This window comes from Chelmon rostratus, chromosome 11, assembly GCF_017976325.1.
Source record: "Chelmon rostratus isolate fCheRos1 chromosome 11, fCheRos1.pri, whole genome shotgun sequence".
Taxonomy (NCBI): domain Eukaryota; kingdom Metazoa; phylum Chordata; class Actinopteri; order Chaetodontiformes; family Chaetodontidae; genus Chelmon; species Chelmon rostratus.
Window position 1 is genome coordinate 4542493 of NC_055668.1, and position 142744 is coordinate 4685236.

The 142744-nt window shown below is 41.5% G+C and overlaps 10 protein-coding genes and 1 non-coding gene across 17 annotated transcripts in view; 4 read left to right on the forward strand and 7 right to left on the reverse strand.

Moving 5' to 3' along the window:
• pcgf6 (polycomb group ring finger 6) overlaps positions 1–3095 on the reverse strand; it is a 7758-nt gene extending 4663 nt beyond the window's left edge. The window contains exons 1-5 of the mRNA XM_041947559.1: positions 2627–3095; positions 2212–2311; positions 1470–1566; positions 1116–1171; positions 943–1002 (exon numbers count right to left, since the gene is read on the reverse strand). Of these exons, the coding sequence (XP_041803493.1) occupies positions 943–1002; positions 1116–1171; positions 1470–1566; positions 2212–2311; positions 2627–2698 (385 nt within the window). The 5' untranslated portion in view covers positions 2699–3095. The remainder of the gene's footprint in view (positions 1–942; positions 1003–1115; positions 1172–1469; positions 1567–2211; positions 2312–2626) is intronic.
• An 8752-nt stretch (positions 3096–11847) lies between these two features.
• LOC121614356 (RING finger protein 122-like) lies at positions 11848–22838 on the reverse strand. 3 transcript variants are annotated; one of them, XM_041948179.1, is made up of 7 exons: positions 22377–22838; positions 17237–17393; positions 15849–15891; positions 15691–15732; positions 14899–14981; positions 13963–14097; positions 11848–12752 (listed from the first exon to the last, which is right to left on the reverse strand). In XM_041948179.1, the coding sequence occupies exons 2-6, from the start codon at positions 17344–17346 to the stop codon at positions 13977–13979; spliced, it is 399 nt and encodes a 132-aa protein (XP_041804113.1). In that variant the 5' UTR covers positions 17347–17393; positions 22377–22838; the 3' UTR covers positions 11848–12752; positions 13963–13976. The 3 variants fall into 3 exon arrangements, with proteins under 3 accessions (XP_041804113.1, XP_041804111.1, XP_041804112.1); XM_041948177.1 differs by lacking the exon at positions 22377–22838 and adding an exon at positions 21847–22367; XM_041948178.1 differs by lacking the exon at positions 22377–22838 and adding an exon at positions 21847–22367 and having other exon boundaries at positions 13934–14097.
• Positions 22839–33421: 10583 nt separating this feature from the next.
• On the forward strand, positions 33422–61975 carry xpo1b (exportin 1 (CRM1 homolog, yeast) b). 2 transcript variants are annotated; one of them, XM_041947764.1, is made up of 25 exons: positions 33422–33784; positions 35405–35536; positions 35894–35995; positions 40229–40301; positions 41920–41981; positions 44770–44814; positions 47253–47434; positions 48746–48794; positions 48906–49025; positions 49245–49373; positions 49473–49631; positions 49782–49979; positions 51947–52085; positions 52695–52876; positions 53123–53279; positions 53410–53573; positions 53743–53877; positions 53985–54177; positions 56453–56559; positions 57481–57675; positions 58581–58749; positions 59085–59219; positions 59371–59530; positions 59632–59728; positions 60538–61975. In XM_041947764.1, the coding sequence occupies exons 2-25, from the start codon at positions 35411–35413 to the stop codon at positions 60682–60684; spliced, it is 3225 nt and encodes a 1074-aa protein (XP_041803698.1). In that variant the 5' UTR covers positions 33422–33784; positions 35405–35410; the 3' UTR covers positions 60685–61975. The 2 variants fall into 2 exon arrangements, with proteins under 2 accessions (XP_041803698.1, XP_041803699.1); XM_041947765.1 differs by having other exon boundaries at positions 53985–54168.
• Positions 61976–64498: 2523 nt separating this feature from the next.
• On the reverse strand, positions 64499–74474 carry sanbr (SANT and BTB domain regulator of CSR). Its single transcript, XM_041947870.1, has 21 exons — positions 74363–74474; positions 73409–73560; positions 73088–73259; positions 72140–72236; positions 71655–71893; positions 71370–71428; positions 70766–70926; positions 70519–70605; positions 70228–70338; positions 69924–70047; positions 69638–69790; positions 68951–69093; positions 68725–68821; positions 68605–68637; positions 68294–68393; positions 66679–66764; positions 66235–66263; positions 65744–65817; positions 65465–65553; positions 65168–65250; positions 64499–65068 (listed from the first exon to the last, which is right to left on the reverse strand). Exons 2-21 carry the CDS (start codon positions 73556–73558, stop codon positions 65032–65034), a joined length of 2124 nt encoding a protein of 707 aa, XP_041803804.1. The 5' UTR covers positions 73559–73560; positions 74363–74474; the 3' UTR covers positions 64499–65031.
• Positions 74475–75424: 950 nt separating this feature from the next.
• pex13 (peroxisomal biogenesis factor 13) lies at positions 75425–79540 on the reverse strand. The gene is made up of 4 exons (XM_041947738.1): positions 79226–79540; positions 77969–78675; positions 77275–77397; positions 75425–76492 (listed from the first exon to the last, which is right to left on the reverse strand). The coding sequence occupies exons 1-4, from the start codon at positions 79297–79299 to the stop codon at positions 76125–76127; spliced, it is 1272 nt and encodes a 423-aa protein (XP_041803672.1). The 5' UTR covers positions 79300–79540; the 3' UTR covers positions 75425–76124.
• Positions 79541–88702: 9162 nt separating this feature from the next.
• rel (v-rel avian reticuloendotheliosis viral oncogene homolog) lies at positions 88703–104252 on the reverse strand. The gene is made up of 11 exons (XM_041947830.1): positions 104185–104252; positions 103732–103770; positions 101897–102036; positions 101584–101732; positions 100162–100253; positions 92854–92994; positions 91945–92049; positions 91499–91717; positions 91290–91355; positions 91094–91168; positions 88703–90967 (listed from the first exon to the last, which is right to left on the reverse strand). Exons 1-11 carry the CDS (start codon positions 104189–104191, stop codon positions 90054–90056), a joined length of 1947 nt encoding a protein of 648 aa, XP_041803764.1. The 5' UTR covers positions 104192–104252; the 3' UTR covers positions 88703–90053.
• Positions 104253–106691: 2439 nt separating this feature from the next.
• papolg (poly(A) polymerase gamma) lies at positions 106692–123778 on the reverse strand. 4 transcript variants are annotated; one of them, XM_041947368.1, is made up of 24 exons: positions 123394–123778; positions 122479–122637; positions 122015–122081; positions 121762–121843; positions 120763–120872; positions 119507–119560; positions 118323–118434; positions 118025–118114; positions 116612–116750; positions 116408–116480; positions 113498–113618; positions 113237–113321; positions 112760–112813; positions 112394–112513; positions 112053–112162; positions 111182–111303; positions 110899–111056; positions 110590–110663; positions 110098–110300; positions 109891–109974; positions 109737–109796; positions 109490–109593; positions 109293–109390; positions 106692–109006 (listed from the first exon to the last, which is right to left on the reverse strand). In XM_041947368.1, the coding sequence occupies exons 1-24, from the start codon at positions 123408–123410 to the stop codon at positions 108831–108833; spliced, it is 2472 nt and encodes an 823-aa protein (XP_041803302.1). In that variant the 5' UTR covers positions 123411–123778; the 3' UTR covers positions 106692–108830. The 4 variants fall into 4 exon arrangements, with proteins under 4 accessions (XP_041803302.1, XP_041803301.1, XP_041803303.1 ...); XM_041947367.1 differs by having other exon boundaries at positions 110563–110663; XM_041947369.1 differs by lacking the exons at positions 106692–109006; positions 109293–109390; positions 109490–109593; ... (7 more) ...; positions 112394–112513; positions 112760–112813 and having other exon boundaries at positions 113233–113321.
• Positions 123779–126371: 2593 nt separating this feature from the next.
• On the forward strand, positions 126372–130238 carry haao (3-hydroxyanthranilate 3,4-dioxygenase). The gene is made up of 10 exons (XM_041947683.1): positions 126372–126503; positions 126761–126839; positions 127629–127712; positions 127895–128001; positions 128376–128465; positions 128565–128608; positions 128685–128830; positions 129257–129325; positions 129478–129560; positions 129739–130238. The coding sequence occupies exons 1-10, from the start codon at positions 126430–126432 to the stop codon at positions 129809–129811; spliced, it is 849 nt and encodes a 282-aa protein (XP_041803617.1). The 5' UTR covers positions 126372–126429; the 3' UTR covers positions 129812–130238.
• Positions 130239–134771: 4533 nt separating this feature from the next.
• Positions 134772–135962, reverse strand: LOC121614371 (transmembrane protein 229B-like). Its single transcript, XM_041948202.1, has 2 exons — positions 135911–135962; positions 134772–135256 (listed from the first exon to the last, which is right to left on the reverse strand). The coding sequence occupies exons 1-2, from the start codon at positions 135960–135962 to the stop codon at positions 134772–134774; spliced, it is 537 nt and encodes a 178-aa protein (XP_041804136.1).
• A 2499-nt stretch (positions 135963–138461) lies between these two features.
• hcar1-3 (hydroxycarboxylic acid receptor 1-3) lies at positions 138462–140790 on the forward strand. The gene is made up of 2 exons (XM_041947918.1): positions 138462–138646; positions 139411–140790. Exon 2 carries the CDS (start codon positions 139472–139474, stop codon positions 140465–140467), a length of 996 nt encoding a protein of 331 aa, XP_041803852.1. The 5' UTR covers positions 138462–138646; positions 139411–139471; the 3' UTR covers positions 140468–140790.
• Positions 140791–142541: 1751 nt separating this feature from the next.
• trnai-uau lies at positions 142542–142635 on the forward strand. The gene is made up of 2 exons: positions 142542–142579; positions 142600–142635. It is a non-coding gene; the product is annotated as a tRNA-Ile (tRNA).
• The last annotated feature ends 109 nt before the right edge of the window (positions 142636–142744 follow it).

Genomic DNA, 142744 nt, shown 5'->3' on the forward strand with positions numbered 1-142744 from the left:
ATTAGGCAAAAATTAGCGGAAAACTCAGTGTTGTTGCAGGATGGTCAGAAATTTTTCCTCCTCTTATGCCAGGATCAGACTACACGAATGGATGACAATCATGCGTCTTTACCTGTGTAGTTTGAAATGCTAAATGACCTGTCATGTAGCATCTGGGACGCCCTACAACACCCTGACAAAAAGTTTAGCATGTCAGAAATGTTTTGTCTTGACATGCTTAGTTTAACATGTCCCACAATGTGTTCCTTTGCATTGATCAATCATGTTGAGGTTGCTGCTGTCAGGTGGGAAACAAAACAGAAGAAAAGTTTGTCGCCCATACTGTCCTCTCAGCATCACACACAACGCTTGTGTCGACATGATTGGCAGTTGATAAACCTGCCTTCCAGATGACCTCTGAACTTACGTGTGAAATATGCTGTGATCGGTCAGGGTCATACATGTAGTCTTGCAAGTCATCTGACCAAGACACTGCAAGAATTTATGGCACTATAATCATTAGATCTGACATGGTGACCATCGCCAAAGACAAAAACATTATGTAGTCTGATCCCAGCAATATGAAAGAAGAAATAGGGTGACTGAGCTTTTGAAAATTTCCCTTCTTTGAAGACCTTTATTATTTTGTTGAGAAACTTTGTGGCACTGCAGTGAGGGAAGACCAATTTGTTACTCATTGACAGAGAACGGAGCAGTGTCATTCAGGTTCCCATCTGTGACCAACAGTGTGTTAAATGTGTTGTTGTTAAATATTATTTGATAGCTTAGCTTCAGTATGTGGATTAACATTGCAATTAATTTAACTCTATACTTCAATAACCTCTTAACACAGAAAGAGAGTAAAATGCACTGAACATCCTACTGTACGCTACAATACACAGAGAATGAATGACAGGCATTCAGTTGTCCGAAACGTGTACTTTAAAGGCTGAACTATTATACCTGTTTTTGGCATCTCCAGCCCTCTCGATTTGTAGAAGTTACACATTTGTTCTCTTTCCACTGTGACACACAAACAAAAACAAAAGGATTCGCATTTCAATTTTCACTGAAGATAACACGTAATGTACATGAATTGCAGTGAATACATCTGACTGGAAATATACTGTACTCACACTCTTCAAGGAAGGGAACCATCTTGTAAACAATATCCTGCAGTTGTCTATCAGGCCTGCACGGAAAAAAGGGAAAGAGTTTGAAGTTTAATAAAGTCTGATATAGATATGACCAACGGCAGATTTCCAGTCCTAAAGTTTATACAGCATAGTTCCACACCTCAATTTTAGAAGTCTTCATGTCAACTCTGTGCACATGAAAATTAATGCATTCTGATTCCTGAATAATGCCTTGTTTTACCATTCTTTCAAATACCTTTCCTTCTGAATAACTTAAACGCAATCTTAAAAAAAATTGGTTAACATCGGCCTGACTCATGAATAAATAAATACATCAAGAATCAACAGACCTACCTGATGTTGTAAAGTGGTTGTGTCTGGTGGACTACAATGCTGCATGTGGGACACCTGTTGCTGTAGAAAAAGTGCTTTACGATGCAGCTTTTGCAAACTTGGAGAAGATAAAACACATAATAATCACAGTCAGACACAATCTGCAACTTGTAAGTGGCATTGCCATTTTGAGGGCAATAAAGATTTTAATATTGAAAGTACAAAAATAATCCCATAACTATATATCAGCAAATGTTCATTTGTAATTTAAACACAAACATTTTTGATAAGAATCCCTTAAATTTGAAAACTCAAAGATCACTGTCGGACAAACTATGCAATGGAGATACTGTTTCATTTCATATTTCATATCTTCGACATCTCTGTAATGAAATTTCTTCTGTGATAAAGTAATATTGGACAATATATCGACCCAACAGTTCTGCCAGACAGGCTCTTGAGTATGGTCTTGTTAAATCTAACACATGTGATATGGGGACATAATGCTTGGGATAAAAATGTTGGTATGAGCATCCTGGCAGTCTAGAGGCGTCCTATGAAACTGCAGTATCCCCTGTGTGTACCACTATTGCACATCATTACACATGTTTTCTGGCATACAGAATTGCATTCCCCAAAAGAGAAAGCCAACAAGTGCTTGTAGGTCGCTATGCACTCGATGCTGTCAGGAATGTGTGAATTTGATAACCGTAGAATCCTCTGAGGACCCCATGAGCTAAAGCAGACCTCTGTTGTCACTCACATGTGTGCAGGCATTCTGTGATGGTGGTGGCATCGATGAGGAAGCCGCAGCAAAGGGCACAGCGGATATATGGATAGAACTGGTTGAGGGGGAGCTTGGGCTGTGGGGAAGCAAACAAATTACAGTCAATGGCTACAACTTTAAAATAACAATGCAGCTGCATTTACATCACATAAACTCGCGCCTGCTTTAAAAAACTGATGAAAAGCATGACTTCTTATGAAATCAACATATGTTTCAGTTAGTGCATGTTTGAGTTCAGTAAGTTTGACACCTCTAGAGTGCATCTAGGATGGATAAAAGTTAATCGTCAGTTGTCAGAACAGGATGAAAATGAAAAAGACGTCTTTGTTATGAATTCAGTAAAGTAAAAAAGACCTTCGCTGTGAGACAATATCTGTAACGCCAAGCGTACCTCGTCCTCCGAATCGCTGTCTGATATGTTGGTTGACCCTTCATGACTCCTGCGTACATGTGGAAGTGACATTCCCAACGGCTGCTAACAACACTATGTTTCAGCAAACGTCTCTTTTCTCTTTTTGTTACGTGAACAAAACACAAGATTAAATGGCTTCTTTTAAAGTACAACTTAGCTCTAAACGTGGAAGCTATTTTAGTTTACACTAAACTTGTGGTGAGTTAACGACACTTGGCTAGCTGGCTAACGTTAGCCTCCTTATTATGTGCACTAACGTTACTAAAAACAAAACACATGCGCTTACAGAGTGCAGTTACAGCTTACTTGCTAAAGTGACCTACATTGACCAGGTTAAATGTCCCAGCCCGTGCTATTACTTCAAAAGAACGCGTTTACACGAAATAAAATTATTTTCTAACTTTACACTTCGCTGCCCTCTTCTCACGTAGCAACCTAATTTCCCTCGCTCGCGCTCCGCGCGTGGTAGCAACAATCCAACTTCCGGTATAAATTCTTCAGAATAAATGTGACACGACCAGAAAAGTTACATTACACATAAAAATGTCTTTATTTTTTTAAAAATGTTTATGTTCTTAGATTTCTTGGATGGAAAAATAGTCCCCCTGGTCTGTACTTTATCCTCACTTGTCATTTAATCTGTAGCTTTGTTTAGAAAAAAGTCTTACAAAAGATTAACGCCTTCATTTCACAAGACAAAAGAATAGCTTCCAACAATTTTGTGAATTCAATCTAACAGGGTTGTATGAATCAAAGGATTAGGAAACATAACTGAATTTCACCTAAATCCTAAAACATCATAAAGTATAGTAACACGATTGATAATTTCCACACACATTGTTTTGAAGACACAATGACGTCTTTTCCGGTTTTGGCAATCGAAGGGGAAGAAGCCATAGGGAGAAGGTTCTACACGGATTTTGCCAGCAGGGTGCGCTCGAAGCACATCATTGAGGTCAATGCACGACTTTCAAAAAGTCACTCACTCTCAGGAGCAAAAGTGATTCTTGTGTTGCTCTGTGTTGGAGTCTTTTTTTTTATTATTTTCTGAGTTTTCCCTTGTTTTCATTCAATTAATTTATTTTTGTTTCTGATGGTAAACGGGGGATGTGTTACTTTGACAGGTGGTTAATCTAGTAATCAACCCTAGGGGTACCAGGTGTGACCTCACGTGGCCATTAGAGACAGTCACTGGAGCTCTACTGAATCACGAGAGTTACCTGGAGATCCAACTAAGAAGAAATGAAAAAATGAATCAAACATACAGGAAACAGCAAATATTAGAATAAAATTATTTTTATTACTGTGTTAAGGAATGAATCTATTGGTGCATTTGGCAAATTATTGCAAACATTAATTGCATGGACCACCAGCTACCAATCATCTATATCATAGAGATGTTTCCTATGATAACATGTTGTGTTACACGTTGCAGTGGCATGCCCACCAGAGTCAGGACATCCACTAACAGACAAGCAGCATGTCTCAGCAGCACAGACATTCCTTCAGAACACAGTTGACATTGTGTTGTTTATGGGAGATGGGAAGCCCATTCACATCTTGTATATCAGGTCGTGGTTCATTACAGGCTATTGCTACATGCAGAAATTATAGGTGCTGTGAATTGACATGATTGAGCTGGGTGATCTTTTCTTTTCAACTCCACTCCAGCCCACTGCCACTCATTCTCTGAACCCCACTCCCACAAGGAGTCAGAGGTGCTCCATCTCCTTCACCTGCCCACCCATGAGTCACATTCACACACATGCCTACCAGGACAGGGGGAAAAAAGGTAAATGAATGAAGGACAAATAATATTCTGATAAAATAAGATACGGTGAAACAAATAAGGGGGGTAAGGAGTTCAACTCAGTTATTTATTTGATTTCTTCATCGATAGCCATGGTGTCATTGTGTTCTATAAAGGGCTGCCAAGTTTCAGAGTAGGTCTTTAGGGAACTTCTCAGGGAAAACCTAATCCTCTCAAGCCTAATGCACTGCAGTATCTCATGAATCCATCTACTATGAGTGGGTGGGGAGGGATGTGCCCGGATGTGTGCATTTAAGGAGAATAAGCCTCCTAGCAAGCAGAGTGGTGAATTCAGCAACTTGATGCGTGGCTTTAGGTTGTTTTGCATAGACAGAATTACAAAAAGAGCAGCAGGAGATTTTCAATGTTCTGCATGAATCATTTCTGTCAGGGTATATCTAGGCTAGCCTTGCGTTGGTGATATGGACTAGTAACACTGCAATAGACTGTGCCTTGCACACGTAGAGGAAAACGGCACTTGTGGGGGTGTCCAAGTCGGAGGACCCTCTGGTGAGGTGTGGTGTGAATCAGCTGTCAGTGGTGGGCTGAGACAGATTGATAGCAGAGCAGAAACAGGACCGCATTCTAAGCTTTCACTAACTTCATTCTTTGACGTCTTACTCGTTAGGAGATTGAAAACCTGGCTGAGGGATTTTACGTCAAAGTGTGCTTAAGAGAAAGTGAAGACCCCCAAATTGACCTGCTACTGGTGAGCGGAGTGTGTATGAACAGACTGGTATAACTGCCTGGTATAACCTTCACTAAACTCAGAAACATATAAAGGCTCAGTTGAGTCAAAGGGCTGTTTCCTGTCGCTTTGCAGTTGGGGAACAGGTCCTTGCTTTAGTGCCACTGGCCTGGGTGCATAATTTTTGTTGTGCCTATACTACAACAAACATTGCAAACAACACAACATTGCACGCAACTTGCTCGATGTGCATATCTTAAATCAACAGGTGTTCACTGATAAAAGTCTGCGTTAGACTCCAGAAGTAACACACTACTTGTGTTTGGACACAGTCGCTAGCACCAGATCAAGTTTAGAGTCAAGGGTGAAGATGGTCATTTTGACTTCTGCCAAAAGAGCCACCTCGTGATTCTTTCAAGCTTGCCAATGCAGCCAAACAAACACTGCTGGCGTTCCACCACCAGAGCGGGCTGATCTTTATGATGAAGCTATTCCTAAACTCCTAAACTTGAGTGGTGTACTGGTGCTGTCCTGTGTCAGTACCTGGAAGTACCTGCTCCCCGGCCAATTTTACTATCTTATGTGTTTTAAAAGGAGTCTCTACTTATTAATCACAGCCAGATTTCAACTGGTCTATTTTTTTTAAAACAAACAGATTTTACAGTTTTACTGTGTTAGTGAAAGAATACTATTTCATTGACAGATGAAGATCCCTTTTAGACAGAATGAACAGTGTAACATCATCCTTCAGCATCTTAATCTGTTAAATGGGAGAGTTAAGGGATGAGACCTGGTCTACTGACAGTATAAACCTTATGTTTAAGTGTACATTTTGTGTATTTATATTGGCAAGACTGGTGGCGTTTTCATTTTGAACATTTAAGCCCTACTATTAGTTGGGGAAAACCAAATCCTCACTTTCACCATCCACAAAGCATCCTTTATATCTGATGTGTTTGAATGTATTGTAATGGAGCAACATGTATCAACTAACCGTAGTCTACTCCTGAATGACTGATACATAAACCAGGGTGGTCTGAGCTCATTCGTTTATCAGTAATTTATCAAGCCTACTACTTATCCAGCTACATTTTTTTAAATAATCTGAGAAAGATTATCAAATTCAATTTGTCTTTAGTTTTCCAAAGCAAAGATCCACCTAATGCACTTAAACTCTTTCACTGTTTCCAAATAAAATCAGATCCACATCTTAATCAGCAGCAGCATTACACCTAGTGTGTGAAGATGACGCAGGCTGGCCTGTGTAGCAGTAACACACTTTTTAACCTTATTCCCTGAGGACCATAAGCGGGTACAAGCATCTGAGTCAAATACGCCGCATGTATCCTGCAGTATCATATTATGTTGCATGTTCTGCATGGGAGTAGGTGGCAGTAAGTGTCAGAGATCACACAGATATGAGGGAGAAGGAGAAATGGTGTGTACTGCAAAGAGAAGAGTGACAGTTCAAGTCAGGAAATTAGCAGATGAATTATTGAAATGAGGTAACAGCATGTTTTCTTGAGTTCTTTAACAGATGTTTCATGACAGGAGAGAAAAGACAGAAGTTAGGGGATAGACACAAGGTAATACATGTAGCAAAGGTCCCCAGCAAGTCTTGAACTAGTGACCATGTCATAGTCTGCACCAAACCCATAGGTTTCCAGAGCCCCCCTTGCGGAATTTGGTTTTACATATTTTTTATTTACATTTCTGTCAATATTCAGTGGCAAGAAGTGCAAATTAGTGCAGTAGCCCATGGAGAACTGCAGCCAGGATTTCAGAGGCCATTTGGCCCTTCTTCATTTTATATGTATTGTTTCCTTCTGTTTATAATAACTGTTTTTGTATTTTTTGTAAATCTTATATTAATTCTCTTAATGATCTTTAACACTCTCCACAATTGCAAGATGTATTTCTGGTGCAGAAACACCAAATACTTTACTTTTGATTTATTTTTTGGCAGAACAAAGACTCTGTTGACTCTAAATAATTCAAGAATTGGCATATAAAAACTCAGCAACTGCAGTTTATGTGTAATTGTCGAAGAGGACACTACAGCTCTGAGTCTGCCTCAGATTCATACAAGGCTGTCTGGCAACTTTTAGCTCAATTACAGGTCTAACATTATAAATGCTTCTATTTTCAGCATATAGGAAGCAGAGACACACAGCAGTGACTGATTCTGGTTGTCTGAGGGTCAGGGGAGAAAAAAAGTTACCCTAGAGGACACTTTACTGCGTTTTCTTGCACATTTGGTCACTGTAGAGGACACTTTATCATGTTTACCATGTTTACTACCATGTGGAACTACAAGAGGGTGGTTTTGTGGGTTTTGTTTCAAACAATGCAGTATTCTATTTTAGGGAGGAAATCACTTGAAACTTGCTGCCACTTAATGGACGCCAGGTTTGCTTTCTGTTATTGATGCCAACTGAGTGAATGAAAGTGTCAGATTATACAGACAGAGGCAGATCATCTTGCATCTGGTTAAGGATAAAAACAGCTTGTTTGCTGATTCTGAGAAAACAGTGGAGTAGCTACTTAGAGAGGAACAGTCAACTCTCAGTGGCTGAGAGACCACCGGAGATCGACGACTGCGCATGGTGCTGCATGGATGCAGAAAACAACCACTCCTGTGACCCGTGTCGTGCTTTTCATGAGATCTGCTTTGTCCCTCCTTGATTAAATGTTGACTCAGTTATCCATAAAATTTCTGTATTTAGTTTATCTTGTCGTATTTCTTACTTTCTAATTACTACTAATTACTGCACCTCAGTAGTCACCACAATGTGCTTCACGGGGAGGGTGGCTAAGAGGGCAACGATCAGTTTTCAAAAGTGAAAAAGAAAAGAAACAGTCCTGACAGAGCTGGCTGATAACCGGGGAGCTGGAGCTGTAAGGGACCACATGTTCTGCATGGACCGGCATCCTACCAATGGTCAGGGTGTGGCCCTCAGCAGACCAGTAAAGTTTGTGGTGTGTGACTAACAGGCCCAATCTGCCTGACCTTGTTCTTCATTTTTTGTCATTTTACTGGTGTCCTAATCAAACAGTGAGGTCACGTTAATTCAGATGCCTTTATTTTGTATACAGAGTCACATTTCAAACACACACCTCCCCGCTCACCTTCATGTGGATTTGGGAAGTATTTGGACAAGGAGTGTCATTGCACCCTGGTACATGTAGGCACTGCAGTAATGGCTGTGCAAGCAGCAAAACTCAGAAAAACTCAGCTTTCGCTGTCAATATAGCACACACTGAGGAGTTTATTGCTTGAACTGAATACATTTACCATCAGCACTGATTGTATCTCCACATTTAAAGTGGCAAATTTCTCCTTTAAGCAGGCCTACAGGAGGAATGCAAATGGTGTAAATCACAACTGAAAGTTTTCTCATGGCACAAGTGTGTGGTAAATTCCAAGCGTGCTCTGTCCGCTGCCACGCCTCTAATAACAATACCCACAATCCCCGATTTCTTTTTGACACCATAGCCAAACTTCCTCAAAAACAGCTTTCTGTCTCATGATTCTTTCAATTTTTTATTTTTTATTTTTTTTGCAGAAAAGAAGATGAGAATTAGTTTGTCATCTCCAGATACTTCTGCAGAATTGGTAGTGCAATAGTCACATGTTGAATCCCAGATAGTCTCTGTTCTTACAAATGTTCAGACTGTCGCTCTTGAAATGTTGTCAGAACCGGTGTTGGCATCGATGCTGAATATTGTTCAGCATTGTAGGACCTAGATTGTTCTAATCTATCACTTACAACTGGGACTGTCCCCACTAGCTTTAACACTGCTGTGGTTACACCTCGGCTTAAGAAACCACACCTTGACTAACCATCAACCAGACTCTAACCTTTGATTATTTTCAATTACTAGAAAGAGCTGTAACTTTTAGCTTACACATCATTTCAGTCTATTTCAGGGCACTTCACTTAAACAGCACGTGGTTGCATGGTTAAAGTCCTACATACTGTGCCTATACTACATAAAGGTTTTCAAATGTGAATTATGGAGTACCTCATGGCTCTGCTCTTGGCCTGCTGCTTTTCTCCCTTTATTTTTCACCTCTTGGCCAAATTATACGCAGTGATGGGATTAATTTCCACTCCTACACTGACGATACTTAGCTGTATGTGCCTTTAAAGGCAGATGATTCAATTAAAAAATTTAATTAGAGGGTTGCCTGTCTACTGTGAAAAACGATGTCATGTAATTTCTGGATCCATCCATGCATTAAAGCATTAATTAAATTAATCCACACTAATATGTTTTCATTTTATAACAGCTTTTTAAAACAAACATGACCTCCAACCAGACAAGTGTTTTAGCGCTGTATCAGACATAATGTCCATTCAGATCAACACACCTGAAAATGCATATCACATGAATATTCACATACAATGGGCAGGTGTAGTTATGTGTTTTAAAACAAAAACACTTTAGTGTGGATGTAGCCTCTGTTAGTTGGTTATTCTTTGATAACTCACCATTATCGAATAAGTCTTGTACTTACACAGAAGTCCATGTTTGTCATGCAGATGAAAATACTGAAAATCAGTGCATCTCTCTAAACCTCTTGTTGTCTCACAAGCACATGAGAAACAAAGCTGTGTGCCCCCCAAAGTTGACCACACCAAGTCAACTTTAGTTGGCTAGTAAACCTGAGAGGTTAAGTTTAGTGAGAGGTGTTTGCAGTGATGGATCAGTCATCTCTATTCATGACAATCATCTTTAACCTCTGAACATTATCTCCACTTTGAGTAATCAGGCAGTTTATGTGCAGCACACTGAAAGCTCACTAATATCTGTGACTTGTTGTGGTTAAATATTTCCTTTTTGTCTTTGTGAGGAAGCACAGACTACTTTCTCTCTGCCAAACGATGCATGCTGGAACACAGAAGATTTGTTTTGGGGAGTCAGATGAGATTTGTGCCTCTTAGTGTCCTCGTGTTTCAAGTGTCTGTGCAAGCCATGCAGTTAGTCAGTGTCAATAATGGAAGCTCAGCATCCTCGAAAACTTTTCATGGCTCACTTACTGTGTTCTTGTACAAATATCTTGATGTCATGACTGAGCAGGGAATTTCCAGACATCTGCTCACTGTGTGCAACTGCTTTGTGTTGTCTGTGTTTGTGTCTGATACACGATTTAAATGTCATGTGCATCTGCAACAGTAGACCAGAGGCCATGTTTCATAATGATTTACTGCTATAGACGTTCTCAGCACTTGGCTTTGTTAAACTTTGCTCGTGGAAATGAGGGGAGCCCCACTGAGAGAATTCACAATTAGTTTAAGTTAAGTGGTAAATAAAGCTCTGTAGCTGGGCGTCTTTTCTGGGATTACTGGGAATTTACAGGAAGGGGAAAATGGTCAATCTAATAAAGCTGCTTTTAGGAGTCATTGGTCTTGGACAAACTGATGTGACTTGATGCACAGCACTAGATATGTCTTAAGTTAGCATGTCTTGAGTTAATATAGATTTTCACATTTGGGATGTACTGTACGTGTGTGGCTTTACCAGTGGGTATCCATTTACCTGATAATATATCTGTTTTTTACTGGTGAGCTGCATGCTGGTCATTCTCAAATGCTACAGGTGGGCGTGTGTGTGTGTGTGTGAGAGAGACAGAGAGAGAGAGCGAGAGAGAGAAAGTTTAAGATGGTTAGGCCTCCTGAAAACGTCAAACAATGCTGCTTTTTCAAGATTAAGAAGTTGCTGATGAAATTGATGTTGAGTTGAGTCAGTATATTCTTAGGGAAGCCTGAGGGGGACTATTAAAAAGACAGGAATATACTGTATGTGAATCCTGTGAGGAATGATGAAGTTGTTCTAATTACAGTGAATAACTAATTACAAGCAAAACTGAGTTACTTGCAATCCACTGACCTTTGCCCAACAAGACAAAGAGTCTGCAGCCACACCCGCAGCTGAATCAGCCTGTGCTCGAGCACAGCAGTGCTTTGATGGCTAAATGCTAATGTCAGCATGCCAACATACTTATGTTTAGCTGGTATAATGCTTACTATGTTTACCACCTTAGTTTAACGTGTTTGCATGCTAACTTTTGCTAATTAGCATTAAACAAAGTGCGGTTGAGACTGATGAATGTCATTCGTTTTGCAAAGTTTTTGATTAATTATGTGTTGAATTATATATTTGACCTGATGATGGTGCTAGAGGAAATATTTAAATCACCAAAGCTATTGCAATTCATCCGTCAGGGGAAAAGGATGTCTGTCTCAAATGTCATGGCAATCCATCCTCAAGGTAATGAGACATTTCGCCAAAAGAAAAAAAAAATGTCATTATGTTAGCACCAGAAGAACATGTCAGGGTATCATCAGTAGTGGTCAGTAGGATTCATTCTCTGGACATCATGGATATCTGTACACAATGTAACAGCAATTCATCCAGTAGCTGCTGAGATAAATAAAATAAAACCAACACCTGACTTCCTGCAGGGGGCAGCATTCTGCCTCACAGCACACAGTATACAGCATCCGGCTGTAATTCCTTTGAAGGTGAACAACAACAACAACTGACTTTAGGATGAAGGTATGATGACTTTTTTCATCCACGTTAAACTGTATATCAGAGGTGGCACTTTATGAAACCCGTCAGTCACATACACACACACAGGTGGTAAGATCAACCAAAACCTCTTTAAACAAAGACAGGGCACCAACAGTACAATGGTATAACCTTTCCATATATTATAATGATAATATATAAATAAACAGTTTTAAGTGTCAACATGTAGCAAAACTAGAGGGGGGAAAAAAGCCTTGGATCCAAACGACCTTATCAAAACAGTGGTTATGTATTGTTTTTCTAAAGTCAGAAAATGTAAAAGCATTTACAATTTTACACAGTACTCATGGTATATTACAGGGTACATGCTCAGACAAGAAACCAGCTCAAACAGGCTCTCTTCCTATCAGTGCAGTGTGTCTATTTATATCACTACAGTACAGAGCACTTCTTCGACACTGGGAGCTACGATTTCACTGAAAAAGGGTTGGTCCACTTCAGTCCCACTGGCAACGATGACACACTATCGACAAATGACAGTCAAAGTGTTTTAGCATCACTGACACACAATACCTTTACTGAACAGTTCCCAAAGAATAACTTAAAAAAACATGTATATATGTGTTATTTTAGTGGTCGAGTCACTTCTGAGTTCAGTTGTAGCTGAACAGGATGTAGTTGTGACAGCATGTAGTTGGCTTGTCTGTCAGATCCCATGTGACTCAAATGTCTTGCCTTCACTCAGCTTGGCAACACACTGTAACTCCAGTCTGCTCATATTGAGTTAGAGCTGGCTGACTGGGAGACAGTGGAGGATTACAGCCAAAATACACACACACTCACGCACACCATTTCTGTTACTTATGTTCTGTTTTGTTAAAAGTTCCACAACTGCACATGTTTTATTACAGTCTCTGCCTTTGCCATCAAATTTGGGGCAGCAAAGAGCCAAAGGAGGTTCTGATATCTTCAAAGCTGGTGTCGGCTGGTTGACTCCTCTTCTTTCCATGCTCCAGGCTCTTAGGTTCATCATATTCATGTGGCGTTGCGTGTCATTTTTGGGCAAACTGAAAATGACCAGATTGGAGTTTGTCATTCAAACATTTCTCAGAGGCAGAGCTGCTTTGTGAACAGAACATAATCTCTTTTAGTTGAGTTACAGCACAAACGCTCCAACATGCTGTGAGACCAACACAACTGTCTGGATGGCACAACTAGCTGGTTGTAGTGACAGGTTTTTTTTAAATCTCCCCCAAAGTTCCTCCACAGCAGATAATCAAGTCATTAAATCAAATCAAACTTCAGCGAGTGAAGCTAACCACTGTTCTCCTGCAGGCTAAGGAATTCATTCAGCTGAAGCCCATTCAGAAAGGCCGGCAGTGGGATTCTTGCTACCAAAAATGTGGACGTAGCTTTTGTAATGTGATCCACAGGGTGGAGAAGGAGCTTTTTGAAGGCTGGCGCTTAGAATTTATGGCACACCGTCAGCCCGGCAGTGAAGTGGAGCCAGAACATTTAGGGCTGTGTGCACGCTCATTCACTGTTTCCTACATAACTTTACTTATAACAAGAAGTAAACAGTTTTTTTTATGAATCATCATCGCTGTGTGCCACGGCTGACAGGTGTAGTCTCTCATAATGACAATATATACAGTACATTCAGCAGAGATTAAACATCGCGTTGTGCTATTTTTAACAAAAAGTAATGATATAGATCATTCAATTGTGAGAATTGCTGAGGGCAGTGAACTCATTTAAAATCTTTGCAATTCAGTTCTTCTATATCTTCCTTTCCTCTGTTCTCCCTTAATATTAAAAAAAAAGCTCAGACTGTCAAATAAAACCTTCAGACCCTGCCAGTAGAGCAAACACAGCTCTCTTCATTAAACAGTTGTCACCAATATACACACAAGTGAAATTATCTAGCTGGAAACCAATATAACCCAGTCTGAGTTTGTTTCTTAGTGACCTTTAGAGGATATGCAGCATTAAGGCACTTGTACATGAGCTTAAGCATCTGACTATGTACTGAAAATTGGAGGATCTAGGCTTGACAGCCTTAATCTGCTATCATAACTATATAACCTCCCTCCATATAGTCAGGTACAGCAGGTTTTTGGCTCTGCACTCACACCTGACCTCATGTGATAATAGAAGGAGCTCTGCCTTAATAAATGTTTGCATTACTAAAACTACAATCAGTGGAGCAGTGAAACAGGATGCTCTATAACGACAGGTGCAGACTGACTGGAGAGTGTGAAGTACTGCTGGACATACAGTATGTTCCCCTCTCAGACCTCCAGGAGACTCTGTGGCCGCTCAGGTGCTTGTGGGGGGTCAGGCTGGAGGCGACAAATGGGCTTGTTGCACATGGGGCAGACACTGCGGATTTCTAACCATTTCAGCAGACACCTGGGGAAAGCAGAGAGATGAGACACAAATTACCTCATTTGGCCTTTCAAAGACAGTCACACAGGTGGGTCTAGGCCTTAACCTTAGCAATCAAGACGAGAAACGGAAATTGTGAAACAGGGCGGAACCGACAGACGTACAGGATATTTGTACAGTTCACAGGTCCTGGTGAAACAGGTAGAGAAAAGTCAGTCTGATAGACACAAACCGGTCCAAAAGCACAGTTGTCAACGTCACACCTATGCTACAGGGCAAAAACAGGGCTCAGTTACACAAAGTATGCTCATGTTCAAACATGCAAGGACATATGTTGTCAGGAATCAGCTCAACACTTTCTGCAGGGCTCCCTGAAAAAGCTACTCAGTATCGTTTTCTGAATTTTCCTGCCCCTCTGACTGCTTCAGCTGTTAACTTGAAGGCAGAGATCCATCACAGAGTGGAATTTATGAGTCATTCCCTTGAACTGGTTAGTCAACATTTTTTCCACATTAGGAAGTATTCACCAAAAGTTTAGGAAACTGAGGCCAAAATAATGTTTTGAGCTTCAAAAAGTGAAGCTTATGGAGCCGCTGACAATGGATTTGCAGACACACTGGCTGCTCCACAAGTGTCATCCCACAGAGTTTCAATGGAAGACTGTTTGCATCTTCAGCTGTATGATTGGCAATTCATTAAATCAATCAATCCAGTTTTTCACTTGACTGTTACTTTGAAATACAGTTATACATGTTCACAAACAAGGAGTCAAATGTCTGAACTCATGACAGTTTGACAGTTACCAAGCAAGGTTACTGAACTTACTTCTTGTGAAACGCATGGGAGCATGGGCACACTCCAAGCTCGTCCCTGGAGCGAAACTCCTCTAAACACACCGCACATGTTTGCTGAAATGGGGAAACGGCAGGTTATGAAATCAGTTCAAAACCGACATGCTTAACTATCTTCAGTTAATACAGTAGCTCCTGACACAACTCCTCAGTTCAGCCAGTTTAAAGCATTGACAGAGTCAGATGATAACACATCCATTCAGCAAAGACCACTGTGTAATTCTATGCTAAAATAGTCACCAATACAATTTCCATGACTGCACTGCAGTAATTTGATCACTGCTATAACTCCTTATTCGTACAAATGCTGCACAGTACGTAATAGCAGCCCTAACAATATTCTACTGTTATATTTGGTGTACAAGAAATAAACATGCCTTACTCTGTTTAACATCCAGGTAATGACAGAACATGTAATGTTTGGTTGTGTGGTTATCCTCTGCCATCAGTTACAGCAGTGAGTCAGACAATGATTACATGTGCAACAATTTTAAGCTATAATTGGGCAACTTTGCCAAACGTAATGGTGAAATACACTTCCCTGTTTTCCCAGCTAATTACAGACTTACTGTAGCTTGTTACAGTAGCCAATGTGTTGCTGAAAATGGTAGAAATCACTTCCTTTTTGCTTCATTTGAGTCACTAAACCACCACAGCACGTTTTCCACATTCATTTGATCCCATTATCCAGATAGCGCTGCTCGTCACACTTCCTTTAAACTGCTTTCTAACAGTGCTCCTCCCATTCACCCTGTATTCAACTTACACCAAGCAGGCTCAGCTTCTTCCCCGCTCCTTTCAAAACAACCTGTTGACAAGAACAGATTTGTGACAAAATGCATATATTCCACCAGAAAAAGAAAAGAAGATGTGTAGTCTGCATTACAATTTGACATCAAGCTGGATATAGTCTTAACATATTACCTCATTGTAACCGTACTGTTCTCTTGAACCTTGTCGCCTGAGTCTGTGAAGCACAAGAAAGAGATATCAGGCTGTGATTTTGAGTCCTAAAAATTCCATTATGTGCGAGGTGGCTCCACATCTGTCTTCCTCAGGACATGTCTTGTCATGCTGTATGAATCAGCTGAGATACTGCTTCAAGCAGTCCTGGAATTCACACAATGCCAGATTCAAGTAACAGCCTGTGCATCTGTGCTCACCACGAGCAGATCTATAACATCTTCCAACAACGTGTCCTATAAGAATTCTGACGTCCTGAAGCTGAGCATAAGTTGATGAACCATGAATAGATTCCCGTTTTTTTGGGCTCAGTGAAGTCAAGTAAAAAACTGTATTCATAATTCATAATAGTTTTCAAGTTTGAAACTTTCCTGGAATTCACTGATTTTACAGGTGTTCAAGACAACTTTGTTGGCACCCAAGTATGCTTGAAATAAACTTTTTCCAGTAAATACAATAAATCTACCAGTTTTATATAGTCCCACAGTCTCTCATAGATCTGTCAGATATCTGTCTGTTAGCCAAATATATGAACAAAGCATAACCTACACAGCAGCGGGAACACTTGGATCAGGTCTATCCAGAAATTCTGGAAGTCAACAGTAGTTCACTGACCAAATCCCAACCTGTCAGTAATAGCCTTAGGCAGTGCTCGCTTGCACCTTTGTGAACAGATAATGCTGTGGTGTGCTTCCATGAAATACAATGAGATGCCTCTGCATTGTCTGCAAAGTGGTTAAAGAAGATTTCTCAGAGAACGGACAATGCTGCCTGCTAATGCACAGAGTCAACCAATACGGTCTGTACATGTGAAACCGGCCCAGACTGCAACTTAGGTGGTTTCCACTAGGCTGGTAGTCTCATGTGACTGATACCAACTGTCCCGAGCCAAATGGTACCATATGATGCCCAACTGGCAAGTCCGGCTATGGATGAATATTCGCTCGCTGCTAGGGAATACGACCGTCGCCTTATTTTGTTCTGTCATGTTCTGTATAGGATATAAACTTGCCTTTGCACTATTTAGTGATTTACATGTTGGTTAATAAGCTATAGGCTTTATGGTAGTCTGAAGCAGTTAATCAGAAGTATTTCTATACCAATTTCTGTCAGGGTTGTTGAAAGAAAACTACACTAATGTGTAAGTAGATGAAGCAGGATGAGAAAAAGTGGACACAACAAAGAAGTTCTTCAGAAAATAACTGGATTGCACTGAAGGCTACAGGTTAACGATCTGTCTGATCATCCTGTCAGAAGTGGATGAATTAAACTGAATGATGTATAGTTGTCTGACACTTGTGTGAATCCTGTACAGGAGCTCTAACTCAGCTTTGTCTGTTGTCCTTTACCTGAACAGGTAGCAGCAGAAGATGAGGCTGAGCATGAGGATGAAGAGGCCGATGCCCAGGATGATGATGTAGACGTTGAGCGGCAGGTGGAAGAGCTCTTCAGATGTCATCTTGCAGTAGGAGTCTACGTTCTGCAATCCAAGGTCACACAGACACCCTGAGAGGACGACATGCAGGCCGTATTAATACAGCTAAAGCAACATGGTTTGGCTACCAGGAAGAAAGAAGTGTGGATGTATTGGGCTACACCAGTACCAGAACAGTTTCACAGCAATCACAGATGATTTTTAGCATACAAAAGCACAATATTTCCTCAAATTTGTGTTCTTGTCAGAGTGAAAAGCCTCTGAAACAGTATTTAGACAAAGACGTTCTGAACCGTCCATTGCATATGCAATTATAACATGCCACTACAAGTATTCCAATAATGTATATTAATGCATATTTGTGTGGAGGCCCATTAAAATCAAATTTAAACTTCTTACAGAGGGTGAAGTATTAAGAATTTCAACAATAAATACAAATGGTAATCAAACCCCATCATATTAACATCTGATATTTTCATGAAAGGTTGGTATTGGCCTGTATGTGAGTCTAAACCTGCTGTGTTCTGACTCGACTTTGTCTTCACACAAAGAACAAGGCACTCTGGACAGGAGCTCCCTGTCGGTCCTGGTGCAAATACACATTCTTCTGTCATCTTTTGCAGTGACAAAAGAATGTGTATGCAGTCGGAAACGATATGAAAATGTCATTTTCTAACTATGCATTGCCACAGTAAACAAAGCTACAGTCAGTTAGTCCACATGTCAGGAATGTAGCCGACATCATGTGGCATTTAGAAACACAGCAGAAATGACAAAGACAAATGGGATGACTCGCCACACAAAGTGCAGTAAGACGCGAGTGAATCCATTTGAAAGCATTAACACAGCATTAATATTTTTACTAGTGTGGGTGAGCTTCCATGTTTCTTTATGAATGATCTGATGATTGGACTCTTTCTCTTCCCGTCTTGGGTTACTGAAACAAACCCGAAAGCCCACTGCTTTGTGGTGACCAGCTTGCATACCAAAGAGCTGGTCGACCACTACTTTGACAGTTTATTTTAGCCTTTCAGCTGAATTTCTAAGGTTAGACTAATGCAACGGCTCAAATGACTGTGTGTAATGTGACAAACCCACAGATTTCTGTCACACAATTCTGGAGTTCCCCTCGGATCTGGACAATATTTTAGCATCTTTACGCCCATTGTTGGGTTTACAGTGGCAGCTTCACTGTTTTGGTTCAGTCTGACAACTCTCCTCAACCTTGTTTTCAGCCACAGCAGGCGGCGGTTTTCATTTAAAAAGCTCTGACAAACCCACAGTACAATACCTGCCCAGCAACAAATGGCATACAGATACAGCTGGCAAGTAGCTAGTGAACATAAAGGAGCATTTAGAGGCAGATACATTTCTCAGGAGTTGGCCGAGAACAAAAGAACTAGAACATTGATTTGGTGCTAGCACTAATTGCTCTTATGCTTATGTTGCACATGTCTGCTGGATGTATAAATAAGCAAGTGTTTGGTAACACATTGGCCATTACACCTTTATAAGGTGATAATGTCACAACTTGCTGTGCTGAACCCTGAGTAGTCAAAAAAACAACTAATGCATTTAAGTTGCATTGTGGCTCTGTGAATAAAGTAGCTCTGATGGCTGTGATTAAGATACAAGGAATGATATAATCAACTGCCCCCAGATGGGTAGTGGTGCACTATGCATGAACATGTGTGTATCTTCTTCTTACAATAAACTAGGGATGCCCAAAGATGGGCCCATGGACCAAAGTCTGCCCATATATATATATACACACACACACACACATGCTGTTTTATTTTTGGTTATTTAATATAATCTGAGCATGGCAGAGTGACACTTTGTGCAGGAAGTCAGTCAGTTAAGGGATCCTAGAATCATTTTTCACCTTAACAACACAACACAGACTTTTGGCCCGTGGCGACAATTAAGTTTCAGTTTGGTCACTCCGAGGGAAAAGGTTTGGACATCCTGCAATACAGGTTTTCATACTCAGTGGAGCATAGGTCGCCCATAATGGCCCGTCACTCTTAGCGGATTCATTGTGGATATTTTCTATGATCTTTGTGTCCACTTGGCTGGATATCAGCCCACTCAGCTCCATCACAGTGTGCTTCCATGCTCCACACAGGTCTCCATGACAAACTGGTGTGGATGTGGGGTAGGAGTTTATGAGGCATATGTGTGTGTACGTATCTGTGCATCTTCCAAGACCACTGCATCAGTGAAGACCTGTTTGAAATCACAATGTAATACTGCCTACACTGTTCGGTTTCTTGAGCTGCACAAAGTATTTGGATGTTTGGACTGCAGTTGGGCACTGTATCATCAATGTCTTCTCAATCACAGTACAGTAGCACTGAACAGGCTTTTAGCTATTTGTTTAAAAGGGACACATCAAAGCATGGGGATGGAAGGATGGACAACAGCGCCTGCCAATGAATGTAATGTGATGTCAAATCTTTATGCCACAAGTCCAAAATAATTAGGATCAAACTAAGTCAAGATAGAGAAGGGCAGAGCCTATTCAGGGAGAATTTAGATTTTTGTTTTTACTGGTGATTACTATCCTCGTGTTGCCCAGTGGCCATACCAAGAGAGAAATCTTACATGCATGTACTAAGTTCATAGATCCCACGGCCCAAGCACCTCTTCAACGCTGCAAAGCACTTTCATGTGAACTTTTACAACCATCCTTACGTCACAAAGGAATGTGTTCCACTTGCGTCTTGGCCTGAGAGTAGTTACTCACTGGAGTTTGGGCTCGGGGAGAGAGAAGTGATTTCAGCCGGAGGGGCTTGAACATGGCACTTTTCATTCTACACGACACACTAAGCCTTAAACCGTAGCAGTTAACTATTTGTTAAGGTCAAGTGCCAGAACTTACAGTATACTGTGCGGTGACCTTCTGGTTCAAAAGTCATTCTTTAATGGACAGGGGTCACAGCAGGAAGGTAATGTCTTCAGTTGTGCAGTGGGGGCTTTTAGCTAAGGTTCGACAGCAGGTCTGGGTGCAGGAGCAGGCAGCTGTAATCTTAGCACGATGTTAGTAAATCATTGATAGTGGAACGCTAAAAGGTAGGCCACTGTGCAAATGCATGCAGACTGGACCGGATTGTGCCTGAGCACTGTTAAAGAAGAATAGTAGCTCTGGTTTTATGTGCTTTGGTTGGAAAATGATAGAACCTGATTTCTTAAAAAATTCCTTTAGAGGTCTTGACAGCGGCACACATTATAAACACATTGTGATTATAGTTCTTACTCGTTGAGTCATAAGCACATGTAAAATTTTCATATTAGGAGTTAAACGTTTTAGTAATTTCAGCGGTAAAGTTTCTTTTGTAGAAAATAGTAGTTACCAGGATGTAACTCCAGTTGTATGAGTAAGCATGTCAGCTTGAGGGGTTTGCCCATAAAGCCTCTGGCAAACATGCAGCTATCAGGAGCCATGGTCGAGTAAACATAAAAATGAGAGCCCAGGAAGGGACGAGTGTCAGACATCGGCTCCCTTTCTTTATCTCACCTGAGATAGGTGAGGGGGAGACAGAAGCAAGCCCATCCCTCCATGGGGTGCCTCTAACCAATGTATGCCATGCATTTGAAACAACCAGTGTATCGGTGTGGCAGTGTGGAGACACGTAGGTTACTGGTGTGATAAGGCATGTGGGTAGGGGTGATAGAATCTGAGGGAGATTCCGAACATTCGACAATGTCTCCCCCTCATTCACCACACCTGAGTTTGGGAGAGAAGACACAACCCCATTCCAGATAGGCAAGGGTAAGCCCCTGTAAAACTGAAAACAGCCTGTGCTTCAGTGTAGGACGTTAATTCGCCACTCATGTTCTTTTTCACAAACCCAGCATGTATACCACTTGGTCCCGATGGCAAAAATCTGGCTCAGGAGAGGACACTAGGCTGCGGGTGCCTGAACATAGCCTGGATTACAACACAAGGCCTCTGTGAATATCAACCAATGTCGATTGACCACGCTCTGGCAAGCCAGCAAGGGAAGTTGCTTAGCACCATCTTAGCAAATGCTCACAAGTTATGATGTAGCTACAGCTGGTCAGCTAGTGTTAGCTGGTAACACAGCCTGAGCGATACTAACAGTTAGTAAGCACTAACAGTTAGCAGAAATGTGCACTATGCTATCGAAGAGGCAGCGGTAACAGAGGAAGTCCTCACAGACATGCTGGTCATCTTCCTCATGGTACCGGCACCAAGGTAAGTTAGCCATCTCGCTGCCACCGCTGGCCAATCCCCATAAATGCATCACAAATTTCTGTGCACTGGTGCTCCACTGCATTCAGCGGGTGCCCTTTTTTATTTTTTTTTCCCACCCCCTCTCCTCAGGCAGCCTGAATCCGCCACTGGGGATGGCAAAACACGTATAAAATGTAACTGGTTTGTGCGGTGCTGCTCTGTTTAATTAAGTGATGTGTAAATCTCCACTTAGTAAACACTTACATTATTACTGGGCCAAGTTTGAACTTGAAAAATGGTGCAACTGGCTCCAGGAGACTTACCGTTACACCACAGGACAGGATGCATTAAACGTGTGGCTGTTCGGTTGATAAATCCAGAAACTTTTGGGTTCGTGACCTGTCCAACATAACAAAGTCTGGTTTCCACACAAGAAGGAGCTTTGACCCCTACATCCAATACTTTTCAGGTTGGCACTAGTTTACCCTGATAGTTGACAGAGCTGATGTGCAGTGTGTACCCCCTGCGGTCAGAGGTGAGCAGACCTGAGGAGAGACTCCCAGTTCCTCAGGAAGGCATCAGCTTCATTTGAACACTGAGACCTCAATCTACAGGGATGATTTACTCCCAAAAACGTGACACAAACATCCACCCAAGCTGAGATTCAGACTCCCAAGCAACTGTAAGTGTATCAGAGACAGAAATATAAGTATTCCTGCGTAATCTTGACTGACAGAAGAAGAAAACAGTCTTGGAGATGACCCTGTGAGCCTTGTGGATTAAAAAGACACCAATGTAACTGACAGTAAGAGGAAATACACTCCAAATCCCATCCAACACTCTTGTTATGTACCTCTGGCCGAGCGCAGTCCCTGCTTTTTTGTTTTGTCTCGCCGTCAAAACATTGTCACGAGTCTCTCCCTGCCGTCCTCCTCTTCTTCGCTCCTCTCACTTCCTTTCTTCTCTCTCCCCTGTCCTCTCCTTTCAGATCTCCACGTTGCTTTCCTTCTCTCTAGCTGTGAAAACCTGCCGTGGCCAATTACTGAGAGACAAAGGGAAGGACATGGATGGGTTTCCCGGCAGCACGGCCAGCCAGGCAGGCAGCGAGGCAGCCTCAGTGTTCCTGTGGAGAGCAGCGACTCATCTCATCCGCTGCCTTCCTGCTCTGAACAAAGAGCACAGGGGGGGTGTACAACACAGGAAGACAGTGTTACTTCAGATCCAGCCTCCCCTCTCTGCTCCTGTGTTTTCTCCTCACATTCACTCTCCTCCTCTGTGCTTCCTCGTCTCTCCTCTCCACTTCTCGTCCACAGCCCTCAATTTGTAAACAGATCTCTGCTCATGTGATTCGCTGTCTGCATCACAGCTCTGCTTTCACCGCCCACTTCTTCCTCCTTCCTCCCTCCCTCCCCTCCCCGCCCCCCCTCGCCGCCTGCCTGCCCGCCCTGCCTTTACCTCTCGGCCCTCTGGGTTTTTCCTTCCACCCCCCCCCCCACCCTCCTTTGCAGCTGCATGCTATTATTGAAGTAGCTGCAGAGCAGATGGCAGACAGGCAGATGTAGAGTCAGACGTGGGGAGAGGCTGTGATATGAGAGTTAGAAGGCAGTTTGATTGATTACATGCTATTTGTTAAACTTGATACCAACTCCCATTTTACATACTCTCTCCCAGATCATTGAAAATAAATGTGTTTGTCTGCACTGTAATCACCACTGGAGCGCATTATAAACTTGAATGATAGGGCCGTAAAGGCAACACCTGCATTACACCTTAACTTGAGGCCCCGTCTTCTACAGTTAAAATCAAGTTTAAAGGCCTTTATTATTTCTGTTCATGTTGTGTTTACAAAGTGAATTTTAATAAATAAATCTGTGCTTAATACATACACAATGCAAAGTGTTGGGGAAGGAAAAATAGGGGTGTCAATAGGGGCCCACTGCACATTGTTGCCCTGGGAAACCAACACTGAGTCAGTCCGTCTCTGATTTTCACCAACATACAGTGTAACTATCTGACTGTCATCTTTTACACTGTAATTGAAGTTAATGAGGGTGCTTTCTCCCACCTTTTCTGTGCTTTGACCTGATGGTAATGTATTAAAAGGTAACAGCCAACTATCCAGTTAAGCTTAGTAAGGTTTGTTTTAGGGTGAAAGTATACTGTATGTATTGGCTCCTTTACTGATTTTGATTCAATGATTTGATGGGACATGACAGCTGTTCTAGTTTTTCCCCTAACATCTACACTGATCGTAGTGCTTTAACTGACAAGCCTGTGTAACCAGTGATTTTGGAGCTTGACTGATACTCTGGACTAAATGTAAGGATACCTCTGCTGCTTTGACTTTTACCCAAGTTTTAGCCAGCATGTGCAATATTAAATCGATGTATTGTCCTTTTAATTTGATGAATAAACAACATTCACTATCAGATAAAAGTCCTTATTCAGAAGATGAATCAATGACAATGACAGTTGACAAAAGAAAGATATATATAAAGAGGGGGTTGTGGGCAGAGAGTAAAACAAGACAGGTAAAGGAGAGGAACATGATACAGACATTCAGGTACTTAGCACAGCTACGGTTGATGCATTATGAAATGAACAATCCATCAGTCTGATGAGATGTGAGAAATGCATAGAAATAACACAAAACCTGATGTTTCGAGCTTGTTTCCTCGAGCCTGTTCCATTCGTTCTCAGCTCTTTACTGAGCTACAACACAGTTCTCGTGGAACAGAGCCTCACATTTCTGCTGCGCTTGTTATTTGCTGCTACTTTACTTGAAATGCTCTCACCTGACCAAATGAACCGAGCCAAAGGAGTAAACACTCGGGAGTTCAACTAACACACACACATTTGGTGCAAACGTGCCCGAGGCTATGGCTAGAAAAGAAAAGAAAAAAAAAGTGAGGATGAATACAACCAGTGGGTTTTCTGCTCCCAGAGCTGCAGTGACATATTTGTAGAACTACAACTACAACCTGCTAAATGATTTCAGTTATCGGCGAGCAAATACTTTCAGTTTGAAGTAGAGAGCAAATATTTTCTCTAAGGAAAAATGTGTGTGCTCACAACGACAGACAAAACGAAGCCGTTTTAGATGGTTACACAGATAATAAAAGCATGTAAAGGAGCTCTAAGAGTTCTTATGCTGAGCGAGTCCAGCAAAACTGATTCCCTGTTCTGATAACCGGTGATATAACCACATGACATGTAATGAAAATGGAAGTAGAACAGAAAACATATCACTTGGTTCATTTAAGAGAAAAATAAGCAGATAAAGTTGGAAGAATTAGATACACAATGAGTAGACACATGATCTGTAGGCAAACTAGCTGTGAAATGAAAGTGTTTTTCTGATATTTACTGGTAAATAACAATTGCAGTTGTTTTCATCTGAGGAGAATTAATTTCCCTTCACCTGGAAGTTAGTGAGTTTGAGTAGTAGTTATAAGTCGAAAGGCAAAAACACAGAATAAAGTCAAAGATGAAGATCCAACTACTTGTCTGTATGGCTACAAAGCTATATAATACGTCCAAGTGTCTTAGATACAGCATGTATCCGTCTGAGTAACCAAAGAGCCATCTAGTGGCTGATGTGCAGAAGTGCAGCATATGCTTGACTGAAGTAGCATTTGTTTACCAAAAGTCCTTCATACTGAGCCAGAAAACAGAAATGTATAACTCCAGGCACAAAATTTGATGTGCGTTGCAAAAAGTAAGACTGTGCATCCAGAAGTAGGGAATTTAAAAGCTATGTGTACTACACGGGCAGGGCTCAATATTTGAGACTCCACTGAGACTTGGATGTTATAGAATGTTGCATACAACATCTTTTTTTCCTCCTCCTGCAGGGATGTCACTTCTAAAGAACAGTGACAAGGATCTGTCTCTCTGTATAATCAAACCATCCAGAGATCAGTGGTCTCCAGAGCCAAGAGCAAAAGCTGTTCGGTCTGTGTGTCTTTTACGCAAGGTGTGAGGATGTGAAGGAGGAGCAGAGCTGTCCCCGACAGACGATTCTTTGCCTGCTAGAATACTTTACTTGCAGCCGCCTCACCTTGGCCACAAGTTCCTGTTTAACAAGAATCTAGGGGCCGTGGCCCCCAGGTTCCTGTCTGACAAGAACCCACAGTGTCTGGGGCAGCGGGTGAAGAGGAACAAAGTCAGCCAGCACACCTTCTACTGTCTGGCACTGCTAACACACACAGCTACAGCGATGGAAATGCTCAAAATGGTTATCACCAAGAACAAAAACCTGTATAAAATGTTCAGCACTTTGGTTTGATGGTTGCAACCTGTGAAGTCTTTCATGCTACTTGGAATTCTCATATGATTGAATACAGCACAAGTTTCTCCCCTTCATTATACAGCAACTACACAAAATTCTCCAAATCCTTTAACAGCTTTCCAGCTTCTGAGCAAGTTGCTCACTTCAATCATTTTGTGAGCTCTGCAACAAAGTGTCCACGTTCGTCAGCGATACGGGTATTTATTCGTATCACACTATGCTGCTTAGAACACATTTTGATGAGGCTGCTCTCACGCTGTAGCAGAATCAGAGATCCTGTAAAACACAGAGGATTTAGACCAAACCCTGCTGCTGTCGATGGATGGCCCCTCCTCCTTAGTTTACAAAGGAGACACAGCGGCCTTTGGAGCCGGTGTAGAGGTTCTTTAACAAATCCACGACCCGGGTGTCAGGAAGCTTCACTAGGGCTCTGTTCCTCACGATAATGTCAAATTGCATATTGGAATCTGCAGCAGCTAACAGCGTCCAAAACCTTCAGTACATCTCATCACTGTGAGGTGAATCTGTCAGACTGTTAAAAATGCATACATGAGTAGAGTGAAGTGATCACAGGTATTCAGCTGTCACTCTGCTCCTCGGGTTTATTCCCATTTTCAAAGCTGCTCTGCTATAGATCACACTGCTGGTGTGACTGTGACTGGAAACAATGTCATGTCTCACTTCAGTTTAAGAGTTACTGCACCTTCACAATAGTCATGCTGGGCGGGAGGAGGCTGAGCACCTGGTGCCTTTGGCTGACATGTTTGGGCCATTTGTAAATGCGAAGACAGAGACGGTGACAAATGAAAACCAGCTTTACTTCCGTTTGACCTTCACATGAAACACAACAAACCTGGCCATTCAAATCCCTGCATACATGATTCTATCAGTATCCAGGTTACTGACTGTCTGCGTGCAGCTGTGTCTTCATTTCTCACCATCTCAGCCACTACATCCTGCATCAGCAACGAATATTCAGAAGCCTCAGAAGGTATTTACATGCCACAGTATTCTAGTTTCTAACAGACTTCTTTCACTAGCATGTCCAGGTTTCTCAAAAGCAACCTGTCAGCATGCACAGCAGCCAGTATGTTAGTGTGTAAGCGCACTCACTGCGCTCTCACATGGATACTGCTAACGTGCTTGTGTAGAGTGCAGTTTTTGGTTGAAAACATGGTCAAACACCTATCAAAGTGAGGTGGAATATTATATTAGTGAAACATCATCCAATGAGGTATAACCAAATATAGCTTCATGCTTTACGCTTTCAAAAATAGATGTCAACCACTGCCACAAGGAGGAGACATGGTCAAACTTCATTTTGTGGCGTTTCAAGCGATCGTAGAAACACATGGAAATCACCTTTTACATCCTGTGGACTTTTTTTTAGAATATCCTGTGGCTGCAGAAACAAGAAAGAACAGTGACAACGTGCTGGTGACTGAGGCTTTTTCCCATGTGGGTAATCATGTGATGACGGCGCTGAAAGGTTACTCTCATCCTTCACTGTTAGCGCAAGTAAGTCACTGACAAATGTGTCTTATGCTTTATTTCAAGCTAAAAACCTTTTTAACTGGATCTTGAAAGTCTTAGGTGTAATTCTTAGAAGGGCATCAGGGCACTGGTTGGTTTCAGGGTCTATGGGATTATAAAGAAGCAGTGGTGGCAAAAGGGGCCCAATGACATTTTTTTTTTTTTTTGCCTTGGAGGGGCCTAAGGCAAAAAAACAAACAAACAAACAAACAAACAAAAAACAGGTTCATCCAGCTACGATAAAGTGCACAGATGGAGTCAGGCTCATAATTTACATCCTTTGATCATGTAAACTATTGGTTCACACTGACTTGCAAAAACCAAATGCTGGCTATAAGACTTGTTGAAGGTGTTTGAGGTTTATTTAATTGAATGCATTATTGTATGAGACACACTGATTGACCTCGGACGACGGGTCATCTTTATCCTCACTTGATTTTTAAATCCACAACGTGTTAATTGTGACCACGGCTTCACTTGAAGAATATGCAACGGACTGTGACATAAGACAGATTCAGCTTTTTGCTGGAAGCTCACAGGTCACTTGAAATGGAGCCAGTGGGGTCAAACGAATCTTTACCAGCTCAGTTTTGTGTTTCTTAGTAGAAAATGTCACCCAGAGTGAATTTTGCGATATCTCTATCACTTCACAAAAAACAAGTACACACTTTGAATGCAGTCCTCGGACAGACTGTTTTTCCCTCATGATGAGTTTGTCACCATCATGTAAATACCAAATGTACTGAATCTGAATTCTGAAGGCTGTTCAGTGCTTCCCATGATTGTGTTTGTTATTCTTGTTCATTCACAATAACAGAGAGGACAGATCCAGACGTTGTCAAAATTACACTTGTAACTAGACACTTTTCTGATTAGATCTAGGAAACAGCAGTGAAACTGGGATTCTCTATTGAAATTTAAAAAAAAAAATCTTACTGTGTTTTTTACTGTGCTCACTGAATCACAGTGGATTGGGAACACGCCTGTAAGCTGTCCAGTCACTGCTGCTCTGCACCACCCCAACGATTCAAACCAGCTGTCTATTAAGGTAGAGGACAGTCATCACTTAGTGATACTGTCCTGGTGGACAGTGCTGGGAGTGCACTTACTGCACAGAGCAATTAACTTAAAGTAAGAAAAGTTTCAGAGGACAATCCTGCTGGTGTGTGCGAGTACTGCAAGAGATGCAGAACTAGTGACAACAAATAGTTTGACAATATTCCCTTTCCCACGGATGTTTTCACATGTCACAGTAGGAAAAACACAGGCAGAAATAATCAAATTAAAGAAGGCTGAATTCCATTTAGCTGCTAGTGTTAATGTTATTGGTAGCACCTGTGCTTCTCCGACTGCAACAAGTCAAAGCCATCAGTTATATCCAAGTATGTAGACTTGATGTTTGTTCTAAAACCCAAACAAGCGGAAACATACATCGCTAGATTGAAGCTTCAGAGTTCATCTACATAGTCCATGAAAATACTCCAGTAAAGATAAGACACGGTGCTCCACCCGGCATCACTGTCCTCACTGCACAGGAGCACACACTGGCTGGAGTGTCAGATTCACATTGGGATTGTACCTTTGAGTGAACCATGCTGTGGCATGCAATGAGAATCAACAAGAATTAAAGTCAGTCAAAACAGGAATCTTTAATGTTACTTTTAAAACACATCATTGTTGGAGGAGGATGGTTTATAGATACATTTTGGAAAAAAAAATTCTGGCTACGTTCTTCAATGTGGACGAGATTCAGCAACATATTGTTTGATCAGCGTTTCGTTCAGACAGAAGGCCTAAAAGTCTGAGCCAAAGTCTTGCTTTGACTAATTCTGCCTGTAGAAATATACAGTAACTGCCTGAGAAATTTAACTTGCTTAATAATAAGTCACTAAGGTTAATATCTCAGCCCGAAGAAACTTCAGAAACTCCAGATGAGGAGAAGAGGTCACAGTGATCGCGGTACTTTTCGTGATCGTCACGGTTGAATTTTAGCCCCTGGAGAGTTTTAAGGATTGTCTAAAAATGTGGGTGATAGGGTGAAAATGACATTGCAAGTTATCTTTTTAGTTGTTACAATATCAAAAAAACATGTAGCTGGTTTAAGATGAAAAATAATATGATAAACAAGTTAAGAATGCGTTTTGAACAGAGACATCGCCACATGAGTTCAGAGAAGGGGAAAAGCGAGAGCAGGAAATGTTGTAAGGCAAAAGTTAGAGCTTCTCAGAATTGCTATACAGGACATTATGCAGAATTACATTTTGAAATGACGGTCCATTCCCACAAGGGTGTCTGGCTGCACACCTATTTAAGATAATTAAAGCTTCTGATTGGTGAAAGGTTCAACTTTGGATTGGACAAATCCACCCAAAAATGTGCAGAACCTGGCAACCCGTAGCCCCTTTGTGTGTGTAGACCCATACACATGTTGTTATGGGTCTACACAAATGTTATTCATTTGGCAGATGCTTTTGTCCAGTGAGGGAAAAGTAAAGCCACAAAGGTCAAGGAGAGGCCTTTGAGAAGAAGTGCCTCAACAGTCAGCTTCATGTTCCCCCTGGCGTGCCTCAGGTGTGCACTTCCTTAAACTGACGAGAGAGAGAGAGAGAGAGAGAGAGAGAGAGAGAGAGAGAGAGAGAGAAAACCATTTTTGAAGATAGAGATACGAGTGACCAACTGATTTTAATGCACATGTTCTTCACATGGGGGCGGTCATCATTAGCATTAGCAATAGTTAAATAGTAGCATCGGTGCTGGCCACTACCTGGAGCATCTTTGGGTCAGTTGAATGTAGCGGTGCTATTTGGATTGTGTAGGAGCAGTGTGAACTGGCACTAGGGGGGGTGACTCTGGGACGCCGGAGTTCACTGCCTAACCTCCTGGAGGTGTAGTGGAACTAAGTAGGCGAAACACTGTTGAAGGGAGGTTTCCACCTGATGACCCCCAGAGACGTGTTAGGAATCACTGCTCTTTGGCAGGTATAGAGGCAGATTAGAGCTCCAAGGTTCTTCACTGAGAATGAATCCTCTTTTTGAGCACAAGTATCTTGTGTTTAAATTAACAGACTGATGAATCCACTAAGCACTGAAAATATGAATGAATGTGGTAAAAACCTGCAGAGACTATGGATGAAGCTCAGCAATACGGGGGAATAAACCATCAAAGACAAATACTGACTACAGATTGATTCAGTATTTATGCATATTTTAGAGTTATCCTGTCTTCCTTGAAGCAGTTGAGTTATCATAGTTCATTTGACCAGTGTTTGTTTTTTCATTCATTTGAATACAAATACATTATAGGTTGAATTTCACTTGTGTTTCTTTTATGAAAAACACTCATCTATTACACTACAAATAATGTCTGCCTTGATTCCACTGCGGGTGGTTTATAACTGAGTTTACATCCGTTTTAATGTATGGTCTTGTTTTAGTGTGTCAGTCAGTCCGTCACTTCCCCAGCAGAGGGCGCTCCAGGATCACATGTCAGGGGCCGTCATTTTAAACACTTGAGCTGCAGAAGATGGCGCTGTTCTTTGTTTATATAATGTCCTGACTGAAGCATGGACTGGACTGACAGGCTCAGCAAAAGGCAGTTGAGTATTCTTGTCTTATGTTCACATGTTATTTACTTTATTCACCAACTCTCACTAGGTATAAGCACATCAGATGATTGCACAGTTAGTCCAGAGGATCTAAAATATGACATGTTGACTTTATCTTGCCAAACCGGTCTCATTGTGTGATACCTCTGAAACTGGGCACCAGTTTCCATTTCTCCTTTTACTGCTGAAAGCTTGTATGCCAAGGCAGAACATTCAGGCACAGGACCAATGGCAGTGTGAGGCAGCACAACAAACTACAAGTTTTTTTAGTTGACTGCCACATGGAGGTCAGCCCCCTAGTGTGGTGCAATGATAAAATATGTAAATGGGCTACCATGCCCTAACCAGACAGAACAAGATTTAACCAGCCTATGCCTGGCGGAGGTTGCTTACCTCCAAACTTCACACATGTGTAACAATAAATTCCAGCACTGCACTAACAGCTCAGGTCTGTTGACAGCAAGGCCCTGAAGGCATTGGACTCAGTGAAGAAAATCACTGTTTGAAATGATCCAGATTTCCACAGTACATCTATTGTGAATTAAATCAGACTGATGTAAACTTTATAAACTAAGGCCTATTTTGTGAACTATCTAACTGTGAGCATGCAGTACATATAAATGATAAACCACAACAGCTAAAGCTGCAAACAGTCACAGGGCAGAGTGTCATATAGACCTGTGTGAATATGTCTTATCCCACATGGTGCACTGTGTGTCTTAAACAGAACTTCAGATATTTTTTCCAGGACATTTATGTTCCTAAAAATTTGGCTGAACTGTTTGTGTGCAGAAGCGTGCGTTTTCTTTCCTTCCAATGGTGGAGGATTCTAGGAATGTGACAGCATGGAGGGCAAACCAAATGGCATTCACGAATCAACACATAGATAATAGGCTTTGAAATCTTGTTTGTTAATAACAAAGGCTCGGATGTAGGCCAACTGTCTGGGGTATGAGACTGATCCAAGGACACTGACACAGTGCACAGACACAATGTGCACATTTGACGTGGAAAAATGTATGCATATTGATCATTTTTTCAATAAAACAAGATTTAAGATTACTTTCTTGTGAGGTTTAATGACACTCTGCACTTCTGTGTGTCTAATTCCTACAGTGCAATCTGAAATCCACTTGCCATATAATGTTTATTGCATGCATTGTGGGTTTAAGAGGATATGCTATGAACTGAATAATTATAATGCACTAGCTGTAATGACTAATGTGCAACTTTAAAACAGCATGTCTAAGGTAACACCTATGGGATGAATATCATTTTCAGTTGCTATATATGACTTGACATTCGTCCCAAAAATGCCAGATTTGTTGCAATTACTCATTTTCATCAACTGATTTAGCAAAAACATGAAATAAATACATTTGCTTTCCAATCCAAATCCAAAAGAACAGAAAACAGTAATGAGGCGACTTAGTACAAACTGAATTTCAGCGCCAGGCTACTTCAAATAACAGAAATGATGCGTACATGTCTCTATGGGTCGCCGAGACATAAAAGAAATGAGTGGCAGACAGTGTTGCTGGGTAAAGATTCAAACGCCCTTCGAAAAATCCTCCCTGAATGACTTTACTGGGCTGTGTACTGTCTCCGCTACACACCAAATCCAGTATTTTTCCATCAAGTAGCGCGCTGGACCACGTGACCACAAAGGAGAAAAAAAAACGCTGTCATGTTTGCATCCTCAATTGACAGCGGTGCACGCTGTATATGGCTCCCAATTAGCAAAATATAGACCATGCTACTACATTTTGTGTCTCTGCAGCTGCTGACACTGTACGATTATAAAGTCCGCCGATCACTTTGTCACTGTTGGCCATTCGGGAAAGATTCTCCTCCAGGTCGTTTTTCTAACCCCGTGCGTTCATGATCATGTAACCACTCCCACTCGTGGCTGGTGGAAAATTACCAGCTTACAAGCAACAGGCAAATGAATGGTAGTTGCGGTTTATCACATCATTCAAGACGAAAGTGTACCTGCGCGAGATGGCCACTCTACCTTCTGGATATATTGCGTTTAAAAGTAGTTGAACGTTCACAGAGCGTCTAAGTGGATAAAATCACTGGATGGCATTAGTTTTACGCATCATACTGTACGCGCGTGCAGTGACGCTATGTAGCATTTACATTCATGACGGTCATTTATAACTTTATCCTCTGTGAGCGGCAATAAATAGCGGTCGCTTACTTTCGCTATTTCGCTATTCTGATAAGCAGAGTCATGTACAAGTCCATTCTGCATGGGAGTCTGCCCTCTTTTTCTCTCCGGGCGGAGTAGTCGCGTGGGCGCTTGAGCGAATTGAAATAAACTGACAGTTCAATCACTCAATAGGACCCCAACTAGGAAGTCTACGACAAACCCGCAGCCAATCGCAACGCGGTGTGGGCGTAACCCCAGTCCAAACTTTACGCGGCGCCATCGGCTGAAAACTAAACCGAGATGGAATCTCCCAGTCTGAACCGGTTTCAACCGGTTGCGAGTTAGTTGCTTGAGAGAGGAGAGGAGGCGCAGGCATACAACCTCTACACCGCCCCGTTGGAAAATTATCAGAGTAACGAATTAATTAGTGAATCAAGGTTTACTTTGTTTCGTAAAATGTATCGGAGTGACATATTGCTGGGTTTGCCGTGATAGTAGTTTTGGAATCCACATCAGTGGTTCTTACCAGCCAGACATCACTCACTGCTGGAGCTGGAGATAGTCAACGCTGCAGAAATAGGAAATCTTTCCTAATCAACAGTGATACTGAAGTACTCACTATATCTTGTAGCTTCTTTGGCAAACGCCACTCTTTTCAGTCAGAGCCTCGGACTTTAGGTAGGTAACTGGGGTGAAGTGCAAACCTGCCATGTTGTGATTAACGTTTCTCGGCTTTACCTGTGCAAGGAATAAAATGCATTTTGTTGTGGGTATTAAGTTGTGTTGTGTTATAGCTTATGTAGCCTGTCACAGTGCTCCTGAAAAGACACGCTAATTCAGAATGTAATAGCATCAGTGGTATAACCAAATAGCCTTCGAGTGTCCGCTAGCCCGCATTTGCCACTTTGCAAGATTAGCTAACGTCATAGAAAGTGCTTTAACTTAACCTAACTGGATTCCTAACTAACCGAGGCTGCATCCTTTAACGCTACGTGCGACACTGCAGATGAACAAGTAACCAAACGCTGTATGATTAAATCCGTGCCTCTCCCACTACAGCAGCATCATTCGCGTGCGTGATGTGAGCGGATGTCAAGTTGATGTTGCTAGGTACTTAGCGGTAGACAATGTTAACTTTATGTCGGTGTCATGCCACGTTAAAGGGTCTGAAATTGTCACTAATGGGGCGAACTGCTGCCAGTCTTTCTCGAGTGTCGCTGCAACACACAGCGCCAACTTCCCCAAACAGCGCTGTTAAATGATAGTGAGTAAAATTCATGTATGGGCGCCCTCCGTCACTGGTATCCGTGGTGGGAGTGGTTGTAGTCAGCATCGAAGGACCACATGCGAACAGTTTGTGCGACACACTGCTAACTACTAGCTAAAAATGTAGCGGAAAGGCTAGCCAATGTTAGCATTCTGTATGAAGTCATGTTACGTTAGCTCGCTATTTACACAGCCACGTTACCAGTAGTGGAAGTAACCGTCAGCACAGTTGTAAACTGCATTCATTATTCTTTTTTTTTTTAAGCCACGGCTACCTGCTAACGTTGCTTGAGTTGCCGTCGGTGTTTGGAGAAGTGAGCTCCGTCACTTGCAGATGTAAACAACGTGACGTCGCCTTGTATATCCGGCACGTGGCTCGCTTAACCTTCTTAATATGGTCGTAGAAACAAGTGCTTGATTAGTAGATCAGAGTAGGCAATATGGACGGACTGAGCACTCTGTTTCCTGCTTAGCTCGTTTGAATCTATTGTTTGTTTAAACCAGTGGAGAAATGTTATTGACTGTGGTTTTATGACTGGTGCATTTAGCTATATTCAAGTCAATTTTAACCTATATTTAGGGGTAGTGTGGTGCAGGTCTGGTGAAAGCCCTCCTGTTACCAATGAAATTAAGATTACCTGAAGTGTTGGGGCATTTTCACAGTAACAGCCGCAGAGTGTGATAACTGAGTGAATTTGTCTTTGTTTCGTGAGTCTCCTACTTGCAATCCTGACTTTTGGGGGAGATCAGAGCACTATGTGGAAATTTTGCAGCCAAATTGGTCTTTTCCAGACTTAGTGCAACAGAAGAACTGACAAAGCTTTCCTTTCCTTTGTATACTTTTTGAATAGTGACAAGCTTGTGACACCATGAGCTTAACATCTTAAAATGACAGTTCAGTGGTGGGTCTAGGGGATTTTTGTTTAGTGGTCAGCTGTTTGGAATTGTTTCTAAACACACAGTTCCCATGACTTTGCCCGTTGAATGTGTTATGTGCACTCATGACCCCTCCCTCTGCTGCTCTTGTTGCAGATCTCTATGCCAGCAATTATGACAATGTTAGCGGACCATGCAGCACAGCAGCTGCTGGACTTCAACCAGAAACTGGATATCAATCTGCTGGATAATGTGGTGAACTGTCTATATCATGGGGTGGGACCGCAGGTACGTTTCGAAGCATATAAAAATGCCTTATAGGCCCTCTGACTCAAAGTCTATTGTGTGTGTTTGTGTCTAATGTATGATTTTTGCCTGGAATGAAAGGAAACATATTTCATTTTAACCAACATTTTTGACAAGCCGTGTTGTTCAATGCCACAGGTCCTCTTTATCGCACACCTGACCTAAAACACACTGCATCTTCCTTTCATGTTCTACCTGTAAAAAGCATCTGTCTAGGAGTGACATTTACATGATAGACAAGTCTAGAGAGTTATTGTTAATTTTTGTAAAATTAATTTGCAAGTCTCTTAATGGTGCCCCTGTGTTAAATCTAAAGTGTCATTCATATTTGTATTACAGCAAAGAATGGCACAAGAAGTGTTGACACACTTAAAAGAGCACCCGGATGCATGGACGAGAGTGGACACCATCCTGGAGTTCTCCCAGAACATGAACACCAAAGTAAGCTACCTCCAGTGCAGAAAGCACTGATGGAAAGACACTCACTTGTGCTCTGAGGAAGTGTATGCTATAACAAGTACAATTTGTAAAAATAAAAAACAAAAACATCATGCTAGGCCACAGTACTTCAGATTATGTAAAAGATGCTATCTGGTGGATCTTTTTATTGAAAGCAGCCTAATATACTGTGAGTGCATATTGTGGGTGCACAAGGGCCCAGCCAGCAGAGGTTGAATAAGTAGTCCTGAAGGTATTTGCACTATGCCCTAACTCTTGAGCTATGTAGGACCTCTGTGCTTCTGATAAAATTAATTCTGTTGGATCAGAACATATCAGATAATTGACTTTGCCTGTCAACTCCCGGTGGCAGTACTATACAATACTAAATGAGCTTTTTAAGATTCTGCACAGATGGGTCTGAATGGGACTGAGCTCCTGCTATTTTACAAATTTTCTTAATAATACCAATCCTATCAGCTATATTTATTTGGGTACCAGCTGGCTCTTAATTATGGAGTCAGCAGCAATGCTGGTCTCTTTTTCACTACACTCTCTATGAATGCACATCTGAAGCAGTTTTCTTGATCCATCATCAAGAAAATGTTAATTATGTCAATATTTGAATACATTTGGTAGTTGATTCATTCAAAGGTTTAAACATACTTACTGCACATCATTTTTGTAAAGCTAAAAATAAACTGGACAAGTCAAATGTCTTCTAGAACCACAAGTCCAGTTGCCTTTGGAAGCACTTAGAAAGATGAAGTCAAACCCGTTTTTGTGTCTTGCAAATGCCAGCGTCAAATGGAGTGTGCCCCCCAATCCCCTTACCAGTTAGAAATATGGGCATATCTGCATGGCTGTGGGCCAGATGTATGTGCAGGCTGTTACTGTAACTCCTCACTGATTAAGATTTGGTGCATCAGATGAAAAAAATGCACAGTTAACTGCTTACATAAATGACTGCAGGTGATAGCATTTTGTTTGAGTGAACTTTCACTTTCAGCATGTCATCAGGGTCAGCAACACCTTTTCCCCTACAGTTTCCCGTCAGGTGTTGTGCCCAGAGCATGGGCTCTGATCAGTTATTGCAGTAATACTAACTTTTCAGCATATGTCCAGCTTCTAAAAGCATACACATATGTAAACAATTTCCAGTATTATCAGTTAATATATTCCTGATTTTTCTAATGAACAACTGTGATAATTGATTATTAATAAATCATTAACACCTCTAGCTCCTTTCATTTGTTATTTGTAGTTCTCAGATTTGGGTTGTGCCTTACAATATGTCTACTGATAAGTGTACAATGTGGCCCTCCTGTACAGCTGTACTGTATACAGCTGATAAAGCAAGCTGCCTGTGAACCCAGTGACTAAGTCTTCAGACCAATTCAGGGATTCACAGTTATCTTAACAAAACAAATTGACTATGATACTTCAGATAATCAAGCTTAATCCATAAATCGAATACCCATAATGGAAAATGAATGCATTTACTGAGTATGAAGTAAAGTGCAATGCATTTGTAACTTCCTCAAAGTACACAATGTGACATTTGCCTTTTTCTTTTTTGCTTGCCTGTAAGATTGCTTTTAACACTGACATTCATTACTAATGTCTGAGTTGATATATCAACAGTACTTTTGTCTAGTTTTAAATTTGTAATTTGCCAAAAAAATGGGGTCATTAGAGGAAAAGAGGGAACAAAAGGTAAACACCTCTTGAATTCTGCATTTATCTTGTTTAATTAGCTTAAAAAGTGCATAATTTGAAAGCACTTTGAACATTTGGCTTTTTCTTGGTAACTATAGTTATTATATTTGAAAAAAATGTAATGAATTCAAGCTGTGAATATTTGATATTAATCACAATGTTCCATTATGTTTATGGCTTGTAATAGGAAGAGAAGGGGTGTGTCATCCTGTGCATCATGACACAGCTAGGCTTTGACGGCAGGCCTCCACAAGGTCTACCCTTTTTAAATTCCCTTTGACTGAATTCTGTTCATCCGTTTCTATTGCATCTGTTTCATTGGACAGAGGGAGGGTGCAGGCTACAGTCAGTAGGATCCATTGTAGAGAGACAATCTGTTGATGGCTTAATTTCACCTGTAGGGATCATGGCTCTGTTCCCGCCCCACCCTTCTCTCCGTTTACAGTGCATCCTCTTCCTCTTCTCTCCTCCCCTCAGTTCTTCAGCCAAGACCCTTTAATAATGTGCTTTTGCCAGCTAAAAGTTGGCAGATCAACTGCTGAGAATTTCTCTCTTTTCTTTTGTGATGGTTTGTGCAAAGTGTGGTGGTTAAAGGTGAAACAAAACATTCCAGAAATGTGTGCAGCACTCCAAGTGACGCCTGTCACTGGTGCACAGTCAGTGCGCCTGTAAGGAGATTTCACCTTTAATCTTCCAGCATCCATTGTCTGTAGCACATTGTTAATCCTGCTTTGATAACATCCTCTACTATATGTCATTCATTATTTTTTGGAATCAATGTGCTTTTGAATTGATGATCCCTACAGTTGAAACAGCCAGTTGAAGTAACACTAGATTAAAAACTAATAAATATATATATATATTTTTTTTTTTCTTCATGCTTTACTATTAGGCCATCAGAAATTATACAGGGCATAACCTGTGGTTGGTCTTGCTGTTCCTTATGACACACCAGTTAAAGGGATCTTATTCAGGCTTACTTTTGACTTGAGTATTGGGAAAATTGACTCATGGTTTAGGGTTGGGTATCGATGAAATTTTATTGTTTTGGATTCTTATTATTGATCCTGGTTCTTATTAAGTGCTTGTTCAGATTCTCGGCATGCTGTCCGAGTAGTAAAAGAAACCAAATAACCAGAGAAACCCTCTTTATTTTCAACAGATTTTAGGCTTCCTTAAAAAATCACTGTCGTAAATGAGCTTTTTTTTTATATTTATATTGTACTACTGTCCCCGTTTTATACTTGGTTTCATTTTATTCAGACATGGTAGTGTTAGTTGATTCTGGGGCGTTATGACGACAACTGAGGGCACTGAGAATGTGGCATTCTTAGTTGGCGTTCAACCCAAAAACAACCTTACATTAAAGTAATGTAAGCCACTGAATTGGTGGGGCCATGTTACTTCAGGTACCGGTGAGACCTCCAGTTGCAACCCAGGGGGTCCCATTTCAGTAACAGATCCATGAGTTTGAAGGCGTATCAGAGTCCACAGTGGTTTATAATATGACGGAGGATTTTCCTGCTCTGGAAACCACATTGGCATTTTATCTTTTCGCCAATAATCTTTAGAAACAAGATCTACAAGGAATGTGCCCTTGCATCTATCTGACTGACCACCGCGGCGCCATAACCAGATGATTTTGCGTTGCAGCAAAAGTTGAGGTTCAACTTTTAAATGGGACGACGCAAAGTTTTTTTTGCTGGAGCCCTCTCCATTGGCAACCCCTGCTGCACCCCTGCTGCATCAGCAAAACGGTTCCATTCAAATTAATGAGGGAGGAGCATGTTTTTATGTAGGCCTAAAGTTGGTCTCAATACTTCCTCATGATACAATTTCTTCCTTGTGTGAACTTATTTTTGAACTTTTTACTGTCCCACTTCTGTCTTTTTAAAACCTGGCTGCAGTCTTAGCTCAAGTCTGTCATAGTATAAGTAACTGTGGGTAGACACATGCACAGCCAGCGAGGTAGACAGTAGCACAGCAGGTTCAAACTTTGCTTTCAGGGGTCACTAAGCCAAATCAGATTCTTTATTAACAAATTCACAGTTGCATACTTGACTTCACTCCTAATTTAAGAGAAAAACATTCTCGATGCCCAACCCTACATAGTGTAGCCTAGGTAAAAGAGCATTTAACATAGACCTTGTTATGTCTTCTAGACCATTAGACTCACGCTTGGAGCAATCAGAGCCAAAGCTGGTTAATGGATTGTTGTATTTTTCTTCTGTCTTTTGCTGTCTGGTGTGATGCTGGGAGAAACAGCAGGACTTCTGCAGTGTTCCAGCTTAATGCTGCTTATAGAGATTTAAAACCCAAACTACAAGTGAATGCTCTGCATACTCCGAAATCTGCATGAAAGATGTGGTTCAGTCCAATCCAATTTAGAAATGCAAGTTATTACAGGCTGATCCACTTCATACTGTTTTTGGTTCGTATTAAAATTACACAGTGCTTGTTGTTGAGTGTTATCATAATAGCTTTATCCTAATGCTTCTCCCTCCTTGCATGTTACAGTACTATGCTCTTCAGATTCTGGAAACGGTTATCAAAACAAGATGGAAGATTCTTCCCAGGAATCAGTGTGAAGGTAACACTTAAAGTTGTGCTATAATGTTTTAATTCTGTCCGTGGTACTGCCTTTTTAAATGTTGTGGCGTGCGGTTGCCAAGTTGAGGAGTGTTCCCCCACTAAGCATGCTGGTTTGTTTTCTTCTTGACTGGCTTGCACTGGTCGCTGCAAGCCAGGTTGGATTCTGCACTGCAGCAGCTGTTTTATAGAGGGAACAGCCAGAACACCCCAGCGCTGATTTTAAAGCTTTCCAAAGGGGCATCTTTATAGAAGTAGAAGAGCATTAGTTAAAGTCATTACTGCACTTTCTTTCACTGCTTTAATAAGTTAAAGACTCCGTGTGTAGAATTTTTATGTGACAGTATCTTTTAAATAACCCTGATACATGTCTTTGTTTGTACAAAGATAAGACAATCCCGGTGTTTCTTTTCCAGCCCCTTCATCTAATTTTACCCATAGGAGTAACAGGGCAATTTCCCTTTAAGGATCATTAAAGTGCTCCGTCCACCTGTCTATTGGCATGGATTAATCCCTGCCATAGTATCTTTTCTGAAAATACTACCTTGAGTAGCCAATGTCAGAAATTTTAAAATCTTACACATAGGGGCTTTAAATAGATGCCTTTGAAATAATAAGTTTTTCATCAATAATAATCATGGAGCATCAAATGTTCCTATGTATGGCATTACATCAGTATCGTAAGTTGAAATGGATACAACAAAAATGTAAGGTTTTACATTTTCACACTTAAACTCTTGCCTGATTACCAATTATGCTGTCACTTGTCTCAGTATTTACTGTTCTCTTGCTTTTTAAATCTAAACATATTGTTCTTTTTGTCTCTCTTTTTTTTTTTTGAAGAATCTGAAAACAGAGTGGGATGAAAATTGCCTCAAAAGATTTTTGTTTGAGCAAAAAGAGATGATTATGAAATACAATTCATAATTGTATAAGTTGATTCTGCCTCCCTCCATTCTTCTATAATTTTACTCAAAATTCATTTTTTCATTGACCTAAGACTTCCCTACTTCTGACCGTAGATGCCTGAATTTTGTTCAAGTGGCAAACCCAGTGCAGGGCGACCGGCAAGTATGTCTTTCCCCCCTTGTGTCAGAGTATTGCCTTGTTTTCGGCTCCGCTCAATACACCCCAGCACATATTTTTCAGAATTGAGTACTTATTCCCAAATTTCCCCGGCTGGGGATGAATTAAGTTTTATCTTATCTATCTTATCTTATCGTATACAGTCTAGAAACAAACGCGAGGGAGCTGAAAACACATTTTTGAAGATGCTCTGCTCACACTGACAATCTTGGCTGTCTGTAAAAACACCAGGGGAAATGTAACTTCCACTGAACTGACCAAAACGTTTGCCCCACATAAGTTCAGTGGCAGCTGCAGCCCACATCCATGTGTTTACCAACAGGCTTTGCAAGTGTTTGTAAATGGAGGGCCACACTTTTTACAGAGAACAAGTGTACTGGGATAAGATTGTCAAATTCAGCTAGTTATAAGCCAGCAGGCTGTGTTAGGACTAATGAGTAACAGCAGCTCATCATGTCAGGATGTGTTTAGACTTACATACTTTATTGGTGCATGCTAACAGTATTTCTCTGATGTCTTTTTGTGTTTGCCAGGTATAAAAAAATATGTTGTTGGTCTCATTATCAAGACTTCATCAGATGCATCAAATGTGGAGGTGAGGAAATGTTTGTGCAATTGTATGGGTGCATTAGTGTAGGATAAAACAATGGCCACATCTTGGCTATATGTAACTAAAATTATTCTGATGAAATGCTGGTTAATATTTAAGATGGAGCAACATGAAAAATGGCCAAAATGTAGTCTTGAAACTGTTATTTTCCATAGAATCCTTTAAAATTCAAATTATTTGGACAAATATTTTAGTGTCACGGTAACATTATCTGCACTTGATGTGGTCTAAATCTTTACTTACCACAGCCAGGGCTATGTTCATTTTGTTGACAATTGACATTGACAGCCATATTTACCAATCAGAGTGAGTTTCCTCTTGTTTTCGTTTATGTTGCATCAGAACAGCATGTAAGCAGTCACTTCTAGCCAATCTTAGCACAGCCATGAGTAATGCTGGTAACCATAGTGCTATGTCGTCCAGACCAAAGATGGTGACTTCAGCTGCTTTTGAAAGTGTTTTCAGCCAACTTGACCACTCTAACAACCAGAGGGTTGAGTTGTTAAGATTGTGTTTAACCTACACTGACAACAGCTTTTAATTACTTTCCTCTGGAGAACACAGCATTGGTCTCTTTCCTGTTCTAAACTTGCATGCTAAACTGTTTGGAATCAACTCCTTGGAAAAAAAAACACTGTTTTAAACGAATCACTTGTTTGCCATTGATGTCTGATTAGCAGCCCACCTGAAAACATGCATCACTCACATGAGAGAGACAGCAAGTGTTCAAACACAGCTGTGTAATGTGATTCTGCTTTGAAATGAAATACGTTGAAATTCAAATCCATGAGTGATTACAGCAGCTTTCACAAAGTCACTTTGGCTGGATGTCACTCTGCTGTATAACCCAAGTGTGGGCAGGAGGAACTTGTTATGGTTATGTGTGTCTGGAGCTGCCAAGCCCAACTGAAGTTACAAGTTATAATTTAATACACTTTTTCTCTTTCGTACCTAATGTTAGCAGTACTCTTACTCTTAATGAAAACTTGCCTACAGATAAAACATATTTGTTAAAATGCTCAAGACAGTTAAAAAAATACAGAGTGAAAGAAACACTGAAACTAAGTGAAACTTTAAATGCACATTAAAAACTGAACTGGAACTGAAATCAGAAATGAGCAAGACAGTAGACAATATTACAAATAAATGTTAGGAGGCAGACATGTTTGTTTTTAACTAGAGGCTAGCTGTGGATAAGGGTCAGGTCTAGTAAAGGTAACGTATAAAAATTACAGAGTGCTGTTGCCAAAAAATCTAACTGCCGTCTCTCTCTAAGTGCTACACGGCCACTTGACTGTTAGTATTTGATAACTAACTTCATGCTGAGAAAGCAGCTTTCCAGAAAGGTTTCTGGTGTTTACAACTCTACAAAACATTGCGCAGTTCTTCTCCTTGTGTTGATTAAACCCCTAAAAACTCATCTCTGTTCATCAAAGTTACATATTTAGAATATTTTTCCATGGGGAAGAAATCCCTTCATCACATAAAATGGTTTAGATGTAACAACACCTTTGCCTTATTTTATTATGTGTGGATCTATAAATATGCAAATAGCCCCCGCCTCTATCTCTACCCACCCCTCCGCTGCTCGCTTGCATGTCGAGCATGCCTGCACTTGAATTTCCTAACCTTATCTTGCTATAGTAGCCCTTTATGAGGACGCCTTTACCGTAGTGATCTTAGTGATCTCACAGTTTTGTTTAATGTTTGCCTTAACTTTGTTTGTCAGCACCCTCAATCCATATTAAATGTCCAGTCAGCATTTGACGTGAATCATCATGTAACTTGGCAGGATAACAATGGCTAACATGATCTAGCACACTGCAGATGTGTTGGACATAGTGAAAAGATAAAACACAAGAAAAATGAACTGACTGGTTTATGAACATGTCGGTTCTTACTCGCTGTCCCCTGGATCAATGGATGGAAAGGTGTGTTATGCTGTTGACCTCGGCTTTTCAGATCCTTTGGTAATATATGGAACTCACTAGTCATGCTTTTGCAACTTAGCAAAATAGTGAAATGTAGCTTGCAAAATACTGATATATGGCTACTATTGGCTTTCCTCTGGCACCCCTCGGAAGGCCCCACCCACAGTTTGACGGGATTGGTTCTGTAGGTTTGTGACGATGAAACCCTGGCTGTCTGAATCTGTGCTTTTCAGACTGCTATTGCAGTTCAAAGGCAGAAATGCTCAGCTATGGCATTGGCTGCTCATGCAATCTCCAAGGTTATTTTGATTGTTGAACCAAGTTACCTGTTTTTGAACAGTAATTGGATTTGAAGTGAGGTTTCGCATTCAGGTACAAGGATTCTATAGCCGGTCTGTTATCCAAAACAGCACTCCTCTATTCAGGAAAAAGCTTGAAAAACCCTAATTTGCAGCATTGTGAAAGAATTATATTTGTGTAACTTCATCACTTACTTTACAGAGAGCTGTGATCATATTTGATTAACCAGTCCTAAAGCATCTTTTACAAACTTGCATCTTTACTCACTTGTGACAAAATGTAACATTATGGATGCTGAAAACTGAATGTTTAACTTTTAATTTTGTTGTTCATTTTTAGTCACACTACCTTTAATTGTCTCGCTGTTTGACTTAAGACCTCGAACCCCTCATTTTGTTATTTTACATTTCAAAATGTTTTGCCATCGTTCCAAATTCAGTTTTTAATGACGTGATGAAATGACAGAAGGCTCGTGTTCTGACACTGAGACGATGTGCGACATTCTTTAATCCCTCATTGGTTTGTTTGTTTTTTCCTTTTAGAAAGAAAAGGTGTACATTGGAAAGCTGAACATGATCCTTGTTCAGGTAAGCCTTCAATACTGATGACAAGTGAAAGAATCTTGTTAACAAATTGACCATTTTCAAAAAACTACTCTCAGAACTACATCACAGCTGTTTTCTAACTCAAATCCGGTGTTGTTGCAAATCATTAAGACCACAGAATGTTGAAGACGTTTTCTCTTGTTTTTCTCTTCTGCAAACTTGCATCTTTCTCTTTTAAAGAATGTGCTTTTATATTGTTGGAGCCCAAAACCTACATCACATGTGAAACACGACATGCACGCAGTGCAGCCTGACAGTATTGTATGTGATGTGTCGGTTTTATCGTCGAACACTCTGACAGTTGAGGCTTGAAGAACAGCAAACTTTTAATGCAAACAAGAGACCAAACAAACGAGTATGTTGAGAGCCATATTGTTGTAGAGTCATATTCCATGTATGTGTATACTGCCCGTCTAAGTTGATTCTGATTCTGATTGCACATGAACTGTGAGTTATAGTGTGAAGTTTAAAATGAAAGTGTTTTCTTCTTTGTTTTTATTTTTAATGGGGCTGCATCAAGCCAGTCTGCAAAGCTTTTTCAATTGATCATTATTGTCTACATTAAGCCTGACCATTATTGTAACCCATCATTGTGGGTACACCAGCTGTTAGAAACGCCTCATTGTGCTCTGCTGAAACACTGGAATGTTTTCCTAACCCCACAGTGTTGCATGTGAGTGAATTGTGGAGAGGCACAAAGAAGTGGCAGCGAACAGTTTCAATGAAGTTATCCACATTGACAGCAAGAGAGCACACCGGAGCAGGAAGCTCAGTTCTGGCCAGCTACTCATATTCTACTCATTGCCTGGGACAATTGAAAGCTACTGACGAGTACTAAGGCACTTACTAATACGGAGTACACTATACTATATCCTGAAATGGTTTTAGCTTGTATTACAAAGTGTATTAAGCAAAATAAAACGTTGTAGCTCACCGGCTGCTGCTGGAATTTCCCAAGTCAACGTGGTTGGTTAGTTTCTCACATGCTAACTCTTCACTGTGGTTACTGAGGGTTTAGGCAGATGATTAAAATGTAGCTGGGGTAGCAGACTCTAAGTAATGAATTACAGTAAACAGACGAAGCCAAGGTTAAAACAGTGATTTAATATTAATGTCATTGCTTGGCGTGGATTATTTTCTGTAGCTACAGTAAGAGGGTATGTGCAGAGCAATTCAGTCATTAACCGATGACGAATATATCGTTCTGGTCACTACATTCACTACATCTAATGTTGACAGTTTAGCACACTGTATGCGAAAGGCAGCAAAAATAGAGAGGGATATGCTGACAAGCTTATCTTAAAGAGTTTCAGGGTAACAGTGTGAGTTTACATCTGTCTTGATGCTTGCCTCAGCCTTTGTAGTGATACTTTTTAACCTGAAGATGTCACTCTTAATTGGTCTATCTGACTCTAAAACTGTCCTTGTCAGTTAAGTTCATAAATCCTTTTTAAAACTGCATATTAATTCTCCTTGAATATCTTGGGCAAGGCAGCGAGTGTTTTTAAATTGTCACTGTGAGCTCATGATTTGAAAGAGGATCGTCTTTGAGAGAGAGAGAGAGCTGCAAGAGTGCATTTGTTTGTATGGAAACATGAGGATATGACATCTCAAGTCATTATTGATGTAGCCGTTTTTGACCAAGACGTTGTCACCATGACACACAATATAAGTGCAGAGCATGTTATATAACAAATGGTGTCAGTGATAATTGCACCCTTACTCCAGGAGAGGGCTGAACCCTGTAAAAGCTGGGCTGTAGTAACGAGCCGTTCCCTGCCCCGTGCTGTCTGATCAACAAACTAGCGCGGACCACTTCAGGACACTGTTGTGAGTCATTGAGATGAATACCAGAAAGGCCTTCAGACTGACAGATTAGACCACAGTGACTTATTGGTGTCCACGTTCTGAATTTTGCTCCTGAATGTAAAACAATGTCCATCACCATCTCTGTATGCGTGTGTGCGTGTGTGCGGGAAACCAAGACTGGCTCACTGGCTACATGAGTGACTTTGCATTAATGCCAGTGAGAATGAGTCACTGCCTGCGTCAGCTGAGCTAACATTGTTTTGGCCTTCAGGGATTGTAGAGCTCCAGATTCCACACTTGTCCTCAAGAGGCTGTGTTTAAAATGTTCATGTACATACATGTTGGATTTGTAGTAGTGTGGGGTTTGTATTGTATGACTTCATAAACACAGTTTTACATTTCAACTGTTTTACTACTGTATCATTGTAGTTATGCAGTCTTCTACAAAGCAGAAATAGGGGCACAGGCTTGAATTGAGATTGAGAAAAGAGGAGTCGTATTTTTAGCATGAGTCACAGATTCATCCCCTCAATTTTTCATTTTCAGATCACATGTCCTCAGTGGAAAATGTCATTTTTTTTTAATCCCGTAACACCAATGTGTGTCTATAGATCCTGAAGCAGGAGTGGCCCAAACACTGGCCCACCTTCATCAGTGACATCGTGGGGGCAAGTCGTACCAGTGAGAGCCTTTGTCAGAACAACATGGTTATTCTCAAGCTGCTGAGCGAGGAGGTCTTTGACTTCTCCAGTGGCCAGATGACCCAGGTCAAGGCCAAGCACCTAAAAGACAGGTCAGCATGCTGCATGTTCAAAACCCTCTGAAAGCACAATCATGTTAGAGCCTAGACATTTGTTTTGATGAAAAATATGACATTACAGTTAAGCCTTTTAAACATTTAACTTAAAGTATCCACATTATTCTAGCACTTTCAGAGCATCATAAAATATGATCTGTGTGTTGGTATTTGAAACTATTGTGGCATTAATCCAGTGATGTAATGTTATGATCTGTATCTAAAAGGCATGCAGACAGTTTTCTGTGCACTGGATGTTAACCTCATGATGTTGTTGACATTTATATTACTACAAATCTACCTTTGACTAGTCAATCAGTATTGTTACAAGTATTATGCAAGTTGCAGTGCATGCATGCAGTTGTGCACTCAAGTGTGCACAACCTGCACATACAGTATGCAGTAAATGAGCTGTTCATTCGGTCTGTTTGGCCACACAGCATAGGAAACTTTGATGTGAACAGTTTGAGGCAGGATGTCAAAAATGAATTAAGCTTGATGTCCCGCATATCAATTGACAATTGCTGCTTGTCAAGGACTATTGACTGTAGTCAGTGTTTAATTATATCATCCTGTTTCTCAGGTTTAGCAACAGTTTATTTTGGTCCTTCTTTATTCAGATGTTCCATGAGATTATTTGGGCTGAAGTCTTGACTGAGGGGAAACCTGTGCAAGTTCATATTTTGAATGTGTGTTCCCGTGGACTTCAAATATGCTTTTCCATACAGTTTTTTTCTGCACGCAATGGCAAACGTCTGCAGGGTGCGGTAGCGTTCCTCTTTGCTCCGTGTGTAGTTGTCGATCTTATGCAGGTCACCAGTGTAGCTGAAACATTCTCAGACTTCCCTACATCAGAATAGTGTTTTATTGCAGAGGGAATCACCTTGACTGAAATAATGAAAACCTGCACTAACATTAGAAAACATTAGTACACTTCAGGGAAGAAAAACTGACCTTCAGGGGAAAAATCAGAAGCCCTATTTCAGACAGAAAATGTCATAATTAATCTGTCATTATTTTGACAACTACAAAGCAAATTGATCACAAAAATGCCTCAGGATCTGTCAGATTTAGCTCAGCAGATGACTATGATTGATCAGTCACATTGCATCTAGACATGCGTTTCACATTAAGCATCTAGACGAAGTTAATGTGAACCTTTACAGTTATATTTCGCAATGACTTCATGAGAGATGGATAATAGTCTGACTATCTCAAATTTAAGAATATATCTAAAATTTCAGCATCAAAATGTGTTAGATGCAGTATGATGAAGTATGTCCCACAATATTTCCTCTTTTCTTTCAGCATGTGCAATGAATTCTCCCAGATATTCCAGCTTTGCCAGTTTGTCATGGTATGCAAATCCTCATCTCTTACTTTTTTGCATTGTTGTACGATCTTCATCACCAGTTCCACACAAGTGTTTGTTTTTCAGCTGTTTGTTGTCTCATTGGTTGCACTGTAGGAAAATTCCCAGAATGCCCCCCTGGTCCACGCCACTCTGGAGACCCTCCTACGTTTCCTCAACTGGATTCCTCTGGGGTACATCTTTGAAACCAAACTGATCAGCACATTGGTGTATAAGGTGTGTACACAGATGCACACTCTGTCATATAACACATGAGCTTGAGTTGTAGGACTGATTGTCTGAGCTAGAATGATCTGTTTGCTAAATAAATCCTCCAACATGGATTTGTTAGCAGTGGTGAAGTAAGGCATATGCCAAGCTTAAGAATACTAAATGTCATTGCAACTGTTAAACAGAAATAGTCTCAAACTAATCATGTGTTTCAACTGCTTTCAGTTCTTGAACGTGCCCATGTTTCGCAATGTGACACTCAAGTGCCTCACAGAGATTGCCGGTGTGAGTGTCAGCCAGTATGAGGAGCAGTTTGTCACACTCTTCACCCTGACCATGTGTCAACTCAAACAGGTGGGTTAAATAATTGGCTCAGAAAAGACCATGCTCAGATTCAGACTTCTTGTTGTAAAGATACTTATTAAGATTTGAATCTGATCCATATCTGTGTAGATGCTGCCTCTGAACACCAACATCCGGCTGGCCTACGCCAATGGGAAAGATGACGAGCAGAACTTCATACAGAACCTCAGTCTGTTCCTCTGTACTTTCCTTAAAGAGCACGGGCAGCTCATTGAAAAGCGGCTCAATCTCAGAGAAACATTAATGGAGGTAAGAGAAAATGCTGTCAGATACAGGGACACAATCCAGTGGTATGGCTCGTCTAGGCAGGCTGCACAGGACAAATTGCAGAATAAACAAGTCTAAAAGGTGTCTCATGAAGATCATCCATGGTCTTACTGGTCTCTTGTCCCCTTTCAGGCCCTCCACTACATGCTGCTGGTGTCAGAGGTGGAAGAGACTGAGATATTCAAAATTTGTCTGGAGTATTGGAACCATCTGGCTGCTGAGCTCTACAGAGAGAGTCCCTTCTCTACGTCCACGTCCCCCCTGCTCTCCGGCAACCAGCACTTTGATGTGCCACCACGGAGACAGCTTTATCTTCCTGTACTTTCCAAGGTACCATACACAGCCAAGTACATTCAACGTAAACGCACAATATGTAACATTTGCTTATTAAAATGACCCAAAATGACTAGACTTACGTTATATATTTTGTTAAGTTGTGTGCCTCCGTAATGTTCCAAATGTTTCCAACATTGTGCAAACCCTCAGATAGCCATAATTTTATTCAAGGTAACGGTGCGTTTTATTTTGTTGCCTCCGATATTGACAGGGGAAGCACAGGATGATGAAATGAGAGGAAGGAAGTCAGTGAACATGACTTCTGCCCAAGTCATGATGAGTCATTAGATTTTCATCGGCAATGGTGACTGTTTAGCAATGAAGACAACTCCCACAAGCTCATGTTACTTCACAGTGTCAGAAAACATTGTTGTTTTGATAGAAACACCCCTAGTGGCAGAAATAACATACCGTGCATATAAATACTCTGTGGCGTGTGGGAGCGTTACCTCTGAGTCCATTAATTCCTGATTATCAACACCCCAAAGTTCATTATCCTGCTTATACCGTGGTCACTTATGAAAGACAAGACCAATTCTATTTTCATGCATTTTACAATCAAATCTAAAGTTTTTCGCCAGCCTGAGGGTTGGTCTAATACCTTGAACAATCATTACCACCTCATAAGGTTCTTATGCAGTGTCAACGCTAAATCACTGCTCCAGTTAATACAATGAACCTTAGATACAACTTGGCAACGGAAACATTTTTAGCCCGCACAGCTCTTAGAACCCTTTGTTTCAGCTAGCAAGCTAATGTTATGCTAGCAAGATTCAAGGTCAAGTCAGTAACATTGGCTATGGTTGACAAACAGTAAATATAATTTGATGGTATGTTTAACAACAAGACAAGCTAGCTAGTTCATTGTCCCTACATCAATATCAAGATTTTCATGAACAAATGATAAGACCATGTGTACTGTCGGCGACAGCCTGAAGTAGAGTTGAATAGTGAATGGAACGTGAGCTGATTGCTTATGTGATATAATGTATCAGTAAGGTCAGAGGGGCGGTGTAAGTGTGGCTTCAAACATTCAGTTGCTGGTCTATGAATCTGGTGTCAGTGAGTTCAGTTAAATGATGGTTAATACTGGCCCTCAGACTCCTAGTGGCAACGCTGTACTCCCCCCTGCTTTGATGACCCGACAGTGGCATGAAACTTCCGCTGTGTGTCTGTGTGTCATCTCTTTAATCTTCTATTTTATTTAATTCTCCTGGTGTTAACTCCTTGTGCCCTTTCTCACTTTTCTTTCTTCAGCTGCATCCCAGTCATCAAAGTTGACAGATTCTCCAAATAGTTTCAAATTAATAGTGCAGTCACCCATTGTTGTTGTTAAATATTAACTTACTAACATGTTGCAGTAAACTGTAAACTCAGGCTTTGACTGCATCTGTGATATATTTTATCAAGTATTCACCAAAACCATGGTATAAGATGAATGAATGCATTGTTTGGCTGTCAACAACATGGCCTTGAGCTGACAAACTCATCAAATATTTAGAATTTGCACTGTTGTAGTTGAATTTATGAACACAATTTTTTTCTTCTGAGAATTGTTTGTTACCTACGAGTTAGAGATGGCAGAGCAGTTGAGTGTTTAGGGGTGCAGAAATGTTGCAGTTTATGGAACTTACAGAGTCTTAGCTCGCAGTCATACTAGAATCAGTTGGCAATGGTCAAGCAACAGGTGGCCGGTAAACTGCTGCCAAAAGAGTTGCTAGTTACGTTGCTGAAAATGTGCAACTAGTAAAGCAGAATAACATCAGATTTCTTTTCTCTGTGATGATAATATCTCTCATTCCATATCTTTGTGTGTCTCTGTGTAGCTATTAGATGACTGCCTCCTTGTATATTATCCTATAACATTTATGCCCATACAGGTTGCACACTGATATGTGTGAGAGCAGTGAGGCTGCTCCGGATGAATGTACATGCTGACAGGTGTTTATCTCTTATGACAGGTGCGTTTGCTGATGGTGAGTCGGATGGCCAAGCCGGAGGAGGTGTTGGTGGTGGAGAATGACCAAGGAGAGGTGGTCAGAGAGTTCATGAAGGACACTGATTCCATCAACCTCTACAAGAACATGAGGGAAACCCTTGGTATGATTTAGTAATAAGAACATCTAAGTCCACGGCCACTGCCATTATTGACTTTTTCTTGGCCACTTTAATTGATTGTAGCCACAGACAGTGAGGAAATATTAGACAGTTGGACTCTGTTGACTGGGGCCTTTCTATGTGGGGTTGCATGTTCTTCTCCCATGTGGACATGTGTTCAAGTCCAAAGACAGGTTACATTGAATGGAAACTCAGAGATCATGGTCTATCTGCCCCCTGTGACCCTGAACAAGATAAGCAGTGAAGAAAATGGAAGGATGTAGAGAAATCTTTGATTTTATACTTACTACTCTGCTCTATTGGCTGCATATAACATTGGCTATCTAAAATGAAAAAAGTTATAATGATTATATTGACTCCAGGGTCATAAAATAATAGCTATAAAGCGCCAGCTGTATGCCAGCTTTTTTATGGGTATATTGATCAGTGTCACCACACTGGCAAAGCATTTCACTGTCTCTGCTCATACACTTTTTTCATGTGCGCATGTTGTCCTTGTTCACAACTGCATAGAAATGTGCGTTTGGCTATAGGTTTACATGGTGCACATGCTGATAATGTAAATCTGCTTCGTGCTCTGTCATCCTGCAGTGTACCTGACTCATCTGGACTATGCAGACACAGAACGCATAATGACAGAGAAACTTCACAACCAGGTGAACGGCACTGAATGGTCTTGGAAGAACCTCAACACATTGTGCTGGGCCATTGGATCCATAAGTGGGGCTATGCACGAAGAGGATGAGAAGAGGTTCCTGGTCACTGTCATCAAGGTATATAAAAAAAAAGGACTTGTGTTAGAAAGAGGACCAAGATGCTTGTTGTTGTAGAGCTCAAGGCCGACCAAACGTTTACAATCTTGACGTCAGAGTTTTTTCTAAAGTCTGAAGTTATATGTACTGAACATCTGTAAAAAAAATCAAACTTCTGACTTCAAAAATATTCAAATGTTATGATTCAAAGAGTTTACAAGCCACTGTGGAGAACACTAATCCAGGTTATGTGTCTGTTTGTCTCAGGATCTGCTGGGTCTGTGCGAGCAGAAGAGAGGAAAGGACAACAAGGCTATAATAGCCTCCAACATTATGTATATTGTTGGCCAGTATCCGCGCTTTCTCAGAGCCCACTGGAAGTTCCTCAAAACCGTGGTCAACAAACTCTTTGAGTTCATGCATGGTGAGTGATGGTCGTTAATTAAACTTGAATGCATTAAGTGTGTTTTGGAAAGTGCACTAGTTTGAAAATGTTGAATCTATAAATACCATGTTTTGAAAGTTTGTCACCCTCCATCACTCTTCTTCATCAGAGACCCATGATGGTGTTCAGGACATGGCCTGTGACACCTTCATCAAGATCGCCCAGAAGTGCCGGCGCCACTTTATCCAGGTGCAGGTGGGAGAGGTGATGCCCTTCATCGATGAGATTCTCAACAACATCAACACCATCATCTGTGACCTTCAACCTCAGCAGGTCAGTAAATGCATGTTAACGGGCATTTTCATCATCTCCTGAGAATTATCACACTTTCAGAGAGAGGCACAGTAACAGTATTACCAGAATTCTGCTTGAAGAGGATTTCTCTTGTTTGCTTTTGCCCAATCAAGTTTGCATGCTGACAAGTTTTCCTCTTTGTGTCCAGGTGCACACGTTCTATGAGGCAGTAGGTTATATGATTGGGGCTCAGACAGATCAGGCTGTTCAAGAGCATCTGATAGAAAAATACATGCTGCTGCCCAATCAAGTGTGGGACAGCATCATTCAGCAGGCCACCAAGGTAAGAGACCCATATACTACCACATACAGAAAAATGTTCTTCAGTATACTGGTCTATATATCTATGACACACAATCTGCTGCATCCCTCCTGCTGCTGCTCCCTCAGAACGTGGACATCTTAAAGGACCCAGAGACTGTGAAACAGCTAGGCAGTATCCTGAAGACCAACGTCAGAGCCTGTAAGGCTGTGGGACACCCCTTTGTCATCCAGCTGGGACGGATTTACCTTGACATGCTCAATGTGTACAAGTGCCTGAGCGAGAACATCTCTGCCGCCATTCAGACAAACGGTAAGGAAGGTGTGTGTTTGGGGTCATACAGCTGACTGATAACATCTCATTGTTGTTCACACCATGTGTGTCACATACATGAAGCGTCTTACACACACATGATATGATGTGAGTGTAGCTAAACATTAACAATATCAAGAGAATGTGAAGAAGTAACACGTCTGATACTGTCTGACGTCTGATGTCTGATACTATGATAGTAGAGCCCCCTGTAGTTTCAGATGTTTCCAAATTTCACAAGCTTTCTTAGCTTTTCTTTTAGATAAGATATAACGTTTATTGATCTCACACCGGGGGATATTAAGATGATTTTTTTTTAAAGATATAACAGTCAAGAAAGGAAGTATTCTTTTCCCGGTTTAAATAGAAACCTTTAACTAAGACGAGTTTTCCTGCCAAATTAAATCGTCGTAAAACACACTTCATTCAAACTCAACAAAACTCATCAAAACTGTCTTGTTACAACAATCACCAACTCTGGTTTGGTTCGGAGTTTGGAGTTAGATGTGAAATATTCTAGCTCTAGATGCTGGCGATGAACAACTGTCTTCTTGCTGATTCTGTCTGAACCTGCTGAGTCTTCATCGCCTCCCTGGAATCCTGGTCAGAGCTGCTGTTAATCATCTCAGCACCATTTTCCCTGTTGTCAAACTGGCCTCCGTTGGTCTGTGAGGCTTTGTTCAGTGCTGACCCGGCTGTGTTTACTGGGAGGCTGCTGAGCTCTGAGTAGGGGCAAACTCCAGTTAGCTAATCTGACCACTAGCTGCACGGCTAACTAGCAGGTGGCCAGTTCTTGCACATTATACTGTTTTAAGCCACATGCTTCATGTCTGTCATGATTTATCCGGCAAGCCTTTTCATTTGCACTTTGTCACATTTTGTTGTCAACAATACACCAACTTTTCTACCTCAGCCAAGCTTAAAAATGTTTATGCTATATTCAGGGCTTTTCTTTTTCCTGCTCAGGTTTTTATGCACACGTTGAAAATGCACATTAAAATGGGTGGATGGAAACACAACTTCTGTCCTCTTCCATCTTTTCAGTGATGTTTAACGTCTCCATTGTGTCCCTAGGATAGGAACAAAAATGTCCTCAAACGGTGTTAATAGTTGAACAACCTAAAGTGTTAGCTCTTCCTCTGCCTTTCATTTGCTGCATGCTGGTGTTGTTTCAGTTGTTGAAAGCTGTGTACAGATCTGTACGCTGCAGAGAGATTTGTGGAAATCCAGCATGGCCTCAGTGTGTTGCCAGATTTGAAAAATACCCCATTGCTTTTCATACCATGTGTTAGTGCTTCATGTTGAAAGAGTCTGGAAATGAAAGATTAAGCTACACTCACTTACACAAACTATCATTTTGTGGGTTTTTTTGGTTGGTCCTGCAGTTGCAATGGATGTGTTTTATTATAGCCTTCACTTTCACTTACACTCGTCGCACGGTAGCATTTTAGTATTTTGTCACTCTGTGGTGGCATTTTGTTTGTAGGCCAGCAGGACTGTGTCCTTTCTTTTTTTTCTTGCATGTGCCTGTTCTGGTGACTCATCTCAGTCTTTCTGTGCTGAAACGGAAGGAGAAGTGCAGTATGTGGTCTGTCAGTTATGATCAAGTATCAGAGATTTTTGTACTCGCACTGGCCAAGAAAGAAATAAAGGGCTATGCAGGAGGAACAAATCCTGTTCAAAGCCAAACCTTTTTGAGGGTGATTATAGAATAAGACTTAAATTATCAAATTGATGTAGCACAAAGCAAATGGCTTTTCAAAGAAAAGGAAACAAGTCATTAGACTGCAATTGAAGCCCAGCTCACTACACCCGATAATGCATCCTCACCTTCAGAGATGGCCGATAATCCAGTGAACTGATGAGAAATTAAGAAAATTCATCACATTGATGGAACAATTCTGCAAGTCTAATATTGCATAAAGCAGTCCATCCTGCTCAATGATTTGCAACATCGCCTACAATGGCCTAAATGTTGAAATAGCTCAGTAAAAATGGAGATACAATATTAAAGGGAGAGCTCCAGTACCTCGGTATCAATCATGTCATCGCTTGAACATAATCTCAGTGTTCTGGGAAGCAAAGGAGCATTTACTTAGCGATAATGTGCAGCAAACGAGAGGAAACCCTGGCAATGTCTGCAAATGTCCATGCTTTGTAGTTGAGTTCTTCTCTGTGCCCTGTGCAAAACTCTTACTCACATCCTCACAAGAAAAGGCTACATTATTAGACAAAGTGTGAGGAAATGTTTCTTCAATATTTGTGTTTCCTCTTTGTGTTGCAGGTGAGATGGTGACAAAACAGCCCTTGATCCGGAGTATGAGAACAGTGAAACGAGAGACACTGAAACTGATCTCCGGGTGGGTCAGCCGATCAAACGACCCACAGATGGTGAGACATTACTCTGACATCCTCAGAAACGTGGAGGTACATCACTGCTGGTGGAGGAAAACCTGAATTTTTCTGAAGTTGTCTTGAGGGGCATTAGCCCTGTTTCAGGGTGGTGAACATTCCACTCTAAATTCACAAGTAAATGCAACCATATATTACTACATACTTTACTTAAAAAGTTAATGTGGTCTTTAGCAAACAGCAGTGATGTATTTTCACTCTGTGCGTCCTCGAGAGATACTACACACTGTGGCAGTGAAACATTGACTGTAGAAAAGCAGTAGAACAGATCCAGTTGGTATTTATAGATCAATGATGACAATTTCATTTCCTCGTGGCAGACTCGGCCATTTCTGCCATCAGCTGTGTTTTTATCTGCATAACAAAGAAAGGTGCAGTGAGTCATTCTGGAGAAAGATTATTGATATCTCCTCACGGTCCACTAACTGTCCGTCATGATGAGCGATGAAAAGGAAATTTGGTATTTGTACACAGCCCCGGTTCTGTAAATGGGCCACAAACAGTATTCCAGACAATCGGCAACAGGTGGCGTTCATGCTCAGCATGCACAGGACAAAAGGAAGGGAGACGAGGTGAGCCGGAGAGACAGTAAATCTGTTATGCTAATGTCTTATCGCATTGGGAAGAAAGAGAGGTGCAATGTTAGCAATCTTTCCCCAAAAGGACTCACCCCACCTTCATTTTCGTAGTGTATCTGCAGGCGAGGACTGGCCAATTTTCAGAGTTTATAGAGGTGTGCAAAAATAATAGACGCCTACGCCTTCTGTAATATACCAGACAGAACTGAGGCTCACTTAAATTTGTTTCCAGCGCCGAGCTTTAAAGGTGGATGCTCCTGTTTTTCCCCCCCCTCTGTTGCTGGTGTGTTGATCCCTGCTGATCCCTCCTGTTGTTTTCCAGGTAGGGGAGAACTTTGTTCCACCGCTGCTGGACGCCGTCCTAATCGACTACCAACGCAATGTTCCCGCTGCCCGTGAGCCCGAGGTCCTCAGCACCATGGCAACCATTGTCAACAAGCTGGGGGGACACATCACCAGCGAGATACCCCAGATCTTTGATGCCGTCTTTGAGTGCACGCTAAACATGATCAACAAGGTAAGGTGCAACGATCAAGCAGACACAGCTTGTAAACAGTTAATCATCATTTCAGTTATCCAATCAAAAATGGAAGTTTTTCTGAGCATGTGATGCAGACAGTGATGTTTGTATTTCTATTTGTGATTTGTAACAATGGACATTGATTAGCACTAGTCTAATATAATAGACAGAAGGCAGATCTGTCCCTGCTTCAGTGAAAATGTAAAATTTTCCAGTACAGTGGGTCATTAAGGCCCTTTGTCGTCAAGAAAACAAACATTTGAATTAGCAGGTTTATTTGTGCGTAGATCTATCTATCTATAGATCTATATGGTGTGGCCTTCACTGCAGTGTATGTATACTATAGTAATGTAATGTAATGACAGTATATGTAATTTTCCCATTATTTTACATGGAGTCTATGTATACGTCTATTGTAGTCAAAGTAGAGGTCGGTTTAGTTCATTGGCTGTTGCAATCCAGGCACAATCAAGTAGAAATAGATAAATACCAAAAATAATTTAAATGTTTTTTTATAGATATCTGATTCTTTCTGATAGATAATATATCTTCACTAAGAGCAATTTGAAGGACAAAGTGAACTGGTAGGTTATTTTAGCCCTAAATTGTGTCACCTGATAGGTCTTCCTGACCTCACCACACCTCTCGCTGCTGCTTGCTAAACTTGTATGTTTAATTGCTTTGAGGCGTGGTAACTAAGGGCAATCCAGATGAAGAAAATCAACATTTTTATCATATTAGATCTTGTCTCACCTGGACTTTTGTGGCTGCAATGTTCAGAGACTTCAGTCAGAGAACCAGCCTGAAACAATAAAAGTTCAAGTGACAGCATATTAGTAAGTATAAGTTCTAGTATTTAGTAAGCTTATCCAAGCAACTTGTCTATTGTGTTTTTCTGCTAGAACTTTGAGGAGTATCCAGAGCACAGGACCCACTTCTTCTACTTACTCCAAGCTGTAAACTCTCACTGCTTCCCTGCGTTCCTCGCCATCCCCCCTGCACAGTTCAAACTGGTGCTGGACTCCATAATCTGGGCCTTCAAACACACCATGAGGAATGTGGCTGACACTGGTACGGCTGCCGACACAAACCCTTTTTACTGCATTTATTGATCGTACTGAGCAGCAATGCCTGGAGCATGAATACTAATTGATGTGAAACAATCTGGGTGCTGTGTTTTGTCGTGTCATGAGGACACGTGTCACAGATGGGGATAATCTTAAAAGCCAGAAATCTGACATTGCAGGTGCACTGTGATACTTCACCTCAGCCACGTTCTGAAGCCATCGCTGATATTTACTTGTCAGGTCATGCTTCCAGCAGTAATGTGCAGGTATAATGTGAGGATGTGTGGACTGATGAGAATGTAGGAAGCTGACGTAGTTCCTCTGTTTCTGCTCATCCAGGTCTGCAGATTCTGTACACGTTGCTGCAGAATGTGGCCCAGGAGGAGGCAGCCGCTCAGAGTTTCTACCAGACGTATTTCTGTGATATCCTACAACACATCTTCTCTGTGGTCACCGACACATCACACACTGCTGGTGAGTTCACACACGTGTGAGCTGCGGGCACACCAAGGAGTCCAGATCTACTGAACGCACAGAAATGATCGGCTTTGAAAGAAAGTGACCGAAGATGAGTTAAGGTTTCAGGTTTCTGTTGTAAATGTGTGTATTGCTGTGTGTCCTGCAGGCCTAACGATGCACGCGTCCATCCTGGCCTACATGTTCAACCTGGTGGAAGAGGGCAAGATCACTACCGTGCTAAACCCTGCCAGCCCCACCAACAACCAGGTGTTCATCCAGGAATATGTGGCCAACCTGCTCAAGACTGCCTTCCCTCACCTACAAGAGTGAGTGTAAACACACGTGAGCACACACACAGTCTCCGTTGTCTTAAAATGCACATTGGTTTATCGTGGCTGCGCCTGTGTGTGCTTTTCGTTCGTGTCAGTGCTCAGGTGAAGGTGTTTGTGACCGGGCTGTTCAGCTTAAACCAGGACATTCCTGCCTTCAAGGAGCACCTTAGAGACTTCCTTGTCCAGATAAAGGTGAGCTTTTCAAAGTGTACAAATCATGTGCAATGCTCTCATTCATAAGTCTCTTTGGCTGCCATCGGCTACTGTTGGTGTCATGATGATGAATTTTAATAGAGGAACTAGATCTTTTTCTTTTTTTTTCCTGTGGTATTAATCCAGCGTATTATCTCCTTTTTGTGGTGAAGCAAAACAAACACAAAACTCTGTTTGATTTAATGTAAGGTGTTGGGATTGTCTATCATGGTGTATTTGTTTGCTGAGAAGTTCAACTAAAGTGAACAAGGCCCTGCATAGCTGCGGCTTTGCTGTTTATTGTCTGTGCTACACAGGCTTTGTCTCTTCACACAGAGGTTATCAGGGACTACATAGTTAGCTGCTTAGCTGGTGTTTCCAGAAATAACATTTTCCTGCATGGCCAGGTTGTCCTTCTAAGTACATGTGGCTGCTGTGCCAGCTTATTGTTATATTCAAACTGTGTGTGATAGAGCCACGGTACATGCTCCGTGTTTTCTGGCCTGCTGATCGGTCTCATTTTCAGCTGTCAGGCAGTTTTGAATTGATTGATGTCACCTGGGGCTCTGGGAAGTTTAGGTTTCTGACATTTCTTAAACTAAAACAGACTAATCAGACAACTTTGAAATTAATTGATTATAGAAATAATCATTAGTTGCAGCTGCACTCAGGATCCTGCAGAGTAGGATAAGTGGATATAGAAAACAAATGGATAGTTCGATGGATGGATGGATGGATGGAGATGTAGTCTGACATTGTAAGCCCTGCAACTAACCACTGTGTTTCCTTGTTCTCTGCCTCTATTCCAGGAGTTTGCAGGCGAGGACACCTCAGACCTGTTCCTGGAGGAGAGGGAGGCATCCCTTCGCCAGGCCCAGGAGGAGAAACACAAGATCCAGATGTCAGTCCCGGGCATCCTCAACCCTCACGAGATCCCAGAGGAGATGTGTGACTGAGCACCAGCTCAACCAAACTGTACAGTACTCCAAACAAACAAACCCTAACCACAGCAACCACAACAAAACCCAAGAGAGGCACTTGAGTGTGGTGGGAGGCCGCTCACCCTCTGCAGAGCGGCCCGTCCCGTTGGATGTTTGTTGACCAAAACAATGCCAACCATGTAAATTATTACCACGTCACCCTGTGGCCCTTTTTACATAATCTGCGTTTTCTATGGAGACTTTTTGTGTAATATCTTTCCAGTCTAAGCTTATGTTTTGTTGGTCTCTGGCCCATCCCAAGACCTGCATGATGAGGTTGTAACGATTAGGACAACTTAACCATCTTGTTTTTGTTCTGTTCCCGCCACCTCCTTTTCCCAGCTCTTCCCTTTCCCCTTATATTTGTTTATATATAAATATATTATATATACAGTCTGAGCAGGGGTTTTGTGAAAAACGGCATATCTGTCAAGTTGGCATAGAGGCTTCTAGACCTGTGGTGTGACAGACAGGAAGTGGTCTTTTAGAGGCGCACGCACCGCTTGTTTGGTGCCCCACGGCATTGTGGGGGAATGTGAATCTAACGGATAATGAATGAAGGTCGAGAGATGCTGCTTCATGTATCAGCATCTGTTGCTCATGAGTTATGCTTCACCTGAAAAAGAAAATGTTTGGCTGCTGCCGGCAGGAGGCTTTTTAGGGAAAGCAAAACTGAATATGTGCATATCATCCCAATTGTATAGCATCTTTAATACCATGGGAACATTTTTTTCCTTTTATTCTATTGTTTCTTTTTGTTGTGGGTGTGTGCGCGTGTGTGCTGTCGCCTAGTCGACATCAGCGTTTTGTTTTCCTCTAAGAGGATTGTTGCTCATTTGTGAGCCTTCATTAATGGGATGTTTTAAGGAAGTGGCGGAGGTATTTATGGGTTCTTAGTTGGTTGCATCTTTATAACAACTCCTGTTTAACTCAGAAGGCTTTGAAGATTTTGAATTGTACTAATTTAGATTGTTTACCATGCAGTAGTGCTTCAAGACACTACCTTTAGAGCAAAATGAAAAATAAAACTGGGTTTACATTTAATTTTGTATTTTTGCATTTTTCATTTGTACCTGTTTGAGTTCTGTCCAAATAAACAAAAGGCTTTTTGTCCAGAAAGCAAATGAATTGCCAACGAGTTTAATTAGGAAAAGAATGTATAAATCCAAATAAGTACCCAATCTCTAATGGCAAATTTCCCTTCTCAAGGTGTTACATTTGTTGTGAACTTTTTGAACTGATTAAAGTTGAGAATTTTATAACCCTGCCTTTGCTCAGATTTCTTCATTCCACAACAGAGACCCATTTTATAGGAATTGATGTTATTTATTTATACTAACTAAAAATGTTTCAGTATCCCTCCACTGAAAAATACATTCTGTGTATTGTTACTTGGATGTTTGTCCTTCACTGTTCAAGATTCAAGAGTCTTTATTGTCATTGAGCATGTCAAAGAAATTTTCATTGCACCCCCTATGTTAGGAACAGATAGTAAGAAAGATAAGAAGACTAGAAAGAATAAAATTAAGATAACTACAATAAAATTAAATAAACATGCAGTAAAAATATTTGTAAAAGCAATTAAAAATATAACAGAATGAAAATATACTAAGGCAATAAAATATACTAAACAATAAACAATAAAATATGGAAGTGAAATGTGCAAACAGAATAAAATATACACAGTGAAATGTGCAGAATGATGCATGTGCAGAGGTTGTTTTCACACTCGTCTGCTGACGGGGGCATGTTCCTCTGCTCTCTTACACCTCAGGTAAACATGTATGTACAAACATTACAACTAGTTAGGAAGCTAGTTGTGGTTCAATATGCAGCTAAATTAAGTTTGATGTGGAAACTTAGTTCAGTAATTCAACTAAAAACAAGAAATATTTGCACATTCATAGATTCTTGATTTCTTTTTTTTTGTTTAGTTTTTATGAAGGGAATTTAGCTTTTGGGTTTTGTTTTTTTTTTGTTTTTTATATCTTTTATATCTTATAAAATGTCGAGGGGCTCTTACAAAGACAACAGACACGCCACATAATGTTGTTGGACTAGTTCTTCACTGTTTTGTGACATTAAAATCAAAGCCCTGCAGACTGAAAAGTTTGGAGCAGATGAACTGATAATGTTGGCAGCAGATCTGACAATGTGGTATTCTTGTCCTGAGATTTGGAAAACTAACATTATGATTTATATTGAGGGCATTTATCCACATTGACTGAGAGCGAAGCAATGGGAGAAACTTACTGTATGTCTGCATTGTTTGGTGTGTGGCGTCCTCTGACAGACAGCAGTAAAATTACTAGTTATCAAGTACATTTAATTGGACATTTGTGTATTAAATGCACTGAATATTTCTTACCATATACTGTTTAGAATGATTCTAAGTGGATACATGCATGAAACCATCTGCTGGTCAATAACAGCAACATTTAGCAGCATCTCATCCCAACCCTAAAATCTTTCTCTGATGCACAGCAGTGTGAAGAGAAATGTACCTCCTGAGCTCAAACCCACTTCTCATCAATCCCACACACGCTGACATAAATCCTAAAAGGAAAGGTAGAGGATGATGATGATGATGAATATCATCTGTCATACATACTGTGGCAGCCGGCCATTTCCACCCAGACATCTTTGGCCAAGGTTGGTGCTGTGTAAGCTGACCCTGCTACTAATCCCTGTTAACGCACTGGTATTACATTAAAGGTTATGATGACGTCCTGCCACTGAAAGTTGAAACACTCATCTGATGCAATCCCAACAACCTGTCAGCTCTGATGCAACCAGAGAGGAAGCTGTCGCACTCGAATGCTGGCAGATCCCACTGAGACTGATAATTCTGCAACGAACGGTTAACTTTACTGTGCTTTGGTTCATTTGGTTGGGGGTCCAGTATGTGGGTCTGCACAGTGTTTAATGTCAAACCCTAGACAGGAGCCACTTGTCATGGCTGCAGATCCTAATTTCTAATGTGCCAGCGACCTGTAAAGGACGGCTTTTGCAGATATTAGTGCGAGTTTATTTTTGCATGATTAGCAGCCTTGTGTGGAGTCAGCATCTCTTTCCTCGGGTGTTCATACTGTATGTTTGCTTTGACACTTTCATATCTGACCATCTCTCTGGGACCATAATTCAGTCCGGCTGAAACTGGACCCCCCCCTTCCTCCCTCCCTGACCCAGATCCAGAGATCCTCAGCCACTCTCGGCATCCGCTGTCGAGGAGAAGAGGGAACAGCTGGGGTAGCCCCCGCCCACCTACCTAAAAAGAAAAAATGCCCGCTCTGCGCCCCCTTATACCCTGCGCTGTGGCAGGCAGGGTTATTAATACCCCTGTGAGTAAGTTGGACAGGAAGAGCCAGGTTAGCACACCCACTGCTCAGTGCCTCCCAAACAGAGAGGGTGGCTGACCCAGCGGCACATACCAGACCCCTTTCCAGGACTGTCTCGCTGTTTCTACAGAATGAAAAGACTTCTTATGGTCTTTGAAGCAAGAAAAACTAAAGGAGGATAATCAGTGTTTTCATTTAAATTTTGTTTTCATCTGTATCACCTGGCAGTCAGCTGGAGCAGGGGTGACAGGTTGTGGTCAAACTGGGGCAAAGTTGATAGTAACTCCCCTGAGGTGATACACTGTCACCCAGTGGACAGCAACTGCACAACCTTGTCAAATAAGGGTCTGACTAAATTTCAGTGTCATTCATTTTTATTGGTCCCCGTGTTGTACAGTACAGTTACATTCCAATACAGATAGGAATGACTAGAACTATATCTCTACCAGAACTGGGGGCAACATTTATAAATAACTGCAGCATTTGTATCACCCAGGTGGCTGGGCTGCACCACAGAAGACAATGAATGGTAATTTAATGTACTGATGTAGTGTGACCTAAAACTAAAACACGCTGGATTTACTGGATCCAGATAAGTCAGACGTTCAGGTAAGATGGCGGTGGGAGAACTAGCAGGCCGATCGGTTCAAGTGCATTTCCTAAAAGCTGAGCCGGATCCAGACTTCTCCTTGTTTTTCAACGACTGACCACAGCTGCACAAATAAATAGCTAGCTGAGTGACGGAGGATGCAGTTGATGGTGATCCATACATAGTCACCTGAGTTAAGCAAAGAGGGAGGGAACGGGACTGACAAGGGTTGAGGGTGAGGAGAGAATCCACAGCTGGGTGGCCGTGCTAGAGGGGCTGCCAGTAGGATGTTATTTTGTGGTACTGAGCCCTCGCAGAAGGATCCCGCCTCTTCCTCTTCATCGGTTTTCATGCTCGTCTCTTCAGCAGCTCACAGGCCTTTTCCCGTCAAGTCCTTTATGTTGTCCGGATTTGAGCGTAGCGTATTTTAGATCTACAAAGCCAGTGGAAGGAGGAGATGGTCAATTATTGAATGGGACATGATGAGGGGTGTGTGTGTGTGTGTATGTGTATGAGTGTGTACAAAGAGCACCTGGGCGTCTTCTCTGAACTCTGTCTGCCTTGAGAGGCACTCTTAAATTGCGCTTCCAGTCTGGAGTAGATTCCCCCTGTAGGCTGCAACCAGACACACACACACACACAAACACACACACATTGTCCAGAACAAAAACAATCCCACATCAGGCAGCTGCAAAAACTAGGACAGCAGGGCTGTCAACACCAGTAATGAACACAGGATGTGAGATAAGAGCATAAATCCAGGTTAAATGTACATTTCCAGCATCCTGGTACTGAATGACATTGAGCATGTATAAGAACAGATACTTGCTTCTTTAGTATCCTTCGATCTGCTCTGCTCCTGGTCTCCAAACCTCATCTTAGTCAGGTGGCCGATGATCTCCACCATGCGACGCTGGTCTGATTCACAAAGATAAAATGATAGAAAAAGAATAAAAACACAGCCAGACAGAACTTGATGCCAAATGGAAGAATTGAAGGATAGGAGCATTTAAAAGACTCAGCCTGATCTGAGTGGGTGCTACATGCTTATATGCCTAATAATATCAAAGTATTAATAACATTCATTTCCTCTGGAGTCCTGCTTTACCTTCTTCCCTCTGAGCGTCCTGGTTGTAACGCATGGAGCGAGAACTGTCCCACTTACTTTTCTGGACACTCACTCTACAAAACACATACCACAGGCACCAGTGTGAAGTTCAGTCAATAAAAAGGGAAAACACACACCATTCGAGTGACGTACTGGCTTAAAGACAAACTACTTTCCTCAGAGTTTGCTGTAAGACGGATCTTTATTAGTTGAAATAAAAGCATCGGTTATGAGTGTGCAGGTTTCTTTTTTTTTTCTCTAAGTTTGGTCAAAGAGCGCACACAAGGACTGATAATCATTAGCTGTTTTATCCTGACAGTGTCAGATGGCTAAATATTTACTGCATCACATATAAAAAATGTCAGGTAAGATTTAAATTCACGATATTTGATTAAGATTAACTTCAACGCAAACACAATCACGCTTCCAACCTCATGTCAGCGTGAGTACGAGGACGGTCCAAATGATCTTGTGTTTGCAGATGAACTCACGTGAAAGGCGTGTTGTCCCTGGACTGTGACTGCAGGAAAGAAAATCAGATTTAGAAAACATATAAAATACACAGTATAAAAACAAACAGGCTGCGGTGTTTCTGATTGAGTCTATGGAAGTTCAGCACCCATAAATAAGCAGTGTGGAAGATCTGTGTCTCTTTAAGAAGATGTCCTGAGCAGTAATCTTAATCTAGAGTCAACTATAACTACAAAATTTTGCACATTATAAACAACTTTTACTGTGTATACCCCAATTTCATACATGCATCAAAAATGAAAAAAAGGTTACTATACTGTGAAAAGCAAGAGATCAGTATCTATTTTTAGTTTTAAGGCCCTAACTGGGCCCTGAGTGCTGCAGCTTTGCACTGTCTTGTACCATAAGAACAAAACAACATACTGGAGTTTCATGCGACAGTATGAATGAAGTCACCAACTCACTTTCTCTGGTTTGTCTTTGCGTTGGAAGCTTGGAGAGGACATTTGTTTTTTCAGAGGTCTGTGGGCCTTTTTGGCCTTCTTAGCAGCTGGAAACAGAAAAACAAAAAACTTGCTGAATCTGCTGATGGTGTCTGACGCCACCTGCTGGCCAGAGAGGGCAACTGTTTCATTTTCCATCCTAATAAGGGGCTGGAAGCATCAACAATGAAATATTAAAAATAGCCATGATGAAAACGTAAGGTGGGGGTGGAACAGTGGTGATGAGCTATAAATAGAGAGGAGTTCCATTATACGTCCTCATTTTACTTTTATCATTTAAACTGCAACAGTGACTCATTGCTGAAGGGAAGCAGCTACCAGCACCGCAAGGAATGAAACTTCACTGAAACCTTTAATGCAAATAAACATGACATTTACAATGAGGTCAGGGGTGGTTAGTGATCACAGCAAATGATCCCCTGAAGGCATCGTGTGTTGCATGATTAAAGGCAGCCTGAGTGATGCTAAATGTCGACTGTCATTCCTTCTTTCTCCCCTCAGGCCAGTCTAATTCTTCAGGTGACATGACAAACTGCAAACCATTGTCTTGTGCAAAATAAAGACATGAGGAAAGTACATTCAGTGTATGGTAATGAAACAGAAACACTTGCCACTGTTAGGATATTGAGAAAACTGACAGAAAGATCTATTGGGAATTGACCCCATAACTCTCAGCACCACTGCAGTAATAACTTTGAGTCGCTGTTCACTGCTCAGAAGGTTTTAGTGATAACACAGAATTAACCATAGAAACTGCATCTAAACTGTTGTTACAAGACAAGACTGTTATAACACCAATGACAGAACAGTTATGAGCCTGTAATTAAACCTCACAACAGCTTTTTCACTTCGTTCAGACAGACGGTGCGCTGACTCTGTTTCCACAGCTTGAGGAGGAAACACAGAGCATCACAGACTCACTGCAGTTTAACCCACGACCGTTAAACTACGAATGGAGAGAACTGAAGGTCAAACACATGCTGTTTGTTATTAGTGCTGCAGTGATTAGTCAATTAGATGAACAGAAAGTCAAACGTCTATGATTTGAATTAGAATTTTTGATAATAAACAATTGTAGTCATTTAGTAAGTAAAAATAAAAATAATACAGCGACTAAACTGTACTACTAAACTGTTTACTTATTTTTGTCAGGCGAGCCTTTTCTGCTTCTTGTCTTTATGCTAAGACTTCATGCGGGAGCCAAAACCATGTTCTCTGGACTTAACGCACAGACATGGTATCGGTATCTATGTCTCATCTCACTCTGGGAAGGAAAGTGAACTAAGAGATATTTTTCAAAACTGTGAACCTGTAAAACATAGCTTGTTAAAGATACGTAATTATGAAAGGAATAATTATGTAGTGTATTTAATAAAAAAAGATTATTGTTAGGCAAACCCCTAAAAGCGTGGCTCAGCTCATAGCTGGGAGGCGACTTCTCATGTCATGTCACTTATCGTTGCTTCTACCTGATGCTAAACGCCACACATCTGGCTCCAGCACAGCCATTAAAAAGCACAGAATGAGAACATGATCCAGCTGTGATCTGTCACAAAAAGCTACAAAGCTTTCGCACCTTGTTTCTTGGACTGCTCCTCTTCATCCCCCACCTCATCTTCAGTGACCTCTGACCCCGTGGTGTACTCCTCATCCTCTGACAGGAGAGACTGCTGCCTCTGGAAGGGCAAAGGTCACATCTTTTAGACACTGCCACGCATCTGTTTGATGACACTGGCCCTCAATCTTTACATTTGATTAATGAGGAAACAGCTCTCAGTAGAGGCTCCATTTACAGGCTTCTCTGCCTGCACCCAGACACACACACAGAAAATGACCAGTGCCAGAATATAAGCAGACATAATGAAGGAAATGAGAGAAAAGTCCTACCAGTTGCAGACTCCAGTTTTTCAAAAGGGAAAACTGGTTAAAAAGAGGAAGTAGCTGAAGTCAGAACCAGAAAAATTACAAAAGCATCAGACCAAGAGAAACCCACTGAGAGGTACTTACAGTGCTGCCGTCTCCTCTCAGAGGTCCCAGCAGTGTTGGCTCCAAGAGAACGTCACAGTCCTGAACCTTTTCTGCACTGGACGGACTCTCCTCAGCACTGACACACATACGGACACAAAAAAATAGACTTTCGTTGCAATGTTTAGTTACAAGCTGCAAACAGCAACACGCAAACACTGCCAGAAGAAAATGTCTCTCCAAACAATCCACACACTGTGATGCTCACCCCTCTGCAGGCGGTGTGTTAGACAGACACACTGCGTCTCTGTGCAGCAGCAGGTCGTTAAGGACTCTGGTCTGGGCTGAGGTCGCCTCGTCGCAGTTTTCCTCATCAGGTACGTTCACTATGTGGTCCCGCATCTTACAGCCCTGAACACGCAAACACATTTCTACTTCATTGGATCAGGATGGGGGGCCACCGTGGTGCGGTTAGAGCTAATGGATGTTCCTGAAGCTGAAGCCTGACATGTCTTTAATATTGCTGTCGTTCGGGGACATTTCAGACTGCCAAATGGTCGGATGACAAGCACTGAATTTGCTACATCACTGAGAAATCACTATGAAAGAGCATGTGATCACAGGGTTCGTCATTAAAAGCCCATTTTGCCCATCTGTGCACTAGGATTTTAAAAAAGTACAAATAATGGTTAAATTAAGCATTGACAGGGCAGCCATTAGTTAATCCCCTGCTTCACTCACCATTTTAAAGAGAATGCAAAAGCATGCGTGCAATATTGATTAGTTAATGTTGAGGCAATTCCATTAGTTTTTGGGAAAGAGCTGTTATAAAGGTTTTAACAGAGCATTAGTACTTTGTCAGCTTTTCAATTCATTTGTGATTCTGTGTTTTAGCATAATCTCACAACAGGGTCAAAGTAAGGGTGTGTATGTGTGTGTGTGTGTGTCTCCATACCTTGGGCATGCCAGTGGGATCAAAGCGGAGAACCCTCTGGTTGCAGCAGGGGTAGATTCCTGCACCATGCCAGCCTTTCTCTATACCCATGCCGGGGTACAGCACACTGTCTGGGTGGTACTTGCAGCAGGTCAGCTCTGCACACACGAACACCTACACACACACACACACACACACAGACTCTTCAGGTGAGGTAGAATATGCTGTGTCGTCAGGCTGACAGCATCAATCGTGCTTACTAGTGCATTACACATACAAAACTTTGCGTGCATACACAAACACACACCTGTTGGCATCGGGAGCAGGTGAGGTAGTTGATGGTACCCCAGAGTCTCCAGTAGACCAGGACCCAGGACTTGAGTTCCTCATACAGACCCGTAATGTATTCATGCACATCCCAGCTCTTCTGTCTGCAAATGTGCGCACACACACACGCACACACACACACACACACACACGAGTTCATCTCTTAGAAGGTAAACGTGATATTTCTGTTCTCCCTGTATTACTGCTGACACATAAACAGATACAGGAACTGTGAGTGCATGTACAGGGCACTGCTTTGTCATACTGAATGGCTGATATAATACCTAGTGTGTGTATAGATGATTCCTCCACGAGCATCAATGTTGATTTTCCCTGGAACACAGGAAATCTTCCTCTCTGTGTCTTTGGTCAGCATCTTAAGGCACAGACCACACCTGGGATTAAACACACATACATGACAAACAGTAAGACTGCAGACAGTAAACTCATCAAATATCAAGGTGAGAATAACAGTGCAACCCATGCACATGAGGTTGTGTGATTCAGGCTGTTGCTAAGCGAGGTGAGGCAGGTAACTAATTGGACAAACTGAGAAGCTACGTGCTCCTGCTAACCTGTAGAGAGTGGAGGCGTTTCCTGGTGAATCCCTGCTCTGGTAGCTGGGATCGAAGAGACGCTCAATTTTCTTCTGAAACAATTTGCTTTGAGGGTGAAATAAAACAAAAAACGATGCGTGTTTATGTTGTCACATATAGAAACATAGATTTCATGAGAACACAGCATTCATCACGTTGCTTCGAGAACTGATAATGATAACAATAAATATCCAAAGAGCTTTATTGTGCATTCCCATCTTGTCACCTTTTGAACTTGTCCTTCTTGTCCCTGATGTCGTCGGCCTCGTTGTGGCTGAAGAGCTCAGCGATGCGTGTTGTCAGGTTGCTGTTGATGCAGTTCATGTTGCAGGGCGTAGCCACGATGGCGCTCATGTGTTTGTGGCAGTACTGGATGCACTCCTCCACCTGAGCATGGACAAACATACGCCGCTCTCATGAGACCCTTCACAGTGCCGCTGCATTTAGTTTCAATTTTCCCACATGAATACTACTCAAACACTACTTTATCATTGACACGATGTCAGTAAGTACAGCGGTAGTGAGAGAGAATTTACTGCAAACTGTCTACATAACTCATGGAAGCAAAAGAACATCTACACTCTTAACACCCATGCAACATCAACTTAACAAAGCTCTATGTATGGGCCTCTTGTTTTTCCTGGACTAGGAGAGATTACCAATGATCACTTCTGAAACATGAACCAATTTACAAGCTGCTAGTGCTTTATGGGCCTTAGCATCTTTGCTCTAAGGTTCCCAGGCCACATACCGACTGATTTTTTACATCTGACAAAACAAAAGGCCCGAGCCACATCACCACACCGAGCATCACACGTCACAACACTTACTAACGTATCCATCTTCAAGAACTCGGAGGAGATCAGGATTGAGATCACATTGCTGGGCTCTGTAACCGACAAACACCACGTGACCAACCAAGCAAACCCCACAACCAACACACAACACAGAACACACAGCCAGCGACCCACCAAACACGCACCACGTTTAGTGACCAATAAATCAAGCACCATCCACGGATTTACACCAACAGGTAGTGTAAGTGACAGCTCAGGCATTCCCATGTGTAATATTGTGATATCTATTATTGTTTTACAGTTTTTCTAGGGATTTACCGAGCCGGGGCTTGTCCTTGTTTCCCTCTCCTGCGGAGTTCCTCCTGACGTAGTTCATGAGCCAGTCGAAGATCTGCACGTCACAGTGGACGGAGATGTCCACCTCCTCCCACCTCTGGGGGTCCACAGACAAGTACTCAGCAAAGTAACGCATCTCTTTCACTAGGAGATCTCTGGGACATGTGAAGTCCTGCTTCAGGTTCTTGGTCTCATCACACACATGGATGACCATGTTGGGACTGCAGGAAAACAGTTTGAATACATGTCAGAAAATATACCTGAGAGTAAAACTGACAGCTAAATATGAGAACATAGCACGTCGAGCTTTTTATAGCTGCCTTTAAAGTCTACAGTGATCTTCTCAGTGATTCATACTGAGAAGAGTTTGATATGAAGTGGAGAATCATTTACAGAGAAAGTGTGTGTATGTCTGTTAGCTGGGTTCACTCTGGGAAGCAGGCTGAGGGTGAAATCTCAACACTTACTCTCGTTGCTTCTGAGGTTTGTCATTCTCCTCTGCTGACACTCTTTTCTCTTTCTTCTCCACGACACCAACTCGTCCTGAGGGTGTCGATTTTGAGCCTGCTGACACCAGCAGAAAAAATGTAAGCAGACTCTATACACAACTTTTGCCACTGACATACATTTTTTTTCTTCAATTTTAAGTATTGTGCTGCTCTAAAATATTGGTTCATTCCAGTAGCCTGATAACATTTCTATTCACAAAGTTAGCTGTGCCTGAACACATTTTATCCAGCCATATTAACCTAATTTATACAAGCTCTTTTAAATGAAAACTACAGGCAGTGTAGACTGGATCTAACTGAAATGATTCCTCTGCGGAAAAAAAACTGTAACAGCAGCAAATAAGTGACATAGCAAACTTATAACAGGATTTATGCAGGGTTCACCAAGTTAAATTCAAGACCTTTTTGATACCACGGAATGCAATTTAATACCAGTTTAATGATAAAACCAGCCAAGTATTAAACTATGAAGGAAAACGAGTAAGGACGGCATGGCCTGAATTGTTTATCATTTTCATTTTTAGTGACATAACTAATTAATTAATTAATGCAACCTGGAGCCAGACAAGTGGCATAAAATGGATGGACAGATAAACCAATAAAAAAAATATTCAGCAATTTAATAATTTAAATTAAACAAGTCTTTGCTAACAGCATGTGTGTTTACTACAGCTCTGAAGGTGTTGATTGAAACACACTGCAGAAAAAATCCTGCTTCTAGTTTAGAGATGTATAATGTCTCCCGACAGCCTGAAAGTAGATACGCACATTTTACAAGTAATATTCAAAAACTGAAAAATAGATGTGTGAGTCATTAACAAAAAGTATTTGAATACTCAGCTCTTGTTGTTTAAATTAAATGAATTAAAACTGTTGCCTGTACTGCTCAGGACGGCAGTTACTGACCTGTAACTTTGCTGCTGCTCTGGCTGCTTCCTGTCTCCACCACCTCCCCGGTGTCCAGCATTGTGGACAGGCCGTCTGATGGGGAGGTGTCTCCTTCTGTCAGGGCATTGCACTGGTTGTCCACGTGAGGAAACCCCCCTGCGCTCTTCAGCTCCTCAAACCGACGGGCACACTGCAAGATCCCATCAGTGCCACAGTATTACTTCTCATCAACAAGTCAGGCCTAATGTTGCTAAACCATGGAATGACTGATGGAGAAGTCCGGATAGATGAAGGGGTGGATGGATGGAAGCATTCATAGTTACCCAGCATTGCAGTTACCTCCTTGGGAGTGAATCCTGGAACTAGCTTGGCTACATTGTCCCAGTTTATGGGCTGGGGCACTCCCCACAAAGAGCCCAGCACCATGTCCAGAACCAGGACGTTGTTGTCATAGGGAAAGTTGTTGTTGTCCGAGCAGAAGCGACTCATTTCTACAGAGGCAATGAGACAAGACAAAAAAAGACAGCACATCAACTATGAATGTGTCTATCTGATTGATCATATGCAAATAGAGGCAAACTGATTGGTCAATTAACAGAAAATTAATTGCCACTGTTGCAACATCCTCCCCAACATGTCGACTTTTCTGCTTTTCTGGTCTTATGTGTGAGAAAACTAAATTTTTCTGGGCTCTGGACTATTGGTCTGACAAAATAACAGGATTAATGGGGTAGTTATACACAAAATACTATCTATGTGAGGTCGATACAGTTTGATGACTACTACCCAGCTATAGTCACAACTGACTCAGTTTAGCCACTTTCTATAAAGGTTAGCCATATTTCTGTGCTAGGGTAAATTCTAGTATGATTCACAAGCATCAAAATAAGTAGTCTCACATCATATCTAGATTGTTTTTTAAAGGATTTTTGACTGATGCTTGTGAAACTGTGCCACGAGAAATCAAACTTACCGTGATGTTTCACAACTAGCTAAAATACATAATAGGTCATAACATCCTGAAGTCTCTGCAGAGCTTTAAGGATACAAGCCGCCAAAGTGGAGGCCGAGGATTTGTGCCTCTTCCACACATGTGCTGACAGAGGTGTGTGATATAATTTCATGGTGAGTTATACAACAGAGAAACTTAGTAGTGTAGTGATGCTAGAGTAGGCCGAGTCCCTCTGCCCTGCTGCTGCGTCAACATCTGATGCTCTTAGGTCAAATCAAATCAGCTGAGTCTCTAATAAACATAATTCAAACAGAAAGAAGGATGAGATATCGTTAACATACTTATCTGGTGTCGGAAAAATTCCTCCCCGTCGTCTCGTACAGTAAACTAAGCTAGTGCCTGTCTTATGTCATTGTGTATGGGTGATGATGATGCTGATGCTGCGGTCCTCTCCTACCGGCTAACTGCAACCGTTGCTAATGCTAGCTAACTTTGCGGGACAGAATCTGCTGCCTTCACGTACTCCTCGTAAACTCCCTCAACAAGAGTCACCCAACGCGTCACGAACACCAGGGATTGCAGTCAGTCGTGCTCATTTGCTGGAGGGTGCTGCTATTTTCTTCAAATTAGACAAATTACTACATGTTTCAATATCATGGTAAAATGTAAATATACACCCTCATAAATAATTATACTCGTTTTCGTCGAAGTGGGCAAGTCTTTTGAGTAGAATAGCTATGCAATCAGTTGTCTAAGCCATGAAAAAAACAATACTAGAAAGTACTCAAACACTATTTCCTGGGTTAGGAATGAACGTTACAACTCAACTGCATCCGTAATTTCAGTATTTCCGATAGTCTTTTAAGGCAGCATTATCTACACTCGATTAGCACATTAGCTAGCTACTTAGCATAGGTGTTTGTATATTTTTAAGCCCACTGGCACGAGGAAAATGTTACCGACACGCTGTACTGTCACAAAACAAACTCGGTTAAAGCCCAAAATAATTTTGACAAAGAAATGCGTTTTCGTTCGTTCCTTCAGTGTCTGCAATGCTGACTCGTCCCGGTTGTCGCACTGCAGCAGGTCCAGCGTCCTGTTGCTAAGACACAGAGGCCGTAAATTGAGCGTTGCTACCATAATTCCTTCTTTAGACTTTTCAACAACTAAATAAATATATAAATAAAGTCACGTGAAAACAAACAAATAAAATAACACTAACAATGGCTACAATATAAACTAAAACTAAACATAATAACCGTTCTTGGCGTTAGAGTTCGCTATTACTTTACTACACGAAATATTACTGATATGAAACATCTGACACTTCAAATTGAACATAGTAATTTCCAACTTTCTCCTCCAATCACACAATTACGCCACAAAATGGACACAAATGATTTTTGAATTTTTTATTTTCAAAATAATTATATTAAATATTTACAAAATTACTTTCTGTGACTAACTGTTGAAAATGTGCAAAACTAGCTGCTTCACATTATGAGTGAATCCAATCTTATTTGCTTGACAAAGAAGACAATACAGGGGACCAAGCAGCCAAATCCACATACACGGTTAAACAATTACACTGTCAAACAAAATACCCTGGCGTGGTCCTCACACTGTCAGTATGCAGGTGATGTATCAGTGCACCTCATTAATTTAAACATTGAACTAATCTTAAGACACTACATCTTATATCAGATATGATCTTAAGAACAGCAGTCTATCACATGTAGAGGATACACAAAACTTTCTTTCATGTACAAGCTCTGACTAAAGAAACATAAATGATAACCTTCTAGTTTGAGACACACTGGTTAAAACCGAACAATACAACAGGGGACCTGTGTATGGACAGCATTTCTGATCAATAACCTTTAAAGACAGTCCAAATTGTGTTTGATGATTGAAATCATTCTAGATGAGCTGAGGAACAACTTTGAGCAAATCTTACTGAACGTCATGGTGCTTCCCCAAATATTTACTATCAGCTGACAGTTAGTCAAACGTTAAATGCTGCAAACAGGTACTTGACTGTGCAAACCAATGCTGGGAACACACGAGAACTTGCATACAGAGTTATTCATGCATGCACAAGCATCACAAGTCAGTCTTCTCAGGGATGTTTAGTGCTGTGCTGGAGGGCAAACTGGAGCTGGATGTTCCCAGACTGACGGAAGCTGGCGTTTCTGTGTACACTGACTGCAGCAGCTCCTCTGTGGAAGCTGAAGTGGCGGCTGAACCAAGGCCCGGGGTAAAGCCTTGGGAAGGATTTGACTGTGGGTGTGCAGTAAGGGCTGTCGGGGAGGCCTGTGTGTTGCCTTGCTGGGCCTGAGCAAGCCTCTCCATCTCTGCATGCTTACGGCCTCTCCTCTTGCCAAGGATCTTTACATAGTTGGCTGGGACAAGTCCTGTGGTCTGACCATCCACGCTGGCAAGAAGCCAGCCTCGCACTCTGGGCTGTTGCTCTAAACACAGGGGAGAATAGGGTCATGATCTGAGCTCGTCAACATGGGGGAAATTCACAACTCTCTCTCTTTGGGGGGGGGGAAATCCAAAACAGAACAAAAAAAAAAAGAGCAAAGCATGCCTTCCCTTTCCATTACTGACAATTTGTTCACTCCAACTTTTAAAGGTCCTTTGATTAATGTCTTGGCAATATACACAATGCACTAACAGTACCACACGGCACGAAAACAAGAGCTGAAATTTTACCCATACTGTTTATGTGGATTCCACTAGCTGCTACCTTGGCAACAACTACTCATCCTGGGCTCATTATTAAAAAAAACCCAAAAGCATCAGAAGCAAATGCATGACATGCAAAACATTAATGAAAACACTGAAAAGCATTTTAAAATCCCAAAAAATCTGATTAAATAAGAATTTTAAAAAATTACAAACCTCCAATAATAATTGAAATAAGTCTCAAACTTGACTGACTTTACCAAAGTTGTCTATAATATTATGTATTTATAATGTTTTTGGGAATAGGGATGTAGCTGTATACCGATTTTGGCTGTTATCTATAGTACAACAGAGTAGCAAGAAATCTACCAAAATACCCCAGGCTAGTAGTGGGTGATATTAATAAAATCCTCTATCATTGTATAGATGTGATGCTGTGATATTGACATTTATTGCAAAATTGACCATAATGGCCTAGTATATGAAGACATGTAAAAACTTTGTTGTGTAAGAGAGACGCGAGACAGAAGATAATGCCCAGTCGTCATTTGAGAGCGCTCACCTTTAGGGGCAAGGTTCAGCATGTCTCCGTGCTGCACAGAGATCTCCTCCTCAGATGCAGCTGCAAAGTCATACTCCGCTCTGGCCACTACATGGTCATCCTCTCCACTGGCCCAGTTCGTGGCTAAACAAAGAAGCACAAAACAGCTTTATTTGTTAAGAGTTAGCAGGAAAACACAGACTACATGCACCAATACCATCAACTCCTCTGGTAGCGAGAATCTTCTCATTGATCTTTGGTGGATTTTTTTTTTTTTTTTTTGTACTGTTTATTGTTTTTATGCAAACCCCCAAAAATTCCAACACACATGCTGCCTGGGTACAACTTGATTTTCCAGCTATTTTCAGAGTGATCAGTGAAGCTTGTTTGATACTATCTAGAGCACTGGTTCTCAGATGCTTGCCACTGAGCACAAAACAGTGCAAGTTTACATTCCAGGTAATGGATAAAGTCAGCGGTCTTTGTGATTGGCTGGAAAAAACACCCGCAAAGACTTGGGCCTTGATGGCACGTGCCGAAAGATGATCTGATCTTATGTGCAAAGAGAGCCCCAAAAAAGGCTGTTACATAGTTGACCCTTAATTTGTTGGGAGGCAGATTAGGGACAGCTCCTGCAATTAAAAACGTATGTGTGTAAATGTGTGGAAGTTTAAAATCTCATCTGCAAGTACAAAATCTTGCCCGCATGTCTCACCGTTTTCTTCAGAGCCAGGGCTGGAGCTCAGCAGTTTCCAGATAAGGTAGGGTCCCCCCAGGACTACAGCGAAAAACAGAAAGATTGGCCAGGACTTCACAGTCTGGTCCTCCATCCCTGCTCCATACCCTCTGGACCCACTTGTAGCCAGGGCATCGCTTGCACTGTCTGCCCACAAGTCCTCAACCTCAGAGTCCGACCTTCGCCCCAGGAGCCTCTGCAATCGTCGGTAGAGGTAGCGCAAGGTGCGTACCAGAGCAAAGGCTGACAGAACGCGGGTGAGGTGTGCACGCAGCCGTGTGAGGTGGTTGGCTACGTCCAGCACAGCACGGAAACTGTTATACACCGCTGAAAAGGTGGCGTCCAGCATCATACTAACTGATGCAAAGGCCTGGACAATGCTTTCGATGGACTGGAAGGCACCACGGCTGCTCTCCTCAGCCTGTTGCACAAACCGGCTGGGGGCGACGTCATCCATATGGGAGAGGCGGTTGTACCCCCCCAGGCCGTAGCCACCACCATAACTGTAGGGGCTGTAACCCCCATAGATGGAGCTCCCATAGGGGCTGTAAGAGGAGGTGAAAGAGCTGTAGGCCGGACGATAGGACTGTTGGACGGGACGAGGGGGCAGTGGGGGCGCCATCCTGGTCAGAACAGGAGGACCTGCGGGGGCAGAGGGGCCTGCATATGGTCCAGTGTTTGCAGATCTGTTTAATGAGAAAATCAAGACATCTCAAGTGATTTTACATTGTTTTTGTGATACAGAAGATGAAATTTTGATTAGCAAAGTTAGCAAGCATTAGGTTAATGATTGTGTCAAAACAACATGTTGATTTTATTGTAGCACAGACGATGAGAAGAGTCATCTGATGATCTGAATTCTGAGGAATATTATTCAATATTGTCGCATTTTCTTAAGGGAGCCTGGCGAGAAACACTCCGTACTGCAGAGGAAGGCACATGACAGGGCCTCACTGGGCCTAGCTAGTCGGTTAGCTATTTGTAACGTTACTATTACTATTACTTGGTTGTATGACTGTCGTGGGCAAAACATTCTGACTAAAACGGAAATACGAATGGTTTACTGGTAGTGATTCACAGCGCCAACGTCTCAGGTGTTTGGATGGTATCTCCTAGGCTGTGCAAACAACCTTAGCTCAAGAAAGCTAGCAACAACAGAGAACCAGCTGGAGTCGGTAAACACGAAGGCAAGTCTTAACGATGGTGAGCAAGCCAACACGGCTATAGCAAGTTCACCTGTAATTTATAGGTGCAGTCATTGCCCCTGGAATCCGCCTTTCCCAGGGCTTCGGCGGAGAGTGTGAATCCATCGTATAATTTATGTCCACAAAGTGTGAAAATTATGCGGAACTTGAGCCAGGCCTGCTCCCCTGACTGCTGCTCCTGCTGCCTTCCTGTACTCCTCGTAATGTCCTACGATATCGCAACCCGGGGAAAGTAACATGGATTCCGTAGCCCGAAAATGACTACAAATGAGGTTTAAAAATATTGAATTTATTTAGTACATTTAATTTTGTATATTAGATATTTGTGCAGCTTCTGTGGCATGAATCTGCAGCTTGACAAAATGAAAATAACTTAAGAATTCTTTTTCCGGACATCTCCTAAAGGCACCAAACGGACTGTCAGACGTGTTGTTGTAAGACCAGAATAATTGATAGAAGATTGATTTAGTTAGATCAGACTTTATTGATCTCACAATGGAGAAATTCACTTACACAGAAGCTCTTCAGAACACACAAGAGGGGGGGTATAAAGATAAATAAGAACAATAAGGGTGATAATAAGAACAATAGAAGAACAAGGTGCAAATAAGCAACAACGGAGCAAAAAATAAAATAAAATAAAATAACAGCAAGAAAAGGTAACAACTGTAAGAATTTGAGTGAGTCTTTTCCCTGCAGTAGAGGATCTGGATGTTTATAATCAGAGAAGAACAAATAACAAACGGAGCAAAAATAAATAAATAAATAAAAGTTTAAAGTGACTTTTTTGTGTGGGAGTGGTTTGTGCAGTAGTGGATTTGGATGTTTATAATCAGAGAAGAATGAAGGTTATTGCACATAATAGCTATACATTGCATTGTACAGTCTGACAGCGGAGGAATGAATGAATGACCTGCGGTAGCGCTACAATAGGAAGAAGAGCAATAGAGGTGCAAATAAAGGTGCAAATAGGAACAAACGGAGGAATAAATTAAAACTGTGAAAGTTTAAACTGTCTTTTGTCCAGCAGTAGTGGATTTGGATGTTTGTGATCAGAGAAGAACAGAGAGTTATTGCATAGAAATACTACACAGTGGAGTTGTACAGTTTAACAGCGGTGGGAATGAACGACCTGCGGTAGCGCTCTTTCCTGCACTGAGGGTGTCTCAGTTCATGCAAGAAAAACTATTTAATCTATCCAAACACCAGAATATTTTTAGCAGTAACGGTAATTTATTTACATATTTTTTTGTGACTGCTTAATTTACCTACCAAATACATTGACAATCCTGTGTATTCCAAACTTGATTAGTACAGCCTGGACCCAAACAATTTAACGTACTCCTCACTTCTGTCCAGCAGAGGGCGCTGTGACCAATCAGAAAAGAGGACCCTCTTCGTAAACGTTTACAGCCTCCAATATTCCGGGAAAAAGGGAATTTCCCTCCTCTGTTATACACTAAGGTTAAACAAAGACAGTAGATTTTCATTATTGTTTTACTAACTAATGTCCAATCACATTCACAACACTCATTTTAAATTCCTTGTGATTTGGCCAAAGCGAAAAATGAACTGAGTGCACGTAGGCCTACCCAGTCTCAATATGAGTTCAATAAAGAGACTACTGTTATGAAGTAAACAAGATTTTAAAAAGTCTGCTGTCCTCAGACTAATACCTCTTTATAAAAAGATAGTGTTGCACAGAATTAACATGTTATTCCAACCCATCTTAAACAGATCAAAAAAAATTCTAATGCCATCACTTTGTAATACTGAGTACAATCACTCTTTCCTACACCAGTCTCCCTTAACTGCTGACATAGCAGCTCTGAGATTTGACTTATATGACATGTATGCATTTGGTTTGAGGATGGATTCCCCTTTGAGCTTTCACTAGCTCTCAGAATCAAGCCAAGTGTTATGCAGTTAACCCTGTAGTAAGGTTTGTGTGGGGGTGGTTTGTGTCGAGGCGAGGCTGCTGTGAGCGTGAGGGAAAGCTGCTCTTGTGTGCAAGCGGTGAGTGCAGAGGTGGACGGTTTGGTTTTAGGAGGGAGCCCTGTGATGTCAAACGTTGTGTGTGTGTGGGGGGGGGAGCATGTGCAGAGCTGTCACATCAGATTCACCAGGGGGAGGACGGCAGAAGATGCCTGCGTGGTGCCACAATGTAGGTGTGTGAGAGTGAGGCTGCCGCTTGTGACACGACAGTGTCAGGATCCCAGGCGAAAGGTGGCGATCCAAAGCGTTGGCCTGTGATGTCGCTCTGCGTGGGAAGATGCTGATGATGGTCCTGGTATTTGGGGTTCGTGCAGAGCGCCTGTGACCTTTTGTGCTGTGACAACAAAAATATGAGGACACCCAAACATGACACCCATATTGCTGGATGTGGATATGCTGCAGTCCTCACTTTTCTGGTTTCCACCAGATTTTGGAACTTGGCTGCTGGGATTTCACTCCCATTCAGCCCCCTCATGACCGTAAAAGCTATTAAAATGAAATCTGAGGAGGGAACATCAGGATTTGGTGGAACTGCTGACAGCGCAGAGGCGCTTCTTGGCATGAGTTGGATGAGAAGACTGACACAACTCTCATGTCTGCCTGTTAAATACAAAGCTACAGCCAGGAGATGGTTATCTTATCTTAGCATAAAGACTGATAACAGCTCAAAGGTTATAAAATATACTCAGCAGCAGGCACAGAAGCTCACTTACAAATAAAAATAAAGGCAACAAAAAGAGATGTCTAATGATGGAGGAAGCAAATAAGTATACTTCCCAAAATGCTGAACTATTCCTCCAACTGAAACTAAGGGGCCTAAATCAAACAATAATCAAAACCCAGCCCCAGACTAAGAGTGCATCAACCATTGTGGATATTCTTTTGGTCATTTGGTTTGATGATATTAAAATGAAGATACAGGGAGTCCTCCAGTTGGATGGGCAAGAAATCACCAGAATGAAAGTGCAGCAAAAGAAACACACATCAGTCTATCAGCAGGGCTGCTTGAGATTATTGCACCAATATTAGCAGTCTGACGGTTTGGGGAGAAAAAGTTGTTGCATTGTTTTTTTTCAGAGCGTGAAAACAAATTCTGGGCCAGCCACAAACTTACCCTGTATATTCCTGCATTATACAAACACAATAAGCGATAATTATCAAACTGTTTTTGACACCATGAGACAGCTCAAAGAATCCCTCAGCAAAGTTCCCGTGCACACTTTCAGCCTCCTGCTCCAATCAGACCCATGACTTCACCCTAACGCTGCATTCCTTCACTCGCTCTGAAATTCCAGTGTTCCTAACTGGTTACACTGTGTATTTTTGCTGGGCAGCACGCTGGATTGGCCAGAAAGTGATGTGTGTACTTTTCACGAACACTGGTTCCCCCTCGTGTGTGTGTGTGTGTGTGTGTGTGTGTGTGTGTGTGTGTGCTGCACATGCATATTGCACAAAGTATACATGGCAGATGGGAAGATGGAGGGCGACACAAAAGTGGAACTGTCAAGAGACAGAACAGGAGAACTCGGCTGAAATGTGTGTGTATGGCTGTGTGGCTGCTTGTTAAAAAAAGGAAACAGGGTAATTGACCGCAGCGGCAAACTGCTCAACACCGTAGTGTCTGTTGTGCTGGACGTAGAGGCAATATTATCAAGTTCTGTTATCTGAGGAGTAGTTAAACAGGCCGACTGCAGGAACGGCAGAAACCGTGAAGTAAGAGATTAAAGGGTCCAAAGTTTCAACAAAGTTGTAAATAACATCTATATACATTGTAAAACAGTAATTTAATACTTTTTAGGATGATTGTATAAGGATAAAGATTTCTTTTGTGATCACATTTAGCTGCTGCCTCTTTTAAGTGGTATAACGAACTCAATTACTAAAAAAATTGATTGATTTTTCAATGAAAGGAAACCTGTTAAGCTAAGCTAAGGCTAGCTGGAGTGGAAAAACAGCTAGCTACTCCAGCTAGCTTGTGAAAGCTATCAATGCGGTTTGGCTTTTACCTCTCTGTTGTAGTTTGTGCAAATTTGACATGTTTTGTTCTAGAAAATTATCCCTTTCTATGGCCTAATAATTTAATACAGACAAACAGAAGTTGAAAATGAACTCATTTGACCACATATGTGCATACATACATTACATTACACTACTTTAGCATACATATACAAGGAGTGTGGTTACTGATTTCACTCACTCACCTGTGGAGTAAGATCTAAAAACAATGGAGTTACATGACATTAACCTGCTGAACATCCTGGAGCATACAGATATGCACCGTTCTGGTCAAACATTACGCAGTAAAAGCTCCGTGGGATTTTCCCTGCTCTGAAACATGAGTTAGGTCTTGCATGAGCAGCCTTGCGAGCTACACATAAGGTACGATACCTATAATTAAAATGTGCCGCAGGAAGTTTGCAAATTGTAGGATCAGGGAAATTGCTCTCAGAGAATGGAAGTAATAACCGTTCTCCATATTTCGTAGAGAGGCCTTGGCTCAGTGATCTTATAGGTGGAAAAGATAACTATATGTGGTGACACTGACATTGTTTGGGCATCGTGCCATGAGTTGATTCAGAAGGAGACACAACGTTCTGACAATAATTTACAAAAGAAAGGAACCTTTTGAAGCCTGTGTTGTTCCTAAAAAGGTGACTTACTGTCGGCAGCTTCTCATGAGAAAATGAGAGCATATTTTATTCTTTCACTGATTTTGAAAATAACTGTGTTCCTTCCAAAGGGGCAGAGTTCAGAGTTCCTTATTTGAACAATGCATTTGCAAACAATGAGACAAAAAAAAAAAAAAATGTTTACATTCATATTTAAGGTCATATGTTTAAATAGAAAACCCCAGATTTGCTTGAATTTAATGCGAATGTAGACATACAATGGACATCGAGCTCAATATCTGTGTGTCATCACACATTTTTATTCAATAAACTTCATAAATACAGATGGGAAGTAGATACATATAATTAAAATCCAGCTTTTTCTTGTCAGTATTGCATGCACACAGCTCTTCGGGTGCAGTGTTGCTTGAATACATCAATGACAAGCCTGCCCTGTAGTACCGCATGCCTAATTTGGTGAGGTGTTGACGCGTTCATTCAGGTGGAGTGTGACCGGATGCCAAGGCTGTCAGCAACCATTTGCAGTGAGAGAAGGCTTGCAAGCTTCAAAGGGAGGGGGGGGGAGAGGGGGGAGGGGAGTTGAGGGAAGAGGGAGGAGACAGAGTAGCAGAGGAGGGGCATTACTGGAAATAGGTGGCTAAACAGGTCTAGCTTGCCTTTTCCAGGACATAATTAGGAAATACTAAAAGAGACACGCTGCGCCAAGCACCTCGGACAAACTCTCACAGTGTGCACAGAGAGGCGGGTGTTGCTGCACACAGACGCAACATACGGTGCATGCATGTGGAGCCAAACACTTATGCAGTGTTTGTAATGTGAGAGCATTGCAGAGGTGAAATGTCCCGCCTGTCAAAGTATTTCTTCATTGTTGTCTGCGTGGGGACATTTGGTTCTCTTATTATTTACCAATAATCTGGATTTGATGTTGCAATGCCTTGTTGTATTACACAGCCCAGGAATTGTAAGCCATGAGCCAAAAGAGTATTTTGAAAAGCCCTGTCAGGCCAAGTGGCTGCTAGACCTCAAGAGGCCAATGTGTCCGTCCCAGATACAGTATGTGAATCTGCACATCAGCAGGGTTCTCGTGGCGGCTTGTTGTCCCCCTTTGTGTGATAAGTTAAATCACCATAACCACAGTCTGTGCACAGAAAATATCTGTCCAGGGGTATGATCCTTGTCTGAACTGAACTCTGAGTAACATCAAGAGAGAAATTACGACAGTCCTGTTCAGATGTCAAAATCTCAAAGCTCTGTCAAAGGCTGACGTGTACATTTGACGTATTCCTGTAGCCCATATTACAGAAACATGTTATGTACATCGGCGCTTCTTTCCATCCATTTGTTTTTTGTCTGAGAGAACAAAACAAATTAAAGCTGAACTAAGCAAATATTTTTCTATGAACAATTTGTAAAATGGATTGCATAATGTGAACGGTGGTGCTTGTAGCAGCAAATCCACCCGTTATCGCCTGACTCTGCAGCTCCCGTCAGCTCCACAGAGCGTTTTAACCTCTTTCAGCTCATCGTTGTTGTTTTACGGCCTTCAGCTTTAATGTTTTGATTTAGCCCCACCTCTCTCATCAATGCTGTTTCCAACTTCAGCGAACAGGCTCTGATAAACCCACCGTGCAATGCTTGCCGACTTTAAGATGGCAGACGGACAAAGTTGGTGACCAGCTGGTGAAGCAATGGAGCGGTTAACAACTGGCGTTTAGCAGACCAAAACAGAGCTGAAAGCAGAGTGAATAGGACTTACAATAACAAAAATGCTGTCTACAAATAGTCAAAACCAAAAGCCTGTGAGCAGATTGTATCCTGTGCACTGAGGTTAAATCAGTTTCGCCGGTTCACTGTGGTTCCTCACAACGAGACAGGAAGGAAGCTACATACAGCATCTCAACCCAGTCTCCTAATACAAGAGAAAACAAACGGGTCCAGTGTAGCACATCCTGGATTCCTTGGTAATGACGCTTCAGGACACGCTGCTTGTAAAGTACCATGACAATAACACATTTTTCAAGAAACAAGATCACAATCAAAATGTTGATGTTCTCCTAATCAACATCTGTTGGCTAATTGTGATGAAATGGGACTAACACTGATGTAAATATGAAACTGTACAATGAGTTCAGACGTTTTTTTTTTCCAATCATACTCCTCACATTGACAGTCCATGCGAGTTAAAGCTAAAGCACTATGCAAAGGCTGTGATCACTGGTCTACTCTTTGACAGTCAGGGTCATGGGGTGAAAACAGAAAACTGCAGTTTAAATGCACATGTTAGAGTTTTCCGTAGCCATAGCAGTGATGGCAATGCTGTCTATCTCAGTGACTATGAGTAATTAATGCCATGAAATTTTGTACAGGCCTTTATGGTCCCCAGAGGATGATTCCTCGTGAGTTGGGTGATCTCCTGACCTTTTCTCAATCACCATCATAAGATCATATGTCCTGTACTTTCCTTTATGACCAAATGCCTGCAAAACTAATGAAACCCCATCAGAATCAACTGCAATTTGTGTGTAATATGCAAAGCTAAGATGGTAAATATTACACATGCTAAATATTAGCATATTAGCACTGTCATTGTTGGCATGCTAGCCGATGTTAGCAGTTAGCTCAGTACAGCCTCACATGGATGTTTGTGATTTAATGATTAATGGCGCTGTTGCTTTGCTTTACAGAAAAATGTCTGAAGACGCTTTGTGAAATGCAAGTGATCTAACCTAAACCACAAATAGAAACATATGCTGCCCTCCCATCTGTGAATGTGGCGTTTCGCCCCTGTGTCAGCAAGCGTCTGCCCCGTTGAAGTGCTGCAGAGCAACACACTGAACATGCAGAAGCTCCAGCAGCTGCATCTGAAGATTTCTGACAGATATTCAGTAGGTATTTCTGACATCCTTGCCACCAGACAATTGAAACCTTGAGGTAACGATCAGTTTCACATGTGTCAGAATTGCACGTCATTTCATGTGACGTGCCAAGTAAAACTTCATTTCGATGACCAGTGTTCTACACGAAGAACAGGAGATGACATAGTGACTTTACCATCCTAGATTTTATCTGATGTAAGTCATAGCGAAGGTACGAGATAGATTATCATCTGTTTTTGCTTGAAAACATGAGGAAACTTGCTGCAAAGAAAAAGGTGAGTTGATAGATTTCAAATACTGTAGGTTGCATTAAGATGCTACATTTAAGAAGAAGAACTGAAAGGGCATCTGTAGAGAGCTGTAAGGCCAATGCCTACAACAGATCATATGGAGAAACACTCACATTAGAAACAACATGAGTAATAAGAGATAAAAAGAAACAGTTCTGTAGTAATGTACCAAACATTGACCTGTTACCAAAGCAAAAGTGTCTGCAGTTACTAAATTCTAACATTAAGCAAAATAAATCAAGTTTTTTGACATTTAATTTGGAAAACTCCACATTTTATATTGGTTTTGTGCAGATTTGTGAACTTCTATGTTAAAAAGAAAGTCAACAGCAACATAGATATTTAAAAGTGTTTGGGCCAAAGACTGTATCCACTTACTCAACTGACATTACTCAACAGCAGTGACTGTAATAATAGTCACAACATTTCCTTTATTGTGCAACTGGTGACTTCCAAATTCAACCATATCTGCACAGCAACCTCATCATTTAGAGCGCTGAATAAAAATTTGCACTCCATTAAGTGTACTCTCCGACACTGCGTCATCCAAACATCCAGTCTGCTGTCTGTTCAAGCCATCATGAATGTGTCTTTTGGCTGAAATTCCACAAAGTGAACTAGTGCCTTAAAATTTTGCCGTTATGGCCTTGACCAGCGTGTGAGTGTTTAGGACTTAATGAACAAATACCACTTTCATGTCTGTACAATAGTAGAAAAGTGGCCTATACTTATCTTACATGTATGAAAGTGGCATCAATATTCTCATGGAGTTTTAATGGTTGGTCTAATATTGTTTTACTTATTTTAAATCCGGTTGCTTTCTTCTGTTTTCTGCTGTTAATGATGCAGGTTGGCACACAATGGGAAAGTGTTTGGTGCCTTGAATTTTATAAATAATGAAGGCAAAAGCTCAGAACTGTCTGCCATGCAGCACATGGCAGACTCAAACTCTTGCTATCAGGTGATTGAATTGTTTACGATCTGGAAAGTCATTAAGATCAAAACTGCCATTTGCTACGGCTTAGTCAAAGCCTGGTGCATGAAAGCTTCTTCTAAATGAGAGCGTGTCTTTTAGGTCTTTTCAAGAGACACATCTGCTCTTAAAACACAAACTTTTGGCACGCCAAGTGAGACTTTAACAGAATTCGGGAGAGTACATTTTAAAAAGTGAAAATATTTACACCATGACGACAAATACTTCTGTATTTCTGATGGCAGGCAGCAGGGCGACAGTTTAACCACTTGTCTAAATTATCACTCAGGTTATATTAACGGTAGCAACAAAACTGATGATTGTGTGTTACCTATCAACTTGGTTGAGGATGGCAATATGGACCAAATGTATTTACCAGAGCACTATTTCATTATGGATGTGCTAACCTATCATTTGTTTAATCCATAAAAAAACAAGTGTGCCAGACTATTTGTAATAACTGGCTCTAACTACATATTTATTGTACAGACAACTTTCATATTGATGTTCTCGACTAACTCGAGAAAGAAAATAGGTGTATTTCCTAAATTGTTGATCTGTTCTTTTAAGTGTGATAATGCCACTCTGAGGTATCCCAATATGGAAATTATGGTCATATATCAGGACACTGGTCATGCTTTACCACCTGCATAGCTGTTATGTGTGTTCACATGTGAAGACCATCTATAGAGTGTAAGAGATCTGATATAAGATGGTGATAATTAAATGACAAAAGATGTAGAATAAGACATACAATGTTTATTATGAACTGATCCTGCAGAAAAATCCAAAAACAGCAAATTTTACAAAGTAGTCATCAAAATATTACATTTCATTTAAAACCAAAAAGCTTCTGGGAGTCATACAAGTAAAAAAAACAACATGCTAGGATGAGCTAAGCTAAAGGTGACAGCCCTGCAGGCTGCTGCCAGGTACCGCATTTGAAACCCGCACAAGAGCCAGTGTTTGTTCATTATCAGCCATGTGTCCTCGAGCAAGACGCTCTGTGAAGCTATTGGAACGAGCCTCAGCTGGATGAATGAAACAATAAAACACAACATTAACATCTGTATCTATAAAACATCTGGTAGAAATGCTCTGAGAACTCTGAATAACACGTGATCACTGGTATGACATAGTCATTACAATGGAAAGACAACACTGAATGTGTCTCCTCCAACTTCCTCAATGGAAATTTCTGTACCTTGCCAGTTCTTGAGTGTTTCAGCATGCTTATTGCTTTCACTCTCAACTATGGCTAACATGTATGTACAGGGTGCACTTAAAAGCAAATACTCTGCTAAAATATCAGGAAAACAGTGTAATATGTAAGAATCTTTTCCAAAGCGATAAAAGTAAACCTGCTATAATGAGTCATTTTTGCTGCTGCACTTTCAAAAATCCTACCATCCATTTACCCCTGTGTTTTTCAAAATCAAACAAACCCCAGCAAAACATTGATTACAAACAGTATGTTGACAGTGAATCCAACTTCACCTGAGAAAGAAAGAAAGTACTACATTCAGTTCTTCAGAAATCTAACTTTGGCTTGGAAGCCTGTCGTTTGATGAGTCCATCTGTACAACCTAAAGCCTGGTTCATCCACGTACAGGTCTCAGCCTATGTGAGCTCAGTTTTATCGACTCATCTGAGATGCACAGCAACAGCAGCTGGAAGCCAAACCTATCAGTCAACTGGGGAGAGTGATTAGAGTGACGATGCAACTTGGCCCCTCAGATTAATGGTTGGGGCAAAGCCTGTACAGAATTGCATCATAAACCAATTGTAAACTGGGGCTTTGAACAAGGCATCCTTTATTTAAATGTGTCATGGTTTCGGCGTAGGAGTCAGTCTTTGCTAAAGAAGGAGCTAGTCCATAATCAGCTGCAATGCCTGTGTTTGGTTACAGATCCAATTGGCTGCCTAAAATTTTGCTCTTATGCCCACTGATGTAATAACCCAAGCAAATGCCCACTGAGGCTTCCCGGGCCAGAATGGGTGACAAACATTTTGTGGCTTTGCAAGGCGAGACAAGATCAATATGCTCCTTGAAGCTGCTTCTGTTTATTACTTGACATCAAAAATGTGAATCCTTCTAGTCGCTTTGCCGAGTTGATTTGAGCCAGTCATCCAAAGTTGCATAGTGGCCATCGAAGGCCATGCTGTTGTTTGAGTAAGGATTTTGCGGATTTTTAAGATGCTGGGTGTTGCCACCGTCTTGCCTCATTGGGTGCATGTTGGTGCCATTGCTCATACGACGAGGAAGCAAGTTGGTGTAAGTATTTCCTTGGCTTTCCCTTTGGGGTTGCATGAGTGAAGCATGGGTCTCTTGTTCCACTGTGATCGGGGGCTCCTGCTTCAGCTGGAAGCCAGACTGAGACCCTCCACCTACCAGGCCCTTCAGAAAATCTTCCCCTTCCACTCCCTCTAGGAAGGGGAAGGAGCCCAGCCCCTGTGACCCCCCTCCATCTCGAGATACTGACCCGTTGAAGGTATGCTGGATTGGATTGTGGGTGTTGAAATTGGGCCACACAGTCTGGAGACCCTGGTTCTGGTTGCCTAGATGATTCTGGGCCCGGGTCTCAGAGGCGAGCTCGTCCCTTTGGTGCTGCAGGTGGAAGAGCGGCTGTGATTCAGACTGAGCCATTCCAGGGGCCTGGGTGACTGTATCCAAGCACTGCAAGTCCCCCATGGACAGCTGAGGGAGGGTGTTATTCTCAAAGTTGTTGTGCTCCACTCGGTGGGAGTACCCAGGTCCACGGTTTGGCTGCTGCTGCTTGCTGCTGCTGGGACGTGGCAGATTGCCCATGGCACCAGACGGATTTACGGTGACTGTTTCCATTGAGAGTGCTGGGTTGGGATTTACCCATGAATGGCTGACTGGTACATTAGGAGCCTGGGATGTCATCATTACATTCTGGGGGCCTGGTTGGTAGGGCTGGTTGAACACGGTCGGCTGTTGCTGCATCGTAGGTGTGGGCTGTTGCCTCAAATACATGTTGCCTAGGTCTGGAAAACATACAGTAACGTTTAGCATTAAAACCAGGCAGTACTCTCCTGATCTGGAGGGAAATGTTGTATTTGGCTAAACATCTAATCACTGCTATTTGAGGGAAATCAAGTTAAAGCAGTTACCTTTCCGCATGTGGCTCATTGTACTCTGTGACATTGCCTTTGGCCTGTTCATACCCAGGCAAGCAAAAGGACCACCTAAAGAAAGGCCAGAAACCCTTGTTGAAATACGAGCACGTATACTGACATACGAGGGACACGCTCATACATGCACACGTGGAATCAAATCGGGTTGCATGTTGTGTGGGTTGTCTCTTACTTGACAATCCTGATATCCTCATCAAGTTCTCTCTTCTGCGCTTCTTCTCGTTGTAGCCGTAAGGATCTACAGCAGACACAAAATGTTCACATATATCACCTGAACCAAACTGAGTACTGGGCAACAGATCCTGGACACTGCCACTGGATACAGAAGAATGGCGATAGTTTGAGTTTACCAAAAACAAAAAGAAGGTGATCACCGCTCACCTTTGTCATCGGGCAGATATCGGAAATCCATCGGTTCACTGACTTCCTGATCAGAAGGTCGGCGCAACTGCATGTGCACATTGACCGACTCTATTATGGATGTGTTGTAGTAGGGTGGAGTCTTGAAGACGATGGCTACTTGGCGATGAACATCGGCCTGGGAGAAGGAGCCTTTGGCCTCCCAGCCATCGGAGGCGAAGAATCTCACCTCAATGTCATCTGGAGGAAAGGGGGATGATGAGGATGATGACTGAATGAACATGCAAAAAGATGAGCGCTGTTGCTATGAAAAGCAAGATGGATTAATGGAAAATGGATTGAGTGAAGATGAGTTGAGAGAAAATAGATGCAAGTAGATGAAAACCCTACAGCATACTGTAAAGTGAAGAGTAACAAAATGATCATGAAGTCTTTGCAAAGACCTACAGAACACTGATAGTGTGTACCTTTCTGTACTTTGTCACACAGCAAGAAGATTTCATCCCCTCCCTTAACACTGCCACTGTTCCTGTTGACCCGACAGATCCTCAGCTCGGCTGTGTTTGGAGCCCCTGATGATGCAGAAACAAGTTGTAAACGTGCAACACAGCAGACGCAACACATCTAACAAGTCAGAGGGCATACGAAAAGTGAGACAACATTTGCTTTGTCAAGAATGATCACCTCAGAAATCTCAGAATCTGATGTTGTGAAAACCCAGTTTTAGTGACTCTGTAATTTAAACAATATTTGCCTCAGTTTAGAAAGACACGAAACTCAGTTTACACTTCAAGCCTCGGCAGGTTGAGTCACATGTCACATGCCTACCGTCAGAAGAGGAAGTGCTCCATGGTAACAGTGCTGTTTGAGGGTTAGTGTGTTTAAAAGAACTTCCTCTTTCTCAATTTGTGTGAGGAACACTGAACTAGTTCACTAAGTGCAATGTTTGAAACAGCGTTTAGAGAACATCTGCTGGACACATACACACACGCGCGCACACACACACACAAACACACAGGTACATACTGTATGAACCGTATGTAAAGACACACCTGCTTATGTAACTTTTCAATTCCTGCTTATTATTATTATTTTTACTTTATTTTAACTAGTGTGACCTTAATAAAATTCCAGGTAAGGCTGTGAAATAACAAGTATTAGCACAGAATATTTGCAACATTTATTAATGTTATATCACCATGAGCTCTTGAAATCCCCCATCAATTGAACCCTAAGGTGGACACACCTAACATCAGGCAGTTTGTTTTCCCAAAGCTCAATTATCTGGCAGTTTCACAATGTTCTCATCACTCGTAATTGGGCAATACGGTGTCAGCATGAGCACAGCTTAAAGCAGACGGAGCTCAGCCACTCACTGTTGTCATAGATGGGGTTGGTGACGATGGGGTTGAGCGGTCGGGTGCAGTGGCCGTTCTCGTCCTGCAGGAAAACCTGGATGCACAGGCGAACCACATTCAAGTCGTACTCCTCTGTCTGCAGCAGCTGCTCGCGTGGCACTGATAATGCAAAGGCACATACACAGGTGTCAGTCTCACAGCTTGGTGAGAGCAAACCCTGCTGCTCACTAAAAGCATCATTACTCACATAACACATACAACCAGCAACACAAGCGACGGATCAGAACGATTACTGCGGTTTCACTCAGATGCTCCACAGAGTAAATGTTTCATCATTAAAGGGTCAGTTCACCCAAATGACATTAAGGTGCAATGTTAGAAGAAAATTTCACCTTGGGCGACCCATATGAACATGACGCATAAGATGACCATAGTGATCAGTTCAGTTAAAATGATTGAAAAAGATACAAAGTAAAAGTATCTAATTATTATCAGCAAAAGGTAAAGAACTGATGCAAATATAAAGCCCTTTTCATACTATTATATACTACCTTATTGGATTAGTATCATTATTGATTGATTGATTGGTTTGATCTATGACAAAGCATCATATTTTTTAAACTCATCATGTGTTTTGCATGAAAAATCTTGATTTGATTTCTGCTGCCACACCAGTCCAGTGGATGTTCATGCAATTTCATTTGTGGTGCTCAAAGCACTGGAGAGTGACGAGTGAAAAAGTCACCAACTTTAGGAACAATGTTCTGTTTGCTCTGTCTAATCCACCCGTTTAGGCGATAGGAATATGCACTGGAACCACTATCTGTTTAAGAAAAGACACTTTGCTGTTGAATTTTTCAAATGTAGTTTTGCAGTTGTTTGAACAAATGATGGCAGAAGTTTCAAAGACAGATGTCTCAAACTGACACCAGATCAAGCTACCTGCATGGCCAAACATATCTTTGTAATAGATAGATAGATAGATAGATAGATAGATAGATAGATAGATAGATAGACAGATAGATTGGCAGGTAGTCTATAACGTTCAGTGTTCTCATGTTTGTCAAATCTGTAGGCTGTCCCCAAAACCTCAACTTTGGATCAACATAAACACGTCACAGATAAGCTTTTTCAAGCCTCCTCAGCCTACACTCTCATCTGCACACACTCGCGCACACACACATACATGCAAGCGTCACACATACCGCCCTCGGAGGCAACACACAAACACACACCTTGCAGGGAGAGCTTTTACTGAGAGACGCCCACACACCGTCACACACACCAGGCTTTCACATCTGCCTACTTTCTCTTCCTCCACCTCTCAATTTCTATCTTTGCGCTCTTGTCGAGGCCATCCCCGCCTACAATCTGTCGCCACGGTGACGCTCAGCGACGTCATCTCAGGGTGGAAAAAAGCGTGTGTGTGTGTGTGTATGAGTGTCCGCTCAACACAGAAGCAAGAGATGAGACTCCCTGCACGAGTGACCATGATGGTTCCTGACGTGTGTGAAAGTGGTGGGACAAGTCAAATTTTAAACTTTGAGTTCTTCATGATGTCTTTCTCTTCACAATGTGGGGAAACTCCTCATCGCTACTCAGTGTGCCACTGGACATGTTCAGCTCAGTATTTCTCCTGCTCTGTCTCTGCATGCACTGCTGGCACCAGCCATCACTCCTCTCAAGGCTCAAGTCCAAGTGAAGTCACAGGTCATCAGCGCAGTTATAAGCCGGCTTGGCTTTTGCTTAGTCAGAAGCCATCAGATTCATGACGGACCGGAGTCCACAGTTATGCAATTAACAGAGAAAGAGAGCAAGACAACTGCCAACATGTCTCTCCAAGTGTTTTAGTTTCTGCTTGAGCATTTTTGTGAGAAAAAACTTTTGTCTGGTGTCAACACGAACACGTCAGGCTTCGCTCAGAAACTCTGGTGTTACATATCAGATTGAGGCAAAACATGTCAGCCTGGCTCTAACTTTTTTGACAATGTTCTATATTAGATTCAGAGTCTGGATGTTTTATATCAGCTGAGGTTTTGTTTGGATGCAACCATACAGAAACAGTCTGACATTTTGGGAAATACGTGCATTTGCCTTCTCTCTGAGAGCTTGATGAGGGGTTTGAAACAGGCGGAAACAGCTAGCCTGGCTCTGTCCAGAGCTCACTAATTAACATTTTCTATTTTCTTCATTTGTTTAATGACAATAACAAAAACTGTGCACAACAAGACAGAATGTGCTACCTTGCCATGTTTGCTGTTTCCCCCCTGCTTCCAGTCATTGTGCTAAGCTAGGCTAACTGTCTCCTGCATATTTGCCAATGAGAGTGGTATCATTCCTCTAGCCTAGTCTGTTATAAAGACAGCGAACGAGAATGTTCCCGAAAGTACAACTATTCTTAAAAGCCGTAAACATTTTCTAAGAATGAAAAAGGATTTGTAGAAGTATATGAACAGACATTACAGCGCATATTTAAAGAGTGTGCAGTATTTACAGGAACACAGAGGGAACTGAAAGTTGTGTTTAGATAAGAGTCATATACTACGTGTATACTTATTCCTTTATTCAGAAGTGTATCTGTGCTGAATATAGTGAGCTCAGTTTAAAGTGCACCGTGCTGCTTTACAAGCACATTTCTGTTTTCAGTTTTTATCATTATTTATTTCAACTTAAAGATCTAAGTAAAGATCAATCAATCACCTAGTGAGCACTTAGTTCTTATGAGTCACTGTCCATAATGATCCATATCAATTATGATATCAACAGTTCCATTAAAATAACAAACTGTTGTAGCAGGACATGAGGGGTGCTTGGTTTCTTAGAAAATGAAGTACAGTGTCACAGACAGAGACATACTGAATGGAACACACTGTGCTATATTGCATGTAGTAGGCACACTATGTATGCACTGCTCTTGGAGGAGTTGTCTTAAGGAGGTGTCTTAAACAATGACACTGAAAATCAGCTTCTGGGGGCTGAATGGTCTCTTAGTGGCAGCTGCATGCAGCTCTGCTCTACTTCAGATTTCTGTTTGGTCATCAGGTTTGTCTGTTGTGGGTGGCACAGCCACACTGTGGAGAAACTGAAGGAGGGAAAAATGTAGACTTGCTCGTGTATGAAAGTGGAACTGTTCTAGCAAATATTGATGGAACATACTATGGTTGTTTGTATGTGTGAGTGTGTGTGTGTGTGTGTGGAGTGCGTTACGGAAGGAAGCAGATGCTGGACAGGTGCAGGAAAGTGGGTTAGAGGTAAAAGTAGCGGTGAGTGAGTGTGTGCTGAGGAAAGAAACTGGGCCCAGAGGCACCGGGCATCCTGGCTGCACGGAGCTGCAGCTGCACAGCGACGGGGGTCGCTGGCTGTGGTGGTGACGGGGACGGTGATGGTGTGGGGTCGGGGGCGGGTGGGGTGCGGGGTGAGTGGTTAGTGTGAATGTGGGAGCAGAATGTGAGAGTGAGAAGAAGGGGAGGCAGGTGCCAAGCCTCACCACAAACGACATCTCCACTGAGTGACTCACAATTTCAAGTTTCATGGCATGCATCACCCAGTGTGTGTCCTACTGACGCTGAGGCAATGACTACAGAATCATATATTACAGTTACATCATACACATCTTCATCGTCCTGAACTACTGCACGTAGCATTTTAACACACAAGAGTTCACCTCTGAAAACTGCCATTGCTTTATTGCACAAAGGGAAATTGCAAACAGCATACGTTTTGTCAATGACAAATAACAGGAGAGGAAAAGGCTGAAGGAAAAAAACACATGATAATCCTCTTTAGTAAAGACAAAGACAAAGACTGTTGTTTCTCTGCAACAGAAAGCATTCACGTTTATGGAACTTAAAAATGACCAAACCTCTGCCCATATTACTCTCCTCTATGATCACATATGACTACGCTGATTATACTGAGGTAAAACAATTCATCTGCCAATGATGATTTGAGTTTCCAAAATAATTTATGGAACATTTTCACGCTGCGTTGGGCACCTGATTCTAAAAGATTTCTTATTACTTCTGTTTTCAGAGTAATGCTGTAGCACCGTTGTAGCAGTAACTGATTAGTTAAGGTGATAACCAACAAGGTCTGAATACTCTATCTGAATAATAGAAGTCACATCTAATATGTGTTCCATCGGCTTAACCAAGGTCCAATAAGATTTCAGCTTGTGAAACGATGTTCATTAATAATTTCCCTTGGTGAGTCTGTGAAAAACTGAAGAGAATGTCTAATTTATTCATGAATTATATCAACGGTGAGGCAACGCAAAGACACGAAAGTGCTGTTACCCATGAGAACGTAGTAAACATTTGCCAGGTGCACCACCACCATGTGAAATGAGAGGGAAGAGTAGTACAGCTTACTGCGTCACACACACACACACACACACACACACACACACATCGTATTCAGCCCGGTGTCGTCACTCGTACAGGTGAGCTGAGCGTTCTGCTAACAGACTGTGACCTCATTGAGTCTGTGATCTCATTAGGTCTCACTCATCTCAGACTCCGTTCAACTGCGCCGATGTCGCCTGAGCGACGTCTCATGTACACGAAATGAGGTGAGGTCAGGGGGTTTGTATGAGCGTAGAGCTGTGCGTTAGGGTGTAGGGGAGCATGAGCAGGGGGAGGGGGGGTGTATATCTCCCCCTGACACAGGAAGCAGCTGAGTTTCACAGCAGAAGTGGGCTGAAGAGAGAGGAAGGCTTGAGCCATGTGAGAACTGCATTAAGCCGGCCATCATCCAGTCTGCTGTCACATGCTGTGAGTCTGACATTCAGCTCGTACCTCTGCACCGGCCACTACTGAGCTTCACTGCCGTCGCCTTCGCCACACTATAAATCTTGCTCTGGTTGCTTGGAATGTTGGTTAATGTTGAAATAAAAATCAGGCTAGGATATAAGAGCCTGCAAACATAAGACTCATATAAAGTGTCTGCATCCAACTTTAACTCCACCCTCTCAACAACTGTCCTACAGACATTAAGTGTGCATGGAGGCCCATTTCTCATGAATGGTTCTTCATGGACAAGCCACTGACAAGATTACTGTCTCATACTGTGTCTACTGTGTCACTCCCAACCCCCCTTTACTGCCCTTTAGATGGAGATGCAGAAAAAAAACATCATTAAAATGAGGAATTCTGTCATGTTATTTATATATTTTATTCATCTATCAAAGCCCGTCTGTCCTCTTGATAATAAACAAAACTACTATTACTACTGATCCATGAAGGGATGGCGTGGGGAAGATGCTAAATGATGATCCACTAGATCAAGCAGCTGGGTCCATGGTTACTAATATTCACTGGCTCCTCCTTGGTCACAGGAATTATAGAAAATACCTTGAATGGCGGAAACTATACGTGTTTCAGGCCTTCAGCTTCTAAGACTTAGATTATTTCTCAACTTTAAAGCAAGCAGGTTGGAGAATTGAGATGTGATGTGGTTAGGTGTGGTTGAGCTCAGTAGAGAGAGCAAGAGAATAAAAATATCAGCCCGGGTTTGGGGGGTCTTATCACACAGCAGCCATCTATGTCACAATTTCACATTCTTGCCTCTGTACGCTGTGTTTGGGCTTTGCAGGAATGGCCCAAGTGGAAGTGAGGTATCAGTTAAAGACACTTTTGCAAACATAGAGAGCAGTAAATGAAAGGATCGGAGCAACCTAAAAATATGTGAACTGTGTATGGTTAACAGCAGTCTGAGGCCAGACATTTAGTGAATTCGAGCAGTTGTCACGATTGCTGCCAGGATGTGCCAACATGCAAATTAGCCTCGTGCAATAAAAGTCTATGATCGTATTTCAGAAATGCAACAGCCGTAACATCAGAGCTCAACACCATCAAAAAAACTGAAAGCATATATGTTGGAATCAAACCTGATCGTAAACCCTCCGCTCTTTGCATGCTTTTACAGTCCTGTAAAGCACCATACCCTACTTTTATCATCATCTCTGAGAGCTGGGGAACCCCCTCGGTCCACCCTCCCCCTTTTTTAATGAATCCTGCATTCCCAGCTCTCACGTGGCATCCTGCACTGTGCTGAATTGAGCAACTGTGACCAAGAATGGGGAAGTAGCTCAACGCCTGTTTGTACACGAGAACCGCTGCCTGTCGGACCGCAGAATGAAAGCGCGCTGAGGAAATGGCATTACCGTAGACAGTGCGGTGGCAACACGGCAGACTTTTGACTAGGAAAAATCTTCTCCAGCTGCCTGAGAACTGGGTCAACCAGCATTTGAAAACAGTTCTGTTGAATTGCTTTGAACCCGTCTAACAGCAGCAACAGCAAGAAAAGCAACAGCAGTAACAGCACCAGCTCCAGTAACCATAACCAACAACCATAGCTGCAGCCGAACAGCAGCAGGATTCACATCTGTTAAGTATTTCACAGAATACAATGACACTCTTTACTTTGGCCACTAAGAATATCAGAACATTCACAGCTTGACTCAGCAGGGTCTGTTACACAGCAATGTCTGCCTAATGTTTGCCAACATGAGCCATCATAAGCTCCTGCTCATGCCAGACCAGCATAACTAGCCAGGATGTAGTTTAGACAGACTAATTATTAGTTTAAAAGTTACACAGTCTCACTTTAGACTACTTCATGATACTGTGTGACTACGTAGACCTTTAAAAACTGATCACAAATATATAGTGTTTTGACTGTAGTTTTTAGAGAAATGATACCAAAACAGGAGTAAATATGCACTTATGCAGTGACCCCAGATCAAGTGCATGTGTTGGGGTCCTATTTTCAGCGGCGGAATAACACACATTTGGTGCTCCAGTGACTATTTCGGACAGCAGGATGGCGTATGTGGGACTGGCTCAAAATAAACCACAGTAGCCATGTTAACAATAGCGAGGGCCACATGTCACCTAGTGCAACGTGTGGCTCACTGATGTGTTTTTAATCGTTTTTGCAGGGTAAACAAGCTCCATTACACAGAGGAAGAACATACATCAGGCTTTCGATATGCACACAATACTTGTTTGTAGCATCAATTCATTGTTGGTTTTGGTCTTTGCTTTGAATTTCCTGCCTCAAATTTGCTCTATCTGCGTTTACAAATTGTTTTTCTTTGTGTATTTGTGTAAACAACAAATGTAAGATAATATCTGATTATCAGATTTCATTTATTTTCAAATATCAATACCATTATTAGGCCTAAAAAATCCAATATCAGTCAGATTCTGAAGCTAATGTGTTACCCAATTGGTTGAAAGCACTGTTGTCAGTCATTGCTATGTGTCCCCCCCAATGAAACAGATGACAGACACAGAGGACGTGGAAACTTGCAGCAGGACTCACCATTGAAGGGGTTGATCCCTCTGGTCATCCTCTGTACGATCGCATCTTTCACTTCCCTCCTTCTCACACACTGAATACCCAGATTCTGGAAACTGTGAATAATAATACAACAGGGCCGTGAGAAACTGACAAAGCTGCAACAAGCTAATTATAAAGCCACACCTGAGTGAAGTATGATCGAAAATATGCTGTTGTGTATGAGGTTGTATGACAGCAAACATGGTTTGGCTTGTAAACAGACAAACTCATTGATTTAACAATGAACTTGACCCTAATCTGTAGGAGTAACCCCAACTCCACAGAAGTTGAGACATTTTGCAAAACGTAAAAAAAAAATTGAATGCAATGATTTGCAAATCCTTTTTGACCTACATTCATTGAATGCACAGGATACAGTACAAAGACAAGATGTGCAGCGTTCAAACTGAGACACTTTGTTGGTTTTTGTTAATAAAAAAAACTCATTCTGACTTTGACGCCTTGAACACGTTCCAAAAAGCTTGGGACAGGATTGTAGATGGTGAAATCATTCATTGCAGTTCTGCATTGAGAAACGTTGGTTTTAAACTGTTTTTAAACAGCTGAGCCTTTCCAGGATGCTCCTTTCATAGCCAATCATGATATTATCACCTGTTACCAGTCAACCTGTTTACCTGTGGAATGATCCAAACAGGTGTTTTTGGAGCGTTCCACAACTTTCCCAGTCTTTTGTTGCTTCTGTCACAACTTGTTTGAAAAGTGTTGCTGCATCAAATTCAGAATCAGCAGATATTTACAAAAATCAGTGACGTGGAACAGGTATAATATATTGTCTTTGTGTTGTTTTCACCTGGGTATATGTCAAAAATCTTTGACACGGTGTCATAACTTTTTTTGGAAAGTTGTACACAGAAGACCTGAAAGTCTAAATTAGTCTGAATTCGTCCATGAGGGATTTGCAAATTACACCAAAAGATACTGACTCATTCACAATCTCTCACACACAAACACACACACACACACACCACTGTTTTTTCTTTCAAACTCACAGCAAATATGGGTGATGTCACTCGGGGAATTCCCATATTGCCATCCTCATCACAGCGATGGTTTGACAAATATGCTTTGTGTTTGTGTGTGTGTGTGCGCGCGTGTGTGTGTGCTTCTTCCTCTGTATTTGAGAGGTCACCGATTTACTCTCGATGCCTTTTGAAACCGCCAAGTGAAACATGAAATACTGTTTATAGAAATTGATTATGTTTTGGTGTGTGTGTGTGTGTGTGTGTGTGTGTGACAGAGAGGGTGTGTTGACTTGTTTTGATGACGCTCATTAAGACTGATACTGGGGAGGTAGTTAACTCTGATGACGACAGTGACAGAGGAGCCAATGAATGCTAGCACACAGCGCTGCTGGACGGACGTGACTCTGGGAGGAGAACTCACGCGATCACTCTGCGGTCTGGACCAAACTCGGCCTCGTAGAATCCGTCTTTGCAGTCCTTCCCCACCAGGTCATGTGGATGCGGTCGGTACGGCTCGTTCTTGGTCACCAAGTACACACGCACTTTCCCTTTGCCACAGTAATTCAAGATCTGCAGAAGCAGAGGAGGTTATAGATACATATAGATCAATACAGAACGACACACGCAGAGAGACGCTTTAAGGCATTTGTGCATTATTGTTTTATAGCAACACAGCCAGATGTGTTCCAGAGGTGCACAAGTAAAGATGTGACTCCCCAGCTGTGCTGACTGACCTGCAGACTGGGGTAGGTCCTGTTGTTGTCGGAGCTGTTCTCGCCGGGGATGCTTCCGGCCGAGCGACCCTCACACTTGTACCTGAAGCGCATCCCCCTCTGCTTGGGCTGCTCGAAGATCTGGATCTCTGGCTCAGCCACTGCAGAGCGCAGATGATGGAGACAGTCAGTGGAGGGGTGGAGCAATGGGGAGGTGGTGATGATGCACGGCCAAGTTGAACTGGTACCCAAATAACAATTCTCTCTTTCTCTGTTTGTTTCGTGTGTTTGGATCGCCACATGACTTTTGGTTTTACGAGCTCACTCACAAAAACTGAGAATCAGAGACCGGAGAGGTTTAAAATGATTAGATTCAGATTACCAAACCATGAACGCTCGCCCCCCTAAACATGGCTGCTGCACAGATTTTGGTCATTTTCGCTAGTTTTGCTGTTGGACCGAAGCTGCATGATTACACAGTCAAAAGTCAGGGTCGAGTCTCACTTTGAAGGCTTGAAAGGCTACAAAACGGCAGGAAATAGCAACAACCTGTGTTTTCTTTTAGGTTTCTCTTTTTTATTTTGGAAATATGCCTAAAGCTTGGTATGAAAGTGATAACCAACACCTGAAGATGGCTGCAAGTAAAAAAACTATTACCAAATGGAGCCTTCAGAGCATCCCACCTACTGTGAACCTGTCAACTGTCTGCGCTGTATGGAAAAGATGACTTACTCTGCACCACAGACAGACATGGGCGAACTGGGATCGATACTCTCAGGAACCAGGCGCTGATCAATGCTCCTTTTTCGCCATTTTCCTTTATTTCTGCTTTTTGTTTTCAGCACAAAGGGGCGTGGTCGCCTGAGTCCCTGCTTCATGCTTCTACCTGTGTTTTTGTGTATAACTGATGCGCTCATGCTTGTCTTCCTGCGTTTGTTCTGCATCCCACGTTCACTGCTACATCTAAAGCGGACACTGTGTGGTTCAGTAGACCAACAGGCAGTGGTTCAGTGATTTCAGTGAGTCCACACGTCTTGGTTAAAACTACACAACATTTGGTTGAAAAGTGATTGTTTTTAGAGGTCATACTTCTCCCTGTAATAGTTGCTGCCGTACTGCTGAAGCGCCTATATGCAACCTAGATGTCTAAAATCAGATGTACAGGCACTGTTTAAACTGCCAATCATCAAATCAGCGCTGACTAAACAGGCAAACCTCAGCGATTCTCCATTCAAAACAAAGCGTGAATTGACTTTGTCCGTACTGCTTTGACCCTTTTGCACTAAACAGAACCTGCCCCACATGATGCCTGTGTGAGAGAGAGGAACTAAAACCGATCCGGGAAGTGCGTCTGTTTTCGGTGCACAGTGTTTCCATTGATTTAACAACACAAAAATGCGGTTTTGTGTACATGACAGCCAAGCAGAGCGTTGACACACAGAGATGCTACGAATGCCAGCATGGAACAAGTCCTGTTACATTTCTGACTTGATTAAGGAATGTATGTTCGCCTGAAAAAAGTGTCTCGGCCTCGTCCTGCCTTCCTCATTTTGCAGCCACTTTAACTCCAAACACCAAACTTGGAGCTGACGTACACTCGCTCTCACACACGCAGACATTTTTAACAGAATATATAAACTCATTCACCACAAACTTTAAAGATGATGATAACTAGAGCCTGTGTTCTCGCACGCACTCACACCACAGGTCTGAAAAAAAAGCAATGCTTACCAATAAAACAAAATGAGGAAGTAAAAGACACTGCAATGCTTTCACAGATTGTTAGGCACTTAGAAGTTTTGACTTGTGGAGACAGGCAGCTCATTTTGACACAAGAGGTATTAAAATGCACTTACTTAGGTGTGGATCATCCCCTAGCATGGAGGGCAAAAGAACTGAGGAGGGAAATGTGACATATAGAAAGAAATTAGGTAAATGTATAAATGAGCTCCAAACTGTACTGAGAGGCATTTCACTCAAGCGGGTTTGTAGTGTTTTGTAAGCTCGTTCAGTTCTGCTAAAGCCGTCCTGTAATTACTGGCACTGACTCCAAAAACACTGTGCAAAAAGGGGGAAGTTGCCCTGTGTGTCAAACAGATTTATAATGAACTGTGCCAAATAGTTTTTCACTTAAGAACTGAGCACTAGTGCTGCTAATTGTACATTTAAACTCAAGATATCCTCAGAAGGAAAAAGTTACACTTGAGTCAGTACATGTTTCTGAACATCTCAGGCACATTATCAGTATTATTACATTCTATCATTCTACACCTTTGTTCTGTACAGTAAATAAAGGTGTTGCTACTCACCATCCATGATGCGCACTCTCACTCTCAGCCGTGTTACAGGTGATCTTCTCTTGGAGAACCCCGAGCTGAATGAGTGACAGGGGACAGGAAAAGTAATATTTGTTAGAGGAGACGAGCGGGGAATTCCCCTATGTCACCGCCCATTTCATGCGAACTGACCAATGAGAAGCCGGCATGAGTCACAGCAGAGCATGAGAGAGTGCTGAGAGGATTCACTCCCACTGCCAGTGCCTGGAGTGCTTTAAGAGGAGTCCACAAGCCTGTGGAAGATAAGAGGCTGGCTGTGGGGGAAATGTGGAGGCACAGCGTGGAGAAGAGGCTCCTGACAGCAGCTGTGTGAACTTTGGAAAAAGCCACCAGAAAGAATTAAAGCCAGCGAAAAAGTGAAGCAGTCTAATGGATCAATATTGAAGTGTTTGCAGTCCTGCAAACCTGCTGCATGTCACCACATGCACACTCGCTGAGAAGCGTGGAAGCAGCATCCAGCATACCTGGATGCCTGATGTCAGCCAACCCTGACAGCTAAGCTTCACATGTATTCACATTATATTCAAGTCACAGAGACAATGAAGCATAGATACTAGGTGATTTTTGAAAAACTCATGCCATTCACTGGAATTGTTTGAAATATTTTGGCTCTCTTGCCCAGAGTCAGGCCTGGATGAAAAGATAGACCACTCTCGCATCTGCTCCCAGAATATGCTGCTGGAGCCATCAGGTGGCAGCTTAGCTTGATGTGGTGCACGGGAGGAAACAGCGAGCCAAGCTACCAGCACCTCTGAAGCTCATTAATCAACATGCTCACCGTTATTATTAACCAAAGTGTAAAGATGACAGCCTTTTTACAGGCAGGTTTCTTCTGGGCTAGGAGCAGTCTATAGAGACGCCCAGAAGTCACTAATAAAGACAATTGTATATTTTTCATTCAAAAATCATATTAATAATATTTTTTGTTGTGCAAAAGCAGCAAGGACAGGCTGTCTCATTCTCGGCTACCTGTACCTGTGGAGAGGACATACAGCCACCTGGAGGAACGGGTGCATTTTTTTCTCTTGTGTAGTGAACTCATCAGCAAACTTATGTTAAGAAGTCTTTGTGTGCATGCAGGAAAAGACAGGCTTGATACCCACAATGATGAGACCAGTCATAATGAAACCATGAAATCAAGGATTAAACACACAGATAGTTACTTTCTCAGTTTAAGACTCATTCTTGACCTTCTAAACTGTTATTGATGAAACAGACATGCCACCTTCTTCTTCTTGTGCCCTCAAACTATCTGTCTCATAAACTGTAACAGCTACAGTTCCAAGAGTGGGAAGAAATCTCACTCAGACAAAAAAAAACAAAAACAAAATTGATTGGCCAGACGGTGGCGCTACAACAACAAAATTTACACTTTGACCTGTAACTTTTGAACCGTAGGGATCAGAAACAAAATTCTTTTTTTCTTCGTCTTCTTGGATTTCGGGCATTCAGGTGGATCCAGTCCAGATGTATCCATATAACCCACGACCACGTGTGCCTAGATAGATTTTCAGCATGAATTTTGTCAAAATCTGTTTGTTTTTTTTTCGCTACTCCTACAAATTTTGAGCAACTGGCATCAAATTTTGTAAATAGCATGTCTGGACCAATTTGGAAAAAACTGTCACTGTTTTTTGGTTTTTTAATGTTTACACAATTATGTAACTTTTACATAAATGCTCATAAATTCAAACTGGCTTAAGCTAGTGTGTTGGAATGCTAGGTACGAGCTTTGTTGCACAGTCCTAGGATATTCCTCCACTGGGGGGCGCCACAAATGCGAAAAGTTTCCCCTAACTGGCTGTATGGATGCATACAAAGTTGATTTACCACAAGACTTCAAACACTGCAAAACTGACACATTCTTTAGATATGAGATATGTATGTAAACTAATGGTGCTGAGATGTTTTAACAAGGAGTCTGCAGTGACATTCAGTGTCTTACTGTAGTAATTAGTTGTGTGCACAACATCTTTTCACCAAATGTTTCATCAAACTTTCAAATATTTGGCAACGTGTAAAAGCAGCAGGATGTGATTTTGTCACTGACAAATACAGGCTACATCAGTTTTGCACATCATTGTCTCACCTTGTGAGGTGTGTGGAAACCATGTCTTAGATTAAATTAAATGACAAGTTTGTTCATTTAATGCCACATCATCAACCAGTATTAAAGTAAAACTTTTCTTGTACCTAAGGTTATTTGAGATGAAAAGCCATAAAAAAAAGTGTCCCAAAAACCAAGAAATCTACTCAGTGGAAATGGTGTATGGAGCTGTGGAATATATGAGATTCTCGCTGCTGAGTTCTTTAAAGGTCATCTTACAATTGTGAAGGGTGAGATGTGTTTTGTTATTTAGGTGAACTGACTCTTGACATTAAGACTTTTCCATGACGGACAGCGCAGCCTTCCACATGGTGCAACTGCCATCAATAAATCTAACAATGTGAAAATGCAACAAAGGACACAGACACCGAACTAGTTTTTAGGGGTTTAATGGGTGTACAGATTAATTTAAAGGAAGTGATAAACACATACAAAAATACCCTTTCAATACATTTTAGAAACAAACATCTAAATGACCTGTTTTGTTAAATGTTTCCAAACAGCAAAACATGAGTTGTCTGAAACAGAGTGGTGCAGATTTCATTCAAAAGAGACCTACCTGCTATGAATGCTATTAAAAAAAAGATCACATGGTACAAATATGCAAATATAAATAAAGTGATAAGAAAACCCCCAATAATGACGATTATGCCTTTTGAAAAAACTGTTCTCTGTACATTTAGTTGGGGAAACGGATGCTGGAAAAAGAGCCTGTGTCCCAACTCTCTACCTGCTCCGAAGAAGAGGGCGCCTCGTTAGCATCACTTTAAACTTTGCTGTATACATATATCTTCTGTGCTGAAATCAAACACAAAGTCACCCAGCTTCAGACCATAGCGATGGAGGGTTGGGGCCTAAGGCAGGAGAAGAGTTGTCTCCTGACCCCCACACCCACCCATGGCCCCAGGAGATGTCTTTTAAGAACCTCCACAGGAGGCGCAGAGGGTTAACACCCAAAATGAAGGGAATTCTGTCTCTCTCCAACACATAAACACAACCATCTATGCGTGCACGCTCACACACAGCCAACCATATATGCATGCATACACACACAAACCAGCACAACTCGTCAAAAAGCTTTGAACCATTTTTTTTTCCACTAAGCACCAACATCCCTTTCATGGACACAAAAACAACCACGCCCTGGCTTCCTCAGGAACAAGCTTCACTAGCAAACAGACCACGTGAACTGGCAGGGGTGGGGTGGGGTCAAGCACTAACCAGAACAACTTTGTTTTCGTTGTTTAGTCCTCCTGATGGACTAGAGGTTATTCTTAGGTCTGACAATCCGTGAATCACAGGTACGTACACAAAACGGTTTCACGACACTTTCTCGTGACGGTCTGAAGTGTCCAGCGCTCACTTTTTTGTGTCAACCACACCTGACATGTAGGGCTTAAACACACCATGAGATATAGCAGAAAACTTGACCTTTTCTTTTAATCCAAGACGAAAAACGGGTGTGACACTGAAGCTACACTGAGCAGACGGACTGGCAAAGCATCTCGAGATTCTTCTGATGTTCTGTACTAATCCTTCCAAGAGCTAAACAATAGCTGAAAAGCTTCAGAACCATTTCGCTACTTCCAGAAAATGCATGACGTTTCCTGCTGTCATGAGGACGATTTTTTTTTTTGCTCGTGCCGGCACCTGAGAAGCACTGCTGTCGCTGGGCGTCTATGATCGCCTACACACTGCAAGTCCAATACTAACCTGGAGTCCACCTTTGGGTGGTCGTGGTGGTCCAAAGAGTCGTGGTTGTGATTTCCATCATATCCAAGCACACCCTCAATAAAGCCTCCCTGCAACTGTATCCAAACCTATACAGTGTTTACAAAAAATATCCAGGGCTGGAGACAATTTATTTGGACAAGCAATAGAGAAAACAAAAAATTACAATTTTTTTAAACTTTTTTTTTTCCTTTTTAGATAAAACTACAATATAATGGTCAAAAGACTTGACAGTGATCTTTTGCTTTAAGACAAAAAAAGTTATGTACATCAACATTTACTGTACAGGTTTCTGTTTGGGAGAAAAAAAAAGAAACAACCAAAAAGAACAGCATACACCAAAAGTGTGTGTAGCAGGCGTCGATAAATGTTCTGGGCTGTTTTAAAACGCTGACTGGAAAAAAAAAAGGGAAAATCAAAAGAAAAACAGCACATTTTCCATCTGTACTGCGTACGTTTTTAAACACTGAGGGAGAAGACGAGTAAAAAACTGTCGCTTTAGTTCCCGTGTCAGATATCTCCGGGGCCGCTGTGTTAAATGTCCTCTGGCTGTGAGCGTGACAGAGGGAGCTGACAACATCTGGTTTGACCAAATCACCTATCCACTGGCAAATCTATAAGCTCTGAAGATTTGAGGTGAGGTGTCCGTCCTGCGGCTTCACTTGACATTGACCGACCTGAACACACTCCCTGTCCCTGTGTGAAGTCATCTTCTCTGTGTTCGACTTGACCGTGAAGCCCCGCCTCTGTGTTTGCGTGAATCCAGTCTATAGTCGTGTGTTCAAGCTATGTGGATTCTGGCCTTCTCCGTCTCTTTCAGCCTCTTGGCCTGCTCCTCCAGAGAGGGGGAGAGGGGTCTCTTGGAGGCGGCTCCGTTCAGTGGGTCGGCCCCTCGGCTCACTAATGTGGGGATGGAGCTGCCGACGGGGGGCGCCATGTGTTTGGAGGCCACGTGTTCTGCAGAGAGAAACAGAAGGACAAGAAGAGCGTTCATTCTGGCACCTGATTTTCATTTAGCTTTATTGAAAAGTTTTGACAAAAAAGCATCTTGGTGTTTATAAGTCACATTTTCATTTAATTTTTATAAAAACATTTAAGCCAAGCTTTCGTCAATAACATTTTAATTCCATTTTTGTTGTGCATTTCTGGTTCTGTCGCTGAAATATGACACGCTGTCGTAGTTTTCTTTAACACTGGATAAAAACAAATCGCAGTGATGAGCACATTACAATGAACAACTCACTTGAGCCAATGACAGGAATGGACATGCCCTTTTCCTCACCAACAGGAGTGTCAGAGGTGAGGGTGCCCTCAAACGCTGGGGGCTTCGGAGGTGTGATGCTACGTTAAAATGAAACAGACAAGCCAAGACACACAAAGTTAAAACATTAGCAAAGGCACAGTTTCCATTGCTGTGACGGTGCTGAGGCTGAAGCTCACTTGTGGCGGTTGAGGGCCAGTTTGATGGAATTTTTCACGACACGACAACTGTTGCTGGCTGGGAGAGGCGAGGAGGCGTCTGGCAGCTCCATGCTGGGAAGTCTCTGAGGAAGGATTTTAAAGTCGTTTAATAACTGCTTTAACAAAACCCAAGTCAACCACACAGAGAAAGTAATGACCCAACATGAATTAAAATCAAGCCATTCGGGTATAAAATAGAGCTGATGGTTTACAAAGAAGACATTACCTGTGTTCTTGAGGTATCGATGGTTGGAATGGGCTTAGCCTTTGATCCAGAAAGGGGGGTCTAAGGGTGAGGAGAGACCAAATGTGAGAACACTAATAATATTTCATCTGGCTTTACACAGCTAATAGAAGCAAACAGAGTAAATAAGACCTACAATATTGGGTCCTTCTCCGTGTGTGCAGGAGTCAGAGGATGGTGGATATGGCTCTTTAAATATTGAGTCATCATTGGACACCACCTGCAAAAATTAGCACAGTGTCACAACTTCCACTTTGCATGACAGAGAAATTCCATTAAATCTGCCATTAAGTTGATATTCAACAACAGATGCATTAAAACACATACAAACTGCCTTACTTACCTCTGTGTCTTTGTGCCTCTTGGCCAGGTCCTCTTCTGTGGGTGAGTGTGATCTCTTGACAGGAGCTCCATTGATGGAGTCCTCCAGGCCGTTGGGCTCCTCCTTGGGGCTGCTGGTGGTGTTGGGTGTCATATCCCCGCTCAGCGCTGTGGCGATGGAGCTGCTGGCTGGTGGCGAAGGAGGCTTTGCTTTGACTGGAGGCTCTTCAGAATGAGGAGTCAGATAAAAAGAAATTAGACCAGGATGACTTATCCATGTCTTTGATATCCATTTAAGGAGATGCGTTCAACATTTCAATATCACCAAAACTTTAGTTAATTAATATAGTTTTCTAGATTTGAAGATTTACACACACACACACACACACTCTAAAGGGAAGGAAGATGACTTCACTTTTAACTTTCTACTCGTCTTATATTTAATAGAGAGCGTCGGCGTAACAGTCAAAGTGCAAAAATGACTCACTTGAGCCAATGACAGGGATAGACATGCCTTGGTCTGGAGCAGCTGGGGCTGCACTGGGCGCTGGAGAGCCCTCCACAAAAAGCTGCTTGGGAGGGCTGACACTACAAAACACAGGGAAGACGGAAAACACTCACTCAGCATCATACTGTGAATTTGAGCCTGGTCCTTCGAAATTAATAAGAATATATGGTGAAGAGAAATGGAATATGCATTAGAACAGAACATCTGGAGATACAAAACTGAAATGCAATTAACAATTAACAAAAAACGGTCGAACGCATCGGGTAGAAACATACAAATAAAAATAAATTGTACAAGTGTAGAGGTGTTTCCAACCTGTCATCTGTGTCGGACACGGGCTTGGTGGGTTTGCTGGCTGGGGAGCTGAAGGGGGTCCCTGAGTCTGTGTCTCTGGAACTGTCCAGATGACTGCTGTCCAGAGAGATCCGCTTAGAGCTTCCCCCGTTAGAGCTGCGGTTCAACTCGGCTATGCTCTGCACGAAAGAAGAAAAGGGTGGAAATAAATGGACATGCAACAGACAAAGAGGAACATTAATATTTAAACATGATGTCTAGATGTGATTAAGGCTTTGCTCCAATGCACAGGATGATCTCTTACCCTCTTCTTCTTCTGCACCAGTTCAGGAGGAAGGTACTGATGGAGCTGCTTCTTCTTCACATGTGTTGCTTCAATCTTCATCCCATCCTTCAACATGTTGATGTTGTTGGCTTGTCTGTACACTGCAGAGAATATGTCACATATGTAATATGTTAAGGTTGTACAGCTTCTTAACACTCAACTTCCTGAATGAATATTTTCCAATACTTCTTGCAGTAACAGAAGAACGTCTAAGTAGGGTTGAGGGTTGGGCAATATTTTGGCAACAAGTTATGCTTGTGTATTCTTAAATCTGGCACTGACTTTTCCTGCCTCTTCTTTAAAAAGACCACTGTGTAGGATCTAGTGGCATCTAGTGGTGAGGTTGCAGATTGCAACAAACTGAACACCCCTCGCTTCACCCTCCCTTTCCATGCCTGTAGGAGAACATACAGTAGCTGCTTAAAACTCAAAAAAGGCCAAAGGCCCTCTGCCGAGCCAGTGAGTGGTTTGTCTGTTAAGGGCTACTGTAGAAGTGGAAGAGGACCAGCTCCCTCTGTAGATACTAAGAGCTCACTCTAAGGTAACAAAGACAGAATGATTCTTACTTTCAGGTGATTATACAATAATGAAAACATAATTCTTATTTTTAATAAAAGTAAAGGGTTTGCATTTTCAGATCAGATTGCATTTTCAAAGATATATAGCATGTGATTAGAAAAAAGGTGTAATAATCCCTGAACATCTGAATATACTGCAATTATTTTACATGGGTGATTATCACATGCATGGCGTTCAGTCATTTTATACACTTGCATTGTACAATTCGATAGTAAATGCTTTGCAGGGTTGTTCCTTGACCAGCCACAGAGAGGAATAAGGCAGGACCTACCAGTGTCTGTGAAGGACTGGATGTCGTACGTCAGGTCAATGTTGACACTCTCCGCATTCTCCACTTTCTTGAAGATGATCCCAATGAACCACATGGAGACAAAGTCGTTCCTGTTACAGAAACACACGAGAAGCAAAATTAAAGAAGAGTTAGCTCAGTTTATTTAATGCCAATTTCAGACCATTGTGACCACCGATATGCTTGTGATGCTACAGCAAGTCAGTGGGGTGGAGATGCACACAGTTACGGTACTCTCACAGCTGCGTTCAACTAACTCCATGTGCCTCACAAGACCATAATCAGCCACAGCTGTTTGCATGCACAGATAAAACTGGACTCACTCGTTTCGGTTCTCTTTGGAGCCAGGGAAGGACTGAGGGTTGACATGAGCCAGGGTGATGTACTCATTCCTCTCTAGATTTCCCACCAGAACACGGATCTTTGACTCCACCAGACCAATCCTGAGGGAAAATATCAGAATGTATTCACAGAGGAGCCGATAATACCTAAAAAGAGTTACCTTCACACTACTGCAGGACAGTTTCCTGGCTTATTTACTTCTTTTTTTTTGTGAAGAAAAAAACCCCTCGGGAATGGTGCACCAGTTGGCCGAGTCAAAATGTATTGATGCAACTTAAACACAATGAGGGGTGGGGGGGTGATTTCACCTTACAGACCTACTGGAAAGCCAGTCCTTCAACACTCACCATTCTAAGTGGTTTTCTTCTGTGGATGCACTGGCAGTCAGAACGATGTAATGCCTGCAGCGCACAACAAAAAAAATCAGACAAGTGTGGGAGGAACGTCCACATAAACACAATGAGTCGACCAAACTCTACTGACCACAGCTAGAATGAGTCAAACGTGCCCAAACCCAAAAAGTGAAAACAAAAGTTGGTCGGGAAAAAAAAACCCCATTGCATCGTCCAGTTTTAGTTTTAACTGCACAAATAGTCTATGGGCTGGCAAAACAGCTCATTTCCACAAACCCTTACATGATACTCTTTCCTTAAATATGTAAACCAAACACATACAACTTGACAATTAAAGAATTGTAATCTTAGTTCTGAGGAAGACATGATTACCATACGAGACACATGCAGCCCTGCAGGTTTTAATAATCTTGCTTTGGTTAATAAAAAGTTCCATCCATAAATCTTTTATCTGACAAAAGCAACACCTACTTGTACTTCTGGAAAAAGTTGGGTGGCTCAAACAGTTTGGACCACTCTGCTTTGCCCTGAAGAATCTCATCTGTGACGCTGAGGCCTGTTCACAACACACAACACATATCAGGCTTAACTACTCAACATTCAACGTGACAGTTTGAAACAGAAATGTACCGTTTACCACCGCTTTTCACAAACCTAGAGATTTCAAGGACTTGAAAACCAGGTGAACTGACATTACATTTTCAGCATTGTTTCAATCGAGCAGCGTCGTACCGTATTTGAACTCCTCGCTCATGATGGTGCGCGTTGACGTGGAGACGTTGTATGTGGAATTCTGCTGGGGGTAGGCAGGTGTGATGATGGGCATCAGATGGTATCTGTCAGATGGGTTGACCTAAAAAAAAGAACCCAAACACATCAGAAGAGGGACGGGGATTGGCGTCACTGCAGAATGGAGAGCCTTCACCGACACGTCAGCACATCCCACCCATCAAACTGAACAAAAGGAATCATAAAACCAAGGGCACACATCCCACAAGGTACATCCCAGTTCACTGTGCTGCCTTCACATTCCCCTCAGTTGCATTTTTCCTCTGTTTTGAGGAAGGACGGCTCAAGGAAACGTGAAATGAGATGCACTTCCCTCTCAAACATCATGTGATTTGTCAGTTACTAATGAAGGCTGCACAGCTGCATCTATCTCTTGGCTGCCACAGAGTTTCAGCATCAATTAATAACGTAACGATAATGTGATCTACTCATCAACGTTTGTACAATCAATTTTAATGTTCTCCAATGTGACAGAGTAATTTTAAATATATGTTGACATTGAGCCTTAATATCAACTACTTGACAAGCATCAACACGTGAACCGATCGAGTCAAGCCACAATTAAATGTGCGAGTATAGCGCACATTCTTGCTAAATCTGTTTTTACAGTAGTCCCTCTGCTTAATCTAGGGTTGACTTTCCCTCTCCTTTTCTCTCCACAAAATTCACCAAATTTAGGAAAACATTGCTCTTCCAACTTCCCATGATTCTTCCTCGTCCACACTCATTTGGAAACTCCCACAGACGCTGCGTCCCCTATGAAACCCTCATCGTGTCATCTGGATATAATTCCAGATAAATTGCTCAGAGAGGGAACGAAGAAAAACAAACCCTGATTCCAAAAAGTTGTGACACTGTATTAAACATATCTAAATGTGATAACTTGCTAATCCTTTTTGAATTGAAAACAGTACAAAAACAATATATTTTATGTTTGACCTCATCAGCTTCATTGATTTTTGTAAATATCGGCTTATTCTAAATTTGATGCAGCAACACATTTCTAAACAAGTTGGGCCAGGAGCACCAAAAGACTGGGAAAGTTGTGGAACGCTCCAAAAAACAGTCTTTTCCAAGTTTTAAACAGCTCTTTTAAAAAGCCCTTTGCTCTGGATGTGTCCCCAAATATGATCCACTAGTTTGAAAAATATTTTGGTCAATCAAAATTGCCCTACATTTCCAAAAATCTTGAGAAATTTGTTTTAAAACAGCTTGGTAAGTAACAACATTTTTGAGAAATTTCAATCTGGATTTCACAAGCTATAAAGCACTAACACGGCTCTTCTCATGGTTCCAAGTGACTTATTAATGGCTGCAGACTCTGGACAATGCTCTGGTGCTGCTTGATCTCAGCGGAGCTTGTGACACCGTCACTCCATGCTAATTAACAGACTTCAGGATTGGGTGGGAATTTCTGAGCAGCTCTGGAGTGGCTCTGTCAAATACAAAACTGTATGTCTCAACTGCTTCATTCATTTCTGCAGCTGTGTAAACACAGCCTCATGGATTTATTCTTGGACCAATTTTGCTCTCTCTGTATATGCTACCATTTGTAACATAACATCTAATGTCACTGTTATACAGACGATACAGCTGTAATTCCACACTGAATGAAACAAGATGGCAACAGAGAGCTGCATAGGTGAACTGAGAGACTGAATATCACAAAACTTTTTGCAATTAAACTAAAAAACAGGTGTTTATCATCGCCCTTGAGCACCATATTCAAGTCCAGCCACTGCTTGGTCCCCTTGTCCCAAATATCAAGGACACTGCTGAGACACGGCTTGCATATTATGCTGGTCATGTGGTTTGTTTTTTTTTGTGATTATGAGTTTTTATACTGTCTATGGAAAGCACTTAGTGCTCCTAGCTTGGGCAGTGCTGTACAAAACATATTATTATTAGCATTAATATCACTACTAGACCAGAAGCCAGCCACTCAGCTGGGGGACTATGTGAGAATGCCCTCTTACCACCAACTGCTATTTATTAATGAAAATCCACACCGTTCTTTGAAGAGCTGTTGGACACATGACTTTAACATTTCTGCCAGCAGCACAGCTTTTACCATGCAATTATGTGTTTCTATAAATTTGTATCTAAAATGCATGGCGATTGTTGGCCGTACTGTGACTGAACGGAAACGACACCAATAGATAATTAGAATGTGTTTATTGCTGAAGGGACACTACAAACAAACACTATGACACAGCAGTTACAACAGCTAAAATGTTCCAGTGAAGGCTATCGACCCATCAGATCGGGGTAAGTAAATTTAAGATATTATGAAAAACAGTAAAAACAAAACTTAAGACCAAAAAAATATATCAAAGGCCTGGCCTGTCTGTAAAAGGTGTCCTTAAAAAATATTTATTGCACCGTACTCACACTACTGTTATTGATCTGTCCACACAGGTTTATTACTGCAGTTTTGGACTGATGATTGGTGATTTAAACACACATTAGATCTGTTGTGCTACTGAATTGCTAATGCATTTTTATAAGAAGGGGCGTGTCTGTCTGATAAAAGACGTCCACGTAGGAAGTCTTCCTTGCTCCAAGCTGCTCTGGGAAGCCTCTTCTGAGCAGAGTTAAGGGCATTGGAACTCATATATGGGATTTCCAGGTCACATGAGGACACAGGAATGAGGAGACATGAAATAAGAGAAAATAAATGTAGCTATATGCCATCTGTTGAGATAACTTTAAAACACCAACAAACTTTTCACAACTCAGCAGAACAACTCTGTCCAGATAGTTATTCCTATGTCTGCACAGCAACTGACATACTAAATACAGGAATAACAACATCATAAACATGTAGAGATAAAACACTGCGGTCATACTCACTCTAGGATCCCACACAGGTAAATTCAGATTACTGTCCTCAGGCTGCTTCAATAGCACAGGATTTGGCCACTCCCTATAGGACAGAAATGAAAAATATAGGAAATTGTGTGAATACTGAAATACAGTTGGTACTGCACAAGGCTGTGAAGTACTGCAATCAAGAAAGACAGGACAAATTTATAACTGCAAGTAGGAAATTGTCACCATTTGGAAAACACCAAGAAGAACTTGTGGACCAGTGTTGCAGCCACGGCATTGGGGTAGAGCTGGCAGGTCCTGGCCACCAGCATGGCCCACGACACGCCACCCAGAAACCCCAACATGTTGGAGTAGATTCCTCGACCTGCAGGCAGAGCGCATGCAACACTCAGACAGTGAATTCTTTGAAATGCTGGTGTAATCCAATAGATGAGCACAGCGCGGGTTTGTTAAGAATATTCTAAACTCTAAACTGGGAGGACACCTGTAGGAGATTAATGCCTTTAATTCTACACAAAAAAATGTTATTCTCACTTTTAGAGCATTTACATAGTTGATACAGTAGCTCTTAAATTGTGACAATAACTGAATATGACACATAAGCTGCGTTTCCATTGCCCCTAGAAATAGGCAAATCCTAAATATTGCATTAGAAAAACGGTAATGGAAACACCTATATTTCGAAAATCCTCTCAAATATGGCAAAAACATTTTTACGCTCTCATGAGGTGGTTTTTCAGACGTGTCGATATTTAGGTGTATCGCAAAAGTGTAATGGAAACACTTTTTTCGCATTTACACGTCTCCGAGGTCAGCGGACTCCCCGTTTTGGGCCGGCCGCATGCAGTCAGATATAACGTCTTGTCAATTTTGTAGTGTTTGTATGTTTTCTGGATGTAGCAGACAAAAACACTCCAGCTGTTCCAGCTGCCATGCTGGCTGATCTGTTAAAGACAATCCGACAGCTGTGATCTCGTCCTGTGCGCACTTTGCAAAATCTAATCATTCCGTTTTCATTTATAGTGAGATGAACTTGTGATGAGTGTGTGCACCTCAGCTATGTGGGAGACACGCGTGCACGCCATTAACTTTAATATTTACACATAATTGCTGATAGAAAATATGTTCAAAGGACACTTCAGTAATTCACAGTCCTGTATTCTGCTGCTGCTCCGCCGGCGCGAGCTGACGCTGTCAGAGCGAGCCTCACGTAATAACAAAGTGATAAATAATAGGCCATTAAAATCAGAGATCACTCTAAGTTAACAGATCATTTCTTTATTTCATCTTCAGCATTTGTGCATTAGAGTCTGCACAATCCTACAAGGCCAGGAGCATGCATGTGCTTTTTAATTATAGCTTTGTGTTAAGTTTTACCGACGCACAGCACGCACACACATGTCGCGGGATGTCCGAGAACTTACGAGAATTTCGGCTGGTTCGCAAAACACTGTTCAATGGAAACACCTGCAAGTCGCATTCGAACTTTGCAGAAATTTCAGAAATATTGCTTTTCTTTTGCGAACAACTGTAATGGAAACGCAGCTAGAGACACAATAAAATGCAATAAAAGTAAACATACAAAAAGTCAATGAAAAAAGTGCACCTGACATTACAAGAACTTTTGAGTCCACTTACGTTTTGCCCACAGTTTGATGGCTCTCAATGTTAGCCTGAAGTTTTCTTTGTTTGGCACCAGATACAAAATTTCATCGGTCACTCGACAACCTGTAAGAAAAAACATCAGAAACCTAAAACACTGTGGAACGTGCAGAAATTCGCGAAGGTTTAAGTCTCGGATGAAAACAAACTTCTGTTGTTTAGATTTATACACCTGAAACAACTAGCTGCTGTAAATGTAATGCACAGTCAGCTTATTCTAGTCTTGGACAGCATCGGGATTCAAGTCAATAACAACAGGAGCCATATAGTGTACCATTAAGGCTGCGGATACACCGAATGTCCAAGTTTCTCAGGATGGAGTCTCCCCTCAGGTCCAGGTTGTCTGGAATAGACTGTAAGGCCAGTCTGGCAAAAAGCAGGTCAATCTACTCCGACAGAGACAGAAAAGCAACAATGTAAAGATGAAACAGAGTACAAACTAGTGTAGCTAAACTTGATGGTACTCTGAGTCAAATACATGAGAGACAATACAGGTGGTAGTTCAAAGCAGTGTGGCACAGTGGGGTGAGCTAATAAATGACTCAGTTTAAATATTTTTATGTACAAATTTCATAAAAACAAAAGACTTCAGAGCACTGTCTAACATCTTATACAAAACTTATGCTGAAGCAAGACACTGTTCCATCCATTTATTCCAGGGACACAGCGAGGGAGAGTCAACATGTTGGTCAACCATTAAGTGTATTTTACTCAAGTTTTATGTGTCGTCTTGAGTCCAAACACACAAATCTGCAGTGTGCTTGATAATGTTTGCCAGATAGCGAAGCTGCTGAATTAGATGACGGCTATACTCGTAACTATGACAGACAGGAAACTTCATGACTTTGAGGTCGTTCATGAAGAAAGCATGCCATAATAAAGGTCGTCCTCATAAGATACTGGTATAGTGTTAGCAAGATAAGGTTAGGTAATTCAAGTACATATGGCATGTGCGATAAGTTTTCTTTCAGGGCGTACTGCCAGAAAGCCTTGTTTGTGTGTTTGATGAGCAGAGACAAAGGTGAACAGGTGTACTCGAGCTGCAGGCGAGCAGCAGAGGGGACTGTAGAAAGAGACAGGGATTACTTGTATATTCATAAATCCTTGCATACTGAATGAAGGCAAAGGTGGAAAGTTATATCTAAGCCATTTTAAGGTATGAAGGGATTTTTTCCATTCATGGGAAAAACTTTCTAAATATTTTAATTTGATGAACAGAGATTAGTTTTTTGGGGTGTAAACAATGAACGGAGAAGTCCAATCCAAACTGGAAATCAAAACCATAATTTTTTGCATGCCTATTGTAGCAGACAGTTAGAGCTGAAAGGAAGTAATGTTTAGAATCACAGTCCAACCAGTGACAAACACATTAAGCTTTGTCAAAATGGTAATGATGTTATTTCCTAGTTGTGTGTAGTTATGTATTGGCATATGTGTGTGCAACCAAGAGTCACTTACCTCTATTCCATCAAATTTGAATTTTATCACTGGTACAAAAGCGTCCTCGACAGCCTTGAAAAAGCACCAGAAGAGACAATATCACCAACAAATCTGAGACAAGGAGAAGTCACGGGATTGACTGATAGGGTCACTGTGTGAAAGACTGAAATTAACACGAAATGAAGAGGAAGTGGAAATCAAGGTCAAGAACACAAGACCTTGAGTCTGTAGTATTCTGAAGATATGCAGAGTAACGCTTCCAGCATGTCACTTCTTCAGAATGTGATGTGTGCAGTGCTTCGAAATGTTTGGAGACAGCTGATAACAGATTTCAATGAGAGTGGGTTCAAATTCACAAAACATAAGCATAGTGTGGAATAGGAGTCGCTTATGAATGTCTTTAGAAAACAGAGCTTCAAGATTCAGCTAAATTTACATCTCCTCTTACAATATCCCAGAAACACAGGGTTACTCTCAAACAGTGCACAAGTGCACTCTGACGCTCCATTGAAAATACCACTATGCATTTTTGATTAACTTTTATTTTTTACTGCAAGTGAAAACCTCAACAAATAACAGCTAATTTGATAATTTATTCTAAATATAATGCAGTGTCACAACAAAAACAAAGGGAAGTACTGGTGTAATACATACACATAGCTTGGGAAATTAACACTGTTTACCAGCAGCCCTAACAACACCATAGGCACTGCTCAGCAGCTGACAAATGATTGCCCACTCTGGCGAAACGCTTTTTTTTAGTCCTCTACCTATTCAACAAAAATTAACTTAGGCTACATACACACTAATTTGTGTTCATTTCATTTCATCAGTACTAAGTAGTGAAACGCATAATTTAACTGTGCAACAGCTGTTAGCAAAGTCAACAAAGCTTGATCTTCCCCCACGTTCAATTAACTGCATTTAATAAGTGTGGACGAAGCCTATATATGTGATCCAGCAATCTACACCAACGTTAGGAATAATAATGCACTCCCAGCATAACAACTCAGCTCTCCTCAAGAGTGTTCTTCCCCGGGGGCAGTGATGTAAATGGTCTGTTGCTCTTGCACCATTTTCACTGAAAAACCTTTGATTGAACAAACTGATTTTTAAAGCACTGGAATGAAACAGGGAGCCCATTCATTGGAAATGGCTAAACATACTAGTTACCTTCTACATGACTTGACAAATGTGGGACTTTTGTCACAGAAGCCTATATGTAGGCTTCCAGTTTGCTACCCTTTGCTTTAATGACAATGCCAGAGACTTACCCTCAGGTCTTTGATCTCTTCGTGCTGTTTCAATTTCTCAAAGAAAGACTGGAAAAAGTCACTTCTCTCTACGTGGCGTGGAGCCACACATAAGGCATCAATATCAGCTCCTGGAAGAAACAGTAAGTGTGATCAGTGTTGCCCAGTAGGTTAAATGGTTGGTGACGTCAGAATTTTTTTTTAAGTGCATTAAACAAAATTGCTGCATTGAAAGCTACAGAGAGCTCATGTGATAAAACTTAATGGATAGACAACAAGTAGAGCAGCTGAAATAAAGTACAGCAACCTTTGAATATAGTTTTTTAAGACAGGTTAACTGATTAATTCTGGCCCTGCTTTGAACAGCCCCAGTCTATAAAATGTTAAGGGTTTCTATTGTTTTTCACATCTGGATTTGCAAGACACTGATGACCTCTAGGGAACTCTGTAAAAGGGTTCTTACTTATTCAGATTCATGGAAAATAAATCTTTTGGTGACAAAAGAAAAAGAAGTGCTTGCAAAATAATGTTGCTGCACAACAGTAAAACACACAGCAATATAATTTTCTGTTATGTGTGTGCATGTTTTAAATAATTCCTACCTCTTCATCTCACTTGTTGTGTTTGTTGTTTAAAGCAAAGAGGGACTCAGCCCACATTCACACTAATGCCTACATTCTATAGTAAGCCAGTGGTTACCCTGCTTTCAGACCCCAAAACTAGTCTTTACAAAAACACTCTCAATAGCAGAGGAATATGACAATGCCCGTCCCGTGCTTTAGTGTGGTGAGGGTGAACCGAACTTTTCAACAACAATGATGCATGCCTGCATAGATGGGGTCGAGTGCTGCGTGACAGTAATGTACTGCTACCCCTATCTCCTTTTGTACGTCAATAAAGCCTATCACACAGTACAGATGTAGTCAGTTGATGTTTCATTTTGTCAGACAACTTCCTACCATAAAATAGACATACATGATAAAACAAAGACTGAAATACTAGAACATTAACCAGTCATACCTTTTGTGTGCACTCCAAGTCGGTATGACCCAAATGTAAATATCTTGCCCCCAACACAGCTTATAGCTGATGGTGGAAGATTCTGCAGAGGATAAAAACATAGACAGTGAAGTCAGTTTGACGGCTTTCCTCTTTATGGCATAACAGAAAGCTTTAGTGTCTCTCCTGTAATGGTCGACATTGCTGACTCAATACAACATCACAAATCACGTTTTTTTACTTAGGCGGTGTTCAACAGAAGAACAGAACCTACCTTTAATTCACTGATCTCTGCAATCCACTCTTTAACAAAGTTATTCAACTTGCCAAGAACTGCAAGTCTGAAAGGAGATACAAACTTTAGCATGTGCATTCACAATCCACTCCACCATATAGTGAGAATGAAAATAACAAGGCTACATCACACTTACTCATAAAATCAGTAATCGCAATCAGGTTCACTCAATCAAGAGTTACATATTTAGTTACAACAAAGTTATGAACACACATAAAAAGACAGATCAACAACAGCCTTACAATAAATGCTACCTTTAAGTTTAAAAGTTTCCATTTTTGTTGAGACTACCAGAGGAGTTCTGGTGCATTATACTACAAATGTTCATGTTTTTGTGTGCACCACTTATAAATGTAGTTGTGATTACTGCAATGACATGCATGCAGTCATGTGCCCACTATAAACGTTGTGATAAATAGAAAATTACATCGGCTCTTCCTCACCTATGGTTCAATTCCTCTTCATCTTCAAACACCCCAAAAGGTTTCATAGCGTCACAGAGTTTCTTGGTGTACTGGTGGTCTATATCTCGTGGGGGTGCAAGGCTAATGGCAGAGGTGATGCCATAGTGTTTCTGAGGCTGCTGCCCACCAGGCATGGTGCTGTGAGGGAACACGACATGGGAACAAGGCGCAATAACATGAAATGACAGCTACTACACAACGACGCCTCACGGAACGCGTTCCTGTTACTCAAATAACATGACATAAATAATGAACCAGATGTAGACCGGTACCAAGTTAAGGCCAAGACATGTATGTGTCACAGCCGACATGTGTAAGGTGTTGTTCTCTCCTTGTGTCTGTTCCTCTCCTTTCTTTTACCGCGGACCCGTGTGTAAACACTGGTTAGCAACATACTCTGACAGCAATGTGCTTAATTTACATGACTTAAACAAGAATCTTAAGAATAACTCAATAACTTTGTTGTATGCACTCCAAACTCTGAAATCCGAGTTTACCAAATTTGCAGAAACATGTTGCTAAACGAGCATTAGCAAAGAGGCTACAAACAGGTTGGAGGCGCTAACTAAATTGGCTAATTTAGCAAGTTAGCAAACGTTAGCTGGTTGCTACGGAAGAATTGGATTAACAAATGACTAGCTTTCCTTTTAGACCCTTTAAAGAGTTTGTATCCAAGTATCCAAAACCAAGTGAAACCCACCCATTCTGTTAGACATATTTACACTATAGTTACGGAGCAACAAACAAGCGAGCTAGCCAACAAACCGTAGCTGCAGGCCTTGTTTGGTTGTTGTGACAGTTGGCTAACGTTAGCTTTTAGCCTATTCTTTAGGACAATCTTAAACGCGGACAAAATTGTGCACAAATGAAAAATATACCACATGCGTGACTTACCTTGACATTTCTTTCATGACACTCTAAAAAGCTTGCGCTGTTTTTCTGCTTTAAACAGGTAAAAAACTAAGAAAGTCAGCAAGTGGAAATGATAACAGCCTCGACCTGATTACAACAATGGTCACTTTTCAGAGAGCAGTTCAAACCTTCCCACTGAACCGGAATCACTTCTTATAAGATAACGCATCAGCTCGTAATCCTGAGAGAACGTGCATACCTACGACATTTACAAAACGCGCAAAAAAATGTTTTGGATGCTAGCAGCTAAACGCACGTTTAACTGCCGTTAGGCCTTTTTTTAATATTCAAAACTACAAATGTAACGGCGTTTGTCGGGACAACGTCTGCGTGCAGCACGCCGAGCAGCCACCATCGTCAGGAAGCAGGCACCTTCTCTCTGAGGCCGCAGATCACATGACCAAGGCCTGACGCCGCGGAGCCCAGCACGGTCCAGCACGGCAACCTGAAGCATGCTACCCGCGCTTATCACACAAGGTGGGGTTGAAGTCGTAAAGTACGACATATATCAAGGCGTTTATGATTAGATATTTGGAAAATGAGGAAGCGCAGCAGCTGAAGTGAGAGGATACCTTGGCAAAATTGATGTAAGTCAGTATTGGCTATGTTTGTCAGCCAAGTGAAGGTAGAGACAGGTCTGTTTTCCCACTAAACTTTACACATGGTCATTTACGAAATAAGCATCACGTAATGATTGTAGTCGGTGTAACAGTGACAGTCAGATGGGGACGACAGGGACTCAGGGGTTTGTGCATTGGTGCCAGGGGAACCACCTCCAGATCAATGCAGGGAAAACCTGAGCTGGTGGAGGACTTCTGCAGGTGCAGACAGTGTCCTCCTACATCAGTGAACATCCAGGGTTCAGGCACTGACATGTTGGATTAGGGTTCGGGTTAGACTTAACAGACTGGTTAAGAAGGCCAGCTCTGTCCTGGGATGCCCCCTCAACCCAGTGGAGGTGGTTGGAGAAAGCAGGATGATGGCTGAGATATGATCCCTGATGTCCCACCCTCTACAGGACACTCTGACAGCACTGGGCAGCTTCGTCAGTGGCAGGCTGGTGCTTCCTTCCTGCTGCTGTCAGACTTCAACAGTGCTCCCAGTAGACCACACACACACAAGATCTGACACTTTGGTGCATTTCTAGTGTTTACTAAACTGTGAAATATCAATAAACTGTGTGCATTAATGTTGAATTCAACCACTGTCTTTTTGACTTATTATGTTGTTTACTTCTTCTATCATTCCTTGCTTTTTTTTTTTTTAACTCATTCTTCTTATTTTTGCTTTGCTGCATTAATGCTGCATTTTTGCCCAGTGTGGGATTAATAGAGGATTATCTTATTTTATCTTTCTTAATGTATTCAGTGAAATAGTCTTAATTTGTAACACAAGTATGTACTGTTTATGTGCATTGTTGAGACAAAAAAAGCAATGTAAAATAATACATTTCATGCGTGTATAGTGCATTTTTCTATGCAAAATAAAATGCGCATGTCTGACAAGTGAGCTGCTCTGTTGTTTATTATTGCTGTGTACCCTCGTGTCCACCAGGGAGTGCCCTCTCACAGAAAAATATGCCAAATGGAAAGAAATGTAAGATAAAGGTACACGACTTAAAAATGTGTATGATTAAATGGTGATGTGTACCAAAAGGTAATTTTAGTGCCAACCCGATGATAATTATCTGTTTGCTGTAGCTGATACTGATAAGATAATCAATAACAGATTATCTGCAACTACAAAAAATCATGGTTGAACCATTGTTGGCTCTCTTCCCTCTTCTCCCTCCACCAGCCCCTTCATGCCTTTCTGTGCTTGGGTGAAGGTCAGTCTTGTAACAGTACCTAACAAAACTTTGCTCTCTGAGCAAGTAATTATACTATTACATGCTTACTTGTATAAACAGGTAAACATGGATTTTCATGAACTCATTTGGGGTCATATGGACACTCAAATTCCCAATGTAATAGTTTACTTAAGAATCATACTTCCTCAGCAACATATGCAATAGTTGTACTATAGCAGGCATTTGTTTTAACAAGGAGAAAAACTAACAATTCTAATATTTCTATTGTTTAAATGTTTTAATGCTAAATGTATTACTTGAAGTAGGCTAATGAAAAGCCACTGCACCGTGTAAATAATGGAAGCCAGGCATAAACTGCTCAGTTGTTCTTGTTAGCCGTATGCTGTTAATCAAACGGTGTTCAGGTGTATAGATGAATAGACTTTATGTATATATTTTTGCTATTTATCTGATAAACTGTTTGCCAGCTGTCATTATGAAATTATGACATTTTGGCTTTGCAAAATACCACTTCATTTCACGCGAAGGCCCAGACTCCAGGGTCTGTGTAGTAAGTTTCTCTATTGCCAGATCAATAAAGTCTTATCAATCACTGAAGAACCCACAGCTTTTATCCAGCCTCACCAGGTTAAACAGCTACATCTAGTGGACAGTTGACATCATTACACCTGGTGTAAAATAACGCCAAATAAATAGTTTTGATCATTGACCTTCATCCACTTGAACAGTGAATGATCATCCGTTGGTTGGGATCCTTGTCAAACCTCTGCAGACATTGGTCCTACGGCCATGACGCTGCACACATGACGCAGGCATGTGAAGTTTCTCTCTGCGTACATTTGCAATCCCAGTTAATTTTCTGTGTGGAGCAAAGCCTTTGTAAGGCAAGCTATTCTAACAGTATATATGTTAACAGATCATTTTAAATCACACTGCTAAACATGACAAGAAGTATAACTGATACAGCTATAATGTGTAGTAGTTTAATGTACACACTGTGTTTGTCAGCTTACTGCATGAGTGAAGGATTCCGATTACAGAGTGACTGCAGGACAACACTGTGTAACTTATTACGATTATCTTTCACATCATCTAGGAAACGGAACTCCTCCCCCACTTCTGCATTTTGGACTTTCTGTGTCAGTCAGATTGTTTAAACCAGTCAGACCAGCAGACTAGTCAGAGAGGCTCAATACTGCCAAAAAAAAATGATTGTGAATGTGGAAGGCTGGATTGCAGAGAACCGGAATGCTTTTATGCCGCCAGTGTGCAACAAGCTTATGTGAGTAATTTTACTTTGATTTGAGCCACATTGGTGAGTATGTGTGCAATTACTCTGGGTTCTTCTCTGCAACAACTTGATGGATTCCACATGGAGATGAGGAATCAGCAACTCTTAACAGCTCAGCCTGAAAATCCCTGTAAATCACAATAAGTGTACAGTTTTGCATAGACAAATTAACAATGAATAGAGTTCAGGTGACTGTTTGAGGACATGTAGTAAACACATTATTTCCTTGAATTCCTTTTTTTCCTCAGGCACAGTTCCCAGCTGAATATCATGTTTGTTGGAGGTCCTAATACCAGGAAGGATTATCATATCGAGGAAGGGGAGGAGGTAAGAGAGAAGGACTTTTTCATTCTGTATAAAGTATTACTTCCACCGTAGATTATTTAATGCACAAACTTGGAGGACACTAAATTCCTGCCCTTATTTCAGCCTTCAGTTCTTGATTTAATGCTTAACATTGAACTGAATGGTTTGCATTCACAGTCAGATCCCGAGATTAACTCCCTACTTTCAGTTTTCTACTTAATGACTGTTTCTTAAAGCAGCACTCCTCCCCCGACGAACAAGGACAAACTCCAACACAGTGTCGCAATGCTTGGTGGAAGCATTCTGGTCGGCTGCCCCTATTCAATTTTTCTGGGTCCCGCTGTTGCTGGCGTCCTTTTTCTGTTTGACTTTTTGAAGTTTACAGTGTTGATGTATAAAGGGTGGTCAGGTGACAGGCACATGCAACAAGCTGGTACTCAATAGTGACACCTGAGTAGCATTTTCAGAGTCATGGTCATGTTCTGCACTAGAGATTTATCCTTCTTATTCCACACACACTGTTCTTCTTTGTCGGAAACTGCAAGTGGAGCCCTTAGCCTCAAGCAGAGCTGAGGATCAGGCTCCAGAGGTGTAGCAAGATCACTTCTTTCTATCTGCGCACCCCCAGATTTTTGTCAGACTTCACACAGCTCCCTCTGAAGCCACAAAATACTTCATTCATTTTTATTTCATTATTTTTTTTACATATCCTGCTGTACTGTCCAATACCTGTTAACCACCTTTCATGTGTAAAATCAGTGTAATCCAATAATATTTCTTCTTTTGTCTTCCCCTCGCTGTTTTAAATAGCTGTTCTACCAGCTGAAGGGGGACATGTGTCTGAAGGTGATTGAAAATGGCAAACACAAGGATGTGCACATCAGAGAGGGAGAGGTGAGCTCTAATATGCTTTTAGGGACCGTTTTGTTTTGGCAAAGCTGCATTTTGTGCATAATAAGTCAATTATAATGTATCACTACTTAATATGAAAGCTCCTTTCAGTGGTTTGGGATTTCCTTCTAGTGAAATAAACTGCTTTGTCGGTGACATGCCATTTATTTCTCCTCCATTTGTAGATGTTCCTGCTGCCAGCTCGGATCCCCCACTCCCCCCAGAGACAGGCCAACACTGTGGGACTGGTGGTGGAGAGGAGACGGCTGCTGACTGAGACTGACTGCCTGAGGTTAACTACTGTGTCTCCTTCTCCTCTCTCCTTTATTGCCTCATCTCTTCTTAAGTAGATAATAGCAGGGAAACAAGCCAAATAAAAAACAAACCCTGACAGATTATAATTACAGGAAAATCAAAAAAAAAAAAAAAAAAAAGAGAGAGGCAACTGTCTTTTATTAGCAAGGTCAAACCTGTCATTTAGTGCTGATACATTAATCTGAAAATAAAATCAACAAAATATTTTAGGCTGTCTGTTTACTGCTGAATATCTTGCATTAAACTGTGACACAGACTTTTATCCACATAACCTACTGTAATACTCCCTGGTCAGACACCTTTGATATAAAAGTCTGTGTGACAAAACCTTAACACGTGTGGTGCTTTCAGGTACTACGTGGACAACAGCACTGCTATCCTGTTTGAGAAATGGTTCTACTGCCAGGATCTCGGCACCCAGCTGGTACCGATAATCAAAGAGTAAGACATCTTCATTCTCATGTGCACGTTCACACTCTCCATCAGATCTGGTTGTTTCTCTTAATGCGGTTTGTTGTTGTCGGTTGACTTGATTCGCAGGTTCATGGCATCAAAGCAGTGCAAAACAGGAAAACCAGATCCAAGTGAGTGTCTCGTTCCTCGTGCTTGACCTAAAATCTAATCGCTGTCGATTTTTCATGATTACGTTTGGATGAACAGATGAAACCTTCAGAGAGCCTCCGTTCCAGATGAACACCATGAACGTGATGTCACCCTTCTCCTTCAAAGACTGGCTGGACAGACAGAGGCCGTCCCTGGACAGCGGCAGGCCCATCGACATGTTCGGAGCTCAGTTTGAGACAGAGGTAGCAGGGATGTTACTATCAGACGTGTTTTCATTGTGTAGCTTTTGGATTAAGAGTCAAGTCAATTTTATTATATAGCCCAAAATCACAAATGAGTGTCAGGGGGCGTCACAATCTGTATAAGATACGACACACTTTATTTGACAAAGGAAGAAACCTGAGGAAGAGCAACATTCAGGTGTCATGTTGGCACTAAGAGTGAAAAATTTCAAACAACACCCAACCCAAATGGAAACTTGTGTAGTCTAGTGTCAACACATGCACAAAATTCAAGAACTGATAATAAAGGGACGCTGAATGAGGTGTATATCAAGTATATATAAAAGGACAAACCACAGAGGTAAAACTGTGATGTGTTGTAGATGATGATGGTGATGTGGAAGAGATGCAAAGATGCTATAATGCTCCATCCTCTGACCCTGACAGACGATGCTGTTTGGACCTGGCCACACAGAGATGTCAGTTCGGCAAAGCGATATGTGGATCTGGCAGATGGTATGTCCTCTAAATGTACTCTTCCTCCTGTAGCTTCCTGCATCCAGGCAGGCCTCTCAGTGCTGCTTAGATGTTCCTGTATCCATGTAACCAAACTCTCAGTGTGTCTTTTTCTAGCCATCTTTCTCCATCTCTGTCTCTCTGTCTCTCAGGAGGGCTCCTCAAGAGTGACTATGAATCAGCAGGAGCTCACTCTCTCTGCAGGAGACAGTTTACTCATCCCTGAACAAACCCAGTGAGTTCAAATCAATGGCAAACTCTTCCAGTCAGTGTACACATTATTAGGTTAAAAGGGTTGCGATTTCGCTCCCCATATTCTTAAAGGACGTTATTCAGCAGCCATGAGTTGAGATATGATCAATATTTTGATTTTTACCTCAGAAAAAATCCTAACACAGCTTCTTCTTCTGTAGCTACCAGTGGCAGAGAGATAAGGGGACCGTTGCCCTGATTGTGGTCCAAAACCCTGAGCGGAAGAGACCCTGAGCATCACCTGCCAAGTCACACACACACACACATTAAATATACAGTATTACAGTATACAGTATTCTGTACAGACGGGGAGAACTCAATGTAGGCGTCGTAATAAAAAGCATATTGTGTATCGTCACATACAGTAAGTAAAGCTACTGAATTTGAAACTGTAATTTGCACTTTGTCTCAGTTATGTACTTTAATTGCATGTAATTTATACAGCCGCCCACACATGTGGCTCAGGAGGAGGAGTGGGTCGTCCTCCCGTCCACATGTCCAACTGTCCTTGGGCAAGACACTGAACCATGCTGCCATCGTTGTGAGTGTGTGTGTGAATGAGGGAATGAGTGGCAAATTGTAAAGCGCTTTGTCTATCAAGGTCAAAAAGCGTTGTGTACGTGCAGTACATTTATCATAACAAAATTAATAAATATCTGAGATAAAATGTGAGTTGTGATCGTTTATCTTAACAAACAGTTTTTGGCTTTCTAATTAGTTTTACTTTGCGCAGTGTTGCACTCCATGTTACACAGGAACAACACCTCACACTACAGCCACAGTCCCAGAGAAATAATGCGGTTGGCTGAAGGGACGTCAACACAAGTTTCAACAAGTGCCGGGAACAAACATCACTTTGCCGTGTTCAGCTTGCCAGATTCTCAACACAATGCATTTCTGAGAAACTGACTGGGCAAGATTGTAGGGCAGATTTCACCGGGAGACGTGGACTTTTCCACTGAAGTAGGCAACTGTCTTCTGGTAATGAGTGCAGCTCTTGCTATCAGCAAAATTCCACTGCAAAAGTATGATTCAATATGTGAGTATAGATGTTATTAGTATTTATGATTTATTAAACTGACAGCAAACTGGGACAAGCTATTCACCCTGCAGCCTGAGGGAGTCAAACTGGATTTGTATTCATATTTTGTTTATGGAGTTTCCCCTCAAAGATCTTATGTTCACAGGAAAGCGCTTAGTAGAACAGAATCAGCTCACCTGGTCTGTCCAAAGTTCAAAAATATTCCCAAATCTCACCAAGTCACTCACTTTTCTCATTTGTTTCATACATTCACACAGAAAATTTTGAAGAGTAAATTTTACTCCCAAAAAGATAGTATTTGGTCCCAGTCCAAAAAGAGCTAAATTTACTCTCGTCATAGAGTTACATTTTTAGAGTTATTTCTACTCTATCTAGAGTTCATTTTTTACTCCACTAGATTAAAATTAACTCAATTTAGCATAAAGTGAGAACAACTCCAGCACCATTTCACTCAATACAGAGTTGTATTCTCCTCTGTACAGAGTAGTAACTGCCTCAAAACAGAGGTCCAATTCTACTATGAATAGAGTTCTGTTTCACTCAATAAAGAGTTGTATTTCACTCAATATTGATTTTAATAATGATAACTCTGGATTAAAATGTTTAAAATAAAAAAGACCAGAAATGACAATTCAACAATGCACTTGTATTTTTCTTAAATGCAGAACACATGCACTGAGCACCCATAATATACATATACATACATATCAATACTGTTTGGCCTTTGTAATATGACAGCATTGTAAAATACATGAAAAACTAATCAATATGAGGGGGGAAAAAGTCTTTAAGGGTGACACATCCCTATAATTTCATAATAAAAACAAATAGAATATTGCAAACAGGTATGCACACGATCACCACACCATCAGTAGCTGCAGATAAGGCTGTAAAATACTGCAATAGCCATCAGCCCAGCCAAAACATTTATGCCCAATTGGTGGGCAATCACAATTTGGACACAATGTGCTCTTTAAAATTAGGTGGATTAGATAAAAGAGGAGAAAATATGAATACAGAATTTGAGTTATGGGCAAAGAAATTCAGAAATCCATTGTTCATCCCCAGTGCAATAGTTAGATCTTAGCGATTCTTTTATCACAGGAAACAGTACGGAACAATAAATGAACTTGAATCTTCATTACTGTATGACATCTGCATATCGAATGCTTTGTAACACAAAAGCTCTTTGACATCAACAACATGAGGTCCTTCTGCAGTACACACAACTTTAAATGCATAAAAATGCTCATCCAGACACACTGTTTGTAGTGCAAATGTGAACAACAGCAACGTCTCATCTTTAAGAACAACACGGTGGCTTTTGTGAAAAACTGGGATCACATTAAGCACTTTAAGACAAACAACTGAACCCGGACGATACATATTTCCATGGTGTTTGGCCCATCTAACATCTAACGCCTTAGTGTCGATTGCTACCTGAAGAGCCTCTGCTATCTCACAGCCCCTGTCCATCACAGTTAAAGTTACCATTTTACTTGGACCAAGCACCAGTCTGTCGTGCTCACATGTTTGCCAACTATATGCTACTTGACTTTGGTGTTTCTTTGCCAATGTTTTAGTTTTATTTTTGAAGCTTTTTAGTTGTTTTTTAAAGACATTGTGCTTCGCTTTATAGCGCATGCACCAGGTATGCAAAAGTGGTCCAATCTTATGAATACATGTAGGATAATGCACCATAAAGTGATGCCTTGGTGGTAGCTTCTTGTTGGGAAACAAATGCTTGAATAACCCATGGTGCTCTGAAATCAAGTGTTTCAAGTAAATGGTAATGCCAGTTGATAACATGGAAGAAAATACTATATCTGCTATTTGAAGAAACAACAGAAGCAAATTCCAGTGTTGATCATCTCGACAAACCAAGTCTCCAAATAAATATAAGTGGGAGATTGTGAAGTAATCACAGAGATTGGATCGCATTTAAACCCAAGTCATTTGAGATCACTTCAATGCAGGTGGCTTGTTGTTTTGTTCCATGTAGCCATTCTCCTGTCTATTTCCTTTGACGTTGTGTAGTTTTTGATCAAGTGTAGTTAGCAGCTTCATTTCATATTGTGCCACACCCTCCAAGATATCTTGCATAATGTCGACAGAGAAGTTTTCACATGTATTGAAGTACGGCAAGGAATTTAGAACACAAGAACGTCTAACACCCATCACATAGGGAAGAGTAGGAGTTTTCTCCATTGCTTGGCAGTGCTCGAGTTCGCATCACTGTCTTGAGTGAATCTTCTGTGAATTCTGAAAGTCCTCTTTCTCAGCAAGACAAAAGCGGCAACAATATCTGGCACCGAATGATTCTACGAGACCAAACAAACCATGAAGACCAAGGTTGTCACCAGTAACTAGTTCCATACACATTTTCCTCATACAGTGGACCCGACCTCCTTTAGTCTCCAGCTCTTTAATATTTTGAGAACCTGTGAAAATAATTTCTGAAGTAGTTTGTTCTAAGGAAGTAATTCAAGACTCGTGTTTCATTGTTTCATAGTGGACATTTACAGGACTCTGTTTCAGCATTTTATTATGAAGCACCAGTAATGACGATCTGTCATCAGACAGAAATAAAGCATTTCCATGTTATCTCATGGCAGAAATACTCTCTGTAATATCATTGCTGTTGGTAGTTTAATCTGCAGCAATGCATCATATTCTTTAAGATTGTCCTCTGTTTGTAGCTGTCATATGAGAACCACGCATGTCTAAAAAGTCAGCTTTTACAAAACAGCCTGTTTTTCAGCTTTGTGATGATGCATTTTCTAACTAATCCAAAAGGGTTTTTAAATAGTTGAGTTTATGAAGTAGGAAAGTTTTCTTAACCCATAAAGGAACTCATTTCTTCAGTTGATCAAAAAAGTTGGAGATACATGGTTTTCACTGGACAGGAATGGTATGAAAAATTTAATCTGAAAGTTACAAGTAACTTAAACTGTCAGACAAATGTAGTGGAGTAAAAAGTGTTTTCCTCTGAGATGTAGCGGCATAGAAGTACAAAGTTACATAATATTTTAATTCTCTAGTAGAAATACCTTGAATTTGTCAGTACAAGCACAGGACTTGAGTAAATGTTCTTAGTAACATTACACCATTGACATGTAGGCAGATTTGTACCAGACAACCAGACATTGTACATCTGTATGGAGAACACTTGGAAGTGAAGGAAAATTAGGAAATGTGATGCCTGAAGTGACGATCTGTACCTTTCAAAATGAAAGTCTCCTCTAAATCCTGATGGGATTTTACTTGAATTTAATAATTTAGTATTTACCACATCGTTTTCCATTTCAGTGTTAAATCTGAACATTAGAAATGTTGCAAAAAGAAAAACAAAAGAATGTGAATTAGGCATGTTCAACTTTCGGAGCGAATAAACGAGGCTCCACAAAGTGCAGTTTCTGAGAAGATGGCTATTTATGCTACGCTACACATGACTGGAATAAACCGAGCAGAAGAAGAACCAAAGCAGTCCCCTTGGCCATTTCAAGAGAAAAATGGAGAGAGGTCCTCAGGACTTTCCCACAGAGGAAAGAGCTTCTTGTTCTCTCAGAGCTGAAACGGCTCGTCTCTCATTTGAGATGAATGTTTGGTACTTCAGAACTTACTCTGAAAGGTGTTTTCACGTCACCTTTGGTGCATTAACTCGTTTTTAAGAAAGGTAAAAACCACCTCTAGCGAGGGGAAAAACTTTTTGGTGGGATTGAGGACGTTTTTTTAAATTTTACTCTTTCTGTCAATTGGAATGCTTCAAAACTCTGTTGATGGACACACGGCTTATTGAATTTAATTCCAAATAGAGTCAGTAGATCGAGTAGTCTAAATGAAAAAAACTGCTTAACGGGTAAGAGTCTAGTTCTGGATTCATAATACATCTTACGGCCAAGTGGCTCCTCACTGGTGTAGTAAGTAATTCCCAAATTTCTGTCGCATTGAGTCGTACAGTCAGCAAAACCATCGTACAGTCAGTGCGTTATGCTACCAAACCTGTTTTTCTGACATGCAACACTTATTTCAGTCTGTGAGAAAAACACACTCACAGATCGAACTGTGTTGTCAGATGTAATGACACAGGTGAGCTGTTTGAAATCAAAATGCTGTGTTGTTGCTTTGGAAGCTCATGATTCCAGACTGAGCTCAGCTGTGCAGTCGTATCCTCAGAGTGTTCCTGATCACATGCTGCTCTGCTATAAATGCCGCCACAGCCCAGGGCAGTGCATACTCCAGTGTGACCAGTCCTCCCAGGTTGTACCTGTAACCTGAGTAGTCCCAGGGACAGGCCCCCAGCAGCCTCAGCCCCGCCCCCCAGCTGAACTCCCATAGGTAGATGAACAAGGTGTAGGACAGCAGGCGCGCTGGCAGCGGGCGGTGCTTTGCCAGCAGCCGGGCTCTCAGGCTCTCCATGAGGTAGATTGCGGTGGCGTACATGGGCAGCGCCCACAGGCTGCTGTGACCCGCCAGCCTTCTGTCCTGGGTGCTGCACCAGTCCCACACAGCAGTGAAGACCACCTCACAGAGGCAGCCATGCAGGGCGTACACGTAGAGACGGACTGCAGCGGAGAGAGGACGACCTGAGATGCTCCCAGGTGGCTCTGCTGGGGCTCCACCTACAACACCAATCCCTGTCACAAAGAAGCTCATTACTGTATGTTTGTAGCCCATTTGGAGAGTTTAATAAGACATTGAAAACAAACATTATGGTACGCTACCCGGCTTTTAGATAACTTTAGCAAAGATTTATTATTGTTTACAGTTAACAGTAGTACATTCCCGTCTATCATTGATCGTATAAGATATGTAGATGACTTTGTTTATTTAATGTTTAAGTTGGTTCAGTTCAATTCAATTTAAACAAACAAAAAATATATCAAAATATCAAGATTTCTTCCCCACATTATATTACCTCCAGTGAGCAGTTCTGACCCTCCTCCACAGCAGAGTGTACAGGCTCTAATGTGGATTAACAGGCTAATAGCCCAGATTAGCAAATTAAAGGCTTTGGGAAATCTTCAACAGGTTTCCGCTCTGCACTCGAAAAAAGTGCCATTCATCGACGCCAAATCAACTTGATGACCATTACTGTCATGAAGTGATTTCTCCTCAAAGTGAAATGCAGTCAACAGTGGTCTCACAGCAGAACTGCATCCAGCTCCATCACTTAATTTATTTCAACAGATATTATATGATGCAGTGACAACACATGCCATATTATGCCTCAAGGTCTGGCCTCCAACAGCTATCAAACATAGGAAATAATAAACAGCAATAACACTCACCGTGGTCATTAGTACCTTTCATTCTCCTCGCATTTAGTTCTCTCACCTCCATCCCTGGACAGCATATGGGTCTCTGTACCTTTGTAATCCCTCTGCTTCCCTGTATGTGTGTGTGTGTGTGTGTGTGTGTGTGTGTGTGTGTGTGTGGATCTTGGGCTAAACATTAAGCGGCTCCATGTTATCAGAGGGAGACAGTGATGTCTCTGTCACAGGCTTAGGTCGTGAACTAAGGGACAGACCCAGGAAGCAAACTTGGACCACCTGACGATAAAAAAATGGTGTGTGCTCATAGTACCAATAAAAGTATTGATCTCACAGTGCGAGACTGTGGCTGCATGAATAGTTTCTTTTAACAGTAAGTGTGCAAATGTATTTTTGTAGGGCGCACTTGGAAAAGCTGTCCAAAATATGCACTCATTGATAGAATCTATGCTTACGTATCCACACTGTTTTTAAACTATTTCATAAAGATAGTTGTGAAATTCTGGGCCCAGCCTAGCAGCAGTCATATTTTTGACATTTGCATATTTCTGACAAAAATGTTCCTACTTCATAAATATTTATATATAATATTTTAAATTAACCTTTAAATTTTACCTTTCTTGGCTTTTCCTTCAGTTATGTTATGTTTTATCTTTTAAATCTCTCTCCTGTATTCCTGTTGCACAGTTATTGTAGGTCTGAATTTGTGCCTTTGTAAAGCTCAATTTCAATCTATTCACTGTCAAATTATATGTCAAATTTGCATTATTTAATGAGTAGATGAAATAATTGCCATATCTGATTACTGCTAAATAATAATGATAGTAATATTTTAGATTTATTTCATAGTCATCGTTAGCCTCTCTGTAAATGTCTGTTAATTTGGTTATTTAAGCAGTTGAATGTTACTACAGCAGGCTGCAGTAAAGATATTTAGGATGCCTATAAACAATCTGAAATGATAAAGATTATTAGTCATTTATCTGCACTAATAAAAATGAGTAACTAGAATTTACTCATTAAGCACTAACCACAAGACTGGTGCTGAGAAATCTGCAAACACAGATATAAAGACATACTGTACAAATAGATGTCAAGTTCTACCTGTATTTTCACACATGCACAGCATATAATGTACCCATAAAGTGTCTTTGAGAGCAGATGTGAGTCCTGACATGGTGCCAGTGCTGGGTCCTGTGTGTTTGTTTTGTGAGTGCTCTAATAAAACTGTTAGATAAAAGGTGGACCTCTAGATCAGAGTCCAGTGGTAGTAGCAAACACACCTTTAGGGCTGGGAAGGGGGACTGCAGGGCTGTATGGAAGTCAATGACCATAAAAGTATCGAGCTGACAAAGGTTGGTCTGTTCACACTGTGGTGAGCTGGGCTGACTGTGCGTGTGTGTGTGTGTGTGTCTGGTTTGTATTGCCATGTAATGAATTGACAGCAAAGAAAATTTAGTTAAGGAAATCAGCATTCCTTAACTAAATTTAACTAGATGAGAGAAGGTGAGTTGAGAGAATATAAGCTGTGGTTTGATGAGATAGGAGACGTTTGAGATGTGATATGAGATGATGAGAGGTGAGATGTGATGAGATTTGAAGAGATGAATCAAGGTGAGGAGGTGAGGTGACACAGATCGGGTGATAATTTGAGGCAAGATGGATGAAAGTCAAGAGACAGTGGGATGAGTCATGATAATGTAGTGAGACGAAATGAGATGAGGAATTTTACAAAATAAGTTAAAATAAAATGAGGTTGGACGAGATTGAGATAAGAAGAAATAATATAAGATGAGATGAGATGAGATGAGTCGAGGTGGGATGAAATAGGATGGGATGGAACCTGAGATAGTGCAGTGAGGAGTCGAGGTGTTGACTTGGAAGTGGAGGAGGTAAAATCAAAAGGTCAAAATATGATCTGGAGGAATATGAAAATGTCAGTCAAAACCAGCTAAAGTTGTTTGAGATGACTTGAAAAGGAAATGAGAGAATTGAAGATGAGCTGAGATGAAGTTTGATAAAATCAGTCCAGAAGGGGCAAGATGACAAGATAAGATAAGATAAGATAAGACAAGATAAGATATACTTTTATACTATTTTTTCCTGAAAACAAGTAATATATATATATATATACACACACAAAAGTACATCAAAAATATATAAATACAAATGACAGTAAATGAGACACTCGATGTGAGAGTGTTAGTGTGCCAGTTCTGTGGATGCAATGAAACGGACTGGGACATAGAAGGACCAGACATACATTGCAGGCGGCTTTATAATTTAATAACCAAGTGGAAATGAATGTGAGCGTGTGTGTGTGTGTGTGTCATCACCACCAATAACAACCAACTTATTCTCTCTCAGTTACTTCCACTTTTTAAATGATGAATTGTTATTCATCAGCGCAACATTTCCTGAAAAACCGTGACATGAAGTGAACAGAAATCTGACAAAGGTGCTGCTGTGAAATATTATACAGGTATGAGCTCAAAAACCAGAAGTGACTGCCTCACAGCTTCTTTTCCTTGGAACCATCATCACCCTCATGTTATGACAAGCCCTCAGGAAAGGCAGCTTTTATACACAGAATCCCGTAAGGATCTCGCCTCCAGATCACTTTCACTACTTAAGGGGGATTTGTACACGTTGTTGTCTTCATCTGCTGAATGCAGCGATTTGGACAACTGACCTCTGAAAAGGAGCATCTTCAGGTCTTTTAGAGGCAACCAAGGACATCAGCGTTGACTTCTGGTGAGTGCTGAAACTCTGTATTTGGTGTTGAGTTTCAACCTTTAAAACACTGATAACAGTTCATCACTGGTGTACACTAGCACTGCAATATGAAGGCAGCTGGACCTTACCATGTTTTGTAATGCATGAATAGATTCTGGTAGCATACAATTTCACACTGCCAGTCATATTTTGTAATAGTCTATATCTAGTATATATATATATATAGCATAGTTTTTGGCTAAAATGTCACTCTATGCTTTCTCAGTTCAGAACGACTTTATCATAGGGAAAATTTGGATTACATTTTTCACACAAAGGTTAAAATTACTAGTTTACAATAGTACACCAGTTACAAACACACATCTTCCTTGTCTTAAAGGACTGCTTTGACATTTCAGGAAAGACGCCTTTTTCGCTTTCTTGCTGAGAGTTAGATGAGAATGTTGATACCGCTCTCATGTCTGGCAGCAAAAAAAAAAAAAAAAAAAAAAAAAAAATTGTGATTTTGTGAAGGCTGGCTGCTGGCTGTAGCTTCATATTAACTGTACAGAAATGAGATTAATAAATCCTTTCATCTTACTCTTGGAAACAAAGTGACAAAGTGAATTCCAGTTACATATACTGTTTTCATTTGGCAGAGGCTTTTGTTCATAGCAACATACAATACAAGCCACAGCACATCAAGCAGAGGCCTCCAAGAATAAGTGCTGCAACACTTTTGCTTGAACTATTAAACCCATGAAATATTGAGGTCTGAGACACTTTTCTCTCCTTTTTGGTAGTTTCATAGCACATAGGACGTGCTGAAGACGAGGAGCAGTGAAGAACCAGAGACCAGCTGAAATGGATTTGGTGAACGGTAGCACCGAGGTGAAGAATGAAACGTTCATGCACTGCCAATCCACCACAGAGTTTGGAACCGTGTTTTTGTGCATTGTCATGATAATTGAGATGATTGTGGGCCTGCCGGTAAACGTACTAGCTCTGTGGATTTTCTGTTTCCGCATGAAATTTTGGAAACCCCACACCCTTCTCCTCTTTAACCTGGTTCTAGCCGACTTCCTGCTCCTCATCAGCGTGCCCTTCCGCATCGACTCCGAACTCCGAGGGGTGTACTGGGTGTTTGGACAGGTCTGGTGCCGCATTAACCTTTTCATGCTGGCTGTCAATCGCTCTGCCAGTATTGCATTTATGACAGCTGTGGCACTGCATCGCTACTTTAAGGTGGTCCATCCGCATCACTGCATTAGCCGCATTACTTTGACTCAGTCGGGCTGGCTCGCAGGCTTGATGTGGACGATTGTGATCGCCCTTCGGATTCCGCTGGTGACCACCAACCTCCTCTACCAGGATGGTAACGTCTCCCTGTGTCGCAGCTTCAACTCGTACAGTGCCGTCCCTTTGGCGATACAAGTACACTATGTGGCCTTCACTGCAGAGTTCTTCCTGCCCTGGTTCTTGTTGCTGTTCTGCTCAGCCCGGATTGCCTGCTTCTTGCACAAACGGCGGTTGGACAAGCAGAAGAGGGTAGGGAAAGCCATCCGAGCTGTAGGGGTGATCAGTTTGATTTTCACCATCTGCTTCATGCCAAGTATCCTTACAGGCTTGGGTGGGGTATACATCAAATATTTCCACCCCAAGGACTGCAAAACGTACAACGTGATCACCCAGCTATTTAAGATGTGCATCTGCTTCACGTACCTCAACAGCACTTTGGACCCTTTCATCTACTCTTTCTCTAGCTCCATGTTTCGCGATGCCCTCAGGAGCTTCTTCAGCCACATGGGCCTTGTGAAGAAAAATGTCAGAGCACCCTACAACACAACCAATAACTGCTGAAAGGCAAAAATAAAAAACTATTATACAATACATGAATAAAAAGACTTGCCCAGAACATGGTCGATGGTTCAATCCTCAGGATATTGAGGTGTCTTGAGGAAGATGCTGAACCACCCAGCTGCAAAATGAAGACACTGTTTGGACATTTAAACTGCAGTATGTGTTTGATACTGAAGTCTGGGTGATGCCCCGAGGTTGATGAATGCTGCAGGGGAGTTTTAGACAGCCATAACATCAGTATAATGAATACCAGTGGACTGACTGCAAATGTTCAATATTTATGCTCAAACAAAAATAAAAGCAGGAAAAATGTATGTGTGTGCGTGTGTTAATTAATTGCATCTTTTTCTTACTATACTGAATGTCTGCTGACTTTTTCTCAGAGGTTTTTATGATAATGAAGGGCTAACAAGAAAAAAAAATGATATTAATCAAAGGGAAAAAAATATAATTATATTATAATATAATTTAATATAAGGAAAATTATTAATAAACAATTAGTCCTAATTGGCTTTAGGAGTGTGGGGACGTGATTTCTTTTGACTGTTTATTTGTTGAAAGTTTTATTATATTCAGCCGTCTCAGACTTGCCCTCTCCTTTGTATTCAGTTTCATTAGACAGGTAAGGAAAGGTGTGGCTTCCCTCATTGTGAGCCTTATCTGATAAACATGTATGAAAGGAAATATGATGCAAATCCTTGCAAATTAGATGACTGCATTGTCTTTGCAATGAAAATTTAGTTATTAGCTGTATAATTGAATTTGGAATCTTGGTTGCGTTTAGTAGCCTGATAATAAGACTGAATTTCCATTTCATTTCACTTGATTCATATTAATTTCATTCATATCGATGTCACTGAGCAAATCAGAGATGTGGTCTTCTTCTTCTGATGTCTCTTCTGTGCCAAGCTAGCATATCATTTGAAAGTAATGTTAATTATAGATCTTCTGCAGGTCGGTTTCAGCTGTACATGGCATGCTTGCACATCAATACAACACTATGTACACATTAAGATAACACATACAATAACTCAGCACAGGTAGTACAGTTTGTACAGTGAATATGCAAATGTTTGAAACAGACGAAGGGGTAATATATGGCCGTATGCCTCTGAAAAAACAAATCAGAATAAAGAAGACGGAGAGACAGAGGGTAGATAGATAGATAGATAGATAGATAGATAGATAGATAGATAGATAGATAGATAGATAGATCGATAGGACATTGAGCGCAACAATGGAAAAAAAATGAAAAATTGCATGAGACAATGGAAGTTGTCCGAGTTACTAAACCACAAGTGCATTATGTATTTTCAATTCATTTTCAATATATATATTATTGCAAATAATTACCTTTATGTCACTATTCCCAAAGCTTGATGATAATATAATCCCTATAGGCTATTGGGCATGAGGTATGAGATAATTATTTAAAATATACATTTGGCTACTTGTTGAAAAAATATGAAAAAAATGCTGTTTAATTGTTCATCCTGGGCCGAACAACAACACCTTTTGTTCAGAAGCGAAGGATAACACAGTACAAATAGTGATGTGGTCAGTATTTTAACAGGTGCGCTGTGTAACTGTAATGATTTTTAGCGGATGTCAACTGTGTCTTAGAGATTCACCTTTTTCTGCAAGACGTGTTTTACTTTGAAAATATCAAGGACGGTGTGTGTGTTTCCGGTGTGTCGCAGTGGCTCCGGGCATGACACCACGGTGCTGTCCCTGTCCTAACCGGACCTCCTGGAGGGCAGCGCGGGCTGCAGGGGAGACGCAGGGCGGACACAAAGAGCCACAATTCATGTTTAGTTTGCCGTTCGTTGAAAACTGACTTATTGTGGCACTGTTCGTATTTTCATGAGCACTATAACCATGCGTTAATAGCGTGTCGTGTGTAACAAATTAGCTGTAATTTCACATGTATTCAATCTGCTATTGTCTTTTCGAACCGTGACATCAAATATAAGCGTTTGTGTGGAGAAAGTGGAACAACAAACAAATACAACTAGCAGTGATTAGTCACTTCCCACAGACGTTCATAAACCCAACTGCGACGCTGCAGCAGTGAGCTCCAGTGGCGCAATCGGTTAGCGCGCGGTACTTATATGACAGTACACTGTAGAGCAATGCCGAGGTTGTGAGTTCGAGCCTCACCTGGAGCAGTCTTTTGATGGTGAACTACCGTGTGTTTTATGCGATTCACATTCATTTTGTGTCGCAAATATTTCAGATCCTGCTAACAAAATGAATAAAATAAACGGATATAAAAAA

Bases quoted from the DNA above. Each gene is read 5' to 3' on its own strand.
- hcar1-3 (XM_041947918.1), top strand. From the start codon at position 139,472: ATGGATTTGGTGAACGGTAGCACCGAGGTGAAGAATGAAACGTTCATG.
- sanbr (XM_041947870.1), bottom strand. From the start codon at position 73,558: ATGAGTCGCTTCTGCTCGGACAACAACAACTTTCCCTATGACAACAAC. The intron at 71,429-71,654 runs GTAAATCCCTAG...TGTCGGTTACAG, and splicing joins CAAGGACAAGCCCCGGCTCG to AGCCCAGCAATGTGATCTCA. The intron at 66,264-66,678 runs GTGAGTTGGTGA...TCTTTCCTGCAG, and splicing joins GCAAAGACAAACCAGAGAAA to TCACAGTCCAGGGACAACAC.
- haao (XM_041947683.1), top strand. From the start codon at position 126,430: ATGATTGTGAATGTGGAAGGCTGGATTGCAGAGAACCGGAATGCTTTT. The intron at 127,713-127,894 runs GTGAGCTCTAAT...CTCCATTTGTAG, and splicing joins TGCACATCAGAGAGGGAGAG to ATGTTCCTGCTGCCAGCTCG. The intron at 128,831-129,256 runs GTAGCAGGGATG...TGACCCTGACAG, and splicing joins GAGCTCAGTTTGAGACAGAG to ACGATGCTGTTTGGACCTGG.
- pex13 (XM_041947738.1), bottom strand. From the start codon at position 79,299: ATGGATTCACACTCTCCGCCGAAGCCCTGGGAAAGGCGGATTCCAGGG. The intron at 77,398-77,968 runs GTGAGACATGCG...TTCTTTGTTTAG, and splicing joins CCCTGGCTCTGAAGAAAACG to CCACGAACTGGGCCAGTGGA. The intron at 76,493-77,274 runs GTGAGCGCTCTC...CCCTGTGTTTAG, and splicing joins GCTGAACCTTGCCCCTAAAG to AGCAACAGCCCAGAGTGCGA.
- rel (XM_041947830.1), bottom strand. The intron at 92,050-92,853 runs GTGAGTGGCTGA...CTGCATCATCAG, and splicing joins CAACCCCATCTATGACAACA to GGGCTCCAAACACAGCCGAG. The intron at 91,718-91,944 runs GTACACACTATC...CCTTTCCTCCAG, and splicing joins GTGTGACAAAGTACAGAAAG to ATGACATTGAGGTGAGATTC.
- papolg (XM_041947367.1), bottom strand. The intron at 113,619-116,407 runs GTGAGTATGACC...TCTTTTTTTTAG, and splicing joins TACCTGTGTGGGATCCTAGA to GTCAACCCATCTGACAGATA. The intron at 110,301-110,562 runs GTGAGTCATTTT...CTCATTCTGAAG, and splicing joins TATCCCTGTCATTGGCTCAA to AGCCTCCAGTCAAAGCAAAG.
- xpo1b (XM_041947764.1), top strand. From the start codon at position 35,411: ATGCCAGCAATTATGACAATGTTAGCGGACCATGCAGCACAGCAGCTG. The intron at 41,982-44,769 runs GTGAGGAAATGT...TTTTCCTTTTAG, and splicing joins CAGATGCATCAAATGTGGAG to AAAGAAAAGGTGTACATTGG. The intron at 53,280-53,409 runs GTGAGTGATGGT...CTTCTTCATCAG, and splicing joins ACTCTTTGAGTTCATGCATG to AGACCCATGATGGTGTTCAG.
- LOC121614356 (XM_041948177.1), bottom strand. From the start codon at position 21,871: ATGCATCCTGTCCTGTGGTGTAACG. The intron at 14,982-15,690 runs GTAAGTTGAATA...TCCCCATTTCAG, and splicing joins AGAAGCTGAGCCTGCTTGGT to CAAACATGTGCGGTGTGTTT. The intron at 14,098-14,898 runs GTAAGTTCAGTA...TGCTTTCCCCAG, and splicing joins TCCCATGCGTTTCACAAGAA to GTGTCTGCTGAAATGGTTAG.
- LOC121614371 (XM_041948202.1), bottom strand. From the start codon at position 135,962: ATGGAGGTGAGAGAACTAAATGCGAGGAGAATGAAAGGTACTAATGAC. The intron at 135,257-135,910 runs GTGAGTGTTATT...TCTTTGTGACAG, and splicing joins GAAAGGTACTAATGACCACG to GGATTGGTGTTGTAGGTGGA.